This window comes from Corythoichthys intestinalis, chromosome 4 (genome assembly GCF_030265065.1).
Source record: "Corythoichthys intestinalis isolate RoL2023-P3 chromosome 4, ASM3026506v1, whole genome shotgun sequence".
NCBI classification, from domain to species: Eukaryota; Metazoa; Chordata; class Actinopteri; order Syngnathiformes; family Syngnathidae; genus Corythoichthys; species Corythoichthys intestinalis.
In genome coordinates, this window is record NC_080398.1 from 13595044 (window position 1) to 13703887 (window position 108844).

Here is a 108844-nt window from a genome sequence, read left to right on the forward strand (position 1 = left end):
TTGCTGGAGAACATTTCACGTGAATAAAATAAATAATAGATCAAATACAAGTAATACAAAAAAATATTTAAAAAAAGACTCCACTGGCAGTGTCTACTTCCTCCTGTCTGACAAGGTCCTTCCATGGCCTGACACAGAGCGGCGCGATTCCGTTACCGTCGCCACCTTGAATGCTTCTCTTCCTTCTTATGGGTTCACTGACTGTGTAGCAAACAACACTGTGGGCAGCACCAATGCCACCCTCACTTTACCAGTTCACAGTATGGAAGAATGTATTTCATTTCATTGAATTAACAGTTTGAATGGCTTGAATCAAGACTGTTTCACCTAATTTTGTTTAATTGCAGACACGATGCTGTACCTTTACAGTATTAGGTCAGCTGGAGCTGTCATCGTGCTGGTGATTCTATTAATAGCGATTGCAAGAGTAAGGTAAGTATCTCCTCCAGAATCTTGACTCATAATCATCCAAACAGTTGTTTACTGGAAATCAATTTCTCATACTATTACAAAGGCAACAAATTATATGATACCGTCATTGGCGAAGTTTGACTCTTGTGCGAAGGGGGGCAAAACATGTTAATGACCTCAGAAACACAGTGTCAGCAATAACATTTACTTACAAGATATACGTATAGTCGTTTAGTAGGGTTAGGGCAGGGGTCGGCAACCTTGAACACTCAAAGAGCCATTTCGACGCAGTTTCGGCAAAATAGTCATCACTAGGAGCCACACGCACATATTGACTTTTGAACTGATTGTGTCAGGTCGACTGTGTATATGTGTGAGAGTATATATATTCTGTGGTACGTATTTGACATAAGAAATGATTTTAGCCTCCTTTTAACCATTTTGTATACCACTTCATAAAGACTTTGCGCCTGTGAATAGAGCAAAGATTTGTGGGTCCACCTTCCAAATGACAACCTTGACTTTACATAGTTGGTGAATTAATGAGTTGCCATCATGCTCTATTAATACACAAAACAGTGATTCTGACATGATCTGCCTATTAAAGGGAAATTAAACGGATCTTTTCCAGATAAGCCCCGCCAAAACGTTAACCCCCACCACCGAAATTAGGTAATAAAAACAGAGGACATGAAACTTGTACTTTTAGTTTTTATTAAACAGGGTGACATTAAGACATGTCATTAATAATTTGCATGAAAAGGTCTGTTGTTTCTGTACCTTTACCTCCAAAAGAACTCACATTAAAGATCGGTGTGTGCCGCATTAGGGTTAGGGCGGGGCTTAGTGCGAGCGTTACAGGTGGCGGGGCTTAACTTCTAGCGTGTGCGCTTTTGCAGCATGCACTTTGCATTAGTGGAGTGCCTTATCTGGAAAAGATCTAGTTAAACTTCTTTGTTAAATCTTAAAAGCCCTAGAATAAAATTTAATTAAATATTCATTTATTTAATACAAAACATAGCCGCGTGTGGCTCCGTAGCTGCAGGTTGCTGACCCTTGGGTTAGGGAAGGGGTCGGGAACCTATGGCTCGCGAGCCAGATATGGCTTTTTTGACGGCTGCATCCGGCTCACAGACAAATCTTCAATTATTAAAAAAAAAAAAAAAAAAGTTTCGTCATGTAATGGGAAGGGCGCTAGAACCTCGGAGGAAACCTGGCGGGCGTAAGAGCCGCAGGGGAACCGTTAAAAAGAGCAACCAGTAGGGGCGCTCACATTTTTTTTTTTTATTGGCAAGCCAGTGATCAGGCGACATTCGGGTCGGGACACTACAGACACTCCAGGTATGGCTGTGGAGGACGTTCGAAGTCTGACGATGCGTGTTGCAGTCAGTTGAAATAGTAGCGATGGATCTGTAGCGTGGTGCAGACAGGGATTAAATGCTTCAGTCTGTTGTTACACATTTAATTTTGCTTTATTTTCATTTTTTCTTATACAGCTGAAACAAGAAAAAAAACAATGTCCGTCTCGCATTGCTGTACACAGACGGTTCATTTCTTATTCGCTCTAAAATGTGGATTCTTATATAATTATATGAATAAACAGATACAAGTTTTTGTGACAAAACATTTAACTTTTTAGACACTACTAGCATTCACTCGTCGTCCGCTCGCCATTACGAACACATCTGCAGTCACACATAAACATACTGTAATAGCCCCGAATGTGGAAATAGGAAGGAGAGGGATCGGTGATGACTTTGCCACTTTATTGTGGCAACCATAGAAATAATAAACAAAATAACAGCGGCATCCGCAACATGCTAACTCCACTCTCACGCCATACGCTCTCTCCTCCTTGCTTCCCGCTATGTCACTACTCTGCCATCTGATGGCCTCTGCAAGGGCTCACAAATAGCTACGGACATTACAATACTTAACGATTAACATATTTCTGAACTATTTTAACTCTCAGCACACATCACAATCATCCTAAAATAAAGCAATCCGCTAATATACACAGTCAAATTATACTCTTTTTCTCACCTCAAACAAGACAAAAATACTACTTTACAACGTCCGTGTCAGGGACGCGGGCAGGCAGGCAGGTTGTGTGGACCCAATTGCAGGGAAACAAAAGCGGCAAGGCAGGTGAACTCAAAAAACGTTTAATGATATCTAACAAAAACACAAAGTACAACTGAAAGCACTGAGGATCAAAAGGGCAAGATTCAAACTAAATTTACTTAAATCGGAGGGACTGGTACATGAGGGCTTGGACCGGACTTGAAATTGACGTAGACATAGCCATAGACAATGACGCAACAAGGAGTGGACAGAAAATGGGAGCTTATATACACACAAGCAGACAAGGGGTAACGAGACAACAAGGAGCAGGTGAGCACAGGAGGATAGACTAGGAGAAGGCACATCAGGTGAAATCAATGGGCAATCACAGGGACAAGTCACACTAGGAGAAAACAAACACAAAACCTCACAGTCCGTCTCACATTACTGCCAAGACGGCTGAATTCTTATTTGCTCTAAAATGCGAACATTTATTGCCCATGCATGCCACTTAGCGAAAGCCAACCCCCTGCTGGTTTAAAACCGTAAGTACCAGAGTATCTGTGGGTTAAAATAACTATTTAAATATTATCTAATAATTATTATTTAATTTAACTATTATTATTAATATAAGTTATTAAAAATAATTCAGAGACTTATTGTACTTTAAAAGTGTTGAAATTACATTAAATGCACATATTACTTGTATTTTTAGTTTTAAACATATTGTATGGCTCTCACAGAATTACATTTAAAAATATGTGGTGTTCATGGCTCTCTCAGCCAAAAAGGTTCCCGACCCCTGGGTTAGGGTTTTTAAGGCTCTGGTCACATGATCTGTTCGAAAAATAAATTTTAACCCATTATAAAATACTTTGTAGGATTCTTGTTCATTCCAATTCATTTTTGTTGTTTGTTTCTTTACAACTTCTATAGACAAATTTTACCAGCTAGTTCTTTAATTAACTTTCCTGTACATGAATTTAAAATACATGCAGTGACATTTTTCAGTCACTGCGGGGGGGGCCCCAGCCTCACCTGCCTCTCCTCAATCTCCGCTTATGGATACCGTTTCAAAGCAGAAGGAAGTAAAACAGTTTAACAGTTAACCCTATTCAATTTATTTTAAAAGAGGAACTGTTAACAAAAATGCCTAAAATATCGTTTCAGAAGTGAAAACAATCTGCAATTTTGTTATTTTAGCAAGAAAAAAAAAGTCAATGCACATGATTTTCCTTTCGCTGCCCACACAAAATTACGTGGCAGGCTCGATATAGCCATAGACCTTGTATTTGACACCTGTGCATGATTTTCAAATATTAACTTGAAGCTAAATTAGCATCCACAATGACTTTGGTGTTTAAATCAAAATTATGCATCAAAATTTCTGTAATATTTATAGCTTATATCTATAGTAAGTCGTCAAAGGGATTTTGCTGTGAAAAATATTTATGCGTATGAGCTGGTATTTCTGGGTAATCAAAATGATAGTGTGCATTAAGTGCTACTACGCGAGGAAAAAAAAAATATTATAATCGGAAAACCTTCCCGCAGAAAGTGCATGAATCATTTTCTGACTTTCTTTTCCTGCCCACCAGGAAAACCAGCAGGTCTACTCACGGCAAGGTGTATAATGAACATAGATATGGCAATCAGAGTGTGGTTTGTTAATCTTTCCTTAGACTTATTCAGGGGTGAAAGTGGTTCGAATTTCTTGCTGGAACTCCCCGACGAGAAAGTCGCCACGGAGCCCGAAATTGTATTTATTCATTTATTTTGTGTGTGTGTGTGTGTGTGTGTGTGGGGGGGGGGGGGGGGGGGGGGGGGGGGGGGGGGGTTCAAAATAACTTAAATGAAAAGAAAACTGATTTGGTCAGTTATTCCTATAACACATACAAAAACTGATTATCATTCAAAATTTAATTTTTTCAATGATTTGTAAAATAAAAGCTAACAAAAACAGCTATAACCCCGCCCGACATCCATCTCCTTATTTTTATTTTCCCTCATTTCCTCACATACTAAATGCCAAATCTCAATTTTAACTACTTAAGAACATAGGATGTATATCAAAATCATAATGTAACCATTTATTTTTGTTGTTTTTTAATAATAAACACATAAGTAAAATACATTCAAAATACATAAAGAATTCAGTGATTTAAGCATTTATTCAGAAGAAGTTCAACGTAAAAAGCTCTTTGCTATGGACTTGCGGTAAGGTGGCGCCACATCATAAAGACGAGCCGTGAAGTAAATGCTTCCTGCACGGTTTCTTTTGCTTTTAACCAACAATCGAGAATGTTTTACGCCCGAATTCTAAAGAATCCAGGGATTTAACCATTTATTCACAAGAAGTTCAAAAGCTCTTTGCTATGGACTTGCGGTAAGGTGGCGCCAGAGTGAACTTAAAGACGAGCCGCACGTTTGCCATTTTTACGTGAAGTAAATGCTTCCTGCACAGTTTCTTTTGCTTTTAACCAAGAATCGAAAATGTTTTACGCCTGTATCCATAAAGAATTCAGGGATTTAAGCATTTATTCACAAGAAGTTCAACGTAAAAAGCTCTTTGTTATGGACTTGCGGTAAGGCGGCGCCAGAGTGAACTTAAAGACGAGCTGCACTTTTGCCATTTTTACATGAAGTAAATGCTTCCTGCAGTTTCTTTTGCTTTTAACCAAGAATCGAAAATGTTTTACGCCTGTATCCATAAAAAATCCAGGGATTTAAGCATTTATTCAAAATAAATGCAGTTTTCCACAATTATTAAGTTTCTGATGTGAAAATTGAGTGATTTATTATCTGTTGAAAACTTGGAGTAAATAAAAAAATAAGTTGCTATTTTGGGCAAAAACATATATGTTTAATATTGCTATTAATCCTGAAAATATAGGTGATTATCTCTGTTTTTGGTGATTTTTGTGCATCTAGAGCAAAATCTGAGAATTTAATAGCCATTTTAAGTTTTGTTATACTTATATAAAAAATAATTAATCGGGATTTAATAAGGGAAGGACTTTGAATTTTTTTATGCCGCTGCTCATGGAGACTCATATATTGCTAAGGTAGGTGCCTGTTTTGGTTTTAGGTTGGTAGCAGCTTTGGTTTTGAAAATATTTGAATTTGAAGTTTTGAAAAAAGGCCCCCTACGGATCAGCTCCGTTTCCCATGTCCTGTCAAGTATTATGAATTCTATGTTCATACCAACATTTATCTTTTAAGAACTACAAGTCTTTCTGTCCATGGTTCCCCTTATAAATATTTTCAAGCATTCTTTGTTAATATTTGGTAAATTTACTCATATAACCTGCATGTATTTAAAGGATTCTATGGGTTTCACTGTCACTGTACAAGGCACTGAAAAATTAGTTTTCAATTTACAGGGTATTCATGAATAGAACAGAACAGAACAGAATAGCCCTTTATTGTCATTATACGGTTGTACAATGACATTGTGGAGTATCTCCCTTTACAGTGCAGGACAAGTAAAAATATCTCGTAAGTGGCTTGCGAGAAAGTATAGAATCTAAATAAATATAAAATATGGATGAGGTACAGTGGGGCAAATAAGTATTTAGTCAACCACCAATTGTGTAAGTTCTCCTACTTGAAAAGATTAGAGAGGCCTGTAATTGTCAATATGGGTAAACCTCAACCATGAGAGACAGAATGTGGGAGGAAAAATAAACAGAAAATCACATTGTTTGATTTTTAAAGAATTTATTTCCAAATTAGAGTGGAAAATAAGTATTTGGTCACCTACAAACAAGCAAGATTTCTGGCTGTCAAAGAGATCCAACTTCTTCTAACGAGGTCTAACGAGGCTCCGCTCGTTACCTGGCACCTGTTTTAACTCATTATCAGTATAAAAGACACCTGTCCACAACCTCATTCAGTCACACTCCAAATTACACTATGGCCAAGACCAAAGAGCTGTCGAAAGACACCAGAGACAAAATTGTAGATCTGTACCAGGCTGGGAAGACTGAATCTGCAATAGGTAAAATGCTTGGTGTAAAGAAATCAACTGTGGGAGCAATTATTAGAAAATGAAAGACATACAAGACCACTGATTATCTCCCTTGATCTGGGGCTCCATGCAAGATCTCACCCCGTGGCGTCAAAATGATAACAAGAACGGTGAGTGAATGACCTACAGAGACCTGGAACCACAGTAACAAAGGCTACTGTCAGTCACACAATGCGCCGCCAGGGACTCAAATCCTGCACTGCCAGACGTGTCCCCCTGCTGAAACCAGTACACGTCCAGGCCCGTCTGCGGTTCGCTAGAGAGCATTTGGATGATCCAGATGAGGACTGGAAGAATGTGTTATGATCAGATGAAACCAAAATAGAACTTTTTGGTAGAAACACAGGTTGTGTTTGGATGAGAAAGAATACTGAATTGCATCCGAAGAACACCATACCCACTGTGAACCATGGGGGTGGAAACATCATGCTTTGGGGCTGTTTTTTTTTACAAAGGGACCAGGACGACTGATCTGTGTAAAGGAAAGAATGAATGGGGCCACGTATAGAGAGATTTTGAGTGAAAATCGCCTTCCATCAGCAAGGGCATTAAAGATGAGACGTGGCTGGGTCTTTCAGCATGACAACGATCCCAAACACACAGCCAGGGCAACAAAGGAGTGGCTTCGTAAGAAGCATTTCAAGGTCCTGGAGTGGCCTAGCCAGTCTCCAGATCTCAACCCCATAGAAAATCTGTGGAGGGAGTTGAAAGTCCGTGTTGCCCATTGACAGCCCCAAAACATCACTGCTCTAGAGGAGATCTGCATGGAGGAATGGGCCAAAATACCAGAAACGGTGTGTGAAAAGATTGTGAAGAGTTACAGAAAACGTTTGGCCTTCGTTATAACAAAGTATTGAGATGAACTTTTGGTATTGACCAAATACTTATTTTCCACCATGATTTGCAAATAAATTCTTTAAAAATCAAACAATGTGATTTTCTGGGGGGGTCTGGGGGGCAGTCCGCCACAATATTTAATGTGTAGGGGAAACCCTGCTCTCTATAGGTGTTCAATGGGATTTAGATCCAGACACATGGATGGCCACCTCAGAATTCTCCAGCGCTTTGTCTCCAACCATTTCTTTGTACCATTTTTCGAGGTACGTTTTGGGTTATTGCCCTGTTGGATCACCCATAACCTCTGAAGCAGACCCGGTTTTCTGACACTACACCCTACATTGCGGCCCAAAACATTTTGATAGTCTCCAAATTTCATGACTCCTTGCACACTGTCATGGCACCCAGTGCCAGAGGCAGCAAAACTGTCCCAAAACATCATTGGACCTCCACCATGTTAGACTATAGGCACTTTGTTCATTTATTTGTAGGCCTCATTCTTTTTTTCTCCCACTATAATCCCCATTCCTCAATCCCATAGAAGAATTTTACGTAATTTATTTCAACCCGCCAAAATCTGGAACAGTTTGGAACAATGCGAGTTTCCACCATGCCAAGATCATCAGGGAATGGTTTGCAACCCAGAACAGAATGGTAATGAAGGTCCTACCACTATACTCCCCATTCCTCAATCCCATAGAAGATTTTTTCTCCACATGGAGATGGCAAGTGTATGATCGCCAGCCTCAAACTCAGATGACTCTTCTGGATCCATGAATGCAGCAGGTATTGACATCACAGCAGATGCCTGCACAGGCTGGATAAGGCATTCAAGATTCTTTCCACGCTGTATAGCAAGAGTGGACATCCATTGTGACGTGGATGAAAATTTGTGGCCCAACAGGAAGGAATGTCAAGATGTGTATAAAGAATGGGGGAAAAAATCCCGACATGTAGCACTCAAAGTTTAATTGTGGCGATTGTCTTATATTCACATTTGTAATTTTGCTGTTGTATTTTTTTTTCTTTTCTTTGTGTTCTTTCTCAGTGCTGTCTTTTGCTTTCTGTATCACAGTAAAAGTGTAAACTGAATCTTGTCCAGTCTCATGCAATCAATCTCCCACACACAAAGGTGTAATTTGCAATTTTCATCAAAACTTACCTAAACCATCTTCAGCATCAGAGCCTTCCACTAGAGTAACTGTTCGATTGAGAGCAGGACTAAGGCATTTGACTGTCTTGTCTTGGCTCCCTGAACCGGAAGATGAAGAAGCATTCCGGGGTTCCTGTGTCTGTGTTGTCTGAGTGGTGGGGGGAGACTTGTGGTCGTCCTAGTCCAGACTCCCCACTACTATAACTTTTATTGTTGTGACCAGAGGTTGCGCTAGACTTTTTCGTTGTCTGTCATTTTGACTGACAGGGTCATAAAAATCCGGTCATAATCTATTTTTACCCGTCAATTAAATTTTTAAAATGATGATAATGACATTGTGGTGACCCTTTGTTTGGCATAATTCACCTTCCGTACTTGTGTGTCCATTTGGCCGAGCGCGTTACCGGCTACGACAGTCACGTGACAGAGACACTTAAGAGCCGCGCGCGGTCCCCTCACTATCCACTCGCTCTCGCTATATGATTGGCCGAAGAGTCGAAATGCTCTCCCGTGAAATGCCCGTTTAAAAATGTTCCCGTTGTTACTTCTTGCGTTCGCTTATAAGTGCCCATTTAAAAAGGAAAAGCGATGGATGATACTACACACAGAGCGTATTATTAACAAATGTTAAAGTTGTATAATCATATAGCGAGAATAAGGAACGTGACTGACAAGCTCAGGCCCCCGCGAGTGGATAGTGAGGGGTCAAGGATAGTGCGCCTACAGCTAACAAGACTCTTAACATTGCATACCGCTTCAACATATTCAATAGTACTTAGTTTTCATTCATTTTAAAATAATATTCTGTCCGAACAAGCTTAACAGAGAATCCACACCGTGACATCACACATCAAGCAGATGAATATGTAACTTTTTCTCCGCAGTGACAAAAACAGCTAACTGTGGGCCCAGTAGTTAGGTAGCCTACCATATGTAGCATATGGAACAATGAAATTAACAGTTCACCTGCTGTGGCCTGAACGTAGTGTCACACTTTCCTCCTGGTGCGCATGGACTTGAATTGCGTGCCCGCTTGTGCAGTCCCTGTTTTTTCACCTCTTTTATCAACACCATCGTCGTTTTGGGGCTTTTTGAAGAAACTTCGGACACTCAGTTGCCTTGACATTTTTCAGAATAAGGCCAACGACGTCATGCATCAAGAGAGACAATAGCTAATTAATAAGCTCACTCGCCACCCTGTGGTCTGGGGTGTGAATTGCAACCGGTCAAAATGACGGATGGATTTCAGTTTTTTCCGTCACCGTTTTAAAAAATCGGTCAACGACAGAAAATATTCGGTTAACGCGACCCCTGGTTGTGACCCTTCCTGTTTTGTGTGGCATGAGTTCAACCTTGGTAGGCTGGGTGTGGCAGACCTGGGAGTGCATCTGCAGCTCATTAGCAATCAACACTGCTTTTAAGCAGCGGCCTGGGCACTAAGCAGGTGCCAGATGATTCTGCCATTCATCATTAATACATCGGCCAACTACGCCTGTAGTTTTTGACTCTCGTTTTCAAACTCTTGACTAACTCTGCTTTTGGCATCAGATACCCACCCATCAAGCTCTCGCAGCCACAATCGCAGCCGCAGTTGCAGCCGAAGCCACAAACCCATCAACTAGTCAGCCGCTCAACACCGTGCCATTGTTCAATAAAAACCCTTCACTCTACATTTGTTTCCTGGTCACACTTTGGTCCACGTCAACTTTGCCTACCTTGCTGTAACACGACTTTTGGGAAATATCTCTTGTGTTTTCTGTGTGGGTCTCCATTGCAGCATTTCTTGGGGTTCTTGCATTATGTGGTTGTTGTTGTATTCCCTGCATTTGTGTTAGGGGCCGTTTACATGGTGACTCTCCGAGAATATGAAAAATTTCAGATTTGCATTTGCATTTGCGTCTCCATTTGAACAATGTCGCAATTCCGCATGAAAACGATGTAGTATTCATGCCAGGCCCTAGGGGGCAGTGCAGATTTACAGGGCGACAGAGAATGATGCACTTTGACCCCACCAAGCTCCCTCAGCCCGGAAAAAATATGTCCGCCCACTCGAAGCAATGTTTTTTTTTATGTTTGTTTGTTCAAAAAGGCACAAAAATTGAAACGTTCAACATATTTAATTGAGCAATATTATTAAAACAGTAAATTAAAGCCGACATCCTGCCATATTTGCCGTTTTTAATGTTTAGTAGCACCGCTGCGCACGCGCAATGTGACTTGCAGGCGCCTTTGATATGTATGCCGAGGAAGCCCCCTCAGAGTCACCATGTAAACTGCCCCTTAGACTCAATTGACTTATCTCAGCTGTGATTGCCCCTACAAATTCCAAATTGCATGAATTATATCGATTACTGTAATTTCCCGAAAATAACGCGCACTTCCCCCCCCCCCAAAATCAACTTGTAAAATCATGGTGCGCATTATAAACGGGTACATGGATGGAGACAGAAATATATATGTATTACATATATACAGTGGGGAGAACAAGTATTTGATACACTGCCAATGGGAACACCCATTGGCAGTGTATCAAATACTTGTTCTCCCCACTGTATAAACCAATTTTTTTTTATTGACACAGCCACATTCTGTTGAAGAAACGTATGCGGCGACCCGTTGCCGACCATTACGGTACGTGACGTCACCTTTTTGTTTCGGTAATACTTCACTCTAATCGGCCGAATGATTTCGTCTGTGTTAAATTCTTCTTTTTTCACTCTTCATAACGCACAGAATTTCGTTTCTTGAACTCATTTGAGTCAACGTTTATTGCAGCTCCGCAACTCGGACCATAACAAACGTAAGCACACAGACTTCCCGTGTCCGTTAACTATATCTGTCCCTCGGGAAACTCAAACCCAAATAACAATAGATCCTATTGTTACTGTCGTGTCGACAGCGATGAGCTCTCTCGGATTTCCGACTTACGTTCTCACTTTCATTTTACCGTATCAATCCATGGAAGAAACATTTATTCATCATGATGAAACGAGCAAGTTATACAGCAGCCTTTAAAAAAAAAAGTCACATCTGTTTTGTTTTCTCCTAGATTCTGGTAAGTTGGAGAAGCTGTCAAATCATATTGTTACCGTAAATATTGTCAGTTTCTGGTAATGTTTTGAACTACCAATGTGCTATGCTTGTGCTGTTTCACCAGTCAGTAAAATGACATTTCTGTATCTGTACATGAGCCCTGTTTTCTTGTATTCTTCTGTGCTAAAATTAGGTTGCGCGTAATAAACGGGTACAATAATTTCCCCAAGATTTTACAAGTAAATTTGGGGTGCGCATTATACACGGGTGCACCTTATATTCGGGAAATTACCGTACTTAGTGGAAATCATCACCCTGATCCTCGTGCTTATGATGTCAATGACAATTATGAAAATGACTTTAATGATGACGACAATGACGATGATGCTTACAGACCAGGTTTATTTCAGCCACCACCTCCACCAGTCAATGAAAACGTGTCGACAGATTTAATGATTCAATTGAATAAAGCCTAATTCAGGAGGTTCTTTTGATGATGCTTTTGTTCCAATGTAGAATAAAAAGGAGGGAAATGTTGAGATAATTATTAGGCTTATCTTACATTTGCTCAAGTTAATCACTGCTGTATTTCATGCTTGTTGAATTAATGATGCTTTAGGTTACAATAATCAACTTCTCTGTAAAACTGTATGCTGAACAAGAAAGAAGAACTAGAAGAAGCTGCAGATGTTTGACAAATGATTTGCACAAATGTTGCTAAAATGAGCGATCTGTTTTTATGCACATGTATTAATTACACGTACATGCACACACAGAGACGTGTATTAATTACATTTACATGCACGCACACAGACACACAAGTTCATGGGATGTCCCCAGCTTGCTTCCCTAATTCCCTATTAGGCCAAGACACCAATCTGTTGCTACGGCCAACCCAATAAAAAGAAAGGTCACGGGAGGGAATGGTTTAGAACGGTCTTGGAAAATGTATTGTTTAGTGTGGTACTGCATTGTATAGTTCCCTCCCCTTCTCCATGCAAGTTTCATAAAAAGTTGAGTACCTTCTCTTCTTATTTTGTGCAAGATTTATAAATGTCATCCTAAGGATTTGTATTTGAACTTGACACTTAAATCCCACCAGAACTAAAAGTGTATGGCACTGCTTTACTATGCGTGTATTGGCACACAACTACCTGCAGATAGTCATGAGATTTTTTTTCCCTAACTCAGTGAAAACACTACATCTAGCATGTGAATGCCCTTCACTAGTACATTTTAAAGTGTAGGGGCCAAAATTATCTAGATTATTGAAATGTGAGTTATAAATTATTTTGGATTTGAATATATTATTTACATGGAAGTTATTTTCAAGTCAATTAAAAAAAAAATGTCCCAAAGAGGTCCAATTAAAAATGCATTTTTAAATTATTGCCATCTCAACATTGTTAGCTCGCCTTTTTAAATGGAAGGATGCAGCCCAACCAACAATATAACACTGAATCAAAGACATGTTAATCAATCTCAAACTTAAAAAAAAAACAACACAAATTTCATCAGCTTAGAATTATTAATTGATGTCGAATATTTAGTCTAAAAAAAAAAACGACTTTAAAAATTATTCACTTGCATATTTGAAACTTTTGAACAAATTACGTCACAATGAAAAAAATAGTGTCTGTAAATAGGTCACGGATATCTACCTCATAACTATCGCTTAATTGTATTTTTTTTGTTACTGCCGCATTTCCCCCAGTATTTTAGATGATAAATAATTGATCCAAAAAAAAAAAAAAAAAAAAAAAAAAAAAAACATTTAAAAGGGTAAATATTTGAAAAAGAAAATCTCAACCACTCCTTGTTGTCTGCGACTTCTGAATCACGGCCCTTGTTAAATTACCGTGAGTCTTGACACTCGGTGATACATGCTACACAGAGTTTTTGGATCGGAACAACACTTACACTTTCTATCACTGTTCATTTGCATTTGAATATGGGAAAAAAAAAACAGAGGAAGTGAAACAAAAAAATGTTCTACATGAAGATCACCTCGGTCCAGACGATAACTGTCATTCAATTGTTATTCTATTTGGAACATGCCTGTGTTTTAAGGTGACATAAGCAAACATAGCAGTGGTGTTACAAGGAGTAGTCCAACTTTTGGCCTGCTTCCGCTGTTGCAGTAGTCACCCTCACAACAGCTGATTTCAGTTCCAATGAATCTTTCAATTTCTTCATTCTTCATGCAAATTTCCGCTGAGGCGCAGCCCTTCATGGTTGTTATTTGGCCATGGTCAGCCACTGATCCCAAAAAAGAAAAAAAAACAAAAAACGTCACGTTTATGTGTTGTTTTATTACACATTCATTCACAAGAATCTGTCTGTCCGACTTGACTTCATGACTCGCATTGTCGTCAAAATTGGAGGGAGTGGGGCATGTTGGCTTGAGCAAAAACAAGTTTAGATTTCTTTTTTAAGTGATTGGTCAACAAAATGCCTCAAAATCAGTCAAAGAAAAAGCTCGTATAAATTACTTTCATGTAAAATATGATTGCTCCAAAAATATATGCATATCATGTAGGGGTGTAATGGTACAAAAAAATATCGGTTCGGTACGTACCTAGGTTTTGAGGTCACCGTTCGGTTCGTTTTCGGTACAGTACGTAAAAACAAAATGCAAAATATAAATGTGCTAGTTGTCTATTACACACCTTTGTGCTTTCAACAATAGGAACATTAGCCTATACAAAGCTAGAATTCTGCTCAAAAAGTAGCGGGTATTTAAAGATAATAATCCAACAACAATTTGCCTTTCAGACCCCGCGTATTGGTCAGCTTTCTTTCTGAAAGAAAGATGAAAAAAGAAGTCCTGTGCTAAAGAGAAAAGCAACCACAAGGACAAAGATTTTAACATGTATTTTACAAATGAAATGCCAAAATGATTTTTTTTTTCTTATGAACGGTTTTCAAAAGCTTTATTGGTGAATATTCTCAAGTTAAAGCGCCACACAGAAATTAATAAATTTAATTGTGTAAGCAGGATCTGTGTATTATTCTTATCATTTAATTACAGGTGTTTTAGCTCATTTCAATTTATTTTATTTAAATGGGCTGTTATTTATTTTATTATGTGTTTAGGTTTTACAAATGTGATGTTTTGTTGTGGTAGGAGGGCTTTTTATTGAACACGGGGCCGTGTTGGTTATTATTATTGCAGAGAAGACAGCAGTAAATCAACAAAGAATAGTCAACTGTGCCCCGATCTACCACTCAAGAGATCTGATGGACTCAAAAAGTAGATTACGATTGCATATTAGTTTGAAAATCGACTGGATCCACCGTATTTTTACACGAGTGACTTCCAGTCTGCCCGATCCTAGCTAGTAGTATTGACACAGGAGGGCCGCGGCTCGCGTCAAATAATAAACTCTGCCGTTTTTTTCGCGTGCGTCGTGTTGAGCCGCTTCTGGGACGCGTCTAACACGCGGCCGCACTGCGACTGGTGTGCATTGGCTGACTGACTTTAACGGCCGCGTTTCACTGCGTTCTCGCGGCAGCCACGTTGTCACGCCGTTGTCATTTCTGGGTTATACTGTCCCACCGTGTTGGTCCTCATTATAGTAGAGAAGAGGGAGTAAATATAATCTACACAAAGAAACTGTAACCCGATCGACTAACAGCCTCGTAAAGTAAGGGTCACATTACGTCAGAAACTCGTTCGGTACGCCTCCGTTCCAAACCGAGCACGACGTACCGAAACGGTTCAATACAAATACCGTTACACCCTTGATATCATGTATTTCATTGTAGTATGATGACTAGGAAAAAATGTTTAAACAACAACAAAAAATGACACCACTTACAAGCACGGCCATTGTGACAAAAGTGACATCAGTAAATAAAAATGCCGGTACACTCAAAACAGGAAAAACATAGCAAAGAAAACAGGCACACACTCTTTACAAATTCTCTCCCTTTGCAAAATTACTCTGTCTTTCTCCATTCTACATGTGACCAGACGAAGCCATGAAAGCTCGTTTCTCCAATAGACACACATATTAAAGTACATCGAGTTGGTAAAACGTATCGAATAGGCGGGATATCTGAAATGCTCGCATTTGATTGGCTATAAGGGTACTGGCGTTTGACAATGTCTTACAACTATTTTGCCTACTTCCTGGAAATATTGGTTTTTTTACATATGTCCCCACTATTACACATCAGAAACATGAAATTAAATTTCTATTCAAACTGAGAAACAATTTTTTTCTGCCGGGTTGATTTTGATCTCGTCTTTCACTTTAAAATATATTATCAAAGGATTCCGAATCGGTAACAGGATTCTTAGGTTTATTATTAATGATAATACTCCTGACTTATTTTCCATTTAAAAAATATTTTCAAGCATTTTTTAAAAATTTGGTAAATGTACTCATATAACCTGCATGTATTCATTGGATTTAAAGGATTCTATGGATTTTTACTGTCAATGTACAAGGCACAGAATAAGTTCCGTTTACAAGGTATTCATGGCTTATTTGCTATTTTAAAAATATATTTATGTTCTGTCTTTTGTTAAATTGCACAAATAAAGGACAAATATAAATACTATTTGGTTTGTGTTATGTTGTGATTAAATGAGCGGGATGTAAAAGGTCCTGTAACTGCATATGACGGGTTAAAACATATTTTAGTGTGTACATTTTTCTAACAGAAGGGCAGCTTTCAGGACTCCTACCTTTCGTTGTGATGCAGTGGTTCTCATTGCCTTTACATTCCAAGGTGGCAGGGGCGGTGCACTGCGGTTCATTGCAGGTGTAGCATTTTCTACCGTTGGGGCTGGTCTCGCTGTGGTCTAGAAGATAGAAAGGTAGTTGTAATGTGATTCATGGACCATATTATGGTTCGCTCGCCTGACTTCAATCTAGGCAGCATGTTTGAAATGTCCACATGCATTAGGTTAATGCTGTATTTCACTGAGCTGAAGAAGCTACAACAAGCAATATAAATGCGTTTACCTAGTGCGGCAAGATTGTTGCAGAGGTCGGTGGTGCAACACTGGCTGGAGAGTATGGTTCTGGCCACTCCATGATTAACTGAGGCTTGTGTACAGGAGTGCACAGAGCTGCAGCTTTTCCAACTGACGTCCATAACATTAAACTCGCCTATGTCAGATCGCACGAAGGTTTCAAACTCAATTAAATCAAGCGAAGATACATTGGGATATTACAATTTCGTGGAACAAATATTAGACTTTAGCTTGTTAATGACTTTCTGCTCAATGGACCACCACTATTGCACATTACACGTGCTCAGGTAACAGTACCAAACAATACCTGCATATATAGTGAATCTTTTTGTAGTACAGTGAGTCGCCAGTGCAGAGCATTTGTTTGCTGTACTGTTGCAGCCAGCTGAGCGTCCTGCTACACACTGGTAACATTTCAGTGTGCAGGCTAGGATACACACAGAAAGTCGCACAATTGCATTAATTTCTGTTTTGAGTCAAATTTATTAACAATATGAAAGAAAAACTTGCCTTTAGGAAGGAGTAAAATCCTAAGGAAGAGCAGCTTCAACAACAGGTGATGCATTTTGAGTGATTTGACTTTTCAGTAGATGTTTTGGCTTTATATCCGCTTTCAGAAAGAGAATAGTTTTTCATCTTAAGACCACTCCCTCCCATCATCTGATGGGGGGGGGGGGGGGGGGGGGGGCTTGGGTCATTTTCCACCAGAACTAAAAGCGAATGGCACTGCTTTGGTATGCATTGGCACACAACCACCTGCAGATTGTCATGAGATTTTTTTTTTCTCTAACTTGGTGAAAACCCTATATTTGACATGTGAATGCCTGTCACTGGTATGTTTTAGATCATAGTGGCCAAAATCATTTAGATTTTTAACATGTGAGTTAAATTCAAGTCCAAAATAATTTAGATTATTTACATGTGAGTTCTATTCAAGTCAATTAAAAAAATAATAATAATAAATCGCCCAAAGAGGTGACATTTAAAATGTAAATTAAAATGATTGCCTTCTCAACATTGTTAGCTCGCCCTCTTAAATGGAAGGAGGCAGCCCCACTGACAATATCACACTGAATCAAAGACGTGTTATTCCATCTCAAATTTAAAACAATCTGATTTGAACAGCGGCACTGAACAAAAATTTCATCAGGTGTGGGGGGTCTTTCTGGAATAGAGCAGGGCGGTAAACCGAAAATTTACCGTCACCGAAATTCTTAACGATGACCGACGTAATTTTGACCATGTCGTTAAATTCGGTAAATTAATAAAACAAGAAAATATAGTCTTTTCATCCCGCTTTGATTCTGTGTTGTTCGTCTATGTTCATTCCCCTTTAAGAAAGCAGTGACTGTGCTTACGTAGGGAGTCACGTGATCATCAGGAAGCCAATCAAACAAAAGCCCGGTAAGCTAACGCTAGCAGCTAACGCTACAAGCAAAACGTAATGGAGTGTGGCTTAAGGGAGGTTCACCAAACTTTCAACCGACATTTAGTAGACTCTTGGTGGCATCCAGACGGGCTTTCACCCGCTGTCCTCCTTTGTTCTCACGATTTCCGGAGATGGTGCTTTCAGTGCTTTCTACTGGTAGCCAGGCTAACGCTAGCTAGCGGCTAACGCTACAAATGAACGTTATGGAGTCGGATAGCGGCTCTAACCTTGTCGAAACGGCTGAACTTAATGAGTGGATTGGGCACGGACTGCATCTAGCAATTACTATGTGGCATTATTTTGTATCTGTCTGTGTGTGATTCCTCTGATAGCTTTTGTGATGGTAAAGCATTCAGCATAAAGTACAATCCAACGGCGAAACTTATAATGACCGAGAAATGGCCCCAGCTATTTTTGTTGTGCGTGCATTTATTAAAAAATGCACTGGGGGGGGAAAAAAACCCTTAAACCATAAAGTAAACACTTGTATTTAATAATTATGTCACAGCAGCCATTAACAATAAGTTGTCTTTTTGAAGTGTACTGTTCAAGCTGCAAGTCATTTGTGTTACAGTAGCCACGTTTACATGCTGACTTTTATTCATACCGATTCAAATCATTCCGAATGGAAATTTCACATCAGCTGTTTACATGTCACTTCATCTATTCCGATCCAGCGTTTACATGTGACTGCCTTTATTCCGAAAGGACGTTTGACAACTGCCGTCTGACATGCGCAGATTAATCAAAACAAAGCGTCACGTTGCAAAACATGGAGATCGATTGTCAGATCAGCTGCTGTTTTAACTTTTCGAGTGGAAACAAAACTTCAGAATGACACGCCGTTCATTTAAAAAGTTGTGTGGGTGCGCTGTGCGTGTGCTTGGAAGCCATGTTGCAAGTGACGTTACTTACGTCACCAAGTGACGTCACCACGTCAGTACGGAGCATGCGCAGAAAGAACGCAACCAGACACCATTCCGCTTCCCTGTTTACATGATATAATTTTACTTCTAATCGGTTTGGGAAAAGGAATATTCCACCCATGTGAAACGGAATGAAATTCCATTCGGTTTGGGCCTGTTCATTCCGAATGAGGTGTTTATATGGAACACATTTATTCGGTTTGAACAAATATTCCAATTGTAATTGGAATATTTGGCTCCATGTAAACGTGGCTACTGATATGTTTGCACAGGCATATTGATTTTGACAATGTACATTGTTCAAGTCATACACGCTGTTATAAATGTTCATACTTGAATTCTTATTGCTTACATTTTTATAAACTTAATGTTTAGACTGCATGTACAATTGTTAAATACAGTATATCAAATTGAATGCTGGTAAATAAATCAATAAGAAATAGTTAATCTGTATTTCATGCATTCATTCAGATTTGCAAATTATATAACAGTCCGCTTGGGCGAATTTATCGTCATTTATCGTGATACATGTTTAAGGCCATATCGGCCAGCCCTATTCTGGAATACCTTGATCGTCCTTAAACAAAGATAAGGAATGAAAATGTTGTAAAATGGCAGTTGTATGTTAAAGGCTTGGAATATTGATTTTTAATGTACATGCTTGTGACATTGGGGGAAGTATTTTTTTAAATCATTATTATTCTTTGGGGGAAAAAGGGCAAGAAATATGTCTTATAACTAATATGTACAGTATGTATTTGTAATTCTGTTAGATTTGAATACACTGAACACAAAAAAATGAATTAAAAGAGATTTTACTACATTTAAGATTAAATCACATTTGAAAAGTATTTAAAAACAAGAAAAAAAACCTTCAAGGCATAGCTTAGCTTCTCCTTAACAGAAATGTGCTTACTGTTCGGAAATCTAATGAGTTCAATACTGAAGCATGAACTGTTTCAATCAATCCCATAAAGATTTTAGCAATATGGTTTGTAATGAGATCTGTTCAGTTCAACACCTTGTACAGAAAAAGTCTGTGGCAGAGGACGCGTCTCCAAATTGAAGGTTAACCTTGCAAAAGGCAATTGTTTGGTTCGATTCAAATTTTTGTGGGTATATTTTTGGAGCTGGCACACTGAACAATACAAAGACAAAGAAATACAGCATTTACCGTAATTTTTGGACTATAAGCCGCACCCATCAAATTTGACACAAAAATTGCATTTGTTCTTAGTAAAGCCGCACTGGACTATAACCCGCAGCTGTCCTCACAGTATTATGGGATATTAACCAGTAATACTTTAGACAGCAGCATCGTAGGACTGCCATAATACCAAATGAAGCACCATGAAGCTTTGCAGCCAATCGGTTCAAAGCTTCATGGTGGTTCATTTGGGCTTATGAGTCTTACGATGCTGCTTCATTGCTTCAAGAAGCTTCATTTGGCCATCGCTGCTCCACCTGCTGCCAACACTGTTGTCGTCCAACATGCCTCCTAGCATGCATTGCGGCACTACAGAACAATCAAAATTCATGTTCTGTGCTAATTATTTCTTCAGTTACTGTTCCAGTTGTTTCATTAATTGCTGGTTATGGTATTTGGTAACACTTTATTCGACTGAGGTACCTTAATTCCGTCATAATTATGACATGACACTGCCATGAGAATTAATGAATGCTTATGACGGATGTCATTTTGTGTCATCCGGCAAATTATCCCACTTTTGAATAGAAGATCTGAGCTGGACATAATTGGAGTTAGTGACATAATTTTACAGGTGACACTCATTCATTCATTAATGCCCATGATAGTGTCATGTTATGGCAGCTTTATGACGCCGCTGTCAAATAAAGTGTTACCTACTAACCCCCCAAAAAATCAACAAATAAGCCCTGGACTAGAAGCCACAGGATTAAAAATGAGGGTAAAAAGTAGAGAGTTATAGTCCAAAAATTACGGTAGTTTCAGAGCCACCGTGGTTTCTTTAATGGCTTTATCATTTCACAGTAACTGTTTTTTTGAGGTTTTATACTGCAGAAAGTGAAACAGGGAAAAAAGCACTATTTCCTATTTGTCAATGTGAAGAGAGCACTTTTTGTATATTTTAATAAGAAATAAGTGTTCATTTAATATTCTTTTTGTTATTGTGTGTTTGCTCTTATGCTGTGCACTTTGTTGCAGTTGTGTTTACTTTATAAATTAGAGTTGCCGAGTTGAATTATATATTAAATTAAAAAAAAAAAAAAAAGTACATTACACACTTTTCTTTTGCTATCACTTTAGTTTTGCTCCGTCTCTGGAACAGTCCCGCCATTCCACAGATCAATAACGGTCATTTCATCATGTCTGAACAACAGCTTTTTTCTCTTTCCCATCTCGTGCGGTGCAGTGTAAAGTTCTCACTGTTGAAGTACACCGATTTTCCAGCGAAAGTAGGTAGAGTGCAGGAGGTAATCTGACATGGCACTCCAAACAGTCCACGCTCCCATCATCCTTTGCCAGACAGGGCACCCATCCCTTTTTTCCTCACGGCCTGCAAAGTTTTCATACCTATGGAGCCCATTTAAGGGACGTTCTGGAAATGCATCCACGCTTTTGTATGATTCTAGCCGAGCAAGCGGCTGTATTCGGAGAGGGCGGAGGATTTTTTCACACCATCCCAAATTCGAGCGGCATAGTGAAACCTGCAGAAATGGGAGGGGGAGAAAAAACATGGTGGAAAATTCATCTCTGATTGTATCTGATTGATCTGTCTATCCGATAATAATTAGAGTTGGACATGGGAATCTACTAATAACACATGATTTGGTAAATTGGAATTTAGGAGTGGGAACCTCTTGGTACCTCACGATACGATATGATACAAAGCTCACGATAACGATGATCTGACGATATGGCGATACAACTATTATCGTTACGTTGGTCAGGAAATCATTCTAGGATATTCTACAAACAACTAATAAACAGAAAACAAGCTTCTGCTGTGAATTGGAATGAGTTTATCACAAGTAGACGTCCAATCTGAATTGGGAGGGTGGCAGCGAATGAACATTTGTTAATTCGCTGCCATCCCTCTTACTTCAAACGGATTGAACGTCTATGGCCGTCAGTAGCAGGAAAGCCAGCCAATGAGGTTAATTTTCAGCCATTTAAGGTCATTTACCTATTGATTTTCAGTTACCTCCTGTTGATTTTGGGGTATTTTATGGGTCACTTCCTGTCAATTTTGAGCTACAGAACAGGACGTTACAGAACAGGAAGTGACCTGGGAATCACCCAAATCAATAGGCAGTGACTCAAACTCAACAGGAAATGACCTGTAAATGCCCCAAAATGAACCACAAGTTACCTGTAAATGCCCTGACAATCGGACAATGAATGTGAATGCTCTGATTTCGAATGAACGAACGCTCCCAGTCTAAATGGATTGGGTGTCGTGCACTGTCAATGCAGCCTTGGAGTTAGTGTTGCACGGTATTGATACGGCATTTCAATGATGTCTTTGGTATCGGCGAGTACTAAGAAATAAAGAGTAAATACGGTGGAATATGTACTTTTCGTGATCTAGTTTCCAAATGCTGATCGCCTTACCCAAGATGGCCACCAGCTACACACATTTCCGTAAAAAATTATGAGAGATGTCCAATCGTGTGGCGTTTAGTCATCCTTCTGCTGTGACTTTAAATGAGTTTATGGCAGACAGATGAGTTAAGCAAAGTCTGACCAAGCCATAATACAAATTACTTTACATTCAAGTGAGTATGCAGAGTTAAGCAAAGTCTGACCAAGCCATAATACAAATGTGTTCGCATCGACTTCCGTCTTTATAACGAATGAGGAAAGGGGGAAGTGACACATGCCGTAAAACAGTCAGCACATTTGTATTTTTTTGTGTGTAGCAGGGCTCCTGCCACCTTCCTTAAAGTTAATTAATGCCAGTGAAAGAGATACAGACCCTGTCAAGATATAAAAGAGATGTCATTCAACTAGTTGTCAGTCGACATATTACAAATGTAAAGTTACCTAGTGTTGCTAGAAAGGAAAACACAAAAAACGGGATAGATCTATTATGACATTCTGGTTATGACATTCCCTGTCACAAATAGCAAAAAATAAATAAATGACCCCCCCCCCCCTTTTTTTTTTTTTTTTTTTTTTTTTTTTGCTTTTAGGTCAAACTCATTATGAAGATCGGATTACGTCACTTCAATAATACTTCTTTGACAAAAATTACTACTTCTACATTAGACAGTATTTTGATACCATATTCCACCAAAAAAACGCAAATAGGTGAGTTTTCCAAAAAGATTGTTTAACAAATAGACCAATTCTTGTTTTAAAAATGTTGGAATGCCATTCATTTTTGGTTTAAAAAGAACAAACAAAATTATGAGGATTTGTTGATATTTCAGACTATTTATCTCTCAGGGTGCAGACAATTAACAAACCGTGTGGCATTTGCCAAGGCCCACAGCCTGTCAAAAGGATAAACGCAGGAAAAGTGGCAAAAGGTGGATTTTTCAGATGAATCTTGCATTGAATTACACCACAGTCGCCGCAAATACTGCAGGAGACTTACTGGACACCGGATGGATCTGAGATTAAAGTTTGAAGTTTGATGAAGAGAAGTTTGGTGGTGGCAAAATCATGGTCTGGGGTTACATCCAGTATGCGGTGTGCGAGAGATCTGCAGGGTGGAAGGCAACATAAATAGTCTGAAATATCAACAAATCTTAGCTGTCTCTTACATTCCTAACCATAAAAAGGGACAAATTCTGCAGCAGGATGGTGCTCCATCGCATACATCAATCTCTACCTCAAAGTTCCTCAAGGCAAAGAAGATCTAGATCCTCCAGGACTGGCCAGCCCAGTCACCAGACATGAACATAATTGATCATGTCTGGGGTAAGATGTAAGAGGAAGCATGGAAGATGAAACCCAAGAATGTTGATGAACTCTGGGAGGCATGCAAGAATCCTCTCTTTGACGTTCCTGATGACTTAATCAATAAATTGTATGAATCCTTGCCGAAGCCCATGGAAGTCATACAAAATATTAAATTTGGATCTCACAGCACCACTACTTAATTTGCTTATGTTATGTAACATACACTCACCAGCCACTTTATTAGGTACACCTGTCCAACTGCTTGTTAATACTTAATTTCTAATCAGCCAATCACATGGCTGCAACTCAGTGCATTTAGGCATGTAGACATGGTTTAAGACAGTCTCCTGCAGTACAAACCGAGCATCAGTATGGGGAAGAAAAGTGATTTGAGTGACTTTGAACCTGGCATGGTTGTTGGTGCCAGAAGGGCTAGTTCAGAAACTGCTGATCTACTGGGATTTTTTTTACGCACAACCATCTCTAGGGTTTACAGAGAATGGTCCGACAAAGAAAAAATACCCAGTGAGCGGCAGTTCTGTGGGCGGAAATGCCTTGTTGATGCCAGAGGTCAGAGGAGAATGGCCAGACTGGTTCCAGCTGATAGAAAGGCAACAGTGACTCAAATAACCACCGGTTACAACCAAGGTAGGCATCTCTGAACGCACAGTACGTCGAACTTTGAGGCAGATGGGCTACAGCAGCAGAAGACCACGCCGTGTGCCACTCCTTTCAGCTAAGAACAGGAAACTGAGGCAACAATTTGCACAAGATCATCGAAATTGGACAATAGAAGATTGGAAAAACGTTGCCTGGTCTGATGAGTCTCGATTTCTGCTGCAACATTCGGATGGTAGGGTCAGAATTTGGCGTCAACAACATGAAAGCATGGATCCATCCTGCCTTGTATCAACGGTTCAGGCTGGTGGTGGTTTTGTAATGGTGTGGGGAATATTTTCTTGGTACCAATTGAGCATCGTTGGAACGCCACAGCCTACCTGAGTATTGTTGCTGACCATGTCCATCCCTTTATGACCACAATGTACCCAACTTCTGATGGCTACTTTCAGCAGGATAATGCGCCATGTCATAAAGCTGGAATCATCTCAGACTGGTTTCTTGAACATGATAATGAGTTCACTGTACTCAAACGGCCTCCACAGTCACCAGATCTCAATCCAATAGAGCATCGTTGGGATGTGGTGGAACGGGAGATTCGCATCATGGATGTGCAGCCGACAAATCTGCACCAACTGTGTGATGCCATCATGTCAATATGGACCAAACTCTCTTAGGAATGCTTCCAGCACCTTGTTGAATCTATGCCACGAAGAATTGAGGCAGTTCTGAAGACAAAAGGGGGTCCAACCCATTACTCGCATGGTGTACCTAATAAAGCGGCCAGTGAGTGTATAATATTAATAATAATAATAAATAATAATAACTGAAAAAGAGGGTTAATTTGACTGGGGATCCCTCTGTGGGTGTGTGGTATAAAGCCGGCGACGCTATGGAGTTGTGACTCCTATCAGAGAATCAACAGGGGACGTTCAGGATTTATTTGTTTCCTTTAATGATGATGAAAGGAGTATGAAATTTATTTCGTTGTATTGTGGTTTCTGTGAATACAAGACAACCATATAACATGTCACATAGAAGCTATAATGCTGGGGGCAGTACAGCCGCCGAGTTCTATCTCCTTTTCTTACTCTACCTACCACTTGTCTTACTTTATTTCTATTTTCCAATGTTAATATCTAGTTGTCTGGTCTCTTCATCACTAGTCACCCGGTGTCCCCTTTCCCCCCTCCCCTCTGGTGAGGGGCTACTTTTCAGCTGCAGCCTCCTGACTGTCCGGACCCCTGGCTGGATAGACGTCCTCGCTGCTCCCCCCGTCTCATCTGACTAGAGGGACTTCTTCTTGCTCCTTTACTCCACTGTATTTTTACGGACTATAATTTCGCTTGCTAATTCCCATTAGCCGTTCTGGGGTTCCTGTCTATCCGTCCTGGAAGTGGATCTCTCCTGACTGTGGTACTCCCCAAGGTTTCTCATTTTTCTCCCAATTGACTCTGGAGTTTTTGGAGTTTTTCCTTGCCGGCATGGAGGGTCTTAAGGATAGGGGATACCCAGGACTTGAATTGCATCTATTCATCTTTGTTGCATCTATTCATCTTTGTTGCTTCATTTCTAATTTCATATTGCCTCTGTTAAGCCCTTTGAGACTTCTGTTGTGATTGAGGGCTATACAAATAAAATTGAATTGAATTGAATGTCAGTAATATATATATAACCTATAAACATATACTGTATTATAAACATATCTAAATTAACAGGAACATTAAATATAATATAAATGAAATACACTGCTTACATAATGCATACGATGCCTTCACCATTTTGATTATTAATATTAACGAGCAGAAAAACACGCCATAATAGGAGGAATTTATGTAGCGGTAATGCGTAAACACGACGAGTTGACGGACAATATGGCGCGGAGGCTTGGTTGTGACGTCATGTGAGTAGGGTCTATAGGTATATAAAAGTTGTAAAGCAATAAAACTGCAACAAAAATAGATGAAATGAACAAAAAAATATATTTTTAAAATGGGTCAAAATTATTTTTCGAGCACCTTAGACGTTCATTTGCTTTACATATAATTTTCAAAAAAAAAAAAAAAAAAAAAAAAGAAAAAAAAAAGAAAAACAAGATTTTAAAAAGATTATTATCTTTGATTGAAAATATTTTTTGAGATTGAAGCAACTTTTTGGGGGGATTGAATTATTTAGATACAAATGTCCTACTCATAATATGGCCCAAAAACGAAGAGGATTGCTTCAATCAAAGAAAACTTTTTCAATGAAAAATTAAGTGTTCAAATGCAAATTTTTCAATCCAAAATAATTTTTCACATTCAAACACTTTTTCTATGACTGATATTAATCTTTTTTTTGATTGAAGTGGTTTTCTTTTTGAAAATCAATATTTTTTTGGAGCAACTTATTTTTTGATTGCATAATAAAGACAAAAATGTCTTAGCCAAAATGTGGCCCAAAAATAAATCAACATTACTTCAATCAAAAAAGTTGCTTCAATCAAAAAAAAAAAACAACACACACACACACACACACACACACGCACACACACACACACACACACACACACACACACACACACACACAAATCAATAAAGAAAAATAGCTTTCACATGCATTTTTTTTTTTTTTTTTAGTTTTTTGAGTTTCAAATTTATTTTTGCATTCCAACACATTTTTTTGATTGAAGCTACGTTTTTTTGGTTGAAAATATACATTTTGATTGATTTTTTGGGGGGCATTGAATAATAAAGACACAAATCTTACTTCCATATGGCTCCGCCCAGGGGATACAATTTTTGACTGGGGTAGCTACATTGGCACGACACCAGCGGGCTTACCGTATTCAATGGATGACGATCTTGGCAAAAAGTATTGCCTAAGCAGCCTGATTTAGAATTCCCATCAAGAATGATGAGGAAAAAATGCTCATTGTCAACTTATTATTATAAATATTCTTGTAAGTTAACTTTATTGCTTACACTGCGTTTCGGGGTGATCAACATGTTGTGCCCCCTGCCCCAAAAGTCAAACTCCGCCTATGACGCCAGCCTGTTCAATCATGTGGTCTTTAAAGTACCTTAAAAGATGAAGTATTTGATATAGAGGGCTGTCCTCAACATGACTCGAAAGCGCGGATTTCAACCTCTCTCCCAGTTTTTATTTGGCACCGATTGACCACAGAAAACCGAAGATATGATCCTTTTAAATTAAAAATAGTAATTATGAAGGAACTCTTCACTATTCAAACTCAGAACTATTTTCTCCACCAGAGGGCACTCATGCTCTTTGGACATAATGCTTACTTTATGTTATTTTTTTGTCTTGTCGGAATTCAGTGTTTTTTATTTTAGTATTTCTTTGGCTTGATGTGGTTATGTAATAGGTTATTGCACCATATCATTATAACAATGGTCCATATAGATAATTGTGCTCAGAAAAAAAGTGCCATTGTTTAATTTAATTTAAATAAATAAATAAATAAATAAAAATCCAACAAAAATATAAGCAGTTACTCACAATGTTACTCATTACGTGAGTATTCTTTTCACCAAATACTTTTTTACTTGTACTTGAGTACATGTTTTTGGACGACGACTTTTACTTAAGTAATATTATTTTGAAGTAACGCTACTCTTAATTAAGTAAAATTTTTGGCTACTTTACCCAACTCTGATCTCCATATCGTGAGATCGGTGTTCTCGTAAGCTTTGTATCTCAAATCGTATCATATTGTGAGCTACCCAGAGGTTCCCACCCCTAATTTATACTGTAGGACACAAACTTCCCACAATGAGTGTTTACACACCAGTTCTTCTCAGTCAGGATGGTGTGCGACAGCTGACAACGGGGCATGGCAAGTATTTGGCTGCGCAGCTTTGAGACCATAATGGAGAAGGAGGGATGTCCCTTGTATCCAGGGAGCAAGGAGAAAAGGGGATAGGTCAGAGTAGACCCTAGGGGAAAAAAGCACATTTGTGTGTTAAACATACAGAAAGCTGACAGACACTTTAATTCTGTCCAACCTGTTTTTGCCAGATTCTCCTCGCTGTCATTTTCCTGCATAGGGAGCAGGAACATGTTGACTTCAGTGGTCATATAGTTCTGGCCCAGACCAGGAAAGATATTGCAGTCTAGCATGGACAGTGAACCTAAAAACATCATCGGACGAGTTTGAAGGTTGCGCAATTTATCAATATTTTTTTAAGTTTAAGTTTTAACTTAACCTAACTTACATGTTTTGGGGATGAAGGAATGTAAGGAAAAACTAAATATGCACAGTAGAAATTGATGAACTGAAAATTGGGTTTGTTTGGACATGATATGGGCAAATCTTTCAAAACCTCTACTATAAAAGGAGTCATTCTAGTGTACATTTTGCTATTTTCTTCATCTTGTACGAACAGTAAGATTACCTTCAAAAAGGAAGAATAGTGTCAAAAGAGGAGGACATACTCATGGTTTTAAAAAAAGATATTTTTTGTTTTCGTCGCATGGGGGTTCATGACAATGTGTCATATCGAATCATCATATCAGATATGATGTCAATCTTAAGTACAATTATAATAATAATAATCTGCCGATATTAAAAAGTTACCCACGATTCAATTTCCTTTAACTAGAAAACCCAGCAGAGGCCGACTCGGCCCTTCCTCAAGACAAATATTCCTAATATTCCCAAGCAATGGCCGATTTGGCCTCTCTTCCTAAAAAGCCCAGAGATGGCCCAAATGACCCAAGTGCTTTTGAATTAGCAAGTCGTTGTCCGACAGACAGCAACCATTCATATGTAAATGGAACCACTAGACATACATTGTGTTAGAATGCGGCCCAAACGGAGGGGAACACACCACGGTTGCACTCCACACAGAAAAACAGAAAAAAATGGCCCAAATGTGTACACTGTTTTTGCAAAAAAAAACGTTTTAGAACTGCAATTTGAGTTTAAAGCGAGATCGTGTATATAGTTTAGAATGACTGGATCTAATGGAGCATGAATTGTGGCCATTTTGTCTGAAGTTAGTACGAGAAAACGTGTAGAAAACCTTTGAGAAAAACAGAAACAGAATTTGTGTCATGAGAAGGTGGAAGGGAGCGGCCCTGAACAGTTTCTTTGACACACTGAAACAATGACTGAATGTCCTAATAGTCCTAATTATTATGAAGGGAATATATACTGCACGGTGTTGTCGATCTTACTTAAAAAAGTAATTAGTTACAAGTTACTGACTAAATTACTTTTTGGGAGAAGTAACTCAGTTACCTCATTGTAAGAGTAATTTGTTACTCAGCAAAAAAACTCATGTTACTTTTCATGTTCTACACGTTATTACAAATATACAATAGAAAACATTCCACATCAAAGATGTTTAAGTTAACTGACTGAATTGATTTTTTCATTCCTCCCCCAAAAAACGTAGGTCAGATTTTTTACTTTTTTTTTTTTTTAATTCACCTATATGAGAGTTAGTGGTATACAATCTCATTGGGCTGTCATGATAAATGGTAAAAAAATCACAGGGACTTTGATTACTTGCCATTGAAAATAAATGGGAAATTTGTTTTTATATGTATTTGTTTAAATTCTGATACAGGACATACCATCTTCATAAGTAGGACTGATAATTCAACATTCAGTCATTGTTTCAGTGTGTTCAAAAGCAACTGCTCAGGGCTGGTCCCTACGCCCTCCTCAATTATTTATTTTGAGTCCTAATTAATAAGTCTCACCAAAAAACAAAGGAACAATATGTATGCCGATCCTTTCCTAAGGTGGTAAAATGATCAGGTGTTTATTTTGTCATAACATAGCAATTGCATAAAAAATAAATAAATAAATAAATAAAATATATATATATATATATACCGTATATATATATATACCGTATATATAATATATATTTCATGTGTGGTGCTCTTCGAATGAAAATATATACTTTGATTGAAGGAACCTTTTTTTTTTGGATTGACTAAGACATACACAAATCTACCTAGAAATTTATCAAGTAACAAAAGTGTCTACTAGTCAGGCTACTTTAGCTGAGGAGGGGGTTGGGCGAAAGAGAAAGCAGCCTCACTCAGCAAGGTTTCGCCCAACCCCCTCATCAGCTAAAGTAGCCTGACTTGAGCCTTTTTTGCCCAACCCCTGCCTCAGCTAAAGTAGCCTGACTTACTCAGACACTTATTTCTTACTTGACACTAAACTGCTAAACTTCTGAGAATATTTTAATAACAGTATTTTAATAATTCTAATTCATTCGGATGTATTTGTTTGAATACCCTCTACATGTTAAAAAAAAAAACAATTTCAAAAAGATCAATTAACAATTTGCTGTGGATATACATTTATGTGCATAGATATTTAGAAATAATACAACTAAGCACACCAAGACACAGTGGTGAAATGAAGAGCACCACACATGAAATTGCTGGGAAAAAAATATGCAAGATTAGTAAATACCACTCTTGGTTCAGAAACAAGCCATCATTCAGGTTTCATACAATGGTGTAAATATTACATTGAATTTGAAACCAAATTAAATTAAACTGAATTAGTGCTCCACATCTATGTGCATGTGTTGTGGACCCTTCCGTTAGTTACCAGTGTTTGTTTTGTTTGCTTTGCTTAGATTAAATGAAACAAGCTTGATACATCCAAACAATATTCTAACAGCTGATGACCAGTATTATCTACTCTCAATGCGTTTTCTTCAGTCAGAAAAGTAATAGTTAAAAAAAGATTAATCACGATAAAATTGCACTAATTAGGGGTATAATAAATAAAAAATCGACACCACTAATTGTAATGTTAGTTCATTGTTCATTGTGTTTCTTCATTTGTAATGTTTGTTTTGTTTTTCAGTGCACTTTTTGTTGTTGCTTTTGGTTACGTAACAACTTTCCCAACGGACTTATGACGTACGTGAGTGTAAAGAGGTGTCCCAATTCGTAGGGCTGATGTTTCAAGCCCTACCCCTTATTGCTTCGTTTGAAAGGCCAAGGGGTGGGCCAAGGGGTAGAAATTGGATGCGGCTTGCGGTAGGCGGTAGGGTAGGCTCGGCTTCGGGGCGGATCTCCAGGGTGTCCCAAAATGGGACACCCTTGGTAATATTAGAGAGCACCAAAACCCCATTGACTTCTCATGATAATCTTAAAAAAAATCCGGAACTCTTATTGTATGATTTTTTTTTTCAATAATTTATTCGTAATTTATTGGGGTTCATAAGTATTTGTACCCTTGAGAAAATCATTGCTAATAGTTAGTGCAGCAGCCATTGTTTGCAATTACAGAGGTCAGACGCTTTCTGTAGTTCTTCACCAGGTTTTCCCATATGAAAACAGAGATTTTGGCCCATTCCTCCACACAAATCTTCTCTAGATCAGTCAGGTTTCGGGGCTGTCGTTGAGAAACACCAAATTTCAGCTCTATCCAAAGATTTTCTGGATTCTTGGATTGATGTCTGGAGTCCACTCCAGAACCTTGAAATGGATTTTACGCAGCCACTCCTTGGTCAGCTTGGCTGTGTGATTCGGATCATTGTCATGTTGGAAGACCCAGCCACGACTTATCTTCAAGTCCCTGACTGTGGGAGGGAGGTCATGGCCCAAAATCTGACGATACATTGCACCATTCATCCTCTGATTTATAGAGTCGTCCTGTCCCCTTTGCCGAAAAGCATGGGGTTTCCACCTACATACTTCACAATGGGGATGGTGTTCTTGGGATTGTACTCTGCCTTTTTTTCCCTTCACAAACGACAGTAAAGTTAGCACCAAAAAGTTCTACTTTGGTCTCATCTGACCACATGATTTTCTCCCATGACCCCTCTGCATCATTCAGATGGTCCCTTGCAAACTTCAGACAGGCCTTTACATGTACTGGCTTCAGCAGCCTTTGAAACTGTGCATCCAGCTCTCTGCAGGTCATTGACCAGCTCCTACCATGTAGTTCTAGGCTGAGCCCTCACTTTTCCCATCATGAGTGATGCCCCACGAGGAGAGATTTTACATGGAGCCCCATTCCAAGGTAGATTATCAGTCATGTTTAGCCTTTTCCATTTTCTAACAATTGCTGCAACTGTTGATTTATTCTCACCAAGCTGCTTTCCAGTTGTCCCGTAGCCTTTTCCACCTTTGTGGAGCTAATCAATTTTTTTTATCTGGTGCCTTTCGAAATCTCTCTGGTATTGCCCATGGTAGCGGGTGGATTATAACTGACTGTGGGGTGCACAGGTGACAATGATGAGCTCAAACGGGTGGGGTAAAGGTGGACTTTTTTTAAGGTAGAATGACGACTCTTTGAGTGTCATAATTATTGCTGATTCTCAGGTGCACAAATACATGAACTGAACCCCAGTAGATAAAAATATATAGCAAATAATTTTTAAAAATCATACAATGTGATTTCTGGATTTTTTTTTAGATTGTCTCTATGAGTGGAAATGCATCTATGATTGAAATTTCAGACCTCCACCTCTTTTCAAAGTGGGTGAACTTGCAAAATCACAAGGAGTCCAAATAATTGCTCCTCATTGTATACCAAGTAGTCCCAGGAAAACAAAAAATTCTTGATAACCTTTCAACAAGTCCAGTATAGAGGATAGAGGGTGTATTAGAGGTACATTTATGTGTGTTTTCTATAGTATTTCATCGTTTTGACTTGATAGTTTTGATTTGCTATGATTACTCTTGTTTGAATCCTGTGCATCAATAAATACCAGGAAGAAAAGACAAAAATTAACTTTGTCAGACTCTTATTTCAGTTTTACATTTGATACTGATTCAATGTTCTATTTTCTGCAGGCATCACAAATATACTGTTATAACAAATATTGCTATCATATAAAGGCCCCACAAATACACTGTCAGAAATATTTTTTCCGACAGTAAAATCATAAAACAATACACATTATTAAAATGTGCAAAACCCCATAAATGTAGCTTGACTTGAACTGACACATAATATTACATGAATAGTACTACTGTTGTGTGTTCCCCTCCATTTGGGCCGCATACCAACACAAGTGGTTGCATTTCCATATGAATCGTGTTTGCAATCACTAGAAGACTGTTTTCTCAAAAGTTGCCCTGCACCGTTTTTTTTTTTAAATTTTATTTTAATACGCCTTTCTCGATTTGGCGGACGGGAAATGGAAAATTGTTTTTGTTTTTTTAATCACACACCAAATTACAGCTCTACGTCTAAGTACTTTAAGACATGCATACCTTTGTATTTAAGGTGAGAGTGGGCCATTAATTTGTCCACTACCATATGCATGTCCTTCAGATTCCTGGGGCAGAAGTCTTCACGTCTGCTCTTATTCTGTAGGAACACTGGACAAAGGAGAGGGGCAATGATTTTTTTTTTTTAATCATTAAAAGTAAAGAAAACTGGTTGATGTACGAGTCCCACCAATATGCGGATAGTACTCTGCACCGTCGTCACTGCCAGAAGAGCCTGTGCTATCGTGGCTTGCAGACGGAGTGGAAGGTTTCAGCATCTCGGCCGTTTGAAGAAACCTATCAACCAAAAAATGACCAATTTACTATTGATGGTATTGGGATATTGGAGATTTTTATTATTAAGAGGTAGAATACGGTACAGCAAGTTGCTACTGATGGCATAGGTGTCAAATGTAGGGGTGTGACAAAATATCGAAATGGTGATATATCGTGATACTTTGTATCCCAAAACGTTATAGATATGCTCCTGTCAAGAATCAAGATATCTTTTTAAAAAGGTGTCAATTAAAATAAAATATATATATATATACAGTGGTACCTCTACATACGAAGTTAATTCGTTCCAGGACCTCGTTTGTAAGTCGAAATGGTCGTATGTCAAGCAGGATTTCCCCATAGGAATACATTATAAGTCCATTAATTCGTTCCACAGCCCAAAAACCTACAGTAAATCCTTAATAAATACTGCTGGTACTATTAAAAATGGCAATTAAACATAGCAAAACAAATAAGTTATGAATACAAATCGGAATAATATAATAATAATAATAATAATTAATAATCATTCCTGTAAATAATGTAACGAATCGGATTCTAATGTGGCGGACACTTTTTGCTGTACCTGAACGCACCGCGGGGCTGACGTCACAGTGAGATAGGTCAGTGCGGTAGAGATAATACTTTCGTTTTCTCAAGAGCACAGTCAACTGCCGAGGGAAATGGACGTTTTGTGTTGAATAAGTTCTTAAATAAATGATAAAAACGTGACAAAGCTGGCGATTTCCTTGGCGTCGTTACCACATTAATATTGTCACCTTAACTTAGAAAGACTGGCGAACGGTGGTCGGAAGAGGACCGTGGAGCTGTATTGTTGAGCCAGCTCATGGATGCGCACCCCAGCGCTCATATTTTTATATAATTTGCATTTTCATTTCAAAGGTAAGCATCACTTTTTTCCTTGTTTGACCAACTGTACCAACGTTTTGAAAGTGTGTGTTGATTTCTCACACATGAAAATCCGCCATGCGTTCGTTTGCGGTACTGTCATGTCGTCGTATTTGGAGCATGTCGTCGGATGTAGAAACAAATGGCGAGTCAAATTTTACGTCGGATGTCGAAAAGATCGGGTGTCGAAGCGATCGTATGTCGAGGTACCACTGTATTTTTTAAAAAGGCTCCCATTGACGGTGCTCGACGCCCAATCCATTTAGACTGGGAACGTTTGTTCATTTAAAACCAGAGCATTCACAGTCATTCGGTCTGATTTTTGGGGCGTTTACAGGTCACTTGCTTTTCATTTTAACGGCATTAACAGGTCATTTCCTGTTGAGTTTGAGTCACTGCCTATTCATTTGGGTGATCCCAGGTCATTTCCTGTTCTGTAACGCAAAATAAACGGCAAGTGACCCATAAAATACCCCTAAATCAAGAGGAAGTAACTGAAAATCAACAGGTTAATGACCTTAAATGGCCCAAAATTACTCATTGCCTGGCATTGGCTGCCACTGACGGCCATAGACGTTCAATCCGTTTGAAGTGAGAGGGATGGCATTCACTGCCACCCTCCCAGTTCAAATGGATTGGACGTCTACTAGTGATAAACTCATTCCAATTCAGAGCAGAAGCTTGTTTTTTCTGTTTATTAGTTTTTTGTAGAATATCCTTGAAGGATTTCCTGACCAATGTATCGAAAATCGTTGTATCGCTATACCGTCAGATCATCGTTATCGTGAGCTTTGTATCGCAAATCGTATCGTATCATGAGGTACCAAGAGGTTCTCAATCCTAGTCAAATGCATGGCCAAGCTCACAGAAGTTGTTGTTAATACGCTAATGCAAAAGGCATAATCTTCTGACCTACTCAACACAATCTAACAGCCTGGGCATCCTTAGTGGATAATAGCAAAGCTGACCAGGTAAATAACTGATAAGTCTGTTGGGTTCCTTGTACTTTGTTCTCGATAAGCCTGGATTTGTCCACGTTTCTTCCTTTAGACTAATTTTAAGAAAAACATTACTGAGGTTATAAAAGAGCAGAAGACAAATATTCTCATGGAACAAGAAGAAATGCCCAATATTCATGAGGGAGGACTGTGTACGTTTTAGCTTATTGTCTGCCTGTGTCACAATGCAGTTCATTTTCTTTTAGACAAAGAGAAGGCCCGGATAAACAAGCACCCACCTGTAGAGGTTTAAGTCAGTGAACCAGTCTTGAACCACAATGACCACATGGCACACAGTAAACAGGAAGGCAGCAATCTGAAGGGACTGTACAGAAGTTAAAGCGAGGAAGTTCTGTTCATTCAGAATGACCCTTTTGTCTCCAGGGAACACATAATGTTTTTCGAACAGGTGGCCTCTTACCTGCATTTCCACATATGTGTAAGGCAGGTTGTATTCTGGGGGCAGTTTGCGATCGTTGTTGATAAAGTGGTCCAGAATAGACGGGCTCAGCATTGGCTGGAGAGAGGGGTAAAAAAATATATATTTTTTTTTTTTCCAACCTGTCAGACCGAAACAGGACATACTTAAACAGAAAATAAAATCAGAAAAAGTAAGAACACCCGCGGTCAAATGTAGGGCTGGAACTAACAAATATTTCCATAATCAATTAATCGGACAATGAATTGGCTAAGTGTTACTTTTTTTTCAATTACCTTGAAGTTGTTTTAGGCATGTTGTAAGTAACAATAAAGACAAAATGGATGACTATTTCTGTAGAATCCACGACGAAAACCCTTTCTATCTGATGCTAGCTCTTGCCTTCCTCCTCACTGCGCCGGTCAGCGAGCCAAGAAACACTCTCCTTATGCCAGTTCTTTAATGAAACAAAAATTAATCCACGGCTTGACATTAAATACAAACAAAAAAAGAGCAACTGAGATCGATAGAAAAGGAGGTAGATATAAAGAACGTAGATCAAAAAATTACATAGGCTCTATCCTTAATACTTCCTATCGTCACGCCAACTCACTACTCACAATAACAGCCTCCGCTGCCCCAACTTATATCGTGCAAATGACGTCACAAACCTGCTCCACTAAATCCGAATAACAAATAGCAATTCTTACTTTAGTAAATAACAACTAACAACTAGTTTTATAGAACCAAATAAATTATTTACAATTAGCATAAATAATTATTCAAATGTTATTTAGGCACTTACAATTTCCATCAATAATATTTTATCAACGCTTCCTGACTAAACAAGTACCCAACTGTATCGATTATCAAATTCGTTGGCAACTAATTTATTAATCGATTTAATTGTTAAGCTGTTGCAGCCTTATTAGCCCTTAAAGACCTGCAACATGAAGCAATTATCAGAGAATCCCCAAATTTGAAAAATAAGGTCCTAATAAGAGCTCTAATATCTATAACTCTAGCAAGATCCTGTTTTTTCCTCTCATGGAACCTGCAGATGTAAGTGTTGATTTGCATTCATCATTTTTTTTCCCAAAAAGAAATGTCAAAATTCTGAATTGCTCCCAAAATCATTAAATTTTAGGTGTATCAAATGTGATACATTTGGCAATAAAGCGTCAAGAGGCTAGTTTAGACAGTAAGATGTCCAAAAATTTGCAAAAATTGTTCCCAAAGTAGAAGGAGATTTTTGTTCATGTCCTACTTTTACTATGCAAAAATACAGTGGTACCTCTACATACGAAGTTAATTCATTCCAGGACCTTGTTTTTAAGTCGAAATGGTCGTATGTCGAGCAGGACATTATATCTCCACTAATTCGTTACACAGTCTGAAAACCTACACAAAATCCTTAATAATTACTGCTTGCACTATTACAAATGGCAACTACACACAGCAAAACAAATAAATTATAAATAAAAATCATAATAATAACATAATAATACCTATAATAATGTAACGAATCGAGTTCTAATGTGGCGGACATTTTTTGCTGTGCCTGAACGCACCGTGTAGCTGATGTGACGGTGAGAAAGAGTGTGGTTCTATTTTACTTTCTCTTTTAATGGTTTTGCTGCTGGCTGGTCACTGGCGTCAACTGCAGCGGAGAGTAGGAGTGTTGTGTTGCACAACTTGATGGAATAAATGATTAGAAACCTGACGTAGCGGGCGATTTCTTTGGTGATGGTACCACAATAATAATTGTCACCTTAACTTATAAACACTGGCGCACGGAGGTCGAGGAGGACCGTCGTGATCGACATTCTACTGCCGTATTGTCGAGCCAGTTCACGGATGCACACACCATGGTCATATTTTTCTTTCGTTTCCATCTTCCTTCCTTTTAATGGTAAGCGTCATCCCCCCCACACACACACTAATCTTCTTAGAACTAGTGTTGATTTTTCTCACAAGAAAATCCGCTGTGCGACTGTCTTTCAGCATAAAAAAGAAACTGAGGCACTCTTATAAATCGTCCATACTCATGCACCGAGTCTCGCATTCAAGTAGGGGGCGCCGCCCAAATCAAGAGGAACTATTCACAAACACACGCACGCAGTGATCTAATGCCCGATTTCTGTTGAAAAAGTATGAAAGCTGTACCGCATACAAACAGGAAGGATCGTCTCAGGAGTGATTTGTTTGAGGATTCAAGGTAATTATTATATTTTTCGTACCATGCATGCATTTTGAAACGTTGTGAAAAACATCAATGGGAGAAATTAGCCGCTACTGCATTGGCATCATATATACATAAAACAAATGCTAACCGCACGTTTTTTTAATTTGCTTTTAACCAAGAATTGAGACTGTTTTACGTCCATATCTGTAACGAATTCGGGGATTTATGCATTTATTCACAAGAATGTTCACCAGAAAAGCTCCGTTTACATCAGGCGGCTGATAGCTACATTCACTAACAAACGAGCATTGTACTTCGACATATTTACGTAAAATAAACGCTAACTGCATTTTTTTTTTTCTTTTAACCAAGACTCAAGACTGTTTTACGTCCATATCTATAAAGAATTCGGGGATTTAAGCATTTATTCACAAAAATTTTCAACGAAAAAAGCTTTTTGTCTGTGATTCCACTCGGTCAGCTTTGATGGCCTCGCCAACAATGCAGCCCCCCTATTTATCGGCCCCGCACCCAGTGTCCCGTCAATACATTATGAAGTCTATGGTAACACTTTACAATAGGGATCCCTTAATTAACATTAGTTAATGCATTTTTAGACAATAACTAATGTTTAAGTAACATTACAATAATTAATATAATTGCTTATCTAACATTTATTAATATATTAATTAACATGGGTTAATGCATCAGGTAATGCATAACCAGACAGTAACTAATGGTTTGGTAAAATTAAAAAAAAAAAAAATATATATATATATATATATATATATATATATATATATATATAGGCCTATTTAGGGTCAGAGTTTAGGGTTTGTTAACTTAGTATTTATAATTTCTTCGTTAAGGGACACATGTGCTACACTTTACAATAAGGGTCCAAAAAGCATTCAGTAATGGTTAATAAAGGTTAAGGGGGGGAACTTAAGCATTTGTAATTTCTGAGTTAAGGGACACATGTGCTACACTTTACAATAAGGGTCCAAAAAACATTCAGTAATGGTTAATTAAGGTTAAGTAATACTTATGAGGTACGTTCACATGAAACAATACCATACTTAAGGTTAGGTTAGCTGCACCCAAGGGCTCACAGAGCAATGTTTCTCATTTTAAAATAACATAATTACATAATTACAATAACATTCACTTACTAGTACCAGTATACATGAATAACTATTTATTAATGCACTAATGTATATGTGAATTAATGTTATTATATATGTTATATATTATAACCTAACCTTAAGTGTGGTATTATTTCATGTGAACGTACCTCATTGGTATTACTTAACCTTAATTAACCATTACTGAATGTTTTTTGGACCCTAATTGTAAAGTGTAGCACATGTGTCCCTAAATAGGAAATTATAAATGCTTGAGTTACCCCTCCTTAACCTTTATTACCCATTAATGAATGCTTTATGGACCCTTATTGTAAAGTGTAGCACATGTGTCCCTTAACTAAGAAATTGTAAATGCTTAAGTTAACAAACCCTAACCCTAAACCCTAACCCTATATAGGCCTATATATAATTCTAATTTTACCAAACTATTAGTTACTGTCTGGTTTTGCATCAACTAATGCATTAACTCATGTTAATATATTAATAAATGTTAGATAAGCAATTATATAAATTATTGTAATGTTAGTTAAACATTAGTTATTGTCTTAAAATGCAGTAACTAATGCATTAACTCATGATAATATATTAATAAATGTTAGATAAGCAATTATATAAATTATTGTAATGTTACTTAAACATTAGTTATTGTCTTAAAATGCATTAACTAATGCATTAACTCATGATAATTATATAAAAAATGTTAGTTAAGGGATTAAATGAATTATTGTCATGTTACTTAAACATAAGTTATTGCCTAAAAATGTATTAACTAATGTTAATTAAGGGACCCTCATTGTAAAGTGTTACCAAGTCCATAAATCGTCGTATTTCGAGCATGCCGTCGGATGTAGAAACAAATGGCAAGTCAAATTTTATGTCGGATGTCGAAAAGATCGCGTGTCTAAGCGATCGTATATCGAGGTACGCCTGTATAATAGGGGTGGGAACCTCTTGGTAGGTAACGATACGATACAATTTGCGATACAAAGCTCACGATAACGACGATCTCATGATATGGCGATACAACGATTATCGATACATTGGTCAGGAAATCATTCTAGGATATTTTACATAACAACTAATAAACACGAAAAACTAGCTTCTGCTCTGAATTGGAATGAGTTTATCACTAGCAGACGTCCAATCCATCTGAACTGGGAGCCCTCCCACTTTAAACGGATTGAACGTCTGTGGCTATCAGCGGCAGCCAATGCCAGGCAACGACGTAATTTGGGGGCATTTCAGGTCATTACCTTTTTGATTTTCAATCACTTCCTGCTTATTGGGGGGATTTTGTGGGTCACTTCCTGTAGATTCTGGGGCTTTTTATGGGTCACCTCCTGTTGATTTTGGGTTACAGAACAGGAAGGGGCCTGGGAATTTCCCAAATGAATAGGCAGTGACTCAAACTCAATAGGAAGTGACTTGTAAACATTCTAAAATGAACAGAAAGTAACCTTTAAATGCCCCCAAAATAGGAAAGAGTGACTGTGAATGCACTGGTTTCGAATGAATGAACATTCATTCGCCCCTCCCAGTCTAAATGGATTGGGTGTCGAGCACCTACAACGGTAGCCATAGAATAAACTAAGACACTATTATGGTGGAGGATTTAGATCGCAACTTGTTGGTTCCTCTTTTTTGTTTTGTTTTTTAAACATTGACACCTTTTTAAAACGATATCTCGATTCTTGGCAGGTGCATATCGATAACCTTTTTGGATACAAAGTATGATATATCAACATTTTGATATTATGTCACACCCCCTACTGTATAATGAAGAAAGGTGGTGCTATTTACAACTGAGAAGTTATCTGCATGTTATAATTTCAAGTATTTAGACAAGCTTAAGGTGAAGGCCCTAAACGGTTAATTGGTTATCAAAATAGTTGTCGATCAATTTGCTAATCAACTAATTGTGGATTAATCGATTGTTGCACCTCTAGTCAAATGTTTTAAGACACTTCAGCATTCAGTTGGATGAGAATGTCTCTCAAATCTTTTGACCGCGGGTGTACATCCCAATCAGAATGCCCTTTACTCTAATTCTCAAATCAAGTCACATTAAAAAATATAAGAACATACATGTCAAGTATAAATACGGGAAGAGTGTGAATAAATATGATTTATGAATGATTTATAAACAGTGGCTATTATCTGCAAACAGTTTTGTCTTGGTTTATTATACTATTCTTGTCATATTCACAGGTTCCACGTTACTTCCAATTCAAGTAATTCCGAATTCCCCACCTGGGTGTCCAAGAAGATGATCCTCTCCTGCGTGATGAAGAAGTCAATTCCTGAGCTCTGATTTCCACCTCGTTCCTTAATCTCTTGCGTCTGGGCTCTGAATACGTAACCCCTGTGCACATCAATAGCAAGGATACATATTCTAGAACAGGGGTGCCCACACTTTTCTGCCGCACAAGCTACTTTTCAAACAACTTTTCAAAATTATTACTATGTACACATACACAACCATATAGGCGTGTATGTGTATGTTTCTAATAGTGGTGCACAAGAATGTGACTGACAAAGGGAGTCAACTTTCAAATGAGTTCTTATGTTGTTGCGAGCACTTTTCTGAGATCACAGCTAATGTGGGAATACAAAAATATACTAGTATATGATAGTAAATTGACAATGTGAACTTAAAAACTGCATCAGCAACACAGCTCTAGTCTGGTGTACGTATCAGAATAAGTGCACAAAAGTGCATGAACGTTCACCTACCCTGTATTTGGTTTGGTTTGTGCTTTGGAAAATTTTACCTTGGTCTAATTTCCGTTTGAGCCCAAAGCTCTTTTTTCACATTGCGATCAGTGGCTAGTCTGAGAAAAGTCTTTCCCGTTTTGGTCCCTTTAATTACCATCCAGAACACAACAGAAAGTGACAGAACAACAAAATAGAATACAAACTGAGAAATTAAAGTACAAAGGAGGTGTGTGTAATCCAGTGGCAGAATATTATTTGCATTTTGAACAGGCTTTTTACTATAGTGGGTCAAGTTATTCACTTATTTTGTAATCTTTTTTTATGTTGTGTATTTTTGAAATGTCAGTACCAAATTTTTGTAATTCTATGCTTTAAGAACTGACATCTGCAAGGGAAAACTTAATTTGGTAATAACTAAATAAGGGAATCATGCAAAGTGTGCAATTTGAAATCTTGAGCCACTATTCTCAGCTGAGAAACGACGACTTGTCTGGCTGGGTTCTTTTATATACACGGAGAGAAACCCAAGTCCAGTACAATACTACACACACCGATTTCAAATGTTGCACAAATGAACTAGGCTAGACTAGACACAAGTAGGTTGCTTTAACATTAACACCCCCGTGTGTTGAACAAGTGGATAAACTCAAGATGCGTGCAATCGCAAAACAGTTTAACCCTTTAAGGTCTGGGCCTATTTTGTCTGATTTTGCATGCCTTTGAAGTTGCCTTTATATTTCAAAGAAAGAATTGTTTACGATGGCCTGGTTTGGTCCCTTTTTTTGTGACACCTTGAACTTCATGTCCAAACTGTTGTTTCCTTCACTGACCAATTATAAATCATCATTTTGGGCCCAAAAAGACCAAAAATTCCAAAATCGTTTTGTGAAAATTTTTAATATTGATGTCCAATTGACAACCAAACATGCGTAACGAACCGTTTTGAAACTTTATAATATTTATTCAACATGTTAGGATGAACATTCAACCAAAAAAATTTAGAATAAATAGTCTTATATTTGACAATTCAACATATACAACAGGTATAGCCATAGGCGTTTTTTGCTTTTATACATGCTCTAGTCAAAACAGGTTATATACAGCAGACCAAACACTGAAGAACAGTGAAAAAATATATACAATCTAACACAAAAAGTGTTTAGAGGCCATCTCTTTATGAGTTTAGGTATTGCGGCCCATCACCTGATGAAAACTATGTACACACAATCAAGCTTCTTGAACACACATTTATACACACAAATTGAGAAGACTGATTGTGGGGAAAAAAATATATATAGCATTGGAAAAAAAAGTATTTTCAAAAATATTTACAATAAACAAGTTAAAATTTTTTCAGGCATGCCACTCTGAAAAGCTGTTACGTCCTGGAATTCCTTGCCTTCCAATAATCTTGCACAGTTGGAAGTGAAACCAAAGACATGTACAAGAGGAGTCCAATAAATTTTTCAAGCTCCTCCACTGTAGTGTCTGTCCACACAAACTTTTTCCCAATCTCTTTTCGGACTCTGCCATACTGGTTTGTGTGTTTGCACATATTCATCAGTGTCGATGAGGTGAAGAACAGGTCAAAAAGTTCTTTTGGGGTGTATGCATGGTCACGATTCACCTGAGGTCCTGGTGGTCTCCGGGGTGTGAACCGGCTGCACTGTGGGGCAGTGTCTGTGTCTTGCTCTGTGCTCCATGGCACAGGTGCAGGCTGAGCCAGTGGTGATCGGCTTCTGCCGCGCTGACTTCTCCAGCCTCTCCTCCGCTGACATCTCATCGCTCTTCCGTGATGACCCCTTCTCCCTCGTCCTCTTTCCATTCGGGCAGTGAATGTAGATTTTTCATTGTCACTATAAATGTACATGAAAAAAAAGTCAGTATTTATGAAAATAATAAAGTATAAAATAAAAATATATAAAGCAATAAATAATAATGGAAATCTATATGTATGACAATAGAAAGAATACCATAGCAATACCATAGCTGATGAATATGTGCTACATCCCTAATCTACATATAGAAAGAAGAACACAAATTATAAATTCCTGCCTGGGATACACACAGTGCACGTACGACTTTGATCTGATATGCACATTTTATTATTATATACACAAACACACACTTATATTGCATCAAAATTAACTTTGTCTTGCAATATCAAAAGAAACTTTCAAAAGAAACTTTTTCGGCATTAAAAAAAAAAAAGTGAGTTGGCTTACCTCTGCTCGTCGATGGCGTCACCCACGTGTTCAAATCCGTCACTATCTTCACTCGAGGACTCTTCCGAAGAAGACGATGATGACGAATTTAGACCATCCTCTTCCTCAAGTTGATCAAAAAGCACAATTGCTTGCGCTAAATTTAGTTTTCCGTTCATTCTCAAAGTCACACAAAGTCGCTGCTTGATCCAAACGGCCGCCGCTCGCCACCTCGCTGCTTCAGAACACTCCTCCCTCTCGTTCGGTGGAACCTCGCACGGCAGTTTTATTTATAAAAAAAAAACGCATTTTGTGCTTCCACTGTGACTTCGAAAGGGTTCGTTTGATTTGTGTTTTTTTTCATGGAGCTTCCGTTTTGAAAAAGGACAAGAAGTGATCGAAATATAGACATAAACAAATGATCCATGCAGCGTTTTAATGTTTTTTTGAGAGGACAATAAAACTATCAAACTTAAATGACAATATCTCACGTTTTAGTTGGTCGATTGACTTCAAATAATAACGAGGGTAAACCGCAACTTCCGCACTTTAAAACGAGACCAACCAACGGCATGTGGGTGACGTAATTAAAACGTGAGGGCGCTTCAAAGAGGACGTGCGCTGAGGACGCGCCGGCGCGTCCTTCGACTCTCAAGGGTTAAAAGACTATTTCTGCAAATAGTAGTTTTCAGTCCCTACTCTAATGCTAACCTGCTTCATTTTTTTATTAATACTTTGCTCATCACCTTCATTTAAAAAATTTGCTTTTTATTTTTGCTGCATGAAATATGATGGAAGTAGCTATGCTATATGTCCTAAATTTGGGATCTCAATGTTTTTTTTTTTCCCTTAATGATTCGCTATTCATTAAAGTTAACAAACGTATAAAACCAGAGAGGTCCAAATAGGTCTACATTACAAATGAAAATGTGTATTTGAAATATAGTCAAAATAACTATAATTTATAAATGTTAATATTACTATCATTCATATCATTAATATCAATTATATAATTTGATCCTCCATTTACTTTTAATTTTGTCAAATGTTCCTAGGTAGGGACTACAATTTCTGAGTTAATGTGGCTGTGCAAAGAGCAGTGGTACATCTACTTACAAACGTCTCTGAATTGATAAGCATATGCTTCTCCCGTCTGCCCTTGTCTTTCTTTGGTTCTTTCTTTCTTCGGGCTAATCATATCACATTTTGTAATTGTCAATGATACCGATGATGATGACAGCAAACATTTCATACAGAATTTTCAGGAAAATATTGCCTCTTGTTGCGAAATAAATTACAAGATACGAAAGGCAAAAATACAGTATGGCTGGTACTCGCAGCTCCCAGAGTTTAATGAACGTAACATACTTATAGCTGCCCTGCCATTGGCTATTGCCTAGCATTCCTGGCATCCAAATGGCTAAGAGGGACCTCGACTGTATGTGTGAATCCCAGCGTCCTCTTCATTCGCCCCTCGTGTTCCGACAGTTTTACATGTGTGTATGAACTTTTATTCTTTATTGTTGGTTTTTACATTATGCACAAGTACAACTCCGATTTTATGTTTATTGCGCAATTATCTAATCGTAACATATATTTGGTACATGTTTCGATGCATTTCGATGGATAAAAAAAATATTTATGTCTGAATTTTGCGGGGCTTGGAACTGACTAGAGCATTTACAGGCAAAAGAAATTTTGAGGTTACAAAACTACTTCCACAACCAATTAATTTTTTAGGTAGCGGTACCACTGTATGCACTTTCAAATGAATGAATTGCCACACTTGACGAAATTCAGACTTTTCCTCCTTATACATTTATCAGTAGAGAGCTAACCTGCAGGGGTTGCAGACAAATACTTGTTGTTGTTGCTTCTTTTATACTTCAATCTTTATGGTGCACTTTACTGAGTGTGGTTACTTTATAACACTGGTCCCCAACATTTTTTGCACGACGGACCGGTGTGATGTGGGCCTTTTTCGCACGGGTCGGCAATGTGTGGCACTAAATTACAGTAAATATAAAAAAAAAAAAAATAACACAAGGGGCTAAAAACAAACATTAATTGAGGGGAAAACGTTATATATGCTGGATTAATCTTTTTTTAACAGCGAATTAACCTTTTTAACAGCGACGTCTCCTAAAACTTGGTGGCAAATATCCTTGGTTGCAGGCAGAATGAGTTCTTCTCAACAATGAAAGGTTTCTTGGTGTTGGCAATACGGTTCAACACGAGGCATAAAAACTCTCAGTGCGTTCACTTTTGTTGCCTCGTTTGCTAGCTTTTAGCCACATATTATGCAGAATGGACTTGGTTGTAGGCTCCTTTCTGGCTCATCAGGTGGCCTTTACCCCGTAAAAAAGCTGTCCACCGACATCTGTTTTTCAGTCATCTTCGCCAATGTGTGGGCTTATTATTTCCGGGAACAAATTCGATGCGCCTTCACCATTATCGAGGACAAGCACACATATTAGGGCTGCAGCTATCGAATATTTTAGTAATCGACTGTATTCGACTGAAAATTCCATTGATTAATCGAGTAATCGGATGAAACATTTTTTTAGGTAAGGAGCAATTATAAATATACACCAGAAAACAACACATTTCATCTAATACTGAACCATTTTCAGTGAATCAATGTCTTTATTTTCGTTGTACAATTGTACATTGTTGAAAACAGCCAACAATTGCCTCTCAGAAGTGAAGTTATTGTTTTCACTCAAAAACTTCTAGATTTTATTTTTAAAAAATCTTATTTCTTACCTAAAAATTTCATTTTGCTTGATAACACACTAGGGCTGCAGCTATCTATTATTTTAGAACTAGTTCGAATAATTGAGTAATTGGATAAACATGAAAAAAATCAAAATACCTGAGCTGGGCCTCAAACGGAAAAAGAAAAAGAAAAAAATAAGGATCTATATATGTAAAACAAAAGAACAATTGGCTAACTTACATAGCAAAAGTCCACTAGTTTAAATGCTATAAAATACCACCTTTTTTTTTTTTTTTTACTACAATGCTCTTAACAAATGGTTCAGACACATACTCCCACAAAAAATGGCTATATAGACCTTTAAACTAAATTACAAATGCATTAAAAAACATTAGCTCAAAGAAACACCTAGCTTATGTTGGTCTTAACAGGGAGCAGCTGGATTTGGCCATGTAAAATGAGGCAGACTAGAGGGCCGTGTATTCAGCCAAATCAATGAAACTAAATGCAAACACTTTCAAAAACCATCCATTACAACGCCACTTTAATTAAAAGAATACTCGAAGCAGCAAAATTTAATTCGAATCTTTTTTTCTATTCGAATACTCGAGTTAATTGATTAATCGTTGCAGCACTAACACACATATATAAAAAATAGATGCCAGATGCTAGCTCCAATAGATTTCAATGACGACTCTCCATTTTAATTTTGTATCTATAGAGTAGACAGGGATATTGATGTGTCAAGAGATGTGCCCAGATTGCGGTCGTTAACAGATTATTTATTTTTTTCTCTGCGGCCCAGTTAGAAATGCACCACGGACCGGAACCGGCCTGGTTGTTGGGGATCCCCGTTTTAGACTATACAGTAATTATTATGCGAACACAAGACTCCATTAGCAAGCAGATCATGGACAGTTCACAGTACATTTTGTGGTTATCATTACCTTTGGTCTTCTTCGGGAGTGTTGGCTGATAACAGAGACATGACAGTTGATTTCCCAGTTCCCTGCAGTCCAATGACTCCCACCACCAGCATATCTGTTTGGTCTCGCAGGTACTGCATAACATAGTACAATTAAAGGTTTTGAAATGAAAGTCAACAAACTAATTATCTTACCTCCATGGCACTGTCACACCAGTTCATCTGCTCATCTACAAGCTTGATGCTGTGTTTCATCTTCTCTGGGGGGATGAGTTTGGACTGACCAACCAAGGCTGCCATAAGAACATTTATTTTGTATTATTTTAAAGAAATCTCTCTATGCTTTAGAGTGAAATCACTGATAACCTACGATCCACAGCGCTGCTTGTCGCGGAAGCACTCATTGCTCGGTTCTGAATCTGATAGACAGGCTGCGTGGGCCGTTGGCCTTCCCTCTCCACTTTAGAAGGCCCAGGACCAGAAGGCTGATGTGCTGCCTCTGGAGGAGTCGCAGGCTTGACTGCATCGTCCCGAGCTTTCATGAGCATTATTGGCTTGTCAAGAACTGGTGCTCCACTGATGGGCGTATTCTGTGATGGCTTGGCCTTCAAGAGTATACCAAGCATAATAAAAAAATAAATTTAAAAAAATCAGTATAAAGTCAAAAGACGGGAACATTGTGTACAGTATTTCACACTGGGCTTTGTATGATTTAAGACATTTCAGTGTAACAAAAACAATTACAGCTAAATAACAATCATTACAGAATTATGTGGTAGAATTGCATTATTAATCCTTTATAAGGCATGAGATTTTTTTGGTAGTTAAAGCAATAATAAGAATACATAAATAAACTTAACCCAATAAAGACCTGGCGTCCACATACAGTGCCTTGCAAAAGTATTCGGCCCCCTTGAAACTTGCAACCTTTCGCCACATTTCAGGCTTCAAACATAAAGATATGAAATTTAATTTTTTTGTCAAGAATCAACAACAAGCGGGACACAATCGTGAAGTGGAACAACATTTATTGGATAATTTAAACTTTTTTAACAAATAAAAAACTGAAAAGTGGGGCGTGCAATATTATTCGGCCCCTTTACTTTCAGTGCAGTAACTCACTCCAGAAGTTCAGTGAGGATCTCTGAATGATCCAATGTTGTCCTAAATGACCGATGATGATAAATAGAATCCACCTGTGTGTAATCAAGTCTCCGTATAAATGCACCTGCTCTGTGATAGTCTCAGGGTTCTGTTTAAAGTGCAGAGAGCATTATGAAAACCAAGGAACACACCAGGCAGGTCCGAGATACTGTTGTGGAGAAGTTTAAAGCCGGATTTGGATACAAAAAGATTTCCCAAGCTTTAAACATCTCAAGGAGCACTGTGCAAGCCATCATATTGAAATGGAAGTAGCATCAGACCACTGCAAATCTACCAAGACCCAGCCGTCCTTCCAAACTTTCTTCTCAAACAAGGAGAAAGCTGATCAGAGATGCAGCCAAGAGGCCCATGATCACTCTGGATGAACTGCAGAGATCTACAGCTGAGGTGGGAGAGTCTGTCCATAGGACAACAATCAGTCCTACACTGCACAAATCTGGCCTTTATGGAAGAGTGGCAAGAAGAAAGCCATTTCTCAAAGATATCCATAAAAAGTCTCGTTTAAAGTTTGCCACAAGCCACCTGGGAGACACACCAAACATGTGGAAGAAGGTGCTCTGGTCAGATGAAACCAAAATTGAACTTTTTGGCCACAATGCAAAACGATATGTTCAGCGTAAAAGCAACACAGCTCATCACCCTGAACACACCATCCCCACTGTCAAACATGGTGGTGGCAGCATCATGGTTTGGGCCTGCTTTTCTTCAGCAGGGACAGGGAAGATGGTTAAAATTGATGGGAAGATGGATGCAGCCAAATACAGGAACATTCTGGAAGAAAACCTGTTGGTATCTGCACAAGACCTGAGACTGGGACGGAGATTTATCTTCCAACAGGACAATGATCCAAAACATAAAGCCAAATCTACAATGGAATGGTTCAAAAACAAACGCATCCAGGTGTTAGAATGGCCAAGTCAAAGTCCAGACCTGAATCCAATCGAGAATCTGTGGAAAGAGCTGAAGACTGCTGTTCACAAACACTCTCCATCCAACCTCACCGAGCTCGAGCTGTTTTGCAAGGAAGAATGGGCAAGAATGTCAGTCTCTCGATGTGCAAAACTGATAGAAACATACCCCAAGCGACTTGCAGCTGTAATTGGAGCAAAAGGTGGCGCTACAAAGTATTAACGCAAGGGGGCCGAATAATATTGCACGCCCCACTTTTCAGTTTTTTATTTGTTAAAAAAGTTTAAATTATCCAATAAATTTTGTTCCACTTCACGATTGTGTCCCACTTGTTGTTGATTCTTGACAAAAAATTAAAATTTTATATCTTTATGTTTGAAGCCTGAAATGTGGTGAAAGGTTGCAAGGTTCAAGGGGGCCGAATACTTTTGCAAGGCACTGTACATACAGTACATATATCAATATATTAACATTTACAAGATTATGGCCCACATCATGATATTTTTCCCCACATCGCACACCACTATATTGAATACAAAATTATTCAAATAAAAATGAATAAAGAATCGAAATACACTCAGGATATGCCCTCAAATAACACTTTAGTGTTGCTTATTTACCCTTTTTTAATCTAACAATATTTAAATGAGTGCCCCATAAAGGGTTGAATAATTAAATAATTGTAATTTTATAATATCATGCAGTAAGTACACTAGGAGTCACAAAAAGGACATTTTGATCAAGGGGTTCATATCTGAAGAAAAACTACATTACCCTCTCCCCAGGGGGCTTCGCCAGAATGATCGGAGTTTTCTGAATGAGAGGGCCTGGTGGTTCTTCGCTTCCATCCTTAAACAAATTCAGGATCACAGATTACAGGTAAAGCGGCAGAAAAGATTAAGACCGCTGTATTACAGTTTTTATCGATTGGTTTGGCTCATTTCTTGAAACAGAAATCACATACTGAAAATTTTAAGTGTGTTTGGCAAAATAGTCCAATGGCTCAGCACAACACTATGGCTCACCTGCGGAAGGTCAAATCTCTCCGAAAACAGTTAAATTATGCTTCAAACTAGATCTCTTTCTCATATAAATAGTCAAGAGCTCAAAACACAAGTTTTCCTCTCAATTGCTTTGGATAATTTCTTGAAATGGAAATCACATTCCATGAGCTCTACATGTATTTGCCAAAATAACCTGGATGGTTCAGCACGTCACGATGGCTGACCGGCAAATGGTGATATATTTCCCAAAACACATGTATCAAAATTAAGCCATTTTCTCACATAAATAGGCAATGCTCCCAAAATGCTGTTTCTATGGCATTGTATAAACACTGCTGGTCAAAATGTTTATATGTTTGATGGACCTATACTGACTCATGGCAATTGTTACTGCATGTTTATTCAAAAATATAAAATAACTGCCAAACATCACAGTAAAAAGAAAATGTATACAGCAAAATACACTGTAAACACATCAACGCAAAAACGGGAAAGTTATATCCAATACAGACTCGACCTCAATGGTCGTCGTCGTCCTCCCTCTCGTGGTCGTCCCCTGCGCTGTCTGTTTGGCCACAGATTTTCATCTACATCACACTTAATATTCTCCCTTGCGATGCAACGTGGGAAGAATCTAAGTGGATGCCGTCACTAGACATATGCCGATTAACAGTTTCATTGTATACTGTGGTATGAAAACATCACGGTTTCAAAACCGTAGAAATTTTCCATCGTACCGTCCCTATGGTATTAGCTATTTTTCATGTCCCAAAAATGGAGGGAGAAATCCCTCGCTTGCAGCTGAAAGGCTCAACCCTCCTACACCGGTTGTTGCTCAGTGTCAGTGATTCAGTTGTATTACACAATGGCTGGAGGAAGTGAAACTCCTGAACTTTTTCCCAATTGAAGAAAACGAAAATGCTGGTACTTCGGCTACAGATAATTTACAGACTGTCACGGCTTAGAGGAGGAGGGCCAATAGACGTGTAAAACATGTTTGTGGAAGTTGGCTGCCAAGGAGGCAATACCTCCAATATGATTTAGCATTTATACTAGGCCTGTCGCGATAACAAATTTTAGTGTACGATAATTATTCTCATAAATTATTGCGATATGCAATAATATTGCGCACCCCCCATTTTTTTTTAACCAATTTACAATAACACAGTGAGAATACAGTATATAGTAATGGATCAAGTACACCCATTTAAACGCGATAAATATTTACTCTTAAATTCAAAAATACTTTTTAAGAAATCACAACTAAAAACAATAGACCATGCCTCTTAAGTAAAAAAACAAACAATATTGATACCGCACAGAAACACAGAATAAAATAAATTGTGTTTAAAAAAAAAAAAAATTGCACTTAATAACTTAAGCATTTAGGCAAATGAAAACTTTTCCCGTCATCGCTTCTGCAATGGTGTTCCATAGGGATGCAACGATACAATTAAGTCATGGTTCGGTACGATTTTTTATATGGGGGACACGATAAAAAAAAAAAAAAAATTTAAAAAAAATTATATATATATATATATATACATACACACGTTTTTTTTTTTTTTTTTTGCTAACGAGCAAAAATTAAACTGCCATCATATAAACATGCATTTTAGTGCATAATATTTATGTGCTTACTTCTTACTGATCTGAAAAAAAATTGTATATAAGTGCTGAGAACAATCTTTACTGTTTTTATAGTGAGCCAGGGCACACTGTTGATTGCTACAGCTCTCTTAGCAGCTAGATTTACTACATGAGCAAGACATCCTATTTGTGGTCCGAATCCATCTGTGTCACGTACTGAATTAACAATATTTGCAACATTATCTATAGTCACTGGTATGGATTGATTTGGCCTTCTTAATTTCCATTCAGTCATGACAGTTTAGAATTCATCAATGTAGTATGGACTACGTGTCCCATAATCACTCTGGGCTCACGTAGCCAATGGCATGGTCCGCAGCACATCTAGTTTGCCATTTCATGATATCTAGTGTGTGTGACAAGTTAGCAAGCGCCACTGAAGTCACGTCTGCTCATTGATACACACCAGCATATGAAAATCGACTTTCATAAACAGGACGAGTTTGAAGCAACTGTTCGTTGTCAAAGCGAGGTTGTTCGTTGCAGCCAAGTCGGTAACAATGTTTTGGTGGACTTCGTTGTAAATATCCGGCGTTGTGCCGAAAAATAGCCGCCCCGCGTGAACTGTCACTCCTGACATGAGTGCCCACACGTCAACAACACCGGCGCTCCATAGATGGTCCACAGTCACTCCGGAGCACTGACGCGGCTGTTATACGTACGAACAATAGGATAAAATTGGGAACGATTGGCTCCGGCGCTAGTTTTTGCCGGACCTGGAACGAAGATGCATTTTGCGCAGTTGGTAACGAGGAATCCGAACTTTTAACAGCACGTCTGCCGCACGCGCCCACGCACGTGCACACGAGGCGATAAATCGCAGCGGAAAAATTACCGCCTTCATTTTTATTTATCACGCAATAAATGAAATTATTGCATATTGCGACAGGCTTAATTTATACAACATTAAAAGTTAGCAAACACTCTGACTAACGTTTCCCACCAGCTACGAGAATTAACTCCAGCGTGTTTAGTGTGTCTAGCAGAGGTAAAACCTGTCTGTGTTGAGTGTGTGTATAATGTAAACATGATAGGTGAGTCTTTTGTATCCTGGGTTCGGTTGGCTTATTTATGCCCCTCTGCCTCAAGTGTTTCAAACCAAGACAGATCATGCCCGTTTTTACGAGAGAGGGGCACTCGTCAGGGGTGCCCGCTCTCACCTCTGCGATTCGCTTTGGCGATTGAACCCCTGGCCATCATCATAAGAGAAAATCAACTTATCAAACTCATAGTGATAGGGGGTGTTGAACATAAAATATCACTTTATACTGATGACATTGCCATTTTCATGTCAGACCCTGAGTATTTTATTCCCAATTTGTTAGATTTGTTAGTTTTGGTGCAGTATGTGGGTATACCATCAACTGGCAGAAGAGTGACCTAATGACCCTTACAACAGATTTAGATCCTGTATTTGCAGCTTTGATTCAGTTTAAAATCTCAGATACTGTTAAATACTTAGGTGTCAGAGTTACAAAAAATCCAAATTCTCTACTTTAACAAAATTTTACAGAAAGATTAAATGCCCTAAAGCAGAACATAGACAAGAACGCTACCTTTATCAATGATTGGAAGAATAAATACAATTAAGATGGTCTCCCTACCAAGACTTCTTTGCTTATTTCAGAACATTCTTGTATATATACACAAAAAGTATTTTAAGTTGATTGACTCTGTTATTTTGGCTTTCATTTGGGGGTATAAGGCGCATAGAATTGCAAAACAATACCTCCAACAATCCAAGGAATGTGGAGGTCTCGGCCTACCATGTTTCTTGCATTATTAATGGGCCGCCAATGTAAGAGTCATGGTGTATTGGCAAATTAATCCTGACTTGGTGTCATTAGAGAATGTTCCCTCTTGGTGGACAATAGAACATAGTTTGGTCCCAAAAACATCTCTCCGGGCAATTCTTTTTTTCCTCGCCTAGACCATTGTCATCTCAGAGAGGAGAACATTTTTTTATGCTGCACGCTCAGAAAATCTGGTTGCAGATTCGTAGATTTTGCAATCTCCCTAGTACTGCTGTACATGCTCCAATGTGGCATAATCATGCTTTCGCGCCCTCATTTACGGATCCAGTTTTGAGGGAATGGCGTCAGATGGGTATAGAGTCGATTAAAAATGTGTATATTGACAACAAATTCTGTTCATTTGAACAATTACAAATAAAATATAATTTGTGCCCTGCGATTGGCTGGCAACCAATTCAGGGTGTCCCCTGCCTACTGCCCGAAGTTAGCTGGGATAGGCTCCAGCACCTCCGCGACCCTCGTGAGGAATAAGCGGCATGGAAAATGAATGAATGAATGAATATAATTTGCCTAAAGGTCATTTTTTTAGATTTTTACAAGTGAGGTATTATTATATAGGTATTATTTTCCTGATTAATTTTGACAACAGAATGTCCTTTTAAGTGCACGTGATGGCTGACACAATGAAATAATACTGACATGTTTTGCAGAGTAAAATCATTTGCCTGACAATCAACAGTTAGTTAAGATCAACAAGATTTATACATTTGGTAATTGCGCAAACTGTGATTAATAATTCGCAAAGATGTGCTAGACTAGGAGTGGGAACCTCTTGGTACCTCACGATACGATTTGCGATAAAAAGGTCACGATAACGATGATCTGGCGATACAACGATTATCGATACATTGGTTAGGAAATCATTCTAGGATATTCTGCAAACAACTAATAAACAGAAAAACAAGCTTCTGCTGTGAATTGGAATGAGTTTATCACTAGTGGATGCCCAATCCATTTGAACTGGGAGGGTAGCACATTCGTTCATTCGCTGCCATCCCTCCCACTTCAAACGGATTGAACGTCTATGGCCGTCAGTGGCAGCCAATGCCAGGCAGTGAGGTAACTTTGGGCCATTTAAGGTCATTTACCTGTTGATTTTCAGTTACTTTCTGTTGATTTGGGGGTATTTTATGGGTCACTTCCTGTTTGAGTTACAGAACAGGAAGTGACCTGGGAATCACCTAAATGAATAGGCAGTGACTCAAACTCAACAGGAAATGACCTGAAAAAGCCCTAAAATGAACAGCAAGTGACATGTAAATGCCCTAAAAACGGACCGAATAATTGTGAATGCTCTGGTTTCCAATGAACGAACCATGCCAGTCTAATTGGATTCAGCGTCAAGCACCGTCAATGCAGCCTGAGAGTTAACTGAGACACTATCATGGTGGAAGATTTTGGTAGCAACTTGTTGGTTCCTTTTTATTTTATTTTTGTTAGACACCTTTTTAAAATGATTACTCGATTCTTGGCAGGAGCATATCTATAACATTTTGGGATAGAAAGTATCATGATATATCGTCGATATTTTGTCACGCCCCTATGCTAGACGTTTCCAATTTTTGCTAACTGCAAACAATTGTGTTTATTTGCAAAGTGTGCTAAGACAACTAATTTGTTGAAAGGAATGACTATTTTAATCTGTTGTGAAGAAGTGCCTAGTGGTTTCGAGAGTTGTCCATGTTGTTTTGGGAATATAATTTCTGTTTCAAGAAAAGAGCCAAACCAATCGAGAAAAACTGTAGCGTTGATCGTACCCTTCGTTCACGCGGCTGGTATTCTCGATCCCGACTGGGTCCGGACAGGTTCTGGCCAGGAGGTCCAATGTCCCGATCGCCACGGCGTCGCCTTCTCCTACGTCCTGGTCCATACATGCCAGGCTGGCTGTGCCCCGATTCTGACATTATTGCTACACACGCAGACCTGTCTTATCTTTCAAAATGTATCAAGGTTGTAGATCATACAAAGCAAGTTATGAAACACGTACTTCATTAACGTGCTATTTGTGAGATTCCCTTGAAGCACAGCGTGAACCGTTTTAGAGTACAGTGGTGCAGTCGACAATATAGACTTACTTGAAACTCAAGTGTATTTTCGCATTTAAAAAATGATTGTATTTAATGGTGTTTAGTATATTGTGACGTTGCGAAACTTGTCAAAACATATGTAGTTCCGGCCCAGTTTTCCATTTAAACTTGAAGGACGTGTTTCATTTGAATTACACAGTATCTGAGCAAAAATATATATTATTTTCTTTTTGGGAGGAATTGTTTTAAAGGTTAAATTCATTTGAGTGACTTTATATCAAAAACGTCGTTCTTCAATTGTGTTCTGTGACCGGAAATGTTTACGCACGTAGTCATATAGTACATAGATATCATTGATATAGGGCTAGATGTAATATGCGTGCTTTGAGCTAATGGAACGAGAGTGGAAGAGCGTCATCACTTGTCGACCATTTTGCGTCTCCCATACGAGACGAATATATTATAGTCAATGTAGCGTGTACTTTGAAAGAGCGATAGATAGCCCTAAATGTATTAAATCGATTTTCAAATAGCTTGGTTTTACGTAAATACCTGAGATGCATTATTTGTTTATGCACGTTTAAAAATAATGATATATTTTTAACCTCCGTTAGTATTTAACGATAATAAATCAAACAGATACACATTAAAGCGGTTTTAAACATATTGAGAATTCAGTGAGTGGCGTATTAAGTGTATTTTAGTTGGAAAATCACCCAATTACAGACTCGAGCCCGTCAGAAAAACGCCCCGACGAAAGGCCGCCTTTTTACTTCCGCCGCCGACTCCAACTAATGCATCTATCAATATATATATTATATCTATTACCGGTGGCACACTGTTTTAGCCAATCAAATACTGGTATCTCATGTTGTCCGCCATGAATCTTACCCATCGTCCCATACGGCTATGGCGAATTAATGCTATTCGGACGTAAGTCATCACTTTACTTGTTGTTAAATAGACGGATCTAGCCCGAAAAACGACATAGAAAAGGGGGAAGATAGTGCCAGGATGCCACAGTGTTCGGCTTTCGGCTGTAGGAACAGGTCTGATGGCAAATACAACAATCCACCAGACGTTTCTTTTCACGCTTTCCCGTTGAGGAAGGAAGCCTTAATTAAGCTATGGCTGAAGAATGTTGGGAGATTGGAGTTCACGCCTTCAAAATCATCGAAATTATGTTCGGCGCATTTTCGGCCCAGTTGTTTCCAGTCGGATCCGTACGAGAAATACGGGCTCGAGAGCTCAGAAAACCATCGCCCCAAAAAACGGATGTTGAAGGAAGACGCCGTGCCAACAGAATTCTCCCTTTGCCGAACCCAAAGAGTGAAACGGGCTTCACGTGCGTCTCAGAAGAAGAAAGTAGAAAGACAGCGGCTGAATGAACAGGTGAAGTAACCATAATGAGTGGCTGCCTGTTTAGTTTTATACCTGTGCCCCGGTTTGATCAGTTTTTAGTGCTATTTTAGCGTAAAACTGTGATCACAGTCGTCAATTACCCTATCCGATCACATCATTTTCAGAGGATAATAATAGTCAAGTATTTGTCTTTTGTTGTTGTTAGATAATTGGCTGTCATTGACGTCTATTGCCGTCAATAACAGTGAAACATGATCACTCAATGGCAGCCTTCCCAATAATAATAGGGGAATGGGGTTTTAATTTTTGTCGCTTCGTTGAAACTACTGTTGTAATAAAAACCATTTTGTGTGGTTATAATGTTGGGATAGCTTTGTTCTAATTCCGAGAAATGCCCCCCTCCCTTAATACGTTTCCGGGGTATCACATCAGGCCTCTGTATCAAGAAAATCCTCAAAATCAAGTGGCTCGGACTCGCATGCAAAAAACAAACGTGTCGGTCATTTATACTAGGTGTTGTCTTGCCCTTTAAGGCTCATTTTTATTTTTTGCAGCTATGTATAAAAACACTCATTGGTGTGTTTTGTTTCAAGCCGAATAAATGCAGACTGGGAAGAATACTATTGCAAATGTGATGGGTCATTTTGTTCGCCGAGTCATCACAACAAACAACACAAGACTGATTTTAAGTTTTTGATCACATTGCTCTAGAATCCTTATGTTGATTCATCAGCAACTTTGATTTAAATGTGATTGTTACACTTGTCACACATTGAATTTGTCCTTAAAATGTATAGCTCCCACCTCACTTCACATTCAGAGCTAGGAGTGAGACCCTCAGGGCACCTCATGATACGATACAATTCGCGATACAAGTTTTACGATCACGATTATCGATATATTGGTCAGAAAATTAATATGATATTCTTGGATACAACTGTTGAAACGAAAAATTTGATATTTTAAAATAGGGAAAAAAAAGTCATTTATTAAACAGTGACACCTTTTCTGTGCAACATTGCTGTAAAATATAAATCTACTGCAAATTTTGCGCCTGCACATATAGAGGGAACAAACCACAACCACTGATATCTCTTGGAGCGATTATGATGAATGGCCACATTATTATTATTTTTTTTTTAATTTAAATCTTAAAATTTTTAACAGTGCTGTAGGTGTCACTCAGCAGTTGAGCTTTGAGTGGGGCAATGATATAATTGGTGGGTCTCTTTTCTTCGTATATGACCTTTGTTGCCGAGAGTAAATATGTTCAACTCATACCACTAGATAAAAAAACAGTAATACCTGACTGTGGTCGATAGCTGCTACAAACAACACCCAGTTGCTAGTTGCTACAAACATACGGCCACATACGGCTACGGTAGATATCACCTATATGTAGACCTAAATGCGAAACGACAGACTTGCCCGCGTTAGTAAAAAGCAGCAATCTTAAAGCAGTAGACTTCTCTAAAATATTCCTAAATCGGCAAAATCTTTAAATCTGTCTTTAAATGATGAGACAGTTTTAAAACTTTGACATGTGTAAACTCGAAAGTAGAAAGAAGGGAATTTATGGAATAACGGGAGCAATTTTAACAACTTTAACAGTTTATTCACAACATTAAATTAATTGAATGTAGTTTAAAGCTGCTGATACAGAGTAGGGACTTGAATATGTCATCAATAATTGATTTATAATCGAATCGGAGCCTCTGAATTGTAATCGTAATCGAATCGTTAGGTGCCCCAAGATTAAACCTCTAACCATTTTTATAGCTTATTGTAACAAAATGGCAGTAATAAGTTTGTGTTGTAAATTAGATGGAAAGTGGTTCTCAAATAATATCAAATCAGTAAATTAATATATGGTTGTTTTTTATTTGTTTCCATCCAATTTAGGGTCCTGGTTTATTTTATATAACTCAGCACCAAATGTCATGAAATGTAATACATGTAAATTAAAAAATCAATCACATTGCAAAACGTTCTTACCTCAGGTGACGAAAGCGAAGCAGTGAAGAAATCTGTGACGACTTTGTCACCAGCTGCAAGTAACTGTGCATAATTATTGGTTTTCCAGTGAACCTTATGTTTTTTTTAGACAATTCTTGCATACAGCAAAGTCCTTGTTCACCTTACTTCCTTTTTTGTTGGTGTGAAATCCAAAGTGTATCCACACGTGTGATATGTATGAATACTGTTCTCACTTTTTGTTGACACCTTTTTCACTAAACATTTTTATTTTTTCATCCCACTTGCAGCTTCCTCTCTTCTTCTCTAGACGACTTGCGCGCACTTTACCTTCACCGCCACTCTTGAGCGCCCCCTAGTGAACCGCCATTGCTCAACAAACATTGAATGAGCAGCATCCATACTCCAATGTGTGGCCAATAGGGATGTGAATTGATAGGGTTTTTCCGATTCCATTATCGATATTGCTTAACAATTCGATTCTTTATCGATTCTATTAGATTCTAATTTTCGGAAAAAGAAGAACAAACATTTTGATTGGCATCTAGTTTGTTTAATCAGGCGTCACAACCTTACAAATTCACAACGATGTCAAAAGAGGCCCAAAGCCTCGGTTATCTGTGGCAATATGTAACTGTGGCAAATAGACAAGAATGTGAAACATTTTACTGAAACATTTTTCCGATAGAAATAAAAAAATCCTCCTTTTTAAAAGGGCATATGAGCTGATAGCACTCAAAAATAATATTAAAAAAAGATAAATACTGTCAAATACAACAGGAGTGCGTAGTGCAAATGTACAAAATTGACAATTCTTTTGCAGAAAGAAAAATAAGAATGTCTGCTTTTTCAGGTAGGATACATGATCCTTTGTGGACTTATGGTGTCTCCAGCAGTGGAGAACACCCTCTCAGATGGGGTGGAGAAAGCCTGTACACACAGAAAGTATTCGGCTAGTCCAGACAGCAGGGGCAGAGCATTTCTTTTGTTGTCCCAAATATTAACAAGTTTATAATTAGGTTGGTGTAATTACATAAGGACGGTTGGATCTCATACAATATAAGAGGGATTTTAGCACAATCCTCCGTTAACTTGGATTTAACTTCCTAGACATAGTTGGGGTACTCTATGGAAAGGCCTTTTGATACTGAGTAGAATGAAAGTGGTTTGGGACCAATGGGACCATCCTATCTCGAATTACGGGCATTTCGGGAAGTATTTTGGAACATCCACTTCTGTTAGTCGTTGCAACAAAAAAATACTACCATTAGATGCGGAGGTACATACTTTTGTTTGAAATCAGTAGTCAGATTTGCCTTACGACCCATCAAATTCAAATTATTAAAAAAAAAAAAAAAAAAAACACTGATTAGTGGACTATTGACCAAAATATGAATTAAAATTGCTAATAACATTGTTTAGGAATTTTTTTTAGATGCATATATGTTATATATGTTATATGTTATCGACGAGAAATACGATAGACCCATTAATTGACTTTTTTTTTTTTTTTTTTTTAAATCACCATTTCTTTAAGTAGTCTCATGAATATTGACTTGGCCTGCGAAAATCAATGTAGAATCACTCTGTGACGCTCTCCAAATTATACTTGAGTGGTCCCTCTTTGAATAATCACGTAGTTTTACTTGCTGAATCGAGCGTGTGTAGCATGTGTAAATTACGTGACGTAATACGTGCTGCTTGAAATCTATAAGAGAGTCGCTAGATAAACTGCCAAATGAGTCCATGGAATTAGAATGCACGTAACTGGTTCTCAACAGGTACTGGTTCTCGATTCCCATCCCTAATGGCCAATAATTCAAATAAAAGTATCGATACTTGGCGGGAGCATATCGATAACCAATCGGGTTGCAAAATATCATGATATATCGCCGTATCGAGATAGTCACACTCTTATTCTGAACACTAAAGTTCACCAAGATTAATGATGTAAACTTGACAAAAATCTTTGATAAAAGTCTTACAGTTTTAGTATCACTACCCTCACAACACATTTTGGGACAATTTCCGGATTGGAATTTGACATCACAACTTCCACCAGCAATATCTATGAGATCACTCAAAACTGTTAAATGTGATTCTTTTCTTTCAGATTATCTGCAATCCACTTGTGTCTAAAGACTTGAGCGGCAATGGTGTAAAATGGTGGGAGCTGAAAAGGCATGCAGATAAACAATGCACGGGCTCAGAGTACCAAAAGAGCAACCAAGCGTTCGACACGGCGCTGCTGCCGAGCCCGGAGACGTCTAGAGAAGTCATTGACTATGACTATACAAAACCCCTTGACTCTGATGACTTGAGCACAGATGATTCGACTAAGAGTGCCGGTGAGGATGAAGGTGACTTTCACTTCAAAAGAGCTCAAGGTGGTCCCAGTTACAAAGAATCAGATGACGACAATAATTCAAGCTCAACTGAGTCTGCCTATTCTTCAGGGGTGCCTACCCTTCCCGATACCCATGATTCCTTCTGTAACAAGTGTGACCAAGGGCCTTTCACGTCAATGAAGCTGCATCTGAAACAGTGTAGCGGTGCTTTGTGCAAAGAAACCAAGTGCTTTCGCTGCATGATGCCATTTCGTAACGAGGCGGCGCTCAAGGATCACTACAGCATCTTTTACTACTGTGATGTCTGCGGCCAGGTGTTCAGACACTGGGCCCCAGCCCATCAGCACAAGCCTCCCGAACGGGCCCTCTTACGCTTGATCCGCTTCTGCAGTGTATCCACGCCCAAAGTGTGTGCCATATGCAAGTCTTTTTTTCTTGATGAAAAGTCTTTGTCCACTCATGTAATCTGTGTTCACACATCGGTGGTCAGCACCCATGTGCATATTGTGAAAAAACAGTCATGCTTGACTGACAAAAAGGTTTCGACAAATGTCGTCGCAGCGAGTACCCCCGAGCCTGTCGTCACAAACCAGGTTATCGATAAGGATCATACGTATTGTATTTCTGCCCCATTGAAAAGTGTGATCACGGGCTGGTGCTTTAAGGTGCCACGTCCCTGCTGGCAGTGCGGGACCATGTTGCGACAGCCGTACCTCGCCATTAGCCACCGCTACCTCCACCGGGGTCGCCGTTTGCACCGGTGCTATTGCGGCCGGTCCTTCAAGCACCGGCTGCATCTCCTGCGGCACTGCGTGCAGCACGCAGAAGACAAGAGCTACATCTGCGTCAACTGTGGCAACACTTTCGCCGGAGCAAGACTCTTAGCCGCACACTTGAGGGGAAAAACGCAGATGAAGAAGAAAGGCTCGGGAAATTGCAGGAAAGGCCTCGCGTGCAGCTGTGGACATTACTTTAATAGGGCCTCTGCATTCATATGGCATCAAATTAAAAACAATGTGAAAACCAGACATTTGAAAAGATGTAAATGACAAGCAATAATACAAATGTGTCAAATAAAAAATGTCTTGCTTATTATTTCATCGCCAGTTTTGTTTAAAATTTTTACAGTAATTTCTCTTGTGTGCTATTCACTCATATGCACCTCCAGTATTACCCTTCTAATGTATATATCAGTAACATAATTGTAGCTGCTCTACCAAGAATAGTGGTGGCATGGAGGTTTCACCATATTGATATGCTACTGATTTCTGATGCTATATCTGTCATAACATTTTGAGTGCTTACATGAGATTTCTAACTCAGATGACTAAATTAGAGAGTAGTTGTGTAAAAGAATCTTTAATAAAGAGCTGGCGGGGTGATTTTAGGGGTGCATATTACGAAAAATTGTACTACTACTATTGATACTCGTCAGAACCTCACACAGATTTTAATTCCAAAGATGTTCTGACAGGTTTTAATGTGCAAATTCCAAGTTATTTTGACAATGGAGCATCATATGAGATGTCACTTATTCCAGCATGACATTTCAACACAAAAGTTTCCAGTTTTTTCTCCCCAGAGTAATTGTTCAGTTTTTAAGATTTTCTTTTTCAATGAGGTATGTTTTTTTTTTTTCTTTCTTTCCTTTAAATAGCAGTTGAACAGCGCATGGGTCCCTTGTATTCAATGCAATGATAGTCATTGAAAATGTTGTATAGATTCAAAACATGGTATTAACTACAAACAGGATCATAAGCATCAACACAATGTTTGAGTGGTATGAAAAGGTTTGGGGACCTGCGTTAATTTTCAAGGTTTTCTTGTCATTGGTTGTATGGATCAACAATTTCTGTTAAACTAATATAGTGCTGCAACAATTAATCGATTAAATCGAGTATTCGATTAGAAAAAAATATTCGAATTAAAGTTTGTTGCTTCGAGTACTCGTTTAATTAAAGTGGCGTTGTAATGGTTTATTTTGAAAGTGTTTGTATTTAGATTTATAGATTAGGGTGGATACACTGCCCTCTGCCTCTTTTCACATGGCTGACTCCAACTGCTCCCTGTTACCAACGTAAGCAAAGTTTTTGTTTGAGGAAATGTTTTTTTTAATGCATTTATAATTTAGTTCATAGGTATATTTAGCCGTTTTTTGTGGGAACATGTGTCTCAACCATTTGTTAAGAGCATTGTAAAAAAAAAAAAAACTTTGGCTTTTTATAGCATTTAAGCGGACTTTTTCTATGTAAGTTAGCCAATTGTTTTTTGTTGAACAAAGATCTTCATTTAAAAAATATATATATATACCGTTTGAGGCTCAGCTCAGGTATTTTAATTTTTCATGTTCCTTATCCGATTACTCGATTATTGAACTAACTAGTCCATCCATTAATCGACTACTAAAATATTCGTAGCTGCAGCCCTAAACTGATATTTAAGGGGAAAAAGTAATGAAACTAAATTTATGGCATTTAGACAAAATATGGAATACTATAATACAGAATACTGAAATTTGGCAGCTGGTTTGGGAAAGAAGTAGAATCATAATTGTGTGTTTTTCTTTTGACTTAGTACGAATATTAGATGCAATTTTGAGTCAATAATGTAGAATACGTTTAAAATCAAACATGAAAAAGGTAAATGCATATGCGGGGGTTTACTGTATGTCATATCTGATGGTTCAGATTCTCCTTTCATACTAATGGATTTTAAAATTAGAACTTTTAAAGCTATTTTAATTAAATGTAGGCCACAGCACTTAGCCTACTCGGTGTCTCAGGTAGATCCGTTTGGCCTGTGAAACAGCCAGCTTGAACCCTGCTGACAATTTCACCACAAAAAATGATCTCCTGGCCTCACATTTGAGATGAACACGCCAAGTTTAAACAATTTCAGTTATAAAGGTGTCCTCCTATAATGTGACACTGCACTTACTCAGCCATCCTCCCAGCCTAGTTAGAAAACAGTTGGATTTATGTGTTTAAACATTTGAACCTCCAAAGGGTTCATGAAACTGAATACTAAAACCAGGAAGTTAATAAATAAGGCACAGATTACTCAAAATTTTAAAAATCCATTAAACAGTGAAGCATAATGATCACCAAGAGCAAGTCTTGTAGCTAGCTTGACAGTGTAAATAAGAAAGCTCAAGACAAATTCTTCCACGGACGTGTGGTGAAGATGCCCTAGACTGGGCCTGAAGATGATCCCTCAAAAGCTTGTGCGTGTCTTCCAAATGGTGGAAGCATGTAGAAGTAGCTCTGCACGGGTGGAGATGATCCCCGCTGACCTTTGGTAGGCATTGTCAGACAAAAAAATTCACTCTGGAGTGCGTGCTCTGGTCATGTCACCTGCATTGGAAACATTACAGCCCATTGTCACGATGGAGTGAAGTCAGGGTCACTGAGAAACACTGACCTATGACCGAAATTATATGTCTTCAATGTCATAGTAGGCTATTTGTGTTCTGTTGTCCCAACATTCTATTCATTTTGGAGTTTTTTTTTTTTTTTTTTTTTTTTTTTTTGAGGGGTGGGGGGGGGGTGCACTGTATCCATGTGAATGCACAGTGAAAATAATAAGTATTTGAACACCCTGCTTTCTCCCACTTGGAACTCATGGAGAAGTCTGAAATTTTCATTGTGGTGGTGCATATCCACTGTGAGAGATAATCTAAAAAGAAAAATCCAGAAATCACAATGCATGTTTGTTTTTTAACATTTTTTTATTTGTGTGATACAGCTTCAAATAAGTATTTGAACACCTGTCTATCAGCTAAAATTTTGACCCTGAAAAACAGGTTACTCCGCCTATTAAAAGTCCACCTCCATTCCATGTGTTATCCTGAATCAGATGCACTTGTTTGAGGTCGATAGCTGCATAAAGACACCTGTCCACCCCATACAATCGGTAAGACTCAAACTTGTAACATTGCCAAGACCAAAGAGCTGTCCAAAGACAACAGAGACAAAATTGTACACCAACACAAGGCTTGAAAGGGCTAAGGGTCAATTAGCAAGTAGCTTTGTGAAGAAAGCTCCAGTGTTGGATTATTTATTAGAAAATGGAAGAAGCTAAACATGACGATCAATCGTAATCGGAGTGGAGCCCCATGTAAGATATCACCTCGTGGGATCTCAGTGATCCTAAAAAAGGTGAAGGATCAAAAGAAAAAAAAGCTGGGACCACCGTTTCCAATGTTACCGTTGGTAATACACCAAGATGTCATGGTTTGAAATCATGCATGGCACGGAAGGTTCCCCTGCTTAAACCAGCACATGGCCCGTCTTAATTTTGCCTATGACCATTTGGATGATGCAGAGGAGTCATGGGAGCAAGTTTTGTGGTCAGATGACAGCAAAATAAAACTTCTTGGTCATAATTCCACCAACCGTGCTTGGAGGAAGAAGAATGATGAGTACTATCACAAGAACACCATCCCTACTGTGAAGCATGGGGGTGGTAGCATCATGCTTTGGGGGTGGTTTTCTGCATATGGGACTAGACAACAGCACTGTATTAAGGAGATTTTTGGGAATAACCTCCTTTCTTCAGTCAGAGCATTGAAGATGGGCCGTGGCAGGGTCTTCCAACATGACAATGACTTGAAGCACACAGCCAGGAAAACCAATGAATGGCTCCGTTAGAAGCATATCAAGGTTCTAGCATGGCCTAGCCAGTCTCCAGACCTAAACCCAATAGAAAACCTTTGGAGGGAGCTCATACTCCATGTTTCTTAGCGACAGCCCAGAAACCTGACTTATCTAGAAAAGGTCTGTGTGGAGGAGTGGGCCAAGATCCCTCCTGCAGTGTGTGCAAACCCTGTGAAAAACTAATAAAGTTTGACCTCTGTAATTGCTAACAAAGGCTACTGTACCAAATATCAACATTTGGTTTCTAAGGTGTTCAAATACTTACAGTATTTGCAGCTGTATCACCCAAAAAAATTGTTTAAAAAAATCATGCATTGTGATATCTGGATTTTACTTTTTTTTTTAGATTATCTCTTACAGTGGGCATGCACCTATGATGAAAATTTCAGACCCCTCCATGATTTCTAAGTGGGAGGACATGCAAAATAGCAGGGTGTTCAAGTATTTATTTTCTTCACTGTAGGCGGGACTTTTTTTTCTTTATCTTATAAGATTTTATCCTCTGAGTTTCCATGTCAATCTAGTGTACTGTGGGCCTTCAGAACCGGTAGTGCTAGACACAAAGTACTATAATTTTTGGACTATGAAGCGCACTGGACTATTAAATTGTAGCTGTCCATAGGACCAAAGGATATGCAGCTCATTACCCTGTAATAATCCATAAATAATACGCAGTGGACTACAAGGCTGGGGAAAATGTAGTGTGTTATAGTCTGAATATTACGGTATATTAGCAATGGGCCTTGTTACTGCCAGCTTGGACTACTCATAGAGTGATGCTGTTAGAAAAGACTGAACTTCATTTGTTTGTTTATCGCAGTTTTTGTTTGCTGTTACATTTTGTTCAGCATAGAATTGATTCTATAATTGTGACATGATCGTGGTAGTATTAAGAATATGATTAGTCCTAATTAAAGTCCCAGGTACCAAATCCAAAGCCCACCATTGGTGCCCTTTCTCTGCCATCGTTGATGATCTGCTCAGCATCAGCCATGAGTGTTGTGAGCTTGGTTTACCTGATCTCCTGGTTGCGGTGACGTAGGACCTGAGACAGCAGCTTGGAGGTTTCTTGGAAGCAGCGACTCAGCTCTTCCAGTTTCTGCTCCATGGACAGGATTCTCTGCTCCAACTCCCGATAAGAATTATTCCAATTGGCGCTTAGATCGCACATGATCATCTGCATCTGATCAAACAAATACAAAGATTTAAAATATCTTCACTTCCGACATGTTGCCATAAAGGCTCCTGCTGCAGGAAAGGAGAGAGTTCTGAGGTCTGTTCACTAAATGTTAGTTTAAAAAAAACTAGCAAAGAGAAAGTGCACCAGCAAGGAAATGAGACCAATTTTCCGTATACCTTCCATTTCCTGAGTTCAATCTAGGTGGAAAACATTTTTGTCAATGGCCGGATTACTGACCGACATTTTCAATAAACAAATTTAATTAGTGTTTGAGTACCTTTTGACAAGCTAAAACAGTTAATTTGTCATTATTGTTATCAGAAGAGCCTGCAGTACGTTTCTTACCCATTTGGATAAGCCTGAGTGATTAAATATCAATGGTTTACATAGTTGTATTGAGTTCATTTTGTCTACACGTATAGATTAGTTGATTTTTTTCTTTTATCCCAGACAATTGTTTTAGGTTATTTTAATTACCTGACATGTTGCTGTGAACACTTCCCCCTTCATCAGAGGACCAAAGGACAAAATCCACCCAGAAAACAAATGTAACTCCACATATGAAATTCCATCCAAATCATGCAATAAATCATACATCGGGGAGACAGGGAGCAGCTTTATTACAAGAAAAACAGAACAGAAGAAGGAGTGCGAGAAGGAGATAACAATGAGACAAACAAAGGCAATAAAAGCACAACAGCAACATCACAAGTCAGCCATCACCGATCACTGCAAAACGGAAAACCACATTATGGACTGGGAAAATCCGCACCGAAGAAAACTAACACCAGCACTGGATGAGGGAGGATATTGAGATGCGCAAGCGGGGCCCGAGGACTATCAACAGGGAGGAGGGGGCTTACATGCACTCTACTACCTGGACCAGCATCCTGGAAGACTGAATGGTCAGCAGATGGGGTGACTCGCCTGTCAATCTGACAGGTGAGTCACGCCTTCATTCATCAGCTGATAAAGACGCGCTACACATAAACACCAGTGACTCTCTGATGAAGGCGCAAGTGTTCGCCGAAACATCTCAGGTAATTAAAACAACCTAAAACAATTGTCTGGGATAGAAGAAAAAAATCAACTAATCAATGTTTTACCTTTGGAAGATCCACCATCTCACTGACGTAATCCCTCAGTTTTCTTTGTTTGAGGCGCAAATGACGAAATCTGCAGAGAAGTTGGAATTTTTCCCAATTAATCAAAACAAAATTTTCTTTACAGCTTATCCCAGTCAGGGTTACTGCTTCAGTTACATTCAACATTAACCCAAGTACACTTGAAGTTGAAGACATAAACTAATCTCCTTCAGAATTTTCTGGTAAAGAGAAAAAAATCATGGTTCAATCAATCACAATTTCCACAGGTGATGTAGTAGCAAAGCAGACCCAGCCTACCACTATTTTCACCATGTTAGACTGTTAGTATGTGCCTTTTTCTGGTCTGTAACTAGACACACAAGTTATAAAGTTAATCAAAAGTTCAAGAGGATACTCTAGCAGATGTTTTGGAATCATTCACAGTTTTTGTAGACAGGGATGTCATAATCACTGCTGTTCCATGTTTTTATTTAATTTATTTAAAGTGGCTCTCACTGTGGTTCACTTTGTAACTTTCCAGACCTCTAGGTGTCAATTGCTTTATTTTTCATTTGTTGTTTATTTTACACTCTGAAGGCTTGTCACAGCGTCACTAACGCTGTCGTTGTTTATGTGGACGTTAACTTTAAAATCCTATTCCTCTGTCATTCATTAATCGATCGTCTTAAAACTTGGTATCTATCTATATTTCCAGTATACTGTATTTCAATCCTTGGAGCCCGATATTTTTTATATCAGGGCTGATTAATTAATTGCCAGATTATATTTAGGCGTTAACCAGAAGAGGGCTGACTTCTGTAGGTTAGGAATTTGCCAGTAGAGGGCATGTGCGAGTTGCACGTGGGCTTAACCAGTACAGGGCAGCCTTCTGTAGGTTAGGAATTTGCCAGTAGAGGGCATGTGCGCGTTGCACCTGGACTTATCAGTGCCTGTGTTGGCTGTACGTTACGAGTGAGCCACTAGAGGGCTGCTTTTGGCAGGTAGTAGCTAACATGTGGTTGTTTAGAGGGTGTTAGGTGGGGGCATGGCATTTTGTTGGGGCTTTTGGAGATCTTTTGGCTGAAAATTGTCAGATGATCTTCAACAAATAAGGGAAACAGTGCTAAAACTATTTGAAAACAGGCCAAATATGTTTTCATGGCACATTAGCTTCCAGCTTTTCCAGTGTCTTATCTAGAGTTCATTTCCCTTATTGACTGAAGTGATGGACCATTTAAATAAGTAAACGACCCATTAAAACATGCTTATGCTGTTACAGTAAAGTGCACATGTAATATACACACACGAACATATGTATCCTGCCTGTGACTGTAGTATAACGTACACTCTGATGGCCTCCAGAAGACATCGCTGGTGTCTTCGATGTTCTTGTCGGGTTCCTTTGGTCACATTGGCTCGGTGCAGAAGCCAGCACTCTCGCAGCACATTTGCAGCAGCGTGGCGGATCTGCTCAACAAGTGTAGAGATAACATTGGGTTTACTAATTACTGAGTCATGTAAAAAAATAAAAAATAAAAAATAAAAAAAACAATCACAGTTTCTCCTATTTCCCTTCAGGCAAAATGTTTATAGGTGCCACAAGATATCACTGATGCACTATTTTTGTCCAATTAAGCTCCTCAACCCCATTTCAACATAGTTCACTGGCAACAAGACAATACTAAGGCAAGACTTTTGTGAATTCTGAACAGCAAATATGCTGGAGTCATTATAGGAACTACGTATAATAAATACAGCACTATCTACCGGAACTGAAACGGAACTGTGCAGTCCCTCATTATGCAACACCTCTACTACTTGCATCATATTTGCAGCTTTTGTCTTTGATTCTATTCATACATGCTCTGCCTTCCTGCCCAATCACTGTGGCTGCCCTATGATGATGTCACGCCGGCCCCATTGCGAGGGTTATTTATAGAGGCTGTCAGTGTCCGCAACCAGGTGTCTTCCCTTGTTCCCATCAGTATAAATCTGGACTCGAAGGATGCACACACACACACATGGACCAAAACAATCTGCAAGCAATGTGTAAAGATGCACCTTGTGACAGGATGCAGCCACTGGAAGAAAGGAAACGGTTGTATCCTCCAAAACAGTGCATGTAGCACCACCAGGCATTTGTTTGCTGTGAACATTACATATGAATCACACCTGGCAACCCAGATTTTGTGGGAGAAAAAAAGGGATCAATAAAATGAGACCTAATCTGGGTTGGGACTGTTTTTCTTTGTAACTGTTTGTTTTCTAGACATCTCCCTACTTCCAAGTTCTAAACAAACACTTAAGTCCTGTTGAGTCCTGTGAAAAGAGTAACACCTCTGCAAGGCACACAAACACACACATAGGATAATCATTGTCATTTTTCCTCCATCACCTCTTCCTTGGAATCCACGACAGTCGCCCATTTCCACCTCACTTTTTGTGGCTTGAATGCATCATCTAGTATTGTAGAATTCTGCAATAATTATTTCCCATTTGCCTATTATTGCAGAGCAATTCTGTAACTGCAAGCCGACGCAAAGTGCAAAGTCGATGTCCAAAAACTTGTAGACTTGTATGCTCTAATAAGCCGCAATTGTTCTCTTTTACTAAATTATTAGAAAACCATAAAATATTGCCATTGATTTAAAAATCATATTAAAAATAATATTTAGTACATGTTTTGACCTATGGAGGACGCCATTTTATATGCGCGCAATGGACATTGGGGGTGATGACGTAGTTTGTCACTCACTAGACGAAAATTACTGGTCTTCTGCAATTCCTTCTACGCAGCGAGACGTCCAAAACATGTGCATATCGGTTAAAAGTGGCAAGTACTTCCTATTTGTGTTTTTTATCAAGTCTTTTATTACCTTTTCATTGCCTCAAAATGGGGAATTGGGGTATGGCGTGGCTCAGTGGTAGAGTAGTGGGGGTTCGATTCTCTGCCCTGATGAACCCGCCTAAGTATCCTTTAGCAAGATACTGAACCCCACATTGCTCCTGGTGCTGCGTCACCAGTAGGTACAGTAGATGGCGATGTAGTGTAAAGCGCTTTGAGCGCCTTGAAAGGTGGAAAAGCACTATACAAGTATAACACCATGACCTCAAAATGCTTTTTGCATGTGTTTCCCTCTCATACTTTTAAGCATTGTGTTTTCTTGTGGTAGCTTTAAAGCAGATTGTTGATCTGTTGACAACATTAGTCACGTAGCGTATTTAAACAACCCTTATTTGATATTTCTACATTTAAGTATTTTCTCATGGCATCTTTAGAATGTTCTGTCTGTATGCATCCAAACAAAAGAAGCTGAAAGCGCACAGTACTACTTTGAGTGTCAAATTCGCGTCTTGGAGCACGTTTCGCCAGTGTTGCATATTTTGGCAGGACACTGTTTTGTAGAGGTGTGCAAAATTTCCGATTCTTAGATTATTCGCGATCCGGCCGTGGAAGATTCGAGAACGATTCACAAACATCCAAATTCCGCTTATTAAAATATGCGAACTAAAGCGGAAGTACACAACACTCAGCGCGCCGCGCGGTCTTCGGGACGGAACAGAGCGAGAGTAGCTAAACATCATGCTTCCCATTACCCGGCCCCTCGGGTAATGCCAATGCTCAACTCACGGCTCTAGCTCAACTAATGTAACGAGATAAAAAAAACACAACAACATACCTGACTGCTGCCGAAAAGCTGCTAGAAAAGTACATCCGTATAATGTTACGGTGGATATCATTTATATAGGACTAGATGCAATATAGATTTGGTAGTGTTAGCAGCACATCTACAAAAAGCCAGATGCGGGAGTTATAAACGGCCGCCATCTTAAAGCAGTACACTTCCCTGCAAGGCTGTTGTAGCGAACCTTCCAAGCAAACCTAATTAACTTTTTATCTAAAATACTCCTAAATCGGTAAAATATTGAACTGAATCTATCTTTACAATAGTTTTAAAACTTTCACATATCGAAAGTAGACAAAAGGGAAATTATGGAATAACGGGAGCAATTTTAACACATGTAATGGTTGATTCACAACATTAAATTAATTGAATGTAGTTTAAAGCTGCTGATACAGAATGGGGACTGGAGTTTTTTATTTAATGTTATTTTTGTATATTTGTTTACTGCTATATGTTAACTTGATACTGAAATAGTAGTGTGGTTTAGCCTGAGAGTATTTTTGAACAATTTTGGAACTAAAGTACAAAACATAAAAAAAAGAGAGAAAAATAAAAGGAGGGGAGTGCATCAATAATCGTTTTAAAATCGAATCGGAGCCTCTGAATCGTAATCGTAATCAAATCGTTTGGTGCCCAAAGATTCCCAGCTCTACTGTTCTGTCATACTCTCGTCTCGCCTCATCCCGTCTTTCCTGTTGATTTTGCGTTTGCTGCTCGTTTTGTGAAATATCGACAGTGTTTTAATGCTCAATAATGTCCCTCTTGGGTTCAAATTGAAACGGTTGAACAGATGACACGTTTATACCGCTAGATTCATACTCTGAAGCCCGGCAGCGTAATCAAGTGACATCACCGCCCTGTGACGTCAAAAACAAAGGCGACTTACTACTTAAACTAATTTTACAAACTGTATAAAAATGAAAACGTCAAGAAGGGTTTTAATATCAAATTATTTTAACTCATAGTAACGTTTCTATCTGTGGAGCCCTTTAATAAAAGAATACAAAATTATGTAAAGTTACAAAACTGCAAGCTTACAGCAAAGTAAACATCATTAACTAATTCCATGTTCCATACCACAACTAGTTTGAAGGAAATGTAATTCCGCAACAGATGGTCAAGGTGCATTTTCAATAGCTTTCTAGAGCAAAGGAAACAAACGCAAGCAGGCATTCACACATGACCTGCCTTTTAACGGACAACGAGTCACTCAGCACACATTCTTATTCGATGAGACCGACTTCACCCACACATATATTCACTCACTTTAGAAAGAAAGTATGGTGAACCCAATGACATTATATAAACACACACACATACAGTTTCCTGCCAATCACTGCCGCCGTCCTGAACTGACACAAGTTGTTTTCCGGACAAAAGATGATTTCCTCTGTTTGACGCCTTGAAATGGCTGTAAAAAGGTTGGCGGAGATAAAAATAAAAATGAAAAGCCCTACAAACCAAAACATGCGCATGACACGTGGAAATTGGTCAGGTTTCCTCCTCTCTTGCTATGCTACTCAAAGTATTTAGGTAACCCTGAATGGACTATGGCCAAAATAATGGATTTGGAAGTACTATAAATAAACAAATTGTACTTCATTAGGCTTTGGAAGAATATATTTAAAAATCCATTATCATAACAATACTTCTATTTCTTCCTACATTGTTTTTTCTCCTCACAGCTCACGATAACGACTGCACTTGCAATTTCAACACAGGACCATTTTCCATTACCTAATTAAATAGCAACTTTGGCGAATAGTGTTTTATGAAATAATAAAATGATACATGAAAGTAAATGAAATCCACATGCTTTGAAAATGTTTTTTTGTAGCTCTTACCCCTTTCGAGATCTGAATGTCCAGCATGAAAAAGTGCACATGCTTCTCTCCTTTATTCAATGCCAACTTCTTGGTTACCACGGCGACCAGCATGGCAGTGCAGGCTACACCCTGAAAGCCGACACAAAAATACAAAACTGTCCATTATGCGCACATGGTATGATAAAGTGTCTTACTGTATCATCAACAAATATTTAGAACCTGGCGACACATCACATAAAATCAGATTGATGCTGCTCCTCATACCTCATATGGTTTTGGCCAATAAATCCAAGTTCTATTTACACACAGGGTTCAATAGTTAAACACAAGACTGTGTGGCAGAGCTATAATAGTGCAGGTTTCCTCTGAGAATAGCCCACTGTTATTGCTGGGCAGCGGACAACAGCGTAATGGCTAAGATTAAGATGGGACTCCAAAACAAAAATACACTCACTATAGCACAAACACACACGTCACAGCACACACAGAAAAGACTGCTGGAACCCCGACACTACCACAAATAATAACAAAGCTCATTTTACCTTTTTTACTCTTCAGCTTGCATCAGAAAGCGTAGGACAAAAGAAAAGCGTAAGATGGCATTTGATTTGAGGGGGGGGGGGGGGGGGTCTGATCAGTATAGTCAGTGAACTCTCGCATGTTTATTCATTCTTTAGCATTCACCTACTTGTTGTTGTTGTTTATTTTTTATGTAGTTATCATTTTTATTTGATTGTTCAAAAAATCACTGGCATTTGCTGATATATTGGTACTAAGGAACTATGTTTAAGTGGGTTGAGGAACCCTTCGTAGGGTGTTTATATGATGCATAGATTTTCACTATTCACAAATTGGTTTGGTAACTACTGGTCCTTCTAAAAAAAATTAGCATATTGTGATAAAGTTAATTATTTTCTGTAATGTACTGATAAACATTAGACTTTCATATATTTTAGATTCATTACACACAACTGAAGTAGTTTGAGCCTTTTATTGTTTTCATATTGATGATTTTGGAAAAAGGCAAGAAAAACCAAAAATTCCTATCTCAAAAAAATAGCATATCATGAAAAGGTACTCAAAAGAAGCTACTAACCTAATCATCTGAATCAACGAATTAACTCACCCCTGCGAAAGATTCCTGAGGCTTTTAGAAACTCCCAGCCTGGTTCATTACTCAAAACCACAATCATGGGCAAGACTGCTGACCTGACTGCTGTCCAGAAGGCCATCATTGACACCCTCAAGCAAGAGGCTAAGACACAAAGACATTTCTGAGCGAATAGGCTGTTCCCAGAGTGCACCTCAGTGGGAAGGAAAAAGTGTGGCAGGAAACGCTCCACAACCAGAAGAGGTGACCGCACCATGAGAAAGATTGTGGAGGAAGGCTGATTCCAGACCTTGGGGGACCTGCAGAAACAGTGGACTGAGTCTGGAGTAGAAACATCCAGAGCCACCGTGCACAGGCGTGTGCTGGAAATGGGCTACAGGTGCCGCATTCCCCAGGTCAAGCCACTTTTTAACCTGAAACAGTGGCGGAAGCACCTGACCTGGGCTACAAGGAAGCAGCACTGGACTGTTGCTCAGTGGTCCAGAGTACGTTTTTCAGATGAAAGCAAATTTTGGATGTCATCCGGAAATCAAGATGCCAGAGTTTGGAGGAAGACTGGGGAGAAGGAAATGCCAAAATGCCTGAAGTCCAGTTTCAGGTACCCACAGTCAGTGATGGTCTGGGGTGCCATGTCAGCTGCTGGTGTTGGTCTACTGTGTTTTTTAAGGGCAGGGTCAATGCAGCTAGCTATCAGGAGATTTTGGAGCACTTCATGCTTCCATCTGCTGAAAAGCTTTATGGAGATGAAGATTTCATTTTTTAGCACGACCTGGCACCTGCTCACAGTGCCAAAACCACTGGCAAATGGTTTACTGACCATGCCATTAGTGTGCTCAATTGGTCTGCGAACTCTCCTGACCTGAACCCCATAGAGAATCTGTGGGATATTGTGAAGAGGAAGTTGAGAGACACCAGACCCAACACTGTGGATGAGCTTAAGGCCGCTATCGAAGCATCCTGGGCCTCCATAACACCTCAGCAGTCATTTCTGCAAAAGGATTCCCGACCAAGTATTGAGTGCATGGCTGATATAATTAATTAAGGTTGACTGTTTTTTTTTTATTTAAAAAAAAAACACTTCTTTGTATCGGTCAGATGATATATGCAAATTTTTTTAGATAGGGATTTTTGTTTTTTTCTTGACTTCTTTGCCATAATCATCAATATTAAAACAATTAAAGGCTTGAACTACTTCAGTTTTGTGTAATGAATCTAAAATACATGAAAGTCTAATGTTTATCAGTACATTACAGACACTAATAAACTTGATCACAATATGCTAATTTTTTTGAGAAGGACTAGTATATCCAGCCAATAGTGGGAGTCCACTGAATTGGAAATTCGGTTCTTAATAATGATGATAGGCTCCAGCACGCCTGATAAACTCATGAGTAAAGGTGTGTGAAATTTCCAATTCTTAGATTTTTCGCGATTCGGCCATGGAAGATTAGAGGACGATTCACAAACATCCCAATACCGATTATTTAAATATGTCAAGTAAAGCGGAACCAAAGCACAGTCAGCGCAGTCTTCGGGACGCTATGGGGAACGGACCAAAAGTACACATCCACAACTCACGCTTCCTAGATAAAAAACAGCAACAAGTATGGCTGATGTAACCAACCAACTTCTCTGTGACATCAGACTTGCTCCCAAAAATTTTAAAGCAGACGTGTGGTATTATTTTGGATTCGACTAGAAAATCTTCTTCTAGAAAATTGGCGATTTTGAAGAATGTTGAAAGCAAACGAGCCGAGGTACGTCATCCCATCCTGATGCCATTTCACTGACGAGGCAGTCACGGCTCTCTACAAGCAAACAAAAGTAGAAATCATGCCATCGCTGTCGAATGTAGACATACTCACTTTTACTAGGGGTGTGCCATCTTAGGCGCCCCACGATTTGATTCGATTACGATTCAGGGTGCTACGATTCAATTCTTGAACGATGATCACGGTATTGACAATGATCACGGTTATCATGATTATCACGATTATCGATGCATCGTACATTACTAATTAATAAAGTAGACGAACAAATTTCTGTCCATTATTTATTATTTATTAATATATTCTAATGATTCAACAGGAACGATGGAACCATACCCTTACAACAAAAAGCTGCCCTTAAACTGCTTTTTTATTCACCTATTTTTACAACAAAATGCAAAAACATTAACCATTTTAAAGGGAGTACTTATTTCACTCAACAATACAATAAAATCTATACCGGTGGAATGAATTCCACATTTTCTGGAAACGAAGTGTCTTTAGATATAAGCCTTCTTTTAACCAATATACTTTGCTTTCACAGATTTCTGTACTATTTTGCATGTTTGTAGTGTTACCACTGTACTTAATCATGGTTTTACACGTTCTGCATATGAAATACAAGTTAGCGTATTAGCTAATTAGCTTAGCGCTCGGTGCTGACTATTAACACCTCAAAAACAACAACAATAAAGGATAAACAGTACAAGAGGGTTCGTGTACTCACCTCCTATTTTTCAATTGACATGACTTGAAACCACAGTTGGACATCTGAAAGACGAGGAGCAACGAACTATCTCTCTTTCCCTCTCGCTCTAAAAAATAACATGCGCACAGAAGCGCCGGGTCGCGCTTCTGGACCTGCCTGTCTCATACACAAATTTATTTTCCAGTCTTTTAAAAAGGAGTACATCTCTCTCCCATTAACCGGGAACATCCATAATAACTTTGTGCGTGCGTCCGTTAACGGTGTCCGGACGGCAGACGTGTCTTGAATTTCATTCCGCTATGAGCGGCTGTCATAAAGTTACGTAAATCATCGTTTTTGAGCCGTAATGAATTGTAATTGTCACGTGTCGAATCGCGATGCATGTAATTTTTTGGAACTCCTGTAGCTGTTACGTGCAATGCATGAAATCCACATGGGTGCTAATATGACTGAGCTGCTAAGCATAAACGGATTTTAAGGGGGGACAGGCCCCTCCTGGTGGCCAATAAGTGTCATTGCATGAAATTTATATAAAAGTTGTAAAGCAATAAAACTGCAACACAAATGAAATGAACAAAAAAAAAATATATATATATATATGTATACAGTGCTGCTCAAAAGTTTGTGAACCCCCTCAACATTTTGGAATTTTCTATTATTTCAACCTGATTTCCTAATCAATCAATTCAGTAGTTTTTTTTTGTTTTTTAACCAGTTGTGTTGTCGAGACTAAATTAAAAAGAGTTTTCATCAACTGATGTAGGTGCAAAATTGAACTGTTTGGTCACAACCAAAACCGCCATGTCTGGCGAAAAGTCAACACTGCATACCACCAAAAGAACCTTCTCCCAACAGTGAAGCATGGAGGTGGGAATGTCAAGATCTGGGCTTGCTTTTCATCCTCAGGACCTGGACAACTCCACATAGTCCAGGGAATCATGAATTCTGAGGAATATTGTCAAATCCTAGAACATAACCTGACGCCATCTGTTTTGAAGTTAAAGCTTGGCAGAAGGTGGATCATGCAACATGATAATGATCCAAAGCATTCCAGCAATACAACCAAGGAATGGCTGAAAAAGAAGAAGATTCGTGTTCTGGACTGGCCCAGTCAAAGTCCTGACCTAAATCCCATTGAAATGCTGTGGCGGGACCTGAAGCGAGCAGTTCATGCCAGACGCCCATCAAACCTCTCTCAACTGACTGCGTTCTGCAAGGAAGAATGGGCAAAAATCCCCCAAAGTAGATGTGAGAGGCTGATTAGTCACTACAGAAACCGTTTGGTTGAGGTAATCTCTGCAAAAGGAGGCGCAATATCCTATTAACTGAAGGGGTTCACATACTTTTGCACACATGATATCTGAGTTTTTCTTAAATCAACCACTTTTGTTAAATAAAGAATTACAATATAACTATTTCTTTTGTTTCAGTCCATTATTTGGAATGTCAGTATTGTGGATTTGGGTATAACTTAACATTTAATAAGGTTATTTTAGTTTTTTTTTACAAAAAATCTGACCATCGCTGTGGGGTTCACAAACTTTCGAGCAGCACTGTATGTATATATGTATATATATATGTATGTATGTATATATATATATATATATATATATATATATATATAAACCAAACACAAAAAATGATTGCTTCAATCAAAGAAAACTTTTTCAATGAAAAATTAAGTGTTAAAATGCAAATTTTTCAATCTCAAATATTTTTTCGCATTCAAAAACGTTTTCCCTGATTGAAATTTTTCTTTTTTTGATTGATTTTCTTTTTGAAAATATATATTTTTTAGAAGCAACTTATTTTTTGATTGAATAATAAAGACAAAAATGTCCTAGCCAAAATGTGGCCCAAACACGAATCAACATTACTTCAATCAAAAAAGTTGCTTCAATCAAAAAATACTTGAATCCAATCAAAAAAAAATTTCAAAGAAAAATAGCTTTCACATGCATTTTTTTGAGTTTCAAATTTATTTTTGCATTCAAACACATTTTTGGGGGATTTGAGCGACTTCTTTTGATCTAAGCAACTTTTTTTTTGATTGAATAATAAAGACACAAATATACCTCCATATGGCTCCGCACAGAGGATACAATTTTTGACTGGGGTAACTACATTGGCACGACACCGGCGGGCGTACCATATTCAATGGTTGACGATCTTGGCGAAAAGTATTGCCTAAGCAGCCTGATTTAAAATTCCCCTCAAGAATGATGGGACACAAAAAACGCTCATTGTCATCTTATTATTATACTTAAATATTCTTGTAAGTTAATTTTATTGCTGACGCTGCGTCCATCAACACGTTGTGCCCCCCCTGCCCCAAAAGTCGAACTCCGCCTATGCTGCTAAGCAGTGCTGTGAATGAGGAAGACATCGCAAAAAAGACTTTATTGTTGCTTTATAATCAAATCGTAGCCTCTGAATCATAATCGCAATCGAACCCAAGATTCCCACCTCTACTCATGAGGATAAGCGGTACAGAGGATGAATGAACGAATTGACTAATGCCTGATTAATAAGTTGAATTTGATCTATGTAAGAACAATAACCCTGTGATTCCATGAGTGCCAATCTTCCAATCATTTGCAGATCTCTGTTCTGACATTACATTCATACTCTCTTGTCCGTAAATGTAGATGTCATAATCAGAATCAGAATTTCATAGTACTCTCATTTTATACTGCATTGATCAGCATTACATACTACTTTCACCTTACATTGCGTAACAACTGCATCAGTTTGTCTATTACCATAGCTAAATAGTTCTTTGTACTTATGTGCTATATACTTTATGCAGTATTTTTAATGTGGCTTGTATAATGTAATACTAGAGAAGCTGTACACATACAGGAGACAAATTCCATCGTTGTTTCTATCATACTCAGCCAAAGATGATACTGATTTTTCTACATGCTTAATTCGGAGTAAAAAGTTTGGTCACCCCTTCTCTAAAGTGTCCATAGGTCTAAATGTGAGTCTGAATGGTTGTTTACCTATGCAGATGTGTGATTTCCTGGCTACCAGTCCAGAGTGTACGCAAAGTCAGCTGTGATAGGCTCAAGCTCACCCACCACTAACAGGTGAATGGATACATCAAGACTGAGTTCCTATAAACTCATTGGCTCCCAACTACAGCGGTAGACATCCAAGTCATTTTAACTCGGAGGGCTAGCAGTGATCATTGGGGTAATTCTTCAGTTTACCAAGAAATTGCTCATATGGGAACCAGCTTTTCCCACAGAAAAACTCCAAAAGCTTGTTTAAAGTTATCCCAGAAGAGTTGGAACCGTCCTTGTCTGTTTACAGTTTTTCTCAATTGCTTCGGTACGTTTCTCAGATCAGACTTGTAATTGTCAAAACTACTTGTTCAATCCTCACAACAATGCATTACTAGTGCACATCAAAAAAGCAGTTTCTCATTGTAAGTTGTAGATGTTGCAAGTTGTAGATGTTTTTGCGCATCCATGCAAATGCTCTTGTACAATTCTCTGCCGTTTCATACATTATCAGTTGCATCTGCCATGATGGTCAAAATGGATGATCATGGGTCATTGAATAGTCTCACCACCCACAACATTTAGTCATTACTTCATTGCATAAGTCTTTACATGCAAAATGCATTAACATGTCAGAATATGTCAACATATGTGTGTGTGTGTGCCAAAATTTGTGATAGTTTGGGACAATGTGGGATTCCACCACTCCAACATAATTGGGGAATGGTTTGCAAACCACAACAGAACAGTAATGGAGTTCCTCCCACGATACTCCCTATTTCTCAGTCCCATAGAACAATTTTTCTCCAAGTAGTTTTGAGAATTTAAATTCTGATCTGAGAAACCTATCAAGGCAATTGAGAAAAACTGTAAACGTCCTGGCAACGTGTCTCAGTACTTTTGCCCATATAGTGTATATGAATGACCACTTACTTGGTTAACCTTCACTTCTAATCAGCTGCAATAATAGGAAAGGATAGAATTACAACCACATTAGGTAAACAGTGTTGTCTGGTCGGTTCATCAACACGACCATTTTCCATGAACTTTAAGGTGTGCAAAACACTACAGTCACTGCCTCCCACCATTGCTCCATTGGGTATAGGGCATTTATCTTTTCTGAGTGGTGGGCACAGGTTGGCACAAACTCGTAGTGCAGCCAAAGGCAATAAAAATGACCCTAAAAATGGATAGGATGGAAGGTTTTGCCTTATAAGGGGAGAAGCTTATAAAAAGCAAGGGAGAAAGGGAGAAATAGAAATGATGCTTTTCCGCAGTTCCCACTCCTACCAACTTCAACAGAGACACTAATCTGCTCTCACACATATGTACTTTGCTAACACAGTGAGTGCCACTCCTCACTCACTGTTGATATTACTCTTCTTGTTAAACTCGTCACTTGTTTCTTTCATCTCCAATCAGTCACCGCACGAACACATTTTTTTTACTGCCCTCTTCAAATGAATTCTGGAAAACTGTTTCTCACTTATCCCCAGCGGTCGAAGATACTTGTTATTATTTTGTATTTATGTAACTGGGGCACGCGGGTCAGTTGTGTGAGGTGCATAGAAAACTCCCTGCCGATGCCTCCAAGAGGGTGCGCTGGGAACTAAAGTTGCTAGCCTGGGCTTTTGGCTCAGTGGTTAGCGCTCTCGCCTGCCATGCTGGACGTGCCGAGTCCTGATCTAAACGAGGGGGGTGGATCGCGTCGTGCGGCGCGGATCCATGCAGACCGGTTACATTGGTGCCGTGACCCGGATCGGCAGTGAAGGTCTCGGTGGGGTGAGTGTACAGAAACGGTGGTGCACAGAAACCTCCCTCCAAATGCCTTCAAGAAAAAGCGTTTTGGCTTAGTGGTTAGTGCGCCGCCTGCCGTGCTGGACGCGCTGTGCGGCGCAAGTCCGTGTCCTGACCTGAACGAGGGGGACGGATCATGTCGTGCAGCGCTATGCAGACCGGTAACATTTAGCAAATAATGGAAAAAATGGCACACAGAAGAGGAAGATTTAATAAAAAAAAATTTTTTTTTTAAAATTTTTTTTAAAAGGCGTAGATGAAAGTATGTACTAGTAAATAGCAGCAGAAGAGACATTTATATTAGGAACATTTTGCACCTGATGCAATAAGGACACAAAACAGGAAAAGAACATCTTGTGTTCTTTTTCTTATCGTGTCAGAAAATAATAAGCATCATTTAGAGCAAGCCAAACTGAGATAAAGCTTTTCTGCGGCTGCTGCACCCACAAATCAGCAAAAAAGTGTACCAAAGGGCAGAGAACATTACCATGACTCCAGTGAAGAGACACACCGACTTGCCGCAGCGAGTTTTGGGCGCTACATCCCCGTAGCCCACCGTCAGGAAGGTGATGGCAATGAGCCACAAGGCCGTTTCCATGTGATCTGTTGAGCCTGCAGTCTGCCTACAACAAAGAGGAATTACAGTAACTGTGTGGCGCTTTAAATTAATTCTCTATTTAACTGTACAATGTGCTTATTAAATCCATTCAAGCCACAATTTACCAATGACCAGCATGGGTTTTCCTGTGTAATTTGTATTTGAACTTACTGTTGTTGCCCAGTCACACTTTTGCCACACTGTTGCGACTTATTTTCAAGTAGTGAGCTAGACTGTCTAGAGCAGGGGCCTCAAAGTCATTCTAGTTATGATACCGTTATGTATTGTCATGTTCAGTTCTTGTTTTTAAAAAGGCAAAAAATGCTAAAGGTTTGATCATAAGATTTGCAGAGTTATGGCTGCCTTTGACCCGTTCTGACAGCCAGTCAAAGCGTACAGTGGTATGAAAAAGTATCTGAACCTTTTATAATTTGTTACTATATATCTGCATAAAATCACCATCAAAGGTGATTTGATCTTTGTCAAAATCAAACAGATAAAAAAACAGTGTCTGCTTTAACTAAAATCACCCAAACATTAATGGGTTTTCCTTTTTTAATGAAGATAGTATGCAAACAATGATAGAAGGGGGAAAAATAAATAACTGAACCATCACATTTAATATTTTGTGGGGCCCCCCTATGGCAGCAATAAGTTCAACCATATGCTTCCTGTAGCTGCAGATCAGTCTGGGACATCGATCATGACTAAGTCTGGCGCATTCACAAAACTGCTGTAGTTCAGTCAGATTCCTAGGATGTCTGGCATGAATTGCTGTCTTTAGTTAATGCCACAGCATCCTAATGGGGTTCAAGTCTGGATTTTGACTTGGGCACTCCAGAACATGTATTTTGTTCTTCTGAAACTATTCTGAAGTTGATTTACTTCTGTGTTTTGGAACATTGTCTTGTTGCGGCATCCATCCTTTTTTTTTTTTTTTAACTTCAACTTTCTGACAGACGGCCTCAGGTTTTCCTGCAGAACATCTTGATAAACTTTTGAATTCATTCTTCCATTTAATGATTGCAAGTTATCCAGGCCTTGGGCTCCACTCCATGGGAGAGAAGCAACAGTGCCAAACTCTCTCCATTTGTAGACAACCTCTGACTGTCGTTTGATGAATATCCAGACTTTTAGAGATGGTTTTGTATCCTTTTCTAGCTTTATACAAATCAACAATCATTGATCGCAGGTCTTCAGACAGCTGTTTTGACCGAGCCATGATGCACATCAGACAATGCTTCTCATCAAGACAATTCTTACCAGGTGTGTGTTTTATAGTGGGCTGGGCAGCTTCAAACCACTCATCAATGATTGGGCAAACACCTGACTTCAATAGTTTGGTAAAAATTGGTTTCAATTGCTCTTTAAGTCTCCTTAGGCAGAGGGTTCACTTACATATTTTCCCCCTTCTGCCATTGTTTGCATGCTACCCTCATTAAAATATGAAAACCTATAAATGTTTGGGTGATTTTAATGAGAGCAGACACTGTTTTTTCATCTGTGTGATTTTGGCTAAGATCAGCTGTTTGATGGTGATTTTATGCAGAAATGTGATAAATTCCAAATGGTTCAGACACTTTTTCATACCACTGTATGTGCAAAGTTTGTGTAGACTTATTTCCTACCTCTCACACAGGGTAAGCATCCATGATGCTGTGAGCCAGAAGAAGAGGATGAAGACCAGCAGGGTGCGGGCAGGGTACTTGTTCATCAGCACTTTGAGTACAAAGCGGAAAGTGAAGTTGATATTGTTGAGTGAACCGATGCTTCTGTAAGAGGCGCTCAGCAACACTTTGCTGTGCAGCAGGACGGCCCGATGCACTAGATACAGGCGCAAGAACATCAACACCGATAGCAGCAACTCCAAATCCGCCAAGGCCGTATTGTGATGGTTGGAGTCACACAGTGGAGGTGAGAAAGACGAGTTGCTGAGGAAGCCCACCTCCCAGTATGTGCCGATGGGATGGATGGCGCAGGCTAATAGCTCGAGCGTGATCACAAATACCCTGTGGCTGGTCATGGCGATGCGCCAATCCACCTGGTTTTGATCAATGATGAAGAGCTGAAAGACATTGGGAATTATATCATATTTTCTAGGGGATAAAAGTACTATAAAATCCATAATACCTAATACAGAAGCACTGCCGTTGAGCAACATTTCCTGTAAAGACCTCTTAGCTTGACAATAAAAAGAACTACAGTCTCCATGAATGATTGATGCAAATAATGTTTTTTGCATCTACTAATCTAAACAGTAGGAAAATTAATGTACTCTATGTGATGAGTTTATCATTGGTAACAATAGAGGGGGGTAAAAAAATATATATAGGCTAAAGGCGGTAAACACTGCGAGTGTGTTAGCTCCTTCTTATCTCCTCTTAACACACATGGACCCCTCCTTGTATCTTACGCAGCTTCTAACCTTATTATTAAACACTTAAAAGGTACACAGACAACTGCAGCAGTTCTGCCTAGACAGTTACAGTAGGATGCAGTGAAGTTAGCAATGTGGGTGCATGCCTCTTAAAATCACAATTGTAGAAACTACGAACACCAAACAATAACAGACTATTACAGTGGGACAAATAAGTATTTAGTCAATTTTTTATTTGACAGAGATGAAGTTTATAGAAAGCTGCAGGAATTGCTTACAGAATGTACATTTTTTGCAGAAAGAAAAGGTCTTCACGATGTCAGACTTGGCTAATTCAATTATTTTGGTTAGTGACATACAACACATTAATATGACCTAACCTACACAGTATAAAAAGTAAAGGAAATTGTGCTAAATCAGATTTTGAGTAAGCGCAACTCAAATTGTCAAATTTTCTTTAGTAACTTATTTTGAGTATTTGTAACTCATCATATGAAGTTAACCCCGTTAACTTTATAAAATGAATCGTGCTCATTTGAATTATCAAGTTAGATGGCAAAAACTACATTTCTGAGTAAGCAGAACTTGAAATGTAAGTTGCGCTTACATGAAATGTGAAGTTTTGTTGTGTTTGTAGTTCACTTGACTATGCATTGGGTTGTCGTTCAGGAGATCAAGGTTCAAATCCTGTGTGGATTAGCCTCATATATATACAGTACATACAGTGGGGCAAATAAGTATTTAGTGAACCACTAATTGTGCATGTTCTCCCACTTGAAAATATTAGAGAGGCCTGTAATTGTCAACATGGGTAAACCTCAACCATGAGAGACAGAATGTGGACAAAAAAACAGAAAATCACATTGTTTGGTTTTTAAAGAATTTATTTGCAAATCGTGGTGGAAAATAGGTATTTGGTCAATACCAAAAGTTCATCTCAATACTTTGTTATGTACCCTTTGTTGGCAATAACGGAGGCCAATCGTTTTCTGTAACTCTTCACAAGCTTTTCACACACTGTTGCTGGTATTTTGGCCCATTCCTCCATGCAGATCTCCTCTACAGCAGTGATGTTTTGGGGCTGTCGTTGGGCAACATGGACCTTCCACTCCCTCCACAGATTTTCTAAGGGGTTTAGATCTTGAGACTGGCTAGGCCACTCAAGGACCTTGAAATGCTTCTTACGAAGCCACTGCTTTGTTGCCCTGGCTGTGTGTTTGGGATCATTGTCATGCTGAAACCCACTGACTGACCCAGCCACGTCTCATTTTCAATGCCGTTGCTGATGTAAGGAGATTTTCACTCAAAATCTCTCGATACATGGCCCCATTCATTCTTTCCTTTGCACAGATCAGTCGTCCTGGTCCCTTTGCAGAAAAACAGCCCCAAAGCATGATGTTTCCACCCCCATGCTTCACAGTGGGTATGGTGTTCTTCGGATGCAATTCAATATTCTTTCTCCTCCAAACACGAGAACCTGTGTTTTTACCAAAAAGTTCTATTTTGGTTTCATCTGACCATATACATTCTCCCAGTCTTCTTCTGGATCATCCAAATGCTTTCTAGCGAACCGCAGACGGGCCTGGACGTGTACTTTCTTCAGCAGGGGGACACGTCTGGCAGTGCAGGATTTGAGTCCCTGGCGGCGCATTGTGTTACTGATAGTAGCCTTTGTTACTGTGGTCCCAGCTCTCTGTAGGTCATTCACTAGGTCCCCCCGTGTGGTTGTGGGATTTTTGCTCACCGTTCTTGTTATCATTTTGACGCCACGGGGTGAGATCTTGCATGTAGCCCCAGAGGGAGATTATCAGTGGTCTTGTATGTCTTCCATTTTCTACTAATTGCTCCCACAGTTGATTTCTTTACAGAAGCATTTTACCTATTGCAGATTCAGTCTTCCTAGCCTGGTGCAGGTCTACAATTTTGTCTCTGGTGTCCTTCGACAGCTCTTTGGTCTTGGCCATAGTGGAGTTTGGAGGTTGTGGACAGGTGTCTTTTATACTGATAATAAGTTAAAACTGGTGCCATTAATACAGGTAACAAGTGGAGCCTCATTTTACCTCGTTAGAAGAAGTTAGATCTCTTTTACAGCCAGAAATCTTGCTTGTTTGTAGGTGACCAAATACATATTTTCCACTCTAATTTGGAAATAAATTCTTTAAAAATCAAACAATGTGATTTTCTGGGGTTTTTTCCACATTTTGTCTCTCATGGTTGAGGTTTACCCATGTTGACAATTACAGGCCTCACTAATCTTTTCAAGTAGGAGAACTTACACAATTGGTGCTTGACTAAATAATTATTTGCCCCACTGTATATACTGGTATACAGTGGTACCTCTACATATGAAGTTAATTCGTTCCAGGACTTTGTTTGTAAGTCGAAATGGTTGTATGTCGAGCGGGATTTTCCCATATGAATACATTATAATTCCATTAATTCGTTCCACAGCTCAAAAACCAACACTAAATACCTAATAAATACTGCTGTTACTATTGCAAATAGCAATTACAAAGAGCATAACAAATAAATTATGAATACAAATCGGAATAATCATATAATAGTCGTAATAATAATATAAAATACCTGTAATAATGTAACAAATCAGGTTCTAATGTGGCAGACGTTTGTTGTACCTGAACGCACCGCGGGGCTGACGTGACGGTGAGATGGATAGAGAGTGCGGTTCTATTTTACTTCCTCTTTTAATGTTTTGAAGCTGGCGTCAACTGCAGCGGACACTAAGCGTGTTGTGTTGCACAAGTTCGATGGAATAAATGATTAGAAATCTGACGAAGCTGGCCATTTCTTTGGTGATGTTACCACAATAAGAATTGTCACCTTAACTTAGAAAGACTGGTGAACGGAGGTCGGAGGAGGACCGCCGAGATCGACATTCTACGGCCGTATTGTCGAACCAGTTCACGGATCCACACACCAAGCTCATATGTTTCATTTACGTCTTCATTTGAATGGTAAGTGTCACCTTTTCTTTTTTCCCCACCTGCACTAACCTTCTTAGAGCCAGTGTTGATTTCTCTCCCTTCGTCTTCGGGCAAAACAAAGAAACTGCGGCGCTGATATAAATCGTCGTATTTCGAGCATGTCATCAGATGTAGAAACAAATGGCGAGTCAAATTTTACGTCGGATGTCGAAAAGATCGTGTGTCAACTGTCAAGGTAACACTGTTGTAACATTGGTCAGTACTTCATTTTGCATGCTGTGCATAGGGTAGGGTGACCATATTTTGATTCCCAAAAAATGAGGACACTTGGCCCGGCCTCGAGATATTTAAATTTTACTTGAAGTTCACTCAAAGATGCCTTATAACCAGGGGTGCACATAATTTTTTTGCCCAGGTTCTCAGAGGAGGACCTGGAGATGTGACTTGGTCCTCATTGAGCTTGAGAGCCGACCCGCCTGATGCGATAAAATTATGACAAGCTTTACTTAGAGCCAATTACCTTTAATTAATTATATAAACAATTAACGCTTGATTAACATCAACTGGCACAACAAAATTGCCATTACTTTGAAGTGAAATGTAAAGTAATAAACATAAAAGCACTAATTCAAAATAAAGGGCATTCATATGCGGCTCTCACATTAACTCCAAGACTTTGTAAAAGTGGGATGTCCTCCTCATAAGAGCTCAATGAACGTGCATGTTTAGCTTTGTGAAATGCGAGCAAAAACACGTTTGTCAGCGCATGGCGCTGTTCTACAATAACTTTATTCCGCCACTTGTCCATAGGGCGAGTGGGGTCCTGTCTGACATCGATAGTTTGATTAATTGCCACATGCTCTGTTTTTTTCGTGCTTTTCAAAGTTTGGATGGCTAAAATTCTATGACCCTACATAAAATGCGCTGCTCTTATTAGCGACATTGGGATTCTCACGGCAAATGTTGCACCACATTTCTGTGCGAGCATCATTTGCTTCTAGCCATGGTACCTCCTGCAGCCACTTTTCAGCAAAAGTCCTTTTTTTCGGTAGCTCCGGTGATGTCTCTGTCGTCTGTCTGTCTTTTGACGGGGGTGGGGGAACACGGAAATAATTACTCAGTGGGGCCCGCCTCTTTGACATTTTGAGAAGTGATTTTCTCGTGTCCGCCGCAAATACTTTGGTCAGCTAGGCCTGTCGCGATAACAAATATTAGTGTGCGATAATTATTCTCATAAATCATTGCGATATTATTGCGCCCCCCCCAATTTTTTTTTCAACCAATTTACAATAACACAGTGAGAATACAGTATACATTCACAGATAAATTCAAAAATACTTTTTAAGAAATCACAACTAAAAACAATAGACCATGCCTCTTACGTAAAAAAAACAACAATATTGATAAGGCATAGCACCACAGAATAAATAAAATGTGTTGAAAAAAAAAAAAAGAGAGAAAAAAAAATTGCACTTAATAACTTAAGCATTTAGGCAAATAAAAACTTTTCCCCGTCATAGCTTCTGCAATGGTGTTCCATAGGGATGCAACGATACAGTTAAGTCACGGTTCGGTACGATTTTTGATACGGGGGTCATGATTTTCGATCCGATTCAATACATTTAATGCTCTGTAAAAAAAAAAAAAAAAAAAAAATTAAATTTGTTGTTTCATTTTTTTTTTTTTTTTTTGCTAGCGAGCAAAAATTAAATTGCCATCATATAAACATGCATTTTAGTGCATAATATTTACTGTATGTGCTTACTTCTTACTGATCTGAAAAATGTTTGTACAAAAGAGCTGAGAACAATCATTACTGTTTGTAAAGTGAGGCAAGGCACACTGTTGATTGCTACAGCTTTCTTAACAGCTAAGTTTACTACATGAGCAAGACATCCTATTTGTTGTCCGAATCCATCTGTGTCACGTACTGAAATAACAATATTTGCAACATTATCTGTAGTCACTGGTATGGAATGATTTGGCCTTCTTAACTTCCATTCAGTCATGACAGTTTAGAATTCATCGATGTAGTATATTGACTACGTAACCCATAATCACTCTGTGCTCACGTAGCCAATGGCATGGGACGTAGCACATCTAGTGTGCCATTTCATGATATCTAGTGTGTGCGTGCATTAAAAAAGTTAACAAGCGCCGCTGAAGTCACGTCTGCTCATTACTACACAACAACAGCATATGACACAGCGCTCTTAATTTCATTCAGCTGTTTATTGTCAAAGCGAGGTTGTTCGTAGCAGCCTAGTCGGTAACAATGTTTTGGCGGACTTCGTTGTAAATATCCGGCGTTGTGCCGAAAAATGTCACTCCTGACGGGAGCGCCCACACGTCAACGACACCGGCGCGCTGTAGATGGTCCACAGTCACTCCGGAGCACTGATGCGGCCGGTATACGTTGAACAACAGGATATAATGGGAACGATTGGCTCCGGCGCTAGTTTTTGCCGGACTTGGAACGAAGATGCATTTTGCGCAGTTGGTAACGAGGAATCCGAACTTTTAACAGCACGTCTGCCGCACGCGCGCACGCAGCGGAAAAATTACCGCCTTCATTTTTATATATCATGCGATAAATGGAATTATTGCATATTGCGACAGGCTTATGGTCAGCCATTGGTACGCAAAAGCGTATGGAAGCCGTTGAGGGCCAGCGCGTTTGTCTATGTCCGGTACGCATGCGCGCATGCGGACCACTTATGTGCACCCCTGCTTATAACTCTAATATATTTAAAGCGTGCCTCCTATGTCTGGATGAAAAAATTCAGTTTTATTAAAACAAAAAAAAAGCTGTATAATCAAAGAAACAAATTCAAAGTCACAGAGGTTACCCAACAGGCTTTGTGATTCCTAAAATAAAAACGCAAAAAAAAACCTGGAATTAAATAGTGATTTTAAAAAAAAAAGCCCCTTCTGTATTGGTGAATCCCTGAAAAAAATATAGCTGTCTTTTCAATTCTTCCTGTCCAAATAATCTGAAACAATGGTATAATTAATACCTCTTCTGTAGAAAATCCAGCTTTAACAAAAAGCTAATTTCTCTCTCCAGTGAAATAATGTAAACTAAACCGTAGCCTCAAGACTATCAGTACAATTGTCGTTGACAAATTGTTATTCCCACTCAATTATTATTCTCATTTGATGTTCTATATTGCAGGCAGACAATAACCTAAATAAACTGACAAACAATTCAACCAGCATGTTTCCAAACGCAGCAGTTCAAAACTAAATCTCCCATAATGCATAGCACGGCTTACCTCACTGACAGCTAGCACCGGTAGCCGAGGCAAAAATCAAACATTGCTGTAGAAGTTAACAATCATCGGCAGCGTAACGATGCAACACCAAACGGGTTTTTTAAGATCACACCAGTACAAAGCTCCCACATAAGTCAACTGTTGCCAAAAGGTAAGTTTAACAAGTGTACATACCGCTAGCCTGTGAGCTCCTGTCGTCACGACTCACGAACGTTTGTTTGTGAATGAGAATTGACAGTTGGCACCATGATAAAGCCAGTCTATGACTGCGCACGCATGCGGAAATTTGTATCCAAATTAGAATAAAGGTATTTTCGACTTGATTACACTTTTAGGTAGATGAGCATGTGATTATATATGTATTGAACACAAGTCTTAACAACTGGGCAGGCTCAGGCAGCACAGTACCGTAGTATTCTGTGCAAATCGTAAGTCAAAAAAGTGGACATTTTCATGAATTTATAAAACCCTGCCGGACGCCCCGGACAAGATGTAAAAAGTGGACCTGTCCGGGCAAAAGAGGACATTCGGTCACCCGAGCATAGGTGATTAGATTGGCATGTTTTAGCAGAGATTGGAATCTGTTTGTGGGGAAATAACAACCAAAGACATTCTCATAGACTACTGGAAGCAAAACAAACAAGAGAAATACTCAAAAAAATGAAGTCAATAGAATGTTGAAATAAATGAACTGGGTCAGAGCGTCTGATAATGTTTTGCTCAGCAAAGACCTTGCTGACCCTATTTTAGTAGGAGGGCTTGATCATAACACATAATGCCAAAATACAGTTCTTTCTGCTGTAATTGCAACCCAATACCTTAAAGTTCTGTATATTGAATTCATACACAATGGCAATGTGGTTTTGGCCTAGCAAGCCAGCTTGACTTTCGCCATGTACATGATATGTGGCAAATCAATCTGGCCAACTGTGGTTTCAATTGGATTTCCACTCTGGTCCAAAATGGACAGACATATCACAGGAATTTGTAATGCGTCGTAAAGGGGACGACAGTGAATCTTATTTACACTCCTGCAAGTTTTGGAAGGTGTTGTGTTTGCGTTCTTCGTCTTTTTTCCCATGTACCCGATGAAGAGGCTGTTGTTGGGGACTCGATGGCACTTTTTTTTTTTTTGCATACTGCTATTGTTTGTACAACGAAAGGTGTCGTAAGAAGCACGAGAGAACACCAAACTTAGCACATATGCTCCGACTTGACGTCAGACAGTCAAAATCAGGCCTAACTACAAATCTTTCAAAGTGACTTTTAGCATTTGCATTTACACTATATACTCTGAGGTTTTTCCAACGAAAACGGCAGTTATTATTCATTGTTGTTTTTTAATTACAAATTGACTACAACAGACAGTGTGAGTCCCATTGCGTTTACATCACATCCGTGCCTCTGTGATTGAATCACTGAGATTCAGTCTTTGCTTGTTAGCGCCACTTCTAATGGAGAGAAATGGAGAGTACTTATGTAGCGCATTTATCTACATTGTTACAATGCCCAAAGCGCTTTACATTAGAACACATTTACCCTTTCAGACACACATTCACACACCAATGGTGCTGCTGCGATGCAAGGCGCGGAATTGAACTGCTGACCCTTCCGTCCCAGGACAACTCAAGCTACCAACTGCGCCACAGCTGCCCCTAGCATCGACTTCTACCATCGATTTTGAAATCCAGTCCAACCCACAGACGACCATACTGATTTGCTATGTATCTTATAGATGGTGAGAGCCAAACTGGCCTGCCAGGCTTACAGTGTGTGGTTTGGAAACATGTTGAAGCTCCAAAGAATGCGTATACTCATGTGAGAAAAGTATTTGACATAGTATTTCTATTCTAAAATGTAGAAAGAAATTTAAGGGGGGGGGGGGGGGGGTTGCATGAGTAAGTGGTGTTGAGACTACTATCAGTAGAGCGAGACCTCCAACAATTGGCCTCCAAGTCAAAGCAAATTGTTTTGGACATTTTTTGGCATGTTGCATACAATATGGCAGGTCGCATTCTGAGGAGGAGCTTTTCATGCACACAAATCAAAACTTCAGAAACTCACCCTGATGTCTTTGTAATGGAAAGCGATGATGAAGATGAGAAGGCAGCCAGTGGAGAGGCTAATGGAACAGTTGATGATTAAGGCAATGTTTGTGCCCTGGACAAAGAAAAAAACAGTATTGAGGCAAAGCAAAAAACAACTACAACAAAAAAAGGATTCAATTTCAGTCAATATTAAAGAATTCCTGAGCCTATTGACATAACTGAGTGAGGTGAAGATTTCGATTGTTCTTTCATTCATTCATTTAACTCTGCCTTAATTCTCTCAGAGTTCCCTGTGCGTTGGTTACAACCAGGCAATCAACAAGACGCTCCGCCCTTCCAGAGACATCTCATCAAGCCCAAGCGCTTTCCAGGCATCGCCATTCTTTTGTTTTGTTGTGTTTTAATTTGTTTTTGAGTTGAGTCGAAAGTAGGCACAGTGTAATGTGATTTACAGCTATTGGAAATGAACACAAATGTAGCTATAACCAAATGGATACAATTTTATGGAACATTTGATCAAACTGGACTTTTTGTATGCAATGGAATATCAAATGACTAGCCTTTGTTTAAAGGAATACAGCAAATTGTAATGCACAGAAACCAGGTAGGTTGTGGATACCACCGTTCAGACCCTTTAGCTCGGCGCTAACTATTAACATCTCAAAATCAACAACAATAAAGGCTAAACAGTACAAGAAGGTTCGTGTGCTCACCTCTTTTAGATGCACACGGGTCATAGCAACACACTCAGGACATTTTTCAATTGAAATGTCTTAAAACTACTGCTGGAAATCTAAATGACAAGAAGCAACGAACCATCTCTCTTCCCCTCTTGCTCTAAATTAATAACTTGCGCACAAAAGCGCGACCACCTGGTTGCGCTTCTGTCCTGCCTCTCTCATACACAAATGTATTTTCCAGTTTTTTAAAAAGGAGTATATCTCTTTCTCAGTAATGTCATATCATAATGTGCGCGCGCCTGTTAACGGTGCCTGGCGGCAGACGTGTCTTGAATTTCGTTCTGCTACGAGCGGCTGCCATAAAGTTATGAGGGAAAAACATCGTTTTTGAACCTTTATGAGTCGTAATCGAATCGTCACGTGTCGAATCGCGATGCATGTAGTGATCGATTTTTTTGGAACTCCTCTAATGTGAACCAAAGTGGAGGAGAGGCAACTCATGTTTTAGCCACCATGAATAAAATGAGTGAAACTGCAAATGTGAAAATCAGTTTAATGCTATATCTCCAAATCTGATTACTAGAGAGGGCTCACATTTACATTTCAGCTAAAATCTTTGAGCATGTATGATGTATTCAGATACTACATACATATCGCAATTTATATTACTTTGAGAGAGGAAGATGAGAAGAGTCCAACAGTTGTCCTCCACACTTTTTGACTGTTTACATAGTTAAGGGCTTTTTACACTAGCACAAGTAATGCACAGTGTTGATAAACCCATTCATTGTGAATGTGGTAAAGCAGCGGTACCTGCGCAAACCAGATTTGCTGGCTGTTTTGTTTGGTGCATTAAGAGTAAATTTGCGCAAATGGGATGGTCCGCAAATATAAAGTGTTTTATTTCAGAGTTTCAATGCTCTGACATAAAATGTGCCTCTAATAGGAGAGGGGTTGGTAGAGGAATAACATGCTATTTTGGTGGAAGTATTCACAGGTAACAGCATCAGGACAATAGAGGAATACTTGGGACACTGAAAAAACGTCACCGTGCACACACTCATACCTAAGGACAATTTGGAGTGTTCAGCAGAATATGCAAAAGGGAACCCTCGATCTCAGATGTGGGACACTGTGCTTCTAAGAACTCATGCAGCATGCTAAAATACATTATGTCCATGCAGAGATCAATGAATAAAGCAAGTAGTATATTTGAAAAAGAATTAGAATGAATAAAAATAATGTTGCTACATATGGGTACTGCACTGATTATTTTTTTACATCGATTATTTTTAGGTAAGGCAGCACTACTACTTAATACTGTGTGTGCTCCACCCTTTTGAGGTTTTGGGTTCAAATCTTGGCTTGGGTTTTCTTGTGTGGCCTTTGCATCACATCCAAGATTTGATACACTTAAATGTACAGTAATTAACTTTTAAAAGTCCACAACAAAACTTCAGTATCAAGGAAAATTTAGCGGGTAGGTGGTATTATGTGACGACCCTGTTGGCATTCCCCATGTTTTTCCACCCGTTTCTGCAATAACGTCCACACTGTTTCTGTATTCCGTCAGGGTTCTAATTAGTAGACTCCACTAAAAGGCTGAACATTTCACCACATTCCATAACAGAGAGTTCGACGGCAAGTTTCCTGACAGCTTTCTAAAAGTGTTTTGGTAATGTTTTCCTGTTGGAAATAGTTATCTCAAGCCCGATGAGTTTAATTTTGGGTTAACCTTCTCACAGATTGTTTCTCAGTCTTGGACGAGACATCATCAGCAGGTCGGCCCTCCCCCGGGCAATTGGAGAGGAAAACATGATGAAAATTCAACGCAAAGGTCTTTGACTGGTTTGCTAGTAATATAATAAATAAATGGAAACCAAGGCAAGTCACGTGCACCAAATTTGGGGACCGTATGGTTTAACAGTTGTCTGCAGGAAATAACTAGCGATTCAATACAACCATTTTGTATCTATCTTAATCTCTATAAAGGCGAGTTTGTCTATCTGTGTGTTCGTGTTTCATGGACACATTTTGATGAAATTTTACACAGTTGTACTTTCATGTGTCTGGGGATGTTCTTAGATGGGTTTGATCTCTGTAGGTCTCCATTTAGTGCGGAAAATTTGAAACTCCAAAAATTAGAAAATCCCTGATTGTGGCCGTGACAGCTGTGTCTTTTGGGCAAAAGACGCGACTCTCGCAATGTCCAAAATTGCAACGTCACAGTTGGCTTTCTAACTTTACAGTTTTATGTACGTATTTAAATGTGCTGTGAAAATACGTTGTGGCTTTGAGTACTCCACAACAAGATGCTGGATTTTGTTTTTAACAAATATACAATTTCCTGGAATATTATTAAGGGATTCATTTCTGCTGGACATTCATACTCTCCACAGTGATGGAAAAGCGATTGTGCATTAACCCTTTAATGGTGTCCTTTTACCATTACACTACTACATTACAGCTGCATCTCCCAGGAAAGTATGTTTTATCTGCGATTCAACTTTATTGTATTCATGTTACACAAACCCGAGTAAAGCTGGACCATACATACAGTACAGGCCAATAGTTTGAACACACCTCATTTGTGTGTTTTCTATATTTACATTACTGTTAACATTGTAAATCTGCACTGAAGGTAGTAAAACTATGATTGAACATGTGGATGTTATATATTCTACTTCTTTTAAAGTATCCACCCTTTGTTCTGATTACTTTATGCACACTTTTGGCACTCTCTCGATGAGCTTCAAGATGCAGTCACCTGAAAAGGTTTTCACTTCACAGGTATGCCTTATCAGAGTTCATAAGTGGAATTTCTTGTTTTTTCAATGGGGTTGAGACCATCATTTGTATTGCAGTGAATAAGGTGTGTCCAAACTTTTGGCCTTTACTGTACATAATAGGGGTGTGGCAAAATATTGAAATGGTGATATATCGCGATACTTTGTATACCAAAAGTTATCGATATGCTGTCAAGAATCGAGATATTGTTTTATATAGGTGTCAATGTTTAAAAAAAAAAAAAAAAAAAAAAAAGAACCATCAAGTTGCTACCAAAATCTTCCACCATAATAGTGTCTCAGTTAACTCTAAGGCTGCCAGTGACGGTGCTCGATGCCCAATCCATTTAGACTGGAAACGTTCGTTCAATGAAAACCAGAGCATTCACAGTCATTCGGTCCGATTTTCGGGGATTTACAGGTCACTTGCTGTTCATTTTAAGGCATTTACAGGTAATTTCCTGTTGAGTTTGAGTCACTGCCTATTCATTTGGGTGATTCCCAGGTCACTTCCTGTTCTGTAACTCAAACAGGAGTGACCCATAAAATACCGTAATTTCCTAAATGTAACACGCACTTTTTTTTCCCCAAAATCAACTTGTAAAATCATGGTGCGATTTATAAACGGGTACAGGGATGGAGACAAAAATATAAATATATATATATATATATATATATATATATATATATATATATATATATATATATATATATAAAGACCGATTTTTTTTTTTTTATTGACACGGCCATGTTGTGTTGAAGAAACGTATGCGGCGATCCGTTGCCGACCATTACGGTACGTGACGTCACCATTTTGTTTCGGTCGTGGCGAGCTAGGAAAGGAGTCGGAGGCGGAGTATCAAACAAAGGAGCTAATCCGCGTTGCTTTATTGACATTTAGGCTGCAACAAAATACGGTAGCAATGTCTGTCTCACATGCATCCAGCGGAATATAACTATCTTTCCGGCTGTTCCCACAACAAAATACCTCCCCCCGAGAACTATACAACTTGCCAACATAAGTTCCGCCGGTGAATTCTGTTATAACTCGCTACACGGTGATACTTCACTCTGATTGGTCGAATGATTTCGTCTGAGTTAAATTCTGCTTTTTTCACTCTTCATCAAGCACAGAATTCAGTTTCTTGAACTCATTTGAGTCAACGTTTATTGCAGCTCCGCAACTCGGACCACACAACACAACACAGACTTTCTGTGTCCGTCAACTATATCTATCCCTCGGGAAACTCAAATCGAAATAACAATAATTCCTATTGTTACATTCTAGTCAACAGCGATGCACTCTACCGATTTCTGACCTAAATCCCCACTTTTATTTTACCGTATCAATCCATGGATGAAACATTTATTCATCATGATGAAACGAGCAAATTATACAGCAGCCTTTAAAAGAAATGTCACATCAGTTTTGTTTTCTCCTGGATTCTGGTAAGTTGAAGAAGTTGTCAGATCATATTATTACCGTACATATTGTCAGATAACGGTAATGTTTTAAACTACCAATGTGCTATGCTTGTGCTGTGTTTCACCAGTCAGTAAAATGACATTTCTGTATCTGTACACGAGCTCTGTTTTCTTGTGTTCTTCTATTTATTGGTGCTAAAATTAGGGTGCGCGTTATACACGGGTACAATAATTTTCCCTAAATTTTACAAGTAAATTTGGGGTGCGCGTTATACGCGGGTGCGCCTTATATTCGGGAAATCACGGTACCCCAAAATCAACAGGAAGTTACTGAAAATCAACAGGTAAAAGACCTTAAATGGCCCAAAATTACCTCATTGCCCTGCATTAGCTGCCACTGATGGCCATAGACGTTCAATCCATTTGAAGTGGGAGGGACCCTCCCGGGACCCTCCCACTTCAAATAGATTGGACGTCTACTAGTGATAAACTCATTCCAATTCACAGCAGAAGCTTGTTTTTCTATTTATTAGTTCTTTGTAGAATATCATAGAATGATTCTCCATCAATGTATCGATAATCGTTGTATCGCCATATCGTCAGATCATCGTTATCGTGAGCTTTGTATCGCAAATCGTATCGTTTCGTGAGGTACCAAGAGGTTCCCACTTCTAGTACATACAGTATTAGTTCCACATAAACTTCTCTTATAAGGTCATCATCACTGTATGCTTCTACACCGGATACTATTAGGTATGTTTTGAGGTATTAACAATCATACAATGCCTGTCATAAGTATCCACCCACTTGGATGTCACTGTTGAAAGCCACTGTTGAGGAGAAGTCATATTAGATCTCGCCTAGAGTTTGCCAAAAAGCATGTGGAAGACTCCATGGGTAAATGAAAGATTATTTTGTCTGATGAGACCATAATTGAGCTTTTAGGCCATCAGACAAGACATTATGTTTGGGGGAAACCAAACACTGCACATCAACAAAAACACACTGTCCATGTAAAGCATGGTGGTGGCAGCATCATGCTGTGGGGATGTTTCTCAGCACCCTGACCTATTAGGCTTCTGAAGATAGACAGCAGGATGAATGCAGCAAAATACATCGAAATGCTGGACGACAATCTTCTTCAGTCTGCAAGAAAACTACGGCTTGTGAGAAAATTAATTTTCCAGCAAGACAATGATCCAAAGCATACTGCAAAAGCTACACAGAAATGGTTAAGAAAAAGAACCAGGTAAATGTTCTGGAGTGGCCAAGTCAAAGCCCAGACCTCAATCCTATAGCGAATTTGTCGCAGGACTTGAAAAGGGCTGTTCATGCCTGATACCCACGCAACCTGACAGAGCTTGAGCAGTTTTGCAGAGAAGAATGGAGCAAAATTGCAGTGGGCCGATGTACATGACTGCTTGAAACGTATCCACAAAGACTCACTGCTGTGATGGCAGCCAACGGTGCATCTACAAAATACTGACTGAAGGGGGTCGGGCTAATTATGCAAACAATAACTTTCATTTATATACTTTTAGAGATTAAAGAGAGATTAAAATGTTTTTTCCAATAAATTTTTGCGTAAAAAATGCCAAAATTGTTTTGACCATGATCTATTTAATGAATGCAATAAAAGGGGAAAGCACCCAATGTTAGGCAGTGTATGTGTGGCAGTAGGGGGAAAGGTGGATCTAACTACCCAGTGCCCAAAAAGGGAGGAGGGCACATGAAAATCCAGATAACACGAGGATCTGACCCAGTTCTTCACTAAGGATTAACCTGGAGCGCAAATATGGGGAGTTTAGAGGAGGAAGCTGAGCGGCCAAAACAGATCAGTAAAGACACATTTATTGCGAGGCGATTTGAGGAAATAAAACATTGTCATCCTTGAAGATTGAGAATAGAAATATACTTATTTTCTGATGAAAGATGGGAATCCAATCTTTCTTTTTGTAAGTTTTTTTGTTCATGTACCCATAAAACACAAAACAGAGGATGTCTTGTGAAAAATGGCTGAGATTGAATGAGTTGAGTTTTCGGCAAATCTTATATGCATGTGTTTGGAATGTGGAAGTCCCTTAAAAAACACACAAACACAGAGTGAATTTGCAAAATCCACATCAAGGTTTAACTTGGGATACCGACAACAGCAAGTACTTCCTTCAACATAGCTGCACTCAACTTATATTGACGTTCAAACTGCCCATGCAAACACTCACATTATACACTAAATGAGGCGGAAAGTTGTGAGGTTATTCGAGCTACAGGGGGAAGAAGCCAAATGTGGAAAAATCTTCCAAAAATAGCCACTTTTCCGTGACAATCATCAAGGTTGGGCTTAAAATATAACTTTTGTGTGCCACCATTAACTTTGATAGCCCCCCCCCCCCCCCCATCCCCACCTCCACACACCACACACTTAAACTAGCTGGCAGCATTAATGCATCGGAGTGGTTTTCAAAACAAAAGCCAATTAGACTGCAATCAATGTTGAGGTACTTGGCCAGTACGAAGCGTCTGCATGACTAAAAGGGTTATGACATTAGTATAATCATACATATGTGTAGGAACAAAGCAGTCCTTTCAAAAGAATATACAGTACCTTATATACTGTATGCCTTAATTACATTGCAAGAAAACGCCAGCATTTTCCATCTGTCACTGTTCAGTGTTAATATCATCTACAGAGACGTTTCTGCCTCCTGAGTATACAGTGTTTCCCGTACTGAACTTAAACACCTGACTCTCACTCATCCCGCACATTAAAGGCTTAATTTGATGGGGAGGTCTGGTCTAACATTTAGCTGCATGCATCAAACCTTTTTCCATGTGTTAATTGCAAAAGCCTGCCTTTCTTATCCACTGCAATCTGCATATTAAAGTCATGAGGTTGTTTGTCTGGAAGTGGACTAATCAGCAAAGGGTTCAAAACCCGAGTGCAGGTTTGGCAGGACTCAAACTGTCTGCTAATGAAAGTTATGAAAATACACAACAACGTGGGTGGTTTTCTGCACAGGGTACAATAATGTAAAAAATAATAATACTAATAAAACACAGGAGGAATCAACATAAAACGCTCATACTCCAAAGCTATAGTCGTTTGAGTGTGCTAAATACAGTATGATGAGAATATAATGATGAGGACAAATAAATGACTCATGGGTAATACCACTGTCTGCTGATCTCTGCAGGCATAGCCAAAAGTATGCAACAATACAATGCTTAAGATAAATTTTGGGTGAAGGTTTTTCAAAAGGATCAAAATTGGTCGTTTTGCTCGACTGCATTTCAGATAAATACAAAAAGACAGAGAGTACTGTATAGCACACTCCCTAATCATAGACCAAGATGAAAAATGGCCACAAAAAATATATACATATACCTGTATATAAACTGGTGTAGGTAGTTGGCTGGATTTGGTGTAACGCAGCACCTCTGCTGTGTAAATTAAACAAATAGAGTGAAGCCCTATCACGTTGAATGCCCTTCACAGTCACTCAACACTTCAGAGTTTGGAGGGACTGCAGTTCAATGAGCATTCAAGGACTAACTGTGTGTGTGTTAAGCTTTTTCTTTGGCTTTTAGCCATCACATATGCGAAAGAACTAAGAGTCTCAACAAGGAGAGAAGAACATGAGTAAAAGTGTAACATGCTCAGTAAATAAGAGGATGTAAACAAACTCACATTTAAAGGAAAAGGACCAATGTAGACGTGTGGCGATTACCGGTTTCAAGGTATACCAGTATGAAAATGCAAAGGTTTCAAAACCGCAAAAATTTTCCGTCCCCAAGGTATTAGCTATTTTCTTATTTCCCAAAAATGCAGGGAGAAATCTTTCACTTGCAGCTGCAAGGCTTAACCCTCCCCCAACAGTTGTTGCTCAGTGTCAGTGAGTCAGCTGTGCTAAATGATGGCTTGAGGAGGTGAAACTCCTGAACTTTTTTCCCCCCATCGAAGAAAACGAAATTGCTAGTATGGGAATACTTCGGTTACAGGAAAGTTACAGACGGCCACGGCTTAGAGAATGAGGCCCAACCGACATGTAAAAAATGTCTGCGGAGGGTGGCTGCCGAGTAGGCAATACCTCCAATATGATTTCGCATTCATACCAAATTTAAAGTTGGTAAACACTGTCATTAACGTTTCCCATCAGCTACGAGAGTTAACTCCAGTGTGTTTAGTGTGTCTAGCAGTGGTAAAATGTGGTGTTTTCTTTTCTCTGGCAACTGTTTGTGTTGAGAAAGAGAGTGTGTGTATAATGTAAACATGATGAGTCATACACACATGCTTTTTATGGAAAATAATTCAATTATTTTTGTTCTGATGGTAATAATGTTGAGCTGTGGCTGTGGGTTTATGGCTGCATTTATTTCATTTTATTTAGAATATATATTTTATATATTTTATTATTTTAACTTAACATTATACTTATGTTCCAATTTGCTTATATGTTTTGAAAAATAATCCTGTTCAAAGGAAAAAGTTTTTTTTTTCTTTTTTTTTTTCTTTTTTTTTTAACCAGATATCTCATAGTATTTTAGAGCTGTAATAGCAATACCATGATACCGTAAAACCGTGATATTCTGGCTTACAGTTATCATACCACCAGAATCTCATACCTGCACATGCCTAGACCAAGGTGCCATTATGTCAGTGATGTACTTTTTTAAAGGGGTTTAACTTTGTAGCTCTCAAATGTGACATCAAAGCATTAACTTGTGGTGTAATACTGTATATTAGTTTAACAGAAAATGTGACCTTGTAATACTCAACATTTAAACACATTAAAAAACATTGTGTCTTAAAAACTTTCATCTTTTCAAATTAGGAGATCTTCTCACTTATTTTGGTTGTTCTACGATAACATGAAACGTTATTGTGTAAATTGTTCAGAATTGTTATTGCTGCAGGTAAAAAAGTATGGTGTTCTCTATGTGTTGTGTACATATTGTAGCAGACATATAATTTGAGTGCATTTATTCCAAATATTAATAAAGCATTCATGTAATCACATGTAATGAGTCATATTATTTTGACTTTTTTTCCGAAGAACATTTCAGAATTTATATTTTTATTGAGTTGGATCAGTTGTTTTGTTTTGTTTTGTTTTGTTTTTTAACACTTGTGTCTGCACTTCTACTTTGAGTGTCACACAGCAAGTATATTTTTGCCACCTCTTCCATGAATAACATGACTACTGTATTTTATTATATTGTCATGACTTTTTCTTCCTTTTTCCAAAATATCATATGTGAATAGGGTATCTCCTCCAGGGCAAAGTGTTTGTAATAATAAAAGCAGTGTGCTGATTGATGTAAGTGAACACTTACCGGTTTGTAGAAGAAGGGGCACATCTCAGTATGGAGGATCATGAGCAGAATTCCGAGCAGAGCTGCGCCCAAAGCGAGCGCGCACAGCCGCTTCTTGTCCTCCAACAAGAACTTTCTGTCCCGCAGCCTGTACAGGTCGTCTCCCTCCATTTGAGCCGTCCTCTTCCCGGGAAGACTCACTGGCACGGAGACCTCCGGCGATTCCCCGCCGTTTCTGTGCACCAAGCCACCGTAGTTCACACAACCCACCTTGGAGTTGGCCTGCATGGCGCGTTTGGTCATCTCCATCTCCAGAGCGCACGAGAGGCGCTTTTCGTCGCCCTCCGGTGATCGGGATCTTTCTCTCGCGTGTCCGGTCCCGTCCTGGCCTCCGGACATAGTGTCAGGTGTAAACGGCCCTCGTCTCGTTTCACGCTCATGGGAGCCACTAATTGTGGAAGTACACTTAACTCCCTTTAGGAAAGAAGAGGCGCGGCGCTGATGCTATTTGCGCACACCGTTGTATGCTGGTCGTACTGTGTTATCTTATCTTATTTGCATGACGGTGCAGCATATGCTGGGCTGTGCACGATTCACGCGGCGTGTATTTGCGAGCAGGACGGGAAAGTTGAAATGCCGCACTCCAGGGAATTTGAATGTGCTGTTGAAGCAACAAAAAAAAAAAAAAAAAAAAAAAAAAAAAAAAAAAACAGAAAAGAAAAGAAAAGAAGAAAAAAAAGTGAAACTCATTGGATCAAAGTTGGCTCAAGCATGCATGAGGCCAAAGTGAATGCGTAACAATATTGATTTTTTTTTTTTTTTTTTTTTTTTTTTTAACTTAAATCACTGGTGTTACCAGGATGCCAGGTGTGTGTGGGCGTTAGTCTTACCTATGGGGGGGTAAAAAAAAAAAAAAAAAAAAGCTACAATGCTCAAGTAGGTCAAAATCCAGTGTATGGCTACGTTTTGTTTTTTTCTCCTTGAGATAACTTGTGATTTGGTCTAAACAAATAAAAGTTAATTTGATTTTATTTGACTTAGAACTAGGGCTGTCAAACGAATAAAATTTTTAATCGAAATAATTACAGCTTAAAAATTAATTAATCGGAATTAATCGCAATTAATCGCAATTCAAACCATCTATAAAATATGCCATATTTTTCTGTAAATCATATATATCTGCTGTAAAATAAATTGTTAGAATGGAAAGATAAGACACAAGATGGATATATACATTCAACATACGGTGCATAAGGAGTGTATTTGTTTATTATAACAATAAATCAACAAGATGGCATTAACATTATTAACATTCTGTTAAAGCGATCCATGCATAGAAAGACTTGTAGTTCTTAAAAGATAAATGTTAGTACAAGTTATAGAAATTTGAATATTAAACCCCTCTTAATGTTTGCGTTTTAATAAAATTTGTAAAATTTTCAATCAAAAAATAAACTTGCAGCCCGCCATTGTTGATGTCAATAATTACTTACACAATGCTCATGGGTGCTGAAGCCTATAAAATCAGTCACACCCAAGCGCCAGCAGAGGGCGGCAAAACTCCATAAAACACAATTAACAAGTGGGCAGTTCACTCTACTGACATTTAAATCTGTCTGAACGGGACATGTGCGTTAATTGCGTCAAATATTTTAACGTGATTAATTGAAAAAAATCAAAATATGCGTAAATGCGTGTAGCGCCCCCCTAGGAACAAAACCAACATTTTTTTTTTTTTTTTAAAGGTGAAAGAGGAGGTAACAGCACAAAGGTTAAAACTTAGAACACATCAGTACTATATAAATGGGATACCATACACGGTGCCCAGACTGCCGTAAGTACTACATCCAGTTTTCCAGTGCCCCCCTACCCCCACGGTAACGCCCCTGACTTAAATACAGCATCAATGAAGTGTAAACAAATTGAATTACAAATTTTAAAAGAAACACACAAAAAATAGAAATAAACAATCAATGTCATGGAAGTGTTAAAACATCCTAAGATATGGTGAGAACGTCTAAAATGAAAAGACTTCACTATTGTAATTATACATGAAGAAAAAATGTTGGCAATCGAATCTTGCGGTCTTTTACAATTCGATGGTTATTCCATTCAAAAAGATTCATCAGGGAACGCCCACCTTTTTCAGCAACTCTGGTTGTGACGTCATAACTGTAACTGATGATCATGCCTAGCTACCACATGGTGCATGGTGCACCACACGGCAACAGTAGTATAGAAAACTGATGGATAGTCTAGCAGACGGCAAAAATCTGCTGCTCATTCTGGTTATGACATCAGATTCTGTTTTGAGATTATTAGTGGGCGGTGCAAAGGCAGCTGAATAAGGAAGACTAATTAGGATCTAATTTCATTATAAAGCCTTTTCTGTCACCTTTTTGATGGATTTGTGTAACTAAAAAAAAAAAAAAAGGTCTATCATTTTAAAGTCACTTGTAGTCCTATAGCACCTTTAAATACAATTTCAACATATACAAAACAAGGTGCAAAAGTTAAGAAAAACGTGTAGAAAAAGCAATCTTAAAAAAAAAAACTACAGTGGACCGTTATTCAAAAGTTGGTATGCAACCTTTAAACCTTTAAAGGGCAAGTCACTAAATTTTGGTGATTTATAAAAACATAATTGCTAATTTATACCTTTTATAATTATTAATCATTACTGTATTTTTACACCATGTTTAATATATAATTTCATAATCACAATGCAAATACGGACACGTTCTAAATTAATACATTTAAAATGAACAGCAATGCACACTGGTTACATCCCCAAGTAACACTCTAAAGTTTGTTCATAGTATTAAAATTATTGCATGCCATTGACAACTATAGACGTCCAATCCGTTTTAAATATCTATTCAAAATGGATTGGACGTCTATATGACCTAAGTGGGGGTAAAAAAAAAAAAAAAAAAACGTCATGCATGAAAGGGTTAATCAAACTTTCATTGTTACTCTGTTCTACTATCACAAATAAATAAGCAATTGCTCTTGTGTCGGCCTTTGGTGGTCACTAAGCAGAGGCTCAGTTCGAACAAAAGGTGACAAGGTTAAAAATGCTTATTAAAAAAGTATGTCTCACAATTGTCTTTTGTTAAAAAATAAGGTTCCAAAACAACACGACCTTTAGGACGCCATTCCTCATTACGCCAGTCGTTGTTGTCAATTAGTTGCTCTTTGTGCCCCCCTGGTGGTCTTGAGACATTAGGCAGGTTTTAAATTTGCTCCTGCCTTAAAGTGCCTGTGACATTTTGTGGTATTTTATGCTTCTGAATGAATTGGACGTCTTGGATGTGTGTTGAAGCGATCGATATATTCTTTTTTTTTTTAATCCTGCGCTACGAAAAGGAGAGACTTCCGGCCACGGTCTCAGATTGGACTGCGGATTCATCTGATTTTGTGGATTAATTCGGGGGGTTTTTTTGCGTCGTGCCAGCCCAATGTGCTGCAGGCTTTTGTTGCTACACCAAGGAGAGCGATGTGAGGCCTTTTTGATTTCCAAAAGATCCTGTTCAGCATGAAAAATGGGCAAAACAAGTATGACAATGAAGCAACCACTGGACGGATGATTAAGTAAGCTATGTGTTTTATGGTATGTCAAATACTGAGATCATGGCAAACCTTTTAATGAGGAAGTGGCTAGCATTTTGTAGGCGACAATGCTCCCTGTCCACCGAGAAGGCCACTCGGCCGACGACCGGCTTGTCGCACACCATGGTCGCCGCTGATAAAGGCGTGCCTCAGCTTGGGCCCGACGAGCCCCCGGCCTTGTCTCAGATTTTCGATTGTGAAGAGACTTCCACCCCCCTCGTCCTCTTCGCGTGCCCGCCTGTAGAGCGCTATACTCGGCTTTAGCTCAGGCAGCCACGCGCTCCGACGTCAGCCGGTTTGTCCACCAAAAATGCGCTATTTTCGGCGTACATTCCCCTCTGCGTCCATGGCGACGAACACTGCCTGAATCTTCCCCCTCAATGGGCTGAAATCTAAATCAGCTGAAATCATTACTCTGCCGACGTCACCACCAAGATGGAGGGGCTAGAGTGCTATGACAAACGGGGCTAAACGTCAGAGAGAAAAAAAACAAAAAAACTAATTTTTCGTCATCTGCGCTTTGCCAAATTGTTGTATAGAGTCAAAATATGATTTTAATTCAAATTATAATGCTACTTAAGATTTTTTTATGGTGTCACAGGCACTTTAAAGCTGGCCGATTCAAAATAT

The 108844-nt window shown here is 38.9% G+C and overlaps 5 protein-coding genes across 11 annotated transcripts; 1 reads left to right on the forward strand and 4 right to left on the reverse strand.

Moving 5' to 3' along the window:
- Positions 1 to 13069: 13069 nt before the first annotated feature.
- On the reverse strand, positions 13070 to 21278 carry LOC130914501 (urokinase plasminogen activator surface receptor-like). Of its 2 annotated transcripts, none has more exons than XM_057833748.1 (4): positions 21136 to 21278; positions 16505 to 16651; positions 16225 to 16341; positions 13070 to 13787 (listed from the first exon to the last, which is right to left on the reverse strand). In XM_057833748.1, exons 2-4 carry the CDS (start codon positions 16635 to 16637, stop codon positions 13594 to 13596), a joined length of 444 nt encoding a protein of 147 aa, XP_057689731.1. In that variant the 5' UTR covers positions 16638 to 16651; positions 21136 to 21278; the 3' UTR covers positions 13070 to 13593. The 2 variants fall into 2 exon arrangements, with proteins under 2 accessions (XP_057689731.1, XP_057689730.1); XM_057833747.1 differs by lacking the exon at positions 21136 to 21278 and adding an exon at positions 16823 to 17115.
- On the reverse strand, positions 17230 to 60027 carry smg9 (SMG9 nonsense mediated mRNA decay factor). 6 transcript variants are annotated; one of them, XM_057833711.1, is made up of 14 exons: positions 60003 to 60027; positions 56376 to 56527; positions 50925 to 50999; positions 48448 to 48682; positions 48273 to 48370; positions 48100 to 48212; positions 41765 to 41876; positions 36188 to 36283; positions 36006 to 36091; positions 33774 to 33880; positions 33587 to 33694; positions 28387 to 28512; positions 28170 to 28317; positions 17230 to 21558 (listed from the first exon to the last, which is right to left on the reverse strand). In XM_057833711.1, the coding sequence occupies exons 2-14, from the start codon at positions 56520 to 56522 to the stop codon at positions 21480 to 21482; spliced, it is 1530 nt and encodes a 509-aa protein (XP_057689694.1). In that variant the 5' UTR covers positions 56523 to 56527; positions 60003 to 60027; the 3' UTR covers positions 17230 to 21479. The 6 variants fall into 6 exon arrangements, with proteins under 6 accessions (XP_057689694.1, XP_057689693.1, XP_057689692.1 ...); XM_057833710.1 differs by lacking the exon at positions 60003 to 60027 and adding an exon at positions 57362 to 57424; XM_057833709.1 differs by lacking the exon at positions 60003 to 60027 and adding an exon at positions 56606 to 57351.
- LOC130914498 (uncharacterized) lies at positions 43417 to 44997 on the reverse strand. The gene is made up of 2 exons (XM_057833743.1): positions 44455 to 44997; positions 43417 to 44085 (listed from the first exon to the last, which is right to left on the reverse strand). Exons 1-2 carry the CDS (start codon positions 44610 to 44612, stop codon positions 43608 to 43610), a joined length of 636 nt encoding a protein of 211 aa, XP_057689726.1. The 5' UTR covers positions 44613 to 44997; the 3' UTR covers positions 43417 to 43607.
- Positions 57444 to 63414, forward strand: si:dkey-79d12.4 (zinc finger protein 91). The gene is made up of 2 exons (XM_057833706.1): positions 57444 to 58037; positions 62095 to 63414. The coding sequence occupies exons 1-2, from the start codon at positions 57660 to 57662 to the stop codon at positions 63376 to 63378; spliced, it is 1662 nt and encodes a 553-aa protein (XP_057689689.1). The 5' UTR covers positions 57444 to 57659; the 3' UTR covers positions 63379 to 63414.
- On the reverse strand, positions 60055 to 105137 carry kcnn4 (potassium intermediate/small conductance calcium-activated channel, subfamily N, member 4). The gene is made up of 9 exons (XM_057833713.1): positions 104624 to 105137; positions 94415 to 94510; positions 85382 to 85818; positions 83643 to 83778; positions 74780 to 74890; positions 70595 to 70716; positions 69271 to 69340; positions 68001 to 68167; positions 60055 to 65682 (listed from the first exon to the last, which is right to left on the reverse strand). The coding sequence occupies exons 1-9, from the start codon at positions 104999 to 105001 to the stop codon at positions 65679 to 65681; spliced, it is 1521 nt and encodes a 506-aa protein (XP_057689696.1). The 5' UTR covers positions 105002 to 105137; the 3' UTR covers positions 60055 to 65678.
- Positions 105138 to 108844: the final 3707 nt, after the last annotated feature.

What these genes read in the sequence shown, in the direction of transcription:
- LOC130914501 (XM_057833748.1), bottom strand. Translation starts at nt 16,637, where the DNA reads ATGGACGTCAGTTGGAAAAGCTGCAGCTCTGTGCACTCCTGTACACAA. An exon ending in CAACAATCTTGCCGCACTAG is followed by an intron (nt 16,342 to 16,504) that starts GTAAACGCATTT and finishes TCTATCTTCTAG; the next exon opens with ACCACAGCGAGACCAGCCCC. An exon ending in CCACTGCATCACAACGAAAG is followed by an intron (nt 13,788 to 16,224) that starts GTAGGAGTCCTG and finishes TTTTGGGATCAG; the next exon opens with TGGCTGACCATGGCCAAATA.
- LOC130914498 (XM_057833743.1), bottom strand. Translation starts at nt 44,612, where the DNA reads ATGAACGGAAAACTAAATTTAGCGCAAGCAATTGTGCTTTTTGATCAA. An exon ending in GACGCCATCGACGAGCAGAG is followed by an intron (nt 44,086 to 44,454) that starts GTAAGCCAACTC and finishes GTACATTTATAG; the next exon opens with TGACAATGAAAAATCTACAT.
- smg9 (XM_057833707.1), bottom strand. An exon ending in AGAGTACTATCCGCATATTG is followed by an intron (nt 33,695 to 33,773) that starts GTGGGACTCGTA and finishes TCCTTTGTCCAG; the next exon opens with TGTTCCTACAGAATAAGAGC. An exon ending in CTCTCACCTTAAATACAAAG is followed by an intron (nt 28,513 to 33,586) that starts GTATGCATGTCT and finishes TGATGTTTTTAG; the next exon opens with GTTCACTGTCCATGCTAGAC.
- si:dkey-79d12.4 (XM_057833706.1), top strand. Translation starts at nt 57,660, where the DNA reads ATGCCACAGTGTTCGGCTTTCGGCTGTAGGAACAGGTCTGATGGCAAA. An exon ending in GACAGCGGCTGAATGAACAG is followed by an intron (nt 58,038 to 62,094) that starts GTGAAGTAACCA and finishes CTTTTCTTTCAG; the next exon opens with ATTATCTGCAATCCACTTGT.
- kcnn4 (XM_057833713.1), bottom strand. Translation starts at nt 105,001, where the DNA reads ATGTCCGGAGGCCAGGACGGGACCGGACACGCGAGAGAAAGATCCCGA. An exon ending in ATGCTTACCCTGTGTGAGAG is followed by an intron (nt 83,779 to 85,381) that starts GTAGGAAATAAG and finishes TCTTTGTTGTAG; the next exon opens with GCAGACTGCAGGCTCAACAG. An exon ending in GTCTCTTCACTGGAGTCATG is followed by an intron (nt 74,891 to 83,642) that starts GTAATGTTCTCT and finishes GTCGGCTTTCAG; the next exon opens with GGTGTAGCCTGCACTGCCAT.